Below are 144179 nucleotides of genomic sequence, written 5' to 3' on the forward strand. Positions count from 1 at the left end.
TCAATGTCGGTGTTTCTGCCTTTCACAAACAATTTTTGCTCAAATCACACTATTATTTCTTCTTCTATAACCCACATTTTCATAAGGTGTATGCCATTCCCCTCATTAAAGGTTATCTTAAAGTGACAATGGTCCAGGGAATGTTATGTATGCGTAGATGCATGCGTGTGAGAATGTGACACATATCTACCGCCTCCTTTACGGATCTTCCCACTATCATGCATGATTAGGGGTGTCACGGTATTCGTTTTATGATGGTACGATAACCTTCTTGCCAAATGACGGTATATCATGGTTATCGCGGTATAGCAGGTGGAGTTAACTGATCTTAACAAATATTTTCTAAAAGGTCATAAATTGACAGATGTATCATCACAAACAAAACCAGGCACCCAGGGCCAGAATTGGGCTTTTCAACATACTTTCCACTGAAATGCCTTGCTTCCACCAAACACAAACACACGTGTGGAGAGGAGGGGGTGGGGTGGAGGCCTGCTGCAACTGGCAAAGCAAACTGAATAACTTTTCTTAAGTGGTCATTTAGGCTTTTTGCTTCCCCACTGGCTACTGGTGAAGATGAACATGTTGCCATCTTGATAACCTGCATGCCACAGATCAATGGAGGCTGATGGTAGTACACGCTTGTGTACACACACACACACACACACACCCTCCCCCCAGGGCGCCAGGACTGGCACCTTGAGGGCTTTTGAAGAGGATGCCAGGCTCTAGAGTCCCGAGTCCTGACTCCACCTGGCCAATGGGTTTGCCAGAGGGGGTTTTGGGCAAGGGTCGTGACAGCACTCCCCCCTTAGGCCCCTCCCATGGTGTTCCTTCTGTCTGGCCCAGGTTTGGTTGGGAAGTTCTGATGGAATGTCCTGATTAGACACACACGCACTCTCTCTTTACATTAAAACCTTTAGTTTACTTGCGGGCCAAAAGGTGTTCAGTAATCACTGACATGTTACCCTTTGGTATGGCAGCAGGGAATACCCACAGAGATGAGTGAATTTCGCAGTGTGACTTATTATATGTAAATTCAATGATAGAACCAGGGAAATCCCCCATCGCCATATGTTTAGAGAACATTATCCATTATAAATATATAAACCCCAAAGCCGCCACCCCAAAGTAAACCCTTTTCCTTCTTGGCACTGTATCTATTCTTCCTATTGCTAACATATTGATTTTGTGTAAGGCACGTGTGGTTTATGGAATGGCATTAAAAACTGCTCCAAATGAAACTACTTGGCAGAGGCACATCCAACAGTGCAAAACCAAGACTGCGCAGCAATTGCTTACTGCAGCCTTTCACTTAACGGTATGAACGGTATGAACGGTATAAACAATGTGACGGTTATTATTGTTCAATTAAGTGGTTCACGGTATCTTTAACGGTATACCGTTATACCGTTACATCCCTATGCATGATACGGTTTCATTCACTAGTCTCAATAAACTGCAGACATCCTCCGATTCAGTAAGGCATCCGCATAAACAGCAGGACCTAATGCCAGCAAGGCTCTTTCTGTCTGTACGCTTGAAGTTGATAAGAACAAGGACAAATGTTCAGCCGTCCATATCTCCACCGTAACTTGCAGATGGATGTGTTGTCAAGTTATGTTGTTGTGCTTCCTGGTGGATGTCCATCATTAGCCTCATGGCTTAGAGAAAAGGTGGTAATTAAAATCACTCTGCAACCTGCTGGTCACTAGGAGCTCACTACGAGTATTAGGGAATGGTCCCAATGGGTCCATGATGGCATTCTGCGATGGCGTCCTTTAACCAATATGTGCATTGTTAAGCAGCCTGCGTCACAGGTCATGTGAAGAAAACATATTCAGTGGGCCCACATTATCGTCCATACAAGCTAAAATGTATCATTACTGTGAACCCCTGCTGCAGGGGGAGGGGGAGAGACACGAAAGAAAAGAAACCAAATAATGATGAAACCCGGCCACTTGAATCCCCGGGTGTCTTTCAAAAGAAGGGGCGGTGGGGCTTCTTTCAAATGAAAAAAAAAAGAACAATAGGAATGGTGTGCAGAGCACCTTTAGTCCGTTGAAGCCCAATCCTCACCTCGGAGGGTCGAGCTGGCACTCTGCCTAGCGCTGTTAAAAAAAAAAAAAAAAAAAAAAAGATATACCTGGTTAATCCTGCTGGGATACACGTGACCCGGTTCCAGGAGGAATGCTGCGTTTGTTTCACTGCCGCGGCTCAGCATGGAACGTTCATTTCTTTACTTGGCAGCGCCCCGTTCTGAGGAGGGGCACTGCATTGCATTCACAGCCAATGATGGGGTCAAAGTTAATCGCTCTCCTTCCATGGGAGACGGAAGGGTGCACCCACCATTACCACTGCTTCCTGGCGCCCAAAGTCACCAACATCCCATCCGGCTTCCTTCTGATTGACTGTGGCGCTCCCTGTGAGAGGGATGAGAGTGTGGCGTGATAGTTGTTGTGCCTGGCTCTGCCAAGGTAGGGTGCAAAGTATCCCTGGACCACTGCTGGCAGCCATGGCCTGGATTGAGAAAGTGACTGGGGCTCTCACACTTCTGCAATCAATACGAGGCTGCCCTTGGCATACACAACTTCCCTCAACATTGATAAAGAAACCCCCTAAACTGCTGCTGACTTTCTGGGCTGTTTCTGACATAAACAACCAACCCTGCATGGACTTTGGGTCCCGCCACGTGCTGCTGCAGCCCTGCCTGTCAGCTGGCCACATAAAAGCAGGGAATCAAAGACCAGCAGCAAGAAAGGCCCTTCAGACAGCCCTGGCCAGGCTGTGTTCCAAGTACGTTTTTTGTATGTAGTTTAAAATGCACGTTGCAACAACTCTTTATATTTTTAAGGATGTATTTCATATTTTTTTTATGAAAAATGCTTTATATTTTTCAAGAACTCCTTTTCGTTATTAAGAACTCGTTTTGTGTTGTTTAACACAGCTCCTTCGGTATAGTTATAGAGTTGTATGCAGTGCCTTGTGATTCCCCCTTTTTGTTAAAAACGTTACAAACTGCTGACGTACCAGTGAAAGGAAATATCTATATATCAACGTTTAAAGGAACCGTACACATTTATTTCTGCTTTTTCTTGTGTTTGTTTATGGTAACTCCCACAAAAAAAAAAAAAAAGATTAGACAAAGGTATATTTATATTTGATACTTTTTATATTGTCTACATTATGGAACCTACCCACATGCCAAATTTCTTGATTGTAGCATTTTGGGAAGTATTCTGAGCATTTCAAACCGAAAAATTCATATGTTATACTTTTACATTGTCTACACCTTGGAACCTACCCACATGCCAGACGTCAGGTCAGTAGCATGTTGGGAAATATGCTGAACATTTCAAACAGACACACGTATATATCCACACACTTCCCTTTTATTTCAGGGCTTGCGGTAGCAGTCCTATAGTTATGGTTAAGTTGCCCAACCTATAGGAAGAGAACTTTTTTGGCCAGGTTATAACTTCATTCCCCATGAACCAATCCTTAGGAAACTTTGCAAAAATGTTATGTGGCCCCGTCAGATTCATCCTGTGAAGTTTGGTGAGGTTCTGTCAAGAGGGCGGGGGGGCAAAGATATAAGGGGGTCCCACAATGCGTGTTTTTTGCCATAAACTCAATGTAAATAAAATGTGCTAATGTCTACAGCTCAAACCGCTCGACGGATTTTCACCAAATTTGTGGCAGGAGCAGCGGCATGGTCCCAAAAGCATGCTTTTGTAAATCTGGTAGTAGTTTATTTTAGAATGACCAAGAAGGCAAAAAAAAATTAGTGATATCTGGGTTTGGTCCGAAAACTGACTTCCTGCTTCGGTCCATGGACAGGGGCCCGATTGGCCGAGGGGTGGACGTGATGGCCGTGCACACAAGACGCAGTTATTGATTGGATGGTGAAGAGCGTGAGCCACCTCAAATTTTGGGAGACATCTGCCATGTTGGATCTGTGTCCGCGGACATCATGGTACAAACATATTAAGAAACACAACATTGCACTTGTCAAACTAATTAAACAAAATCTAGGGAGGTGACGGGTGATGCGGATGGGATATGGCCTTAAAAAGTCAGAAGATGGCATGGTTTTTCGCCAATGTCCGCAAACATCTTGCAGCTATCATTTTGATTGCAGTGTGGTGTGGGAGAATTTCATTAGTTTGCTGTGTATGATATGTACTAGGTATGCAGTTAATTGTGTTTTGATCAGTGGCTAGATTCTGGGGGCATGGCTAAAGGCCATGCACCCTAGAATATGTGCACTGGGCACAATGGCTACAGTAGTGGTATGTGCATTCTAATTATAGGTAATGTAGTAGGAGTAAGGCTAGAATGATCATAATAGCAATATGTATAAAGTAATTGTTCGTAATCTAGTGGTAGTATGAAGTGTTTTTAATGTGAGGCATTATGAAATTGAGTCATTGGGAAAAACAGTACTGGATAAAACATAAATAAATGAATACAAATATTACAAATAGTTACAGTTAAACAGTTGTTACACACTTTTGTAAGTGCACTAGAATATATTCAAACATATAAGCGTTTTGTTACCTAGTGGTGTGCAATAACACATGCGTTGGTCTATGGCAGTCACCTTACCCTTACATACCCACTAGTATAAATGGCAGTTGGCAGCTGTGATGGTTTGCTCGAAAGGGGGCAGTGTGGATGGAGACGCTGAAGGTGTGGTAAAGCATGTGCACCTGAAAGTTATCTTATGCACTGTGACTATTGTGGAAATGGACACTTCAGTGCTGGTGTGTGCAGACTCTCCTTTGAAGAACTCCTTCCTGCAATTAACATATGCATGAGTCCATTGAATGTTGTCCCAGGTCCATTGTGTTTACCCTGTAAGCTGAGGAGCAGCAATGGACCCCCTGGGCCTCTTGTTATTACCTCATACTCCCAACCATGTTTGGTTGTTTGTTCAATGAGTACTGAGACATTGTAGGTAGTGTTGGCAATAAAAGGCAGTGGATTTTACTGCTAGATTACATATTTCATAATAACATTCCATTGATAACCTTTTGAATTAAAAATATGAAAAAATCCTTTTGGGTGCAAGGGCAGTGGGTGTAACCCTTGGCCCATGCCGCTTTCTTCCCACGACTTGTGGCAATGTTCGTTGTACTGCCATTCTTTTTTGTGTCTGTGTTTTTTTGTATTCTTATTTTTCCGGTTGGGTTGTTTGGGTGAAAAGGTAGAAGTGCTTTACGGCTGCAGAACGGCTCCTTTGCGCTCCATTTGGAGTAATGTGCTAATTGGAGGCCTTTGCTGGCAGAGCTCATTTTATTTGCTTTTTGTGGGCTTAGGCCCTTCATTTGGCAGTGGTGCTGCTGCCCTTGCCGTCTGGCTGGCACCAAATGTTTTGCATATGCGTGTGTTACACACCCATCCTATGCCGCACTTGCCTCCCTTCCTTTCTTGTTCTGCAGAGTGACAGCTGGGCCCTTTTGGCACCCTGGTGTAAGATGCTAACTTGCTTTTTGGTTCCCCCGGTGGCCCCCTTTTTGTACTGTAGCTAAAGGAAACGGGGGGCAGAAAACAGTTACTTAGGTAGGAAAAGGTGGGAATAACAACCACTGTCTGTGTTGTGTACTTATTGTGCTGTACTAAAATTGTGCAGCTTTAGCACTGCTGTACTCGCCATCTGGGTGCTTGCAGCTCCCACTTATGTTCCTGTGTCATTTACCTAAATATGGTGACCTTATTTTACAGTGCTGGGCCTTTTTATAGTCCTCCTCTAACTTTTATCTAGAAGCTGAATGTGTGCAGAGCAATGGTACTGTAGAGGCAGCTTTGGTGGTTGATTTAAGGATGAAGGTGAAGACCATTGTATTATTGACAGGGCTTTGTGGCATGTGTTTCCAGAAACAAAGCTGACTCAGGCACTCTGTGAACGGTACATGAAGGGTGGCATTGTTATGTGGTCTTCAAAACAGTGTGTAAGGGATTCAATTCAACACTACAGCTAAGTCAATGCCTAGTCTGGGATGCTGATGGAAACCCTTATTGATATATTTTTATGTCCAGCTCATGTACTCTGGATGACAACCCTTATATCACACCCCTCTCTTAGAATCCCCCCGACCCCACTGAGCCAAGAAGTAGGTTTGTTTCGCAAATTAAAAGGTTTTATTTGAAACATTAAACAGTATATATATCACACTTTTATAATAAATTAATAATTGATATCACACTTATGAATATAATGTTGATCAACAATGTGTAATCTGACACTAGCACACTTCTTTACAATCAATGAGGAGTTGGTATAGGATGGATAAGGCAGCGAAAATACTTTTATGGTTTCAAGGGAAAAGCAATGAGAAATGAAATGCAGTACAGAAATAACTTGATATGATTTTAGCAAAAGACAATATAATCACTTTTTCTCTGGCAATTCACCCCCCCCCCCACGCAATGTAAGAAATGGAAGGGGAGCACACAGTCTTAAAGAATCCCAACAAAATCCAATACGAAATTCAGTTCCCCCCTAGCAAGCTTAGAGAAAAACAGGTATGATTTTAAAACACAGGCCCAAAATGCTTTGAATGTGGTGGCAATTAAGTGAAATGATGCTAAAATTGATTTTGATTCCCTGTAGGAGGTTCAGGGTGAGTGGTAGACACTTTAAATCAGTTCAGGTCAGCCCTAACAATGATTCAGGGATGGTTATTAGGTTGCAAACGAATTTGAGCAGTTCAAGCAAAAGCGGCTATCTTTTTACAGGTGAAGAAATCAGGCCAAATTGCAAATCGCAGTAATTTTTGTGAGTGCGTAAATCGCGATTGCGGAAAAAGTATAAGGAGTAGGAAGTCGGTTCTAGGTTTGTTGGAAAGCGTAGAATCTCAGCTTTAAGATGCTTCTATCACAAACGGTTCAAGAGATACGGATGATTTCATGAAGGTAGATTCTCAAAAGAAAAAGTCAAGCTCAGAATGACAGATGACAGTTTTCAGTTTTAAAGATGACAGAATGACACGATTCTAGGAGGCAGTTCTAATAGGCTAAAATAGTTAGGATTAGATTATTTTAAACTAAGAGATTAGTTCTTGCACAGTCCTAGCTGGGTACTCACACTATATTTTGGACAGGAATGCGACTTTGTCACGGATCGGGTCAGGATTGGCTGCGGACCTCTCGCCACATGGACTGGTTCTGCGCACAGTACTTCATAGCGATCTGGTCTGGGTCTGCTAGCGGCACTGCACAGCGGTCTGGATCTCTGGTTCTGGCAAAAGTTCTTGGCAAAGAATTCAAACAGCTCACCCGGCTGTTGAATAGTTTGGTTGGTTTTGAGGCCTGCTGAAGAGAACTCAGCTTGTGGTTTGGGCCTTTGCTTTAAGTTCTGAAACCAGAGTTCTAAGTTCTGGTCTCTGTCTTGCTTGGAAGTCTAAGTGCTGGATCTCTGGATGTGAAGTCATCGGTCAGCGTGCTCCGCAAGGAAATGGAATTGAATGTCCCCACCCATCCTGCACTGTCTCCTTTTATGTGTTTAGAAAGTGGATAACTGAGCCTGCCCCTCTCAACTTGTCATTGGCCCAGTTCTCCCCTCTCCCTTGATTGGGGAGCTGGGTTGTGTGTCATCTTTATGGCTTACAGAAAGACACTCCCCTTGTCAATGTGCACACAAATCTATTTCTGATCCAAATACGTATTTCCCAGATACACAATTTGTTGAAATTGCATGTACACATTATATGTCACATGAGGTAGTCTCTGTTCCAACTCTGATGTTCCTGGGGGCTTGCATTCAAAAATGACAACATTTTGCGCTTTTTGACTGGTTTTGCAATATTGGATTTTCATCAAAAATTACACAAATGTACACCCCCCTTCTACACATATCCCAGTAAATTTCCATGTCTCTAGCATAAACACAGTGTCTGGAATATTGATAAATAGCGGGGTTCGGTCCTAGAACACCGTAGAAATTGGAGTTTGGACTCAAATCGTGAGGGCATTTTTCATACTAGGAATGTCAAAGTTGTACATTCCTGTCATTTGGTTACAATAAGTTATCAATGTTTCTATAAAATATATATTTGCTGCAATAGGAATCCACACTCAAGTCTGGCCCGCCCCTTAAAGTTGGGTGGGTCAGGGATCACATGTCTCTGCTCCCAAGCAGCTCTCTGTTTACAGTCCACACTCAAAATAAACATAACCCATTCAACCGCAAGGGGCTATTGTCTCTCTCCTCCAGGCTGAAGGGGAAACCCCCTCCCTCTCACTCAGAAGGGCCATGTGATATCCTGCCTCCTGGTGTAGGCCTCTGGGGTGTTAAGGTTTCCCAGCCTCTTGGCCTCTGGGAACAGCAGGTGGCTAAGATCTTTAATTAACCAACAGGCTTTGAAGTCCCTGCCCCTCTTGCAACTCCTAAATACAGTTTCCCTGTCAGAGTTTAGACCGCTAGCGCCGGTTTGTGGAAATTGTCGGTACTGTACCTATTTTTTTAGGAGTTGTCTTGAATTTGACAGGAGAATTTTGCTATTGTTTTGATGGGCATCCTTACAGTAGAGTGGTGCTGTGGAATACCCCACAAGAGGTTCAATCTTGAGAATGGTCGTGTGCCCATGATTTCAGCAACTTTTTGACATCAATAAAAACGGATTTTTGAACAAAGGTCTCCTGTATTAGCTATCTTGCAATGTTTGAAATGAACATTTTGAGCTTGCACTTCAGAGAAACAGAGGTGATTTCACGGCGCTTTTGATTTTACAGGCACTGCTAGTCTATTGAATTAGTTTTGTTTTGGGATAGAATGATGAGCGGCGACAGCTCATTTGCACATCTACCCAGTCTATCGATTTAGTTTTGTTTTGGGATAGAATGATGGGCGGCAACAGCTCATCCCCACAACTATCCAGTCCAATAATTCGACATGGGTCAAAACCCTTGACAAGTGGAAATTATTGAAGTGTGGAAAATGAACTGGCTGCCATATAATCAACACTGTGATGCATGAATGTTGAATTTGTCGCAAAGAGTAGATGTAGTATATGTTCAGAGAAACATAAATTTATAACCAAAATATGAACACATTTGTATATTGTGTTGTAAAGCCTTTACTAAAATATGTTTTTTGTCCTCTTTTTCACATAGTTATATACTCCCGCTGTGTGCATGTCGTGGGTTCAGTCTACTGGCCAATGGTATTTTCAACAGTTTTTGGACAATAATTATCAACAACGGATGTGTCGTAAACATTGTGGGGAATGATGGCCAGACAACAATTTGTCATTTTGCCGCTGCAGTAACAAGAAGCAACATTATCACATATAAGTTCTAGAAAAGTGTGGAAGTGAAAGTATTGCATTTATTTCAATTGGAAAGCAGTAATTTGTCCTGTGTAATGGAACAGCATGTGCAGAGATTATTCATCGCTTATGTAAAATAATTTTTGTTGGAGAATGCAAAGACTTGCATTGATGGATCAATGATTGGATTTGGCAGTAGAAGGTTACAGTTGTGAGTTTTAGTGAAAATGTAAATGCTGCAACGTTCGTAACCATGAAGTGGGTTAGAAAATGTTAACACACTTTGTGTGGATTTAAGTGAATGTTTTCATTGTTGTGGCAAAATGAAAAGTATTTTTTACGGTCTCCACTACTGCTGTTTTATTCAAAATAAAAAAAAAATGTCTATCATTGCTGTAAAAAAAGACCAAGGTTTTGCATTTGTTGTGGATTTTTATGTTTAACTTCCTTGTTCTGCATAACATAATTTTATGACTTTGGTGATGACCGTGTACTTTTGGCTACGCTGCCCACTTTAAATCATTTAAGTAGGTGGAGCTTTTTTTGGGCATATAGTGATGTTAGCATTAGGGGCAGCCAATGTAATCAATGTTGCACATCTCTTTGAAGTTCAGCCGATAGGATCTTATTGAGTTTAGATACATTATTGAACATGCTAATCAGATGAATTATATAAGATTATTTTGTTAGTAATATTTTTTAACTGTGAGAGATGATTCCTACCAGAAGTATTTTTTTGTTTTGTTTTGTTCTCTTTCACAAACGGTCTCAATGTAAGATGGGGCTGGAAATGAGGGAATAGGCACCAATATGGGGGGGGCAGGTAATATGGAGGGACAGATGGACAGGAGAAGATATAGCATGTGTGCTACATGTAAGGTAGGGGCAGTATTTTTAATGTTCTTTGATTACAGCTTCATAAGCACTTTGAAATTGCTTCCCCCTGCAGAGTGGTGTGTTACAGTATATACAGAGGACTGTTGTCTTCGAAAGATATGGATCAACAACCTCTTTTATTGCTTGCAAGGTAGCTGGTGGAATTTTGTGTCCCACAGAACTAGACTGTGTGGTTATAGTACTGACTGACGAAGTTGAGGTGGAGGAAGACAGACTACTACTTGCTAACAAAGGAACAGCCTTTCTGAGAGCATTGCAGTTTTTGTATATTGGGTGTGGCACCTATGGATGTGGTCCCATAGGAGTATGGTCAAGGTAGACAGAGAACAACGTTGCGCTAAGTGCATTTCACTTTGGTAGCTTTAACCTTTGATACATGCCCAACATTGCTACAAACTGCAACACCCATGACTGCCTCTTGGTGGTAGAGGTAGGTAGTTCCTCTACCGCATTTTCTTGGTCCGCTTCTTTATCTTTGGAAGTGCAACATTTTTTTTGTTGTGCTTGTCCTGAAACTGGTAGTGGTGATGGCGGCTCTTCGGGAGGAGGGATGGCAGTAGATGATCCCATTTGTAAAATAAATAACAGTTTTGCTAATATTCTTCCAAGAATGTGCTGTGTGCTAGATTGTTAGTGGAAAATGAGTAAGAATAGCTGTAAGAGCTGTGCAAGGGTACATTTTTGAGGTTCAAAGTTGCCAGTTCAGTAGAAAGTGCAGTTCCTTACTGTCTGCAAAGCACAGACCCGATCATGAAGTGTAAATGCGTTCTCAAACATGTCATCATGCCGTGTGCACGCGTGCGGTCACGTTAGACTCTCCAGAAAGTCTGCAATAAGGTTAGACATTTGCGGACATCGACAAACGAAAAAACAGTGAAAAAAGTTACCAAATGTTTATAGAAGTGTTAAAAATTATGCTAGAAGGTGGGGATGGCAGTTTTCTAAGGTGAAACTTTCTAAACTGGATGAAAATATTGCTGTATTAGGGTAAGTATGATATTAGTAATTTGAAGGAAATTAGCATGCACTGGTAAAAACCCATGAAATCCACAGAGACAACTTTGTAAAAGGGACGTTATGGTTCAGTTGCACTAAAGAAAACCTATGAAATTCACTGAAAAAACTTTGTTAAACGGACGTTATGCTTAAAGTAAAACTGAAAACCCAGAGAAAATCACCAGTTATGGTAAGCTAAGCAGCCATAACTCACGCCACAACCTTGCACTGCTAAGGCTAATGCCCATGATATCAAAGATGACATCATAAATGTCATTGATGACATCACTGATAACATAACATATCTGGGCCACTTGTTTTTCTTTACTTACATGATTAGGCTACTTTTTGTTTTTACTGGGAATGAGAATTTCTACAGTTTAAAAGGTGCTATATATATATATATAGATGTTAACCTTGCCGTATGTTCTTAAATTACTTTCCTTAGGGTTGGTCTCAGCTCATGGTGCACATACATGGGGCAATAATCAGGCATCAAACACACAATTTATTTGGATACATGAAGATAAACTTTAATGTTATTAACATTTTCTGGTGATGCTGTTTCTTTCTTCCTTACTTAAGTTTCCCTACATGTGCCTCTGATTTGTATGCATTGTGTGTCTTCATATGTATTGTTTGTACTAGGACAAGTGTGTAGTAATTCTTGATTTGTTACATAATTATTACATGTTTAACATTACTGAAACATTTGATAAGGTAACATTCATTAGTTTACATAGAATTTTCTAACCTTATAAATCATTCAGATGCTATAGTTTGTTTAACTTTGACTACACATCACCATTGCAAAAATATTTAAAACATTTGTAAACTAAACTCATCATGCTCGTGAAATTTAACCCTGCAAAACCCTCACACCACACTTTTGAGTAAAAGAAGTTCCTATCAAATTATGGAGGATAGTAAACATTCTCCTTTTCAGCTCAGCAAACAGTGATGACATCTCCATTGAACCGTGTTGTCCTCATCAAATGCCCAATTGTCTACTGGAATTAATGATTTCTTAATTAAAAAAAATGTATTGTGCAATCTGCTTTCATTAAACCTTTAGACAAAATTCATACAAATATGATTCATTACAAAACTACAATTTGCACCATTTTAACATAATTTAAAAATGACAGTTTGTATCAAAATTATATAGCAAACTCTCAGTCCTATAAGAATTTATTGCACTAATCCAAACTTTTACAAAAAACGTATTAACGCTAAAAGCAGGGCAATGAAGTCTGTTATATAAAAACATTCCCAAAAAGCATCAGTTAATATAAAACCTGTAGAATGAAACAACCAAATAATTCTATCGGTTCCTCATGCAATTTTTCACAATGTACTACAACATGTTTCAATGATTCACAATCCTTATTGCAGAAACGGCAGGCGGAGCCAAGATCACCATTTTCCCGCCACCTCTGTAAGTTTGCATTAGTATGCAGCAAATGTCATCTGAAACGCATATAAAAGTTTCTATATTTCCAACTTGGACATTTCTGTATATATGGAGCCAGAACTTGATATTTCATTTTTAGGGTTGGCATATTCTTTACCTCCTTTGTAAAATCGAGGCCCAAGCCCTGAAAAATCACTTTACAGACGGGACATAAACATTCTGTAAATCACAAGCTGGTCCATTATATTCAGTATAAAGCAAAATTGCTACTGGATCTTTAAACTGTTTGGCAAGCAATAATCGTTTCCACAACCGTTTTGAGTTAAGGGAAACCAGGCCAGGTTCAAAACATAGTAAAGCCGTGTGCACACATTTAGGTAGAGACAACACAGTCTTCCATATAAATCTTTCAATCTGGGTTAAATCCCACTTCAGAAATGATTGACAAATGTCTAGCCATAAAACAGAGCTGAAATGGCCTTCCCCTCATACAATTTCCGGACCAAATGTAATGGAAATATCCCATATTTATATAACAGGTTCTCATTTGATGCGCAGTTGGATTGCTTTATTTTTTGCCATGGTAGTTAAAACTGTTTTAGTAGCATGGATCATAACTAAGAAACCTAAATATTTTAATCTGTGTAATAGGTGAGGTAACAAATGGGGAAATAAGATTCACTATAAAAGGATAAAAGGATTCAGCCATGATTCGGTCAGAAGATGATTCAGAATGGGGGACACGAACAATAGGATTAGGGCAGCATACAGGGTAGTGGTAAAGTAACATTATGTGTTTTCATGTCAGCATCCACTATAAGATTGTTTATAGGCTTTTCCTAAGAGACATTTTTTACAACTTATATCATCAATCATATTAGCTACCCTAGGTATTGGTGTTTTTTGTACAACGAGTTCTTTAGCCACACAATCCATGGAAGTAATCTGGTGATCCTCATCATAGGTACCATTAGAGGTCAGCACACTACCTGCATTAGGCACTGGAGATGAAAGCGGAGACATCCTCTTATCGTGGGAAGATAGATGCTTTGCATGAAGTCAGGGGTTCCGCATTGTTATTTCACCCCATACAAGTGGCCCACTTTTTGCTCTGCACCCTGTGGAATTCCTATCATACCAAGGGCTAGTTTATCTCACAAAATATGATCAATATGAGGTATTGGAATTTTCAAGGCATGTGTTGAATTTGATGGATTAACAGTTTGGAAAGTTTTCACATCTGCATCTACATTATTATTAAGTTCCATATCATCCTGGTTAAACAAAAAAAAACAGTTGGGTTCCCGTAAACCTGGGTTAATAGTTGGTTTATATGTCTTTAAGAAGTGTTTCAATGTAAACAATTAGCAAATTGGCTTCTGTAATCGGCTGCACAGTAGAGACTATTCACCTTTAAGATGGTGCTGGAGATAGCTCAAAGGGAGCCCTACATTTAGACCTATTTCTCTGATTTTTCTTTGAGCTTATAAAACCAATAACTAGAAAAATACCAAGAATATGGGCTTGTGTATTCCGTTGGGAAAGAATGGCTGACTGACCTGTGGTGCTTTCTGAAGTCTGTCTAGCCCCTCTGAAACCAGGACACCAGTAAGCTTCCGAACTTGTGCCCACACTCCCTAATCTCTGAGGGCAGGAAAAAGAGAACTTCAAGTTGCCATCAAAGGAAGACTGACAAAGTCTATTCCGCCACCAAATTACAAGAAGTATTGTATCTCATTGAATATTGGGACCACATGGAATATACAGCAAATCAAATCAAATCAAATCAATACCTGAATGGTTAAATGCTCGGATGGTTATTCCAATGATCCACAGGAACAGTTCCAGTAGCCTCCAACACACCAACTCAATAGCACCCTAACTACACACACCCATCACCCAGGGCAGTGAAGTGTTCAGAAAATGCCAAGCAGGATCTGGCCAAAGCCATTTCAGTTGAGTTTATCCCATTTCCAGTGAAACCCCAATAAAAAAAGGATGTTTTCTGAAATAAGGAGCTGTCCCACCCATTTTATCACAATCCTACTCACTGGGATTTTGGGCATTTTTCTCTCACCATCTTCAATGCTCAATCCCTCAACTGAGCCAAGTGCCGCTCTGAACAGAATGCATGAGCTCTCTGCCATCCCTCACTGAACGGGCCCCCTCTTCACCCTCTTCTTCCTTCCTGATTCAGAACCACTCTAGTAAAGCTATTTTTCAGCTGTGCCCTGAATGCCTGGCTCTCTGCTTCACCGAGACCGGAGACCAGAGTGTGCATGTCTTGTGTCAGTATAGCATATATTTTCCCTCCACTACTGGGACACCACAATAATGGTGTGATTTGGTGAGTTGGTTACATAGTAAATGTTGTTTATTACATAACCAACATGCTGTGTTTCACTGTTAATTTAGTGTTCCTGTAGTGAAGAGAAAGTATAAGAAAGAATTTTGTGAATTACAAATTACAATTAAATTAATAAGAAGGAAATATCCACACCTTTATTCTGTAAGGGTGTTTAAATCAATTTACTAAGGAAATGTAAGGTTCACAGTAGAAAAAGAGACATACGTCTATATACTGAGACAATATCACTCCAATCATGAGCCATCTTACCCTTTAGAGAGGAAATAAGCAGTAATAGTCAACTGCAATAGAGTGGCACTGAACAAGCATAGATGACATACAATATTTGCCTAGGAAGTGTGAAACACTTGTTGCCCAGTCAGTCCAGTTTTCAGAAATGCTCAGGCCACCTTATTCACACAAACATATTCAAGTCCTTCCTATTTGCTTTGATAATGGGCATCTAGGACCGACTAGAAAAGCAGGAAACCCCTCTGATCTCCAACTTGACCTCGCTATTCTTAAAAGCTACTCCTCTGCTCTTGACTTGACCAAATGTGATTATTACCTGTCCCTCATTTCGACTCACTCCTCTCAACCCAAGCCGCTCCAGAAAACTCTCAACTCTATTCTCTTAACTGGTATACGCTCCTCTGTCTCCTCGACTCTTTCTGCGAGTGATCCTGCTGCCTATTTTGCTTCTAAAATGTCTTCAATTCAAAATACCCACGTATCTGTGCCCCCTTCTTTCCCCTTTCTCCAGAAGCTTTCCCTCCTCAACCAATATCAAGTTATTATTTACCCCCACATAGGCAGCAGGTGGATAAACTGAAAAGGGCCTCACTGCTCATCCCTAAAAAGAGAAAGACACAATCTGACAATAGAACGCGCATGATCATCAGGCACGGTGGTAATAACCAGGCCATCCAGAAAATGTTCAACAAACATTGGCACATGCTCCAATTAGATGAAGACCTGAGGGACTACATAAGTCACCGCCCAGACGTTGTGTAAACCAAAGCACTTACACTCAAGACTAAACTCAGCCTAAGCTTCATGAAGGAGGCCACCATAAAAGTACAATTCCATGTGATGACAGGGCAGAAACTGAAGGGCTTTTACCAATGCATGACATGCACCATTTGCAAGCACGCTCTTAACATTCTCAACACATTTGAAACAAAAGAGAGACAGAAATCGGTGATTGATGATCCTATCAACTTTAAATCAAAATAAGTGGTGTACATTATCATATGTGTATCTGACAAATTGTATGTTGGCTCAACTATCAGAGAATTACGAATCCGAATAAGAGAACACTTGAAAATTAATGATACAGCGAGAATAGAACGGAGATGCCCCTTCCAGCAGCACTGGGCAATCAAGCACCAAGTGGACTGCAATGAAGGGGCTAATGCACAAACGTATTTATAAAACCTGTAATAATTGTCTCACAAGTCACCCATTTGTATGTATGTAATTATGGCATATGAAGGATTTTCCCTGGTTGTTTGATTAATAAACCAGACACTGACAATACCCATTCTTAAATGCATTTTACTTTTTCAGATAAGACAGAGTACATAGCGCACAACCGAGGGGAGATTAATCTTTTGCATTGCATATTCACTTGATTGTTACGGTCTGATCTCCCCGCACCCGCTGCTGCCAGCGACTCAGTAACTTCACGCATAATAGACCGATACCCACCCCAGAACTGGCACAAACACACTTGCAAACACTGACTCACACAAAATCTAACTACATTTCTTTCTTCCGTCTTTGGCACCTCTTTAAATCAGCCAGGCAGAATAAGAATCTGCAAACATCATCCCTATCCCCAATAATCGGTGCTTGGATCCAAATTGTCCAGCAAATATCCATCCTGTATCTCTTCTACCTCACTACTCCAAACTTCTCGAGCATGTTATTTTCATTTGACTCACTGATTTGATTGATACACGCAACTTTTGGGATCCGCTTCAATCGGGTTTCCGACCCCTCCTCTTCACTGAAACAGGTGTACTCAATGTCAGCAGCTGTAACTCTTCTTCGATTAGGTCTACTTTTCTACCATTCCTATTCTTCTTGACCTCTCGGCTGCCTTTGATACTGTCAACCATTTTGACCTGTTCTCAATTCTATCAGGGGGGTCCCTCTGCAATCAAATACTGGATGGATACTCACACACTCATGCTTAACTCAACTAAAACCAAAGTTTGTGACATTGCATGCATTCAAACATACTACCTCTCCCCCTCTTCTTTTATTTTCTACTGACAACCTTCCCTACTCTGTGTATGCTTGCAACCTATAGGTTGTTTTTGACACGTCTCACAACTTCTCACTATTTATCTCCAAATCTGCCATTGCTGTCAAACTCAACCTTTTTAACATCAGAAAACATCTGTCATCTTTTACCCTTCAAAACTACTAAACAGCTGATAATCTCGCTAGTCCTTTCTCAATCTGACAACTGTTCCAGTCTCGTCTACCGCCTTCCTTACTATGTTTTTTCACCTCTAGACAAAGTTATTAACTTTGCGGTCTGCACTATTTTACTCCTTCCTCATTATTCTTCATCTGCCCATCGCTAGATCGTCTGGTTATCTATTAAACAAAAATCTAAATGCAAACTTGTACTTATAATATTTAAAAATACTCAAGGACTTGCCCCGCCATACCTTTCTGCTTATATCACTGTCTACTCACCTCTCGTTAGTAATGTTTTACCGCGGTTAGCATTTTTGTGACGAAAATGCATTTGCTTTGCTTTGATTCCTATAAACAAATAAATAAATAACTAAATAAATAAAATAATAAAAAAATAACAATAAAAGGATGCCAGCAGCATTCTGTTACACTGATTTAGGAAGTCAGATGCGTCCCTTAGGTCATTCTCCTCAGATTAGGAGATTTTCTGTAAACGGTCTGGTCTTGGTTCTCATGTAGCATTTTCGACTTTGTCATCATCCTTACCTCTCTCTATAGAAAAGGCTTCAGAACAAGTCCAGAAATGGCATGATACATTTATCTTCAACCATGCTTTGGATTTGAGTACACCAGGATAGGCTTTCCTTGGTCTCTTGGTTCCAATATTGCCTTGAGGGTCTAGGACTCCACAGCTCTGTTATAGTCCATTTAAAGGGGCTAAGAAGGAGCTAAGGTGTTGCAGTGAGTTAATAGGGGAACACCTTTAAAAAATGCGGTCATGAGGTAAGGGATACCTTATGCAGTGAGGAAAGTGATGAGGGAGGGGAGTTGGAAGGAACAGAGAAAGGAACAACATAAATAAAGTACATTGGGTGGTCAGAATTACAGTAAAAGTGGGTGTAGCCAAACTCCGGGCAGCACATGTGGTATCTGGATCAAAGTACAGACAGTACCTATGGAGGAGATTTTCACTATAGTGCTAGCAGATTATAATAATGCATAGCGAGAGTAGATGCTCACTATTCCACAGAATATATAAAGACGGGAATGAGAAAGGGCAACACATCCGCCATGAGCCTGGTGCAAGCTCAGAGGACAGACGCAGAGGACACACACATCACAAATGCACACAGCTTATACAGTTACACACACACCATGCACTGCAAGGAACCATGGCAGAACCAGCCCCCACACTTATTTCCCCATATAACATGCTCCAGAGAGACCACACACCAAGTGAGAAAAATGCACTTATAAAGACTATTCTCGCACAATATGCAAAGACCCACACATAGAAACACACTCGTAGGATACACACACACACACGCATACACAACTACATACCCAAACAATTCCTTCCTTCAAGCCTTCGAGAGAAGTAGACATAAACAAGCAGGGTATTTTGTGAAATATATTCTGCTCAGAGCAGTGAAATATGCCCCCCACCCCTTTCGAAACTATTTCTAAAATATTCATGTTTTCCAAACATGTGCTTTGCTAGAACAAACACCGAAGAAGTGACATATTAATCTTGACATAAGGTAATGTAGAATTTCAAGCAGCATAACTTGTCGTTCCTCTGCTATACGTGGACAGATCAAACACCTGTCATATCGCATGACCCTATTAACATGAAGGTACCTTTTGGAAATGAAAAGCACACACCTTCTCCGGAGCTGGCGTGAATACATCAGGCAGTGAGAGGAAATGAGTTACTTCTAGGAATCATTAACAATTGCTGTTCAGCCAATATCTCCCAGCGCGCTCTGATTATTAAGGGGATTGGATGAATCACTCATTCGAGGCTTTGACAAACAGCCGTCCCAAAAGCTGCTTCCTGTTTGACGGGCAATGTAATATTCCTATGCATAGCACGCAGGGTTGCCTTGTCTGTGATTTTCTCTAATGATGAGCACATCAAAAGGAAACCTAAAGTGAATCGCTCTCCACCTGCGCGGGTTCCTTCAATGCCAAAGAGCACCATTGCAGGGCTAAACCCTTTGCCTTACTACTATGCTCAGCAGGACACAATTGCCATGAGGACATGAGAAAGATCGCACTCTCATTGGGTAACACCCTCCTTACTGCTTTCAATCTCAACAAGTGATGAACCTAGGTTCAAAAGATTACCTCATTTTAATTGTGACTGCATTTGGTGGCAGGGCTAGCCGTATGTATGTAAAATGTGTTTGCCAACTGTAGTGACAGATTGCATGATCTCAAACTCCTGTAATAAATAAGGGTTCCTTCTTAAGAAGAGGTGTAGATATTTGTTCAGTTAGGTGGTCATTAGCTAGAGAGAGACCTATTTTCATTATTTTCTAGATAAACAGTCTTTAACTGGAGCTCTTCAACAGCTACCTCCTTACACTTTGGCCTCCCAGCTTCAATTGTCAACACCTCTTCAGTTTTCAATAACATGTTAACATTTTTATGTAACCAGGGTGACTTAAGTATTATGTTTTATCATTGAAGCGGCTAACTTCGTAGCAAAAACTGATATGACCTCCAGTTGTTGCTGCGTTAAACCACGCTTGCATTTTAAGCAATCACATTGCCACCTCTCGTAGCAGCGGCTATGGAAATGTTTTTTTTTTTAATTATGTATGTAGATATTTGTGTGGTGGGTAGTGCTGTAAAGTTCTATTTTAAGATATATTGAGTGTAGTCTTTGTGCAGAGGTACTCTAACACTTTAATGACTTTCTCCTCATAAAAATTCAATAACCTGGTGTTATATACATGTACAATATGCCCCAAAATGCTTTTCTGTGCTGCTTAAATGTGGTCAGTTGGGGTTGTGCGATGTATCACAACAATCACCAAGAGACCGGCTATAAAAGAAGGGGCATGTAGCACACTGCTTAACCAAAGTGTGTGATCCTTGGCAAATAATGTTATCTCACTGTGCATTGCCTAATTGTGAGTTCTGAAAGCCTACAATATTTGATTTTTTATAGACAACAATACCACTGTCAAAACAGGTCAAAATCACTTTGTGATTGATGAAAGTCTTTGAGCGATGGTTGCATTTGTTTGGATTTCGAGGTTAACCTCTCAAACCAGGGCATATGTTTTTTCTTGCAGTTGATCATGAGAGATATTACCCTACTTATGCATGCAAAGAAAAAATAAAGAATATGTGTGCCTTTACAATGAAAAAAATTACATCTGTGAAGGTGGCACATGGGAAAACACTGATAAACACAGATTCTGATATTTTTGGAAAACACTGTAAAAAACAACTCAACATATGAAAACACAGAAAACAGGAAACCCAGACTGAAAATTATACGCGTGGCTATGGCAAAAAAGTAATAACGTTTTTAGTAATGTTAACAGATACAGTGAGGTTAGGGTGAAAAATCACTGGCATTGGCCATGGCTAGTGGTCTGGTAGTGTTTTAAAATGGACAGTGGGCACGTCCAAAGGTGCCCAGATAGAGATTTAGAAAACACAGTGGTCACAGCCATCGGCCATGGCTATTGGTCTGGTAGTGTTCTAAAATATAGAGTGGACACAGATAGAGGCCATACCCACTGGCCATGGCCAAAGGCCATGGCTAGTGGTCTGGTAGTGTTCTAAATTATACAGTGGGCAAGGGAATTGAGTTGTGCGGAAAACATATATGGAATAACAAAACATTTGAAATAAATTAATAATAAAAAAATGATCAGTTAAGGCAATGAAACCTCTGAAATTCAACGTGTTGGGGAAATCTGGACCAGCTTAACTCAGCGTGTTCCTGTTGTAATACCCAAGATGTCATTTTTATTAGTAGAGAAGGGATTCAAAATGCCATAGAAAATGGCAATATGTGGGATATTACATGCATGTAGTTATGGTTAAGTTGCTGTTTCCATAGGAAGAACACTTTTTGGGCGCCTTATAACTTCGCTCTCCCTGGACGAATCCTCACCAAACTTTGCAAAAAGAAGTATATGGCCCACTCTGAATTTCTTTGCAAAGGTTGGAGAGGTTTGGTCCAGGGGGGGCAAAGTTATAGGGGGGTCCCAAAATGCTTTCTCCGAACACGCACATGCTTTGAAGAAAAACATGCAGAAATGAGATGCATCTGAGCTCACACGCGCCTCATTTGGACACGCACATGCGCTGTAAAAAACACTTAGCTGTGAAGACCGCTTACACACGTTGTGTAAAACACGTATGTGCGAAGACCGCACAAACGTGTTGTGAAGTGAAGAGGGGCCCTGTATGGAACCCCGTCTTCCCTTTCCATGGGGGCCACCTTGGTGAAAGATTATCTTCCTACACCTGGACGCTGCAGGCGTACCGGTTTGGGAAGAAAAATCTTTTCTTTACCACCCGGGTTCCCACTTTGAGAACCTAGGGTGCTAATGGTCTTCATCCATTGAAAAGGACGTTATGGTTATGTTGCACTAATAAAAACCTATGAAATTCAGTAAAAAAAACTTTGTTAAAGGGACGTTATGGTTAAGTTGCCCTACTAAAAACCTGTACAATTCACTAAAAAAACTTTGTTAAAGGGACGTTATGGTTAAGTTGCCCTCTAAAAACCTGTGCAATTCACTAAAAAAAAAACTTTGTTAAAGGGATGTTATGGTTACAAGTAAAAGCGAAAAAACCCTGAAATTCGCCACTTATGGCAGACTAAGCCCCCTTACTTGCCATCACCACTGTGCACTGCTAACACTAACACCCAGAACATGAAAGATGACATCTCAATCTCAAATGTCACTGATGACATCACTGACGACATCACATGTTTAGCCCCTTTGTTTTTGTTCTCTGCCATATATATATATGTACATTAGGTAAAACAAACTTTGTTAAAGGATGTTATAATTCACAGTGACACCAAAAAACACTGCACATTCCCCATTATGGTAAGCTTAGCAACCATAACTCGCACCATCTACGTGCATTGCTAAGACTAACACCCAGGACATCAAATATTCAACAAACATGTAAAAAAACATTGTGCAAGTCTGTTTACCTACCTGCAACAAAGATCTTCAGTTTCCGTAGACATTGTGCAATTAACATTGGTTCCCTGAGTGACTCTTCTTTACCTCTGAATTTGTGCTTTGGCCTTTTCCCCCAGGAAAGAGTTAATTTTACTCTGCATTGGAAGGTTCCGAAAGTACTTACCAGTTTGTGAATTATTTGTTAACCTTGGTTTTATTCCTCATTTTTATCGTTTGCACCAAACACAGTATTGCTCTAAATGTACCAGTGATAAATCAATGTCCACAGTGTCTTAGCTATTTAAGTCACCTGGGGTGTAGGAAGTGTCTGTGTGCCATCCCCAATGGGTATCATCTGATTTAGAGAAACAGAGTGTGTTTTGAAGTGTATTATAAGTGTTACATATGTTGTTCCCTTCTGAAGAAGGCGTATACAACTGACTGTGAAATAAATTAATAATTGCTTTATCAAGAAACCTTGAGTGTAAGAGTTTATTTGAATAACTGCTACTGTGAAACTCTGTGTCACAACATTACTGCTCACATTGACCCCTCTTGACATAAGCCTTGCTGCTCCGCCACACTACCAACCTGTGTAGTAAAGACTTATACTAAAGGTTGGTTCCCTATTGCCAGGAGGTCAGGGTTATTGTAGTGCACCCAAAGGGTACTGCATACAATCTTGCCTAACATATATAATTATTTTACTATCTAAAATTACAAGATTAAAAATATTGTACTTCTATGGTGCTTGCTGCAGCCATTGCCTATCTGAATGTTTGATTAGGTTCCTGTATTATCAGCAACACTCTGATATAATATTTTCTTTTGATGAGTATATTCTTTAATACATTAGGTAGTTCATGATAGGTCTCCTGATCACCCCTGACATCTTGTGACCAATATTCTAAACACAACCACTTGTGGGGATTTTTCATCAAAATGAATTGAATATTTGATGTCATCAGTGATGTCATCAATGCCATTTGTGATGTCATCTTTGATGTCTTGTGTGTTAGTCATAGCAGTGCACAGTGGTGGCATGAATTATGTTGGTTAGCTTACCATAACTGGTGAATTTCTGGGGGTTTTCGGTTTTACTTGTAACCATAACGTCCCTCTGACAACATTTTTTCACAGAATTTCAAAAGGTTTTTTAGCACAACTTAATCATAAAATACTTTTAACAAAGTTTTTCACTCAATTTCATAGGTTTTTATCAGTGCAACCTAACCATAACGATTCCTTTAATAAAGTTTTTGTGAGAATTTCATAGGTTTTCAGGAATGAAAATGTTTCATGTTACATCACTGTATAAAAGTTATTAATAATTCCTCTCTTAGCACATATCGAAGAACTATAAACCCCCTTTAAGAAACATATTTTTACAACACATACTGATGTGTGTCGATATCAGCAGCACATGCTGTGGATGCAAGTCATAGTTGAATTGCCTAGGGCGTGAGGCTTCACCATGAGATCAGACCCACCAAACCACCCTTGTTATCCACTACACTTACCCTGCATCCTAGTTCAGTGTCCACTATACTCTCATAATGTGACCAATGGCCAGTACTCATGGCACGGAGCCATGGCCAGTCTCCACAATACCTGGGGCCTCGGCTTCGGCCATACCGCATTCCCCAATAGGCAAATCAGAATAGACATGTGTCCTTGCCAAGGGCCAGGCCGACTGCCCAGGCAGAAAAGTTATATCACTATTTTTGTACTTACTGTTTGACACTTTCAAAAAGTGAAAAACAAGACATATATAAGATACCATGCTTTAAGGTCCTTTCTAAGACTCCTTGTGCAGGTTTGTTGTCATCCAGTCCAGCACTTCAGGCAATAGTTGCTAGCAGAATATTTTTTTCCATTCAAACCTAGGGCTTCGCCATGGTGCATGCCCCAATAAGCAAATCAGAGTACACATTTGTCCTTGCTCTGGGCCAGGCCCATTGCACAGACATATATTGTTTTATTTAAATGTTGACACTTTAGACAAACTAAAACAAAGGACAGATTTGCAAAACCATGCTTTGAGGTCCTTGCTGATGCTTCTCGCGAATGTATTTATTCATTTATTGTATTTATATATCAATTGTAAGGTGTTATATATAACAGAATTGTGTTTCAAAGTGCCATCCGGCTAAATGGGAAGGGAACAGAGGAAATAATAGCAGTGGCAAAAAACAACAAATATATATATATATATATATATATAAAAACTTTGTTAAAGGGAGGTTATGATTAAGTTGGATTAATACAAACCTATTTAAAACCGAAAAACCCTTGAAATTCGCCAGTTATGGTAAGCTAAGCAACCATAACTCACACCACCACTGTGCACCACTAAGACTAACACCCAGGACATCAAAGATGACAACACAAATGTCATTGATGACATCACTGATGACATCACTGATGACATCACATGTACATTTACTTTTCATGAACACTATGTAGAAGGTATTCTTATTATAATGTTGACCAAAAAGTGTCAAGGATCATTGGAATAAATATGAAGTGCTAATTAGTGCATTAAGCAATGTGTTGCTATAAATATCATTCTATTATGAAGTTCTCCAGTATACTAAGGTACTCATGTAGAAACATAGGCATTGTGTGCAGCATACATGATGGAGGTGCAATATTCATAAGCTTGCCATGGTGAATAGTGAAATGATAGCTGTTTTCTTATTAGAGTTTTGCATACTGTGAAACATGTGATAAGTAGGTAATAAAACCCATTTACTACATAATTGCATTATTATAGACAAAACACAAAGAGACCACAACACATACAAATATGAGTATATACAAGGAAATTAAAGTAAGTAAAAAAGCAGCTGCAGTAGCAGAAAGTGTTCATAAACTAATTGATTAACTGTATGCAGAGTAATGATTGCTCTGTTTCAAAGGTGCTACTTACCCTATGCATATGTACCACAGGATTTGACTGGACCCTAAGGGGATTACTGTAAGAACATACTAGAAGGATGAGTCTACAAATATAGTACATTTCCAATTTAATTACTGACTGTTACTGAAGAAAACCATGTGGCCTAGATATGTCAGTAAATGAAAAAAGGGGAGCCAGACATGTGATGTCATCAGTGATGTCATCAATGGCATTTGTGATGTCATCTTTGAAGTCCTGGGTGTTAGTCTTAGCAGTGCACAGTGGTGGCGCGAGTTATGGTTGCTTAGCTTACCATAACTGGCGAATTTCAAGGGTTTTTCGGTTTTACTTGGAACCATAATGTCCCTTTAACAAAGTTTTTTCACTGAATTTCATAGGTTTTTAGTAGCTCAACTTAACCATAACGTCCCTTTAACAAAGTTTTTTCACTGAATTTCATAGGTTTTTAGTAGCTCAACTTAACCATAACGTCCCTTTAACAAAGTTTTTTCACTGAATTTCATAGGTATTTAGTAGCACAACTTAACCATAACGTCCCTTTAACAAAGTTTTTTCACTGAATTTCATAGGTTTTTAGTAGCAAAACTTAACCATAATGTCCCTTTAACAAAGTTTTTTTCACTGAATTTCATAGGTTTTTAGTAGCACAACTTAACCATAATGTCCCTTTAACAAAGTTTTTTAACTGAATTTCATAGGTTTTTAGTAGCAAAGCTTAACAATAGTAACTTTGACTTTATGTACATGTAATATGGAACATACAGAACCACTTCTACTGAATTTAATGTCCGTGAACATTTTTGATGTCCGCGGACATATTCGGACAACAGTACCACTACCTAAAAAGTCTGGGGGGGGGGCATGTTTCATTGTTATATTACAACATGATAACATTTAAAAAATTCACAAAGTAGTACACATACATATTATATGTAGTAATACATAAGAAATGTAACCCATATATGTACCACACTAACCATTCATTTAAATACAATATATTCTAAAATGGAATATACCAAGAGAAGATAAATAGGCTTCCAACATAATTACCTGACAGACACTTCACAACTAAGACCAAGACCAGACCTACACACTACTCAGAACATATCTTACCTGAAATAGTAAGTGTACATCATTTTACTCATATCTTTATAAACTTTCTGTATTAGATAAAAAAATAATAAAAATATTATATATATTTTTTTTTTTCTCACAGAAATGTCTAGTACTCTGGAATGGCTAGTTGAGCACTTCCCAGATGATGAAATGTCAGAAAATAGTGAAGCTAATGGTACACACTTTACAATATAAACAATTTAAGTGTTATTATTTTATATATATTTAACATATATATTTCTTTTTGTACAGAGCATACCAAAATAGAAAATATGTCTGACGAAACTGTTATGGAAAACACGCTTGACAGCTTAAAAGAAAAAATGGATCTATTATTGAGCAATTTTAATAATTTGAAAACTTTTGTTGAGGATTATTTTAAAACAAAAACCTCATAGCATTGTCCCACATGTACTTGTCCCCCCTCACCATATCCCAGTCAATTATCCCCAAACCCTCTCCATAATCCAAAACGTTTTGATGAGACTTCCATCCTTTCTTCACCTGATATCAATCATGTTGAAACCCCTAATTTTCCTGTTTCTGTTTCTGCATCACCTTCTCTGTCATAAATTATTAATATATGTGAAATAAAGTTAAATTTTTATATTGTGTTGTAATTACTTCCGATTTTTTATTTTTTTAAAAACAATGTAGATGTCCGCGAACAGCGTGGGTGTTCTGAAATGTTCATAAATAAACTAAAATTGAGGTGTCCGGAAGAACACTATACCTGTCCGTATTGTTCGCTAGCAAGTTGAAACTGTTCTAAGAACCCAATTGGTGTCCTGAAATTTTCGTAATTAAACGAAAATGGAGGTGTCCTAATAAAGAACACTATACCTGTCCGTACTGTTCGCTACCAAGTTGAAACTGTTCTAAGAACACAAGCGGTGTCCTGAAATGTTTGTAAATAAACGAAAATGGAGGTGTCCTAAAGAACACTATACCTGTCCCTACTGTTCGCTGGCAAGTTGAAACTGTTCTAAGAACACAAGCGGCGTCCTGAAATGTTTGTAATTAAACGAAAATGGAGGTGTCCTAAAGAACACTATACCTGTCCGTAATGTTCGCTAGCAAGTTAAATGTTCTAAGTACACAATTGATGTCCTGAAAAGTTTGTAATCAAACAAAAATGGAAGTGTCCTAAAGAACACTATATCTGTCCGTAGTGTTTGCTAGCAAGTTTAAACTGTTCTAGAACATACACGATGTCCAGAAATGTTTGTTTGATGTGTGATGCACTTTTAATTAATTCAGGACCCGAACACTGTCCGTAGAACATCAACGCGCATGCGCAAACCAATGCCCGTGAATTTGATGTCCTGCGGACAGGAGCTTCTTTCGCGGAGCTGTTCGTGAACGGATCATGTGACCGCACCCATGCTGATCGCGTGTTCTGAATGCGGACACTGTTCATGTCCCTGAACAATTTAAAAGTACATTTTCGAGTAATCCACAATATTTTTCCATAAAAAGTCATCATGGCACAAGTCCCACATAGTAATCCTGAGTTTCTACATATCTTTTGAAACTTTTTGAACCCTTTTTGTGTTCGATCTGTCCGCGGACAGCGCGCATGTCCGCGAACTGCGTACAAGCACCCCTATAAAAGACCACGCTCTAGAGCTTATTCTCATTGTGTTTCTGGCTATTCTTCAGAGCACAGCTATTTCTCCAGCAACTTGCTGATTCCATCATTGAGATGGCATCCCTGGCTGCAGAACTGCCACCTGGTGCTGCACCTGCTTCAGCACCACCCCTACCCCCTCCACCACCACCACCTTCCCAAGGGCCTGAATGGGGGAACAGGAGTGAGGATGCAGAGGAGGAAGAAGAGAACGACGAGAATGAGGTAGAGGAAATCCCTACTACCTGCACTAGACGTGAGTCTTGGGTGTGGCGGTTATTTTCCATTTAGGGGAATGGTCCTAAGGCTCGTGCGAACCGTTTTATCTGTAATGAGTGCAAAATGATACTCAGTCGCGGGAAGCACGGTTCGTACAGCTTTGGGACCACGACCATGAAGCGACACCTGAGGTAATTTCACTCTGGGGCTATTCGCAAGGTTGTACCTTGCGAAGAACTACTAGGTTTGTTCCTCTACTTCATCCTCTGTTTCTGATCCTGTCACCACAAGGACCACCTCTGTGGGACTGCATCTTCCTCAAGCTGCCTCACAGGCCATAAAGAATTCTGATGACCCTTACCTTTCGAGGGTCACAGTTGTATGTAGGTACTGTGACACAGTACTCTGCAGGGGGGAGCGGCTTCGGAGTGCTTTTGAGACTATCGTCTCAGAGCACGAGAAGACCGGCTCACTACCCAAATAAAACCCACTCTACATCTTCCTCTCTTAGCTCGCCCTTTCTTATCCCTGTGGTTGGTGTCCCCCCCTTTACCCTCCTTTCCCCTCCTCTCCTAGTGTGTTGTGTCTAAAAATCCAAAACAAAATATAAAATTACAAAAATGAAAAAAAAATAAGGCTCTTTTCAGAGCCGTCTTTCACAGTTAAAAAATAGAAGTGAAGATAAATAAAGCAGGGCCCTTTGTATTTCTTAAAAGTCCGCGGACAGTTTGCGAACATTAAAAAAATTGGGGTGCTACCCTATTGTTACCATTGCAATTTCTCTGGGAGGAAGTGGTGGCTCTGAAAAGAGCCTTTGGGAGGTGTTTGTATGTCAAAAATTATAAATACTTAACACCTATTTAAAAATGGATGCTGTATTTCAAAAAACGGTTGCAGTGCATTTTGCACATTTCTCAGAAAAATCTGATTGCCAGCATAAGTAAGATGGACTCCATCACTGCGAAAATTGTATGTACTACGAAACATAATATTTTCATTGTGAAAAGAGGACATGCCAACATCTCTTAGAAATGCACAAACAGCCTTATTAAGATTGTGCCTTGCTTTTTCCATTTGTGGACCAAATGAAGAAGAACAAAGCCACATTTGTCTCTGCGCAATCCGTGAAAATATTACTTGAGAATTAGGAAACGTGTCCATGACTTTCCCAAGTCCTTCTTTCATAGCAAACTGCAAAGAAATTCCAGACACATGTCCTAAACTGTTCCCTCCACAATGAATTACAATTATGTCTGGATGTTACTTTGTTTCCAAAGTAGAACAGAGAGGTAGCAAGTCCAACCACTTCATTCCACGTACTCCATGCAAGTGTACTTCCACATGTGGAAATCCAAGATCTACAGCTACTCCACAGCTTTGTGCATGCACCTTCAACCAATGTATCCACAAATCTCCCAAAATCCAAACAATCTGTTTTCTGAAACACACAGCCATAGCTATCTGTTGTTCTCTCAGCAAAAAGAGTATCTGAGAAACTCTCTCCTGGCACAACACACCCACTAAACTTTCCTGACCAATGCTTTTCACTGCTCATTCTCGTTTGCATGACTTCTGAACCCAAAAATCCCCGGATGTAACTCCCGATGTCCGCGAACTACCGTCATGTCCGCGAACATATCGTAACATGAACAGCCCTTCTACCATTTCCACTTCACTCTCTGTGCCATTCCCTCATTGGATGTAGCTAAGAAATCACATGACCATGCACCAATCACATTCAAGACCTCTACATCTAACTGCATCATCATAGATCAACACTGCAAAAGTACTGTGAATCTCTCTGAGTACAAATGTCATATCATTGGCAAGCACCATCTACAAGAAATACTGTACAAGTCTCCAAGATTTCTACTTGCAGCTCCATGCATATCCATATGCATGAACACACACTACAGGTATGCATATTTTCTGTACAGTACATGAACACATTTTCAAACTGACTTTTAGCTTGTGTAATCTGTAAAATGAATCTACTGTCTTTTTTCCAATTTCCTCAAATCAACTATCACTTATAAACCTTTATACTATTTACTTTTCTAATAGACACACTATCAAATCATGTTAAACTAACATTTTTGAAATGAAATGTATAGACTACATATATTGAAACAAAATTGCATGCATGCACACTCTATGTTCCAATCTCCAAAAATGGATTACTTTAATTTAAGCATGACATTAAGGCACTATTACCTAGAAAAGCTTAGTTACAGAAATGGTGGTATTCAGTGGCACATTATGAAATTCACAAGACATACTAAAGATATGTTTGTTCATTAAGAACATATCATATGTATTGAACTGGTGCAACATATCTTATGTGATTAAGATAGTTTTAATGGTTTTAAGGAAGGTGCTGAGGATTTCAATTAAAAAAATCAATATTTAAATTGAAAACAATGCTATATACAAACACAATTACTAATTTGTTTCTTTTACAATTGCAGTGAAGACCATTCTCCTGAAAAGAAGCAGCCAAATTTCAAGAACAAAGAAGAACTAAGAATTAAACTGCTCATTTTAGAAAGAAAGTAAGTAGAATATCACCATAATATTTGTATTATTACTCAAACATACTGTAAAGTTAATTCATGCTATTTCTGTGCCTAAAAATAGAGATTGTGCACCATTTTTTCCAAAAATCCCCTTGTCATAAACACTGATTTACAGCCAGAATGGCACACAAATTCCTACTTTTGAACACACAAATTACCCAACTCAACCGCTAGAATTTTCATATTATAGAACAAACAACTGTTTTTATTGTATACATTAGATTTACTATTTGTACTTCTCCACACCAGTAGCTTATTTTTTTCTGTCATCTGAACCTGAGTTTAGTAACATATTAATTGAAGAATACACATCCCTACTAGTTGTAGTTCCCAATGCACACTCACACACCATTACATTCATCATCTTACTCAAACACTCATGCACACAGCACACATACATTGCAGAACACCCCAACCCATACCTTCTTTATTTTTTTCAACAGATCCTACAGAATGCCTACCAAAAGTCAAGTCCGTAGAAAGCAATGCAGAAGTAGAGCAAATGAAAATAAAAGTGTCCAACATAAGCATCCATCTCTAGCAGAATTTGTAAAAAAAAAGTTCAAACAAAACAGCTAACACCGTCATTTAGTGAAACACAAGAAGTTTCAAGTACAAAAATGTTGCCTTCTCTATCAAAATGTAAAACAAACCAAAAAACAATTAACAGAAAATCAGCTATCACTACAGATAAAACGACTTCTTTAAATTTTAATAGTGCAAAGTAAGCATACCAAGAAAAGTATTTTAGCCAAAATGTTCCGTCACAAAGTCCTTCAAAATCTTATAAAAACAGGAGAGAAATCAGGTTCAATGCTTAAAACCCATCGTAGGAAATTAATTTTAGAAAGTTATTTATTTTAGTGTTAAACAAAATGAAACCACTAACAAAACTAATAACTAAATTACAAAAAAGACTTCTCAATAAACGAAATGTCAACAGAAATAACTTCTTAAGTATCTGCAGAGATGAACGGAGTCACACTACAAGCACAGAACCATACTTTAATGAAGAAGCGTACAAACAAAAACAAACAAATACAATTGCCATACATAGCAGTGGTCGAGGTTGTGAAAAGGTTAATAATACCATAATGGAACAAGAAGCACTCCTTACAAAAATATGCCCTGAAAACTTAGAATTACCCCTCCATTCAACTGAATCAGAAGGTCTAGTGTACAAATGGCCATGCACGTCAATATGTAACATTCCTAAACAATTTTTCAAGTCTTGACACCAATTCCTCAATCAATATGTAAAAAGCAAAGACAAAATCAAAATTAAACTACTGCAAAATATGGATACCCGACCAGTGCGCAAATACACAGGACTACAAGGACATTCATTGGCCTGCATTACAAGACCTACTTGTAAAACCACCTTCCATGATATCAAAAGAATATCAACACATCATTCAACTATAAGAAATCTAGTCTATAAACTGTACTATGCTAAAAGTCCTGCTTTAGCACTAGCAAATTTAAATAACATTCTTCTACATGGTACAGCAAAAGACCTACTTCAAGAAATTGACTATATCCAGAAAAAATATTTTGGAAGTGAAAGCCATTTACAGAATGAAATAGATTTAAACCAAATTAGCAACAATTCTACACATGGCAACCTTTTGCTAAACACATACAAAAAAGAAATACTGAAATTTAAAAGTACATCAGCTGAAGTACCAAACCATGTATGTGTGTATGTTGCCGCAGAACTTTTTATAAACTTAACACGAAACCTGTAGACCTATCATATAAAATAGAAGACAATGAAGATTCTAAATGGTTTGAATTAGCTCTCTACCTTGTAGCAGAAAACAAATATGAAATAAGTGACCCCTTAATACTTTGCAGTTACTGCACTACAAACTTGACAACAACCAAACTCCTTCACGTGCTATCACAAATAATTTGGAATTATACACACTACCAAAACCCCTACAACAAATTAATTTATATGAGAGCATCATATTTCAAACAGTACACCCATTTCAAGAAATAATACACCTTCAACCAAAAACAGTAAAATTACCTCCCTCTGAATTGGTAAAAGGCATTCGTGGAAAAGTAGTTTATTTACCATTAGATCTAAAAGAAAATGTGCATACTCTAGAAGTGCAACGTCCAATGCAGCAATCTTTAATTATCTTAGTAAATGGAGTACCTACAAAAGACAAAAAAATATGGCAACAGCTGGTAGATTTACATAAAGTTAGACAAGCCTTACAATATCTTAAAGAGAATAATGAATATTACAAAGAAATTAATATTGAAGAAAACTTGAAAGATACAACTGAAATAATTTGAGAAACACAAGAAGCTGGTCAATTTCAAATACTTTAGACCATTATGCAATTCATCCTTTGCACTCTAATGACACCATAGAAGATGCACTGGAGACATACCAAATGCGTCAAACAAAAGGATCACCAATCAGCATATGGGAAAAAAGTATAGCAGCACATGCTTTTCCTCCTCTGTTTCCTACTGGCAAAGGAGGAAGGTATGATGATAGACCTATTCAAATATCAGCTTCAGAATACCGCTCATTACGGATGTATTCTGAAGATCCCAGATTTAGACAAAATGTGGAATACATATTCCACCTACTCTTTGAAAGTGAACTAGCAACTTTATGTTACGAGTTGCACACATATTAAAATCAGGATCCCACTTTCAAAATATGACAGCTACACAATTATTACAAAAAGTGCAGCAAAAGGATGAGGTTTTACAATCAAATATTACAAATCTATTAGCAAATATGCGTGGCACTAAAGAGTACTGGTTTCGACGTCACGGAGATGTACGTTGTATGATCAGAAACCTTGGCCCACCCACTTGGTTTGTTACATTAAGTTGTGCAGAATATGCATGTGAAGATTTACATGATTTCCTACGCATATCAAATAAAAACAAAACAAACATAGATATACTAACACCAGGAGAACTTTGTTCTTTGGATCCTGTTAATGTTTCAAGATATTTTCATCATCACTTCATTGCTATGCTACATTTTATTTGTAATAAAACTGTTCCTCCCCTTGGAGAAGTGAAACACTTCTTTTGGAGAAAAGAATACCAAGCCAGAGCAGCACCACATATCCACATGCTTTTATGGATTGAAGAGGCTCCTAAATGTGGTCAAGACAGTGATGCCACTGTTTTACAGTTTATTGAAAAATATGTCACTTGTGCAATTCCATCAGAAGCAACAAATAGTGATCTTAATGCACAAATTTTACAATTTCAAAGACATGTGGCAAATATTGTCGCAAATACAAAAACAAAGGGAAATACTACACCAAATGCCAATTTGGTTTCCCTAGACCAGTTAGAAATACAGGTCAAGTTAACAACTTTATGTCTTCAGTTAGACATAGTGTTAAAGGTAAGTCACCTAAAAATACATATTACATAAAAAGAAAAGAAGAAAAATATATCAATGATTATAATGCAATCATTGCCCACTTATGGAATGCAAACATAGATGTGCAGTACATTGCAGACAATTCTACTGCAGTTGCACAATATGTCACAGCATACTTAACCAAAGCAGAAAAGACAGAGCTCCAAGACCTCTGGAATGACCTGTCATCAGATAAAACAGTGTCTCAGAAATTATACAGCTTGGGCATAGAAATGCTCTCCCATAGAGAATGTGGATCATATGAAGCAGCTGATTGTTTAACTGGTACTGCATTGTATGGTAAATCTGAAAATATAGTATGGCTAAGTCTTGGTCCAGCTAAATCTAGAAAAATAGTTCTAAAAACATACAAAGATATAGAAGCAATAGCCAAACATGATCCCAACAGCCAAGACATTTTAAAAAACAATTTATTGGACACATACTACCCAAACAGAAGTAATACTTTGGAAACCATGTGTCTATACCACATAGCCCAAAACTACACATAAAAAATAATATAAAACCTGATGAAAAAAAGGTAAATACAGAGTGACAAACTGTGAAGGCAGCTTAGTTAAACTCACTAAACCAAATTTAATTAATCATATCAAATTGTCATTGAAGACTCCTCAACATAACGAAATATATTACATGTCCCTGCTACAACTCTTTAAACCCTGGAGAAAAGAAGAAGACATACTAGAAAACTATGACTCATATGAAGATGCTTTCAAAGCAAATGAAAGCACTATAACTGATGTAAACTTTACACAATACAAAACAATGTTGCACAATGAACAGCAACACGAAGAAGAACTCCAGGCCCAACTAGATAAAGACACTCCTGACAGTAGTCAACCTTCTGTAACAGGAAGCCAAGAACCACTGGGAGAACCACTAATAATAAATGAGGCAGAATTAGCTATGATAGACGTAGATAACACCATGTATTTAGTATGAAGATAAAGAAGACTTAGCTATACTACAATCAAAACTAAACAACGAACAACGTAGCATTTTTGAAGAAGTAACAAAACAAATTGCACATGGTGTACAACATGAAAATAAAGAATGTTCCTGCCATAATTATAAACCTATACTACTGTACGTCAGTGGTGAAGCTGGTTCTGGCAAAACATTCCTAATCAAAATCATCAGTAAATTCCTTTAACAATTGACAAACATACTGGCAGCTGTTGTCACTGCCCCCACAGGTTTAGCTACCTACAACATATTTGGTGTCACTTTACACTGATTAGTACTATTGCCAGTAGAACACCAGAACAAATTAGACTATTACAAACTTTCTGCAGAAGCTGCAATGGAACTACGCAGACAAATGAAAATGCTACTAATAGATGAAGTGAGCATGGTCTCCAACCTAATGTTGGCTTTGATTCACCTCAAATTACAAGAAGTACTGAAAACAAACTATGAAGAGCTCTTTGCAGGAAAACACATTATTGTTTTTCGGAGATCTTCTTCAATTGACACCAGTAAAAGGTGAGCCTATTTTTAAAACATTAGGACACAAACTCTGCCATAAAACTGTTGGCAGCATTGGAAATGTCAACTTTTGGCAACATTTCCAATACAGAGAATTAACAGAAAACATGTGGCAATCTGCAGATCTCACATTTGCCAACATCTTAAAAAGTATCAGAATTGGTATACTCTCTAAAGAAGCAGAAACAATATTGAAAACCCAGCAAGTTAATGCACTTCATGGCAATAATGCATGTGCTACAGATGTTATGGAACATTTAGCCCACAAAAATGTTAATTGTATGGCCTTAATGCCCACTCTTGAAAGCTGTTTCAAATTCAATGAAATAATGTTAAGTAAAGAAATGCAACCAATAATGGAAATTAGCGCCACAGACAAACTAGATGTACATGGTATGACACTCCCTATGTGTGACCAAACCACAACAAGGCTAAATAGTTTAGAAAAATCAATCTCAAACACAGCAGGTTTAGAAAACATATTAAAATGATCCTTAAATTGCAGAGTAATGCTTAAACGTAACCTTGGCGTGGACCAAGGACTAGTTAATGGAGCACTCGGTACAGTTGTTGGATTTCAAACATACCCACGTGACAACAAAATTCAGTTTGTCAATATACTCTTTGACAAACTTTCAGAAGTTAAAAGGATAGGACGCTCAACAGCTCGATTCCTTCTCTTTAAAGACATGTATGTACGCAGAGAACAATTTTCTCTAACTCTTGCATACGCAGTCACGATTCATAAATCACAAGGTCTTACCCTAGACAAAGCAATGATAGATATTGGTAACACAATCTTTAAAGAAGGCATGAGCTACGTAGCACTATCACGCTTACGTACACTTGACGGTCTATTTCTAATCAACTTTTATGCAAGTAAAATAAATGCTGTTATTCCTTGCATTTTAGAATACAATAGACTTTGCTCACTATACACTCCCCATCTGAACACATATTCTGTTCCACAAAAAGTAAAACATTATAAAAGAAAAATAAATCAAACAGAAAAGCAATAGGATATCACTGCAAATCCTCCAAAGAGAGCAAAAGAAAGTAATGATTCATCAAGTACCACAAGCAAAAAAGAATCAATTAGGGAAAGTAAACCAGGTACTTCTTCAAAGAAGGAAGACAAACTCCAAAAAAAGCAGTCAGTTTCAGAACTACCTGGTCCATTTAAACTCTCAAATATAGTTGGTGTAAGTTGCTACGCAAGTGTAGCAATGAATATTCTATTTCAATTACCACCAATTGTTGAGAACATTTACTTACACAGTACAGACCCATTTTGTTTGCAAATGTTATTACTTCACAGAAATCCAGCAAACAATCCTGACAACACGTATAGTGTTTATGGAATAAGACAACAATTGGACTAGTGTGCTTGAATGGTGAAATTCACTATAACATCACAGGAAGATCCACAAGATTTTCTAATGTACTTGCTACAAGTACTGGAAAACAAAAACATACCTATAAATGCAATCTTCCAGATTTCATACATGTGGAAACATACATGCACTCTCTGCAACAATGTGACACAAGAAGAAATCCCCAATGAACGCTTAGTATATATATCAATACCTAATTGTGAATCCATTCCATTTCAGCAACTTGTACAAAATGTAAACCATGGTAGATTATGTTCTACCTGCAATTCAGATAATAGCTCCACGTTAGTAATACAAGCACATAGTAAATACGTAATACTAATGCTTCTACGTTACAATGCAGATGGTACCAAAAACAACTGCAAGCTGACTGGATTCACACATGGTCAAATATCACTTGGTAAGAAAACCTTCACAACAATAGGTATAATCTACCACGCAGGAGCCACAACCAATTCAGGGCACTACACTGCATATATAAAAAAAGAAATGTGGATGGTTTCAATGTAATGATAGTACCATTGCTCTAAAGCAGAGATTACCAGCAAATTCTACAAACACCTATTTAATGTTCTTAAAACCAAAATGTGATAACTAAACTGTACTTAAACCTCAAGTAAATTTGTAGTAAAAAATATAAACTGTTAGAATATTCCAAAAGCTATCTAACTGCCCAAAGATTCTACAACAATTAATCGCATAAATGAATACCACTAAATTAGAGCAAAAAATAGACAATTAGAATATGCCAATTGGTATCTAACTGTCCCAAATTTAACAATATCCAAACAGATAAATCAATACCACTAAAATATATTAAAGAATAGACAGTTAGAATACGCCAATTGGTATCTAACTGTCCCAAAATTTAACAATATCCAAACAGATAAATCAATACCGCTAAAATATATAAAAAAATAGACAGTTAGAATACACCTACTGGTATCTAACTGCTCCAAAATTTCATAATATCCAAACAAATAAATAATATGTTACTGCTCCAAAAAAAATGCAACAACCCAATGTATAAAGCATTAGCCAAAAACAACAAATGAATACTGAAAACAAACAAACAAATAAACTGTAGCATAACAGAAAAATGTTTTTTTTTAATCCAACATGGATTTTTTTTCTCCCACAGACCCAATGATTTTAGCAACGAACACAGAAACTGAGCAAAATGCACAGTACTTTGGTTTGTGATCTACTAAATATGAGGGTCAAAAAAAAAATGTTGATTATACAATGTAAAAAGCCATTACAAAATACTAATACTAACATGCTATTTTCTTTTATCACAGAAATTAACAAGAAATACATGTACTCCAGTTACTAAACCAAACAGTAAGTATATTATACACTCTATGCCCTGGCCACAACCATCACAGCATATCACTCCCATAGTATCTTGTAACTTTGTTCCTTATAAATTTGTTTTTGACCCAAAGTTATAAGCAACTATAAATGTGATATGCTGCAGTGGTTGTGGCCAGGGCATAGAGTGCTGGGTGCATGGCCATGCACCCAACACTCTATGCCCTGGCCACAACCACCGCAGCATATCACACCCATAGAGTAAAACATTTCAACTATGGCCTATGGAAACTTTTAATGTCCGCGGACATTACCAGTGTTCTTAGAACACTTTCAATTTGCCAGCGAACAATACGGACAGCGTCTTCAGAACACCCCCTACGAACATTTCAGGACAACGCGAAAGTTCTAAGAACACTTTCAACTCGACAACGAACAATACGGACAGCGTCTTCAGGACACCCCCTACTAACATTTCAGGACAATGCGTGTGTTCTTAGAACACACCCCCATTGTGTTTATTTGCGAACATTTCAGGACACCGAGACAGTTCTTAGAACACTTTCAACTTGCCATTGAACAATATGGACAGCGTCCTCAGGACACCCCCTATGAACATTTCAGGACACTGCGAGAGTTCGTAGAACACTTCAGGACAACGCGTGTGTTTTTAGAACACACCCCCATTTTGTTTATGTGCGAACATTTCAGGACAACGCGTGAGTTCTTAGAACACTTTCAACTTGACAATGAACAATATGGGCAGTGTCCTCAGAACACCCCCATTTTGTTTATTTGCAAACATTTCAGGACACCGCAAGTGTTCTTAGAGCGTCTTCAGGACACCCCCTACGAACATTTCAGGACACCGCGAGAGTTCTTAGAATACTTCAGGACAATGCGTGTGTTCTTAGAACACACCCCCATTTTGTTTATGTACGAACATTTCAGGACAACGCGAGAGTTCCTAGAACACTTTCAACATAACAACGAACAATACGGACAGGGTCCTCAGAACACCCCCATTTTGTTTATTTGCGAACATTTCAGGACACCCCGAGTGTTCTTAGAACACTTTCAACTTGCCATCGAACAATACGGACAGCGTCTTCAGGACTCCCCCTGCGAACATTTCAGGACAAAGCGAGAGTTCTTAGAACACTTTCAACTTGACAACGAACAATACGGACAGCGTCATCAGAACACCCCCATTTTGTTTATTTGCGAACATTTCAGGACGCCCCGAGTGTTCTTAGAACACATTCAACTTGCCAGAGAACAATACGGACAGCGTCCCCAGAACACCCCCATTTTGTTTATTTGCGAACATTTCAGGACACCCTGAGTGTTCCTAGAGTGTCTTCAGGACACCGCCTACAAACATTTCAGGACACCGCAAGAGTTCTTAGAACACTTCAGGACAACGTGTGTGTTCTTAGAACACACCCCCATTTGTTTATGTATGAACATTTCATGACAACGCGAGAGTTCCTAGAACAATTTCAACTTAACAACGAACAATATGGACAGCGTCCTCAGAACACCCCCGTTTTGTTTATTTGCGAACATTTCAGGACACCCCGAGTGTTCTTAGAACACTTTCAACTTGCCATCGAACAATACGGACAGCGTCTTCAGGACACCCCTGCGAACATTTCAGGACAACGCTAGAGTTCTTAGAACACTTTCAACTTGACAACGAACAATACGGACAGCGTCATCAGAACACCCCCATTTTGTTTATTTGCAAACATTTCAGGACTCCCCGAGTGTTCTTAGAACACATTCAACTTGCCACAGAACAATATGGACAGCGTCCCCAGAACACCCCCATTGTGTTTATTTGCGAACATTTCAGGACACCCCGAGTGTTCTTAGAACACATTCAACTTGCCACAGAACAATACGGACAGCATCCCCAGAACACCCCCATTTTGTTTATTTGCAAACATTTCAGAACACCGCAAGTGTTCTTAGAACAGTTTCAGCTTACTTGCAAACAAAACGGACACAAATTGAGTCCTCAGAACACTTCCCATTCAGTTTATTTAGAACATTTCAGAAAACCTGTGATGTCCGCAGACAAATCGAACACAAAAAGAACATCTACCACATAAAAAAGCACAACATTTAACCTACCTCATACCCTTCCATCCTCACAAACACTCCTACACACCAACACTCTACTAAATACACATTTAGAACAAACTTTCACCGTGCTGTCCGCGAATCCAAGATGGCGGGCGCTACCGAAAATCTGACGCGCTTCACGCTTAACACCGTCCAATCAGCGAACACGTTGCATGTCCGCGGACATCACGCAAGCCGATTGGCCAATCAGGACACTGTCCGCGCAGCGAACAGGGAAGTGTGTCAGCGGACCAAACATAGATATCACTCATTTTTTTTTACCTAGTTTTTGGTCATTTTAAAAAAAAACTACTGGACGGATTGTTTTCACCAAATTTGCAAAAGCACGCTTTCGGGACCAAGCCGCTGCTCCTTGTACAAATTTGGTGAAAATCCATCCAGCGGTTTGGGCTGTAGGCGCGAGCAAAACATTTTTCCCATTCAGTCAATGGGAAAAAAAAAGTTTTGGGACCCCCCTATAACTTTGCCCCCCTTGGATGAATCCTCACCAAACTTTGCAGAGTGGCCCATATACTTTTTTTGCAAAGTTTGGTGAGAATTCGTCCAGGGGGAGCAAAGTTATAAGCCGCCCAAAAAGTGCTCTTCCTATGGAAACAGCAATTTAACCATAACTACATGGCCACTACCGTGGCCATGTAATATATATATATATACATATATATATATATATATATATATATATATATATATATATATATATATATATATATATATATATATGTATATATATATATATTACTTGGACGCGGTAGCGTCCATGTAGTTATGGTTAAGTTGGTGTTTCCTTAGGAAGAGCATTGCCTGCGGCAGGAGCGGGGGCTTGGTCCTGAAAGCGTGCTTTTGCAAATTTGGTGTAAATCCATCCAGTAGTTTTTTTTAAAATGACCAAAATGTAAGGCAAAAAATTTAGTGATATCTCCGTTCGCTCCGCGGACAGCGCCCCGATTGGCCAAGCGGCTTGCGTGATGTCCGCGGACATGCAACGTGTTCGCTGATTGGACGGCATGATGCGTGAAGCGCGTCAGATTTTTTGTGGCGCCCGCCATCTTGCATTCGCCGACGACCGCGGACAGCGCGGTGGTACTTGGATTAAAAATGTATTTAGTGGTGTGTTGGTGTGTAAGAGTGTTTGGGGAGGGTGGGGGAGTATGAGATAGGTTCAATGTTCTGTTTTTTTTATGTGCTAGACGATTTTGTTGTGTTCGATTAGTCTGCGCACAACACGGCTGTTCTGAAATTTTCTATATAAACTAAATGGTGGGGTGTTCTGAGGACGGAGTATGTTTCCGTTTTGTTCACAAGCAAGCTAAAATTGAGCTAAGAACACTCGCAGTGTCCTTAAATGTTGGTACATAAACAAAATGGGGGTGTCCTGAGAACGCTGTTCGTATTGTTCGTTGTCAGGTTGAAAGTGTTCTAAGAACCCTCCTTATGTCCGCTGACATTACAATTTCCTATGGGCCTTACCCGACTTTTTGTCCACTAAACAAACGATAAATCATGCTGCTGGGCGCCAACATTATGTGATAATCCTATCACTTGCCCCATCCACCTGGCTGACCTATTTTTGCGACACTAAATCATATCTCCCACCCCTAAGCCTGACATTATCAAAGCATTCATATTCCCCGTCTCTCTCCGTGATGTTACAAGGTGCGTAGCCAAACACGCCCAGTCATCTCCAGTCCTACGCAACCTCACACAGAACCCGGAAAACAACACACATCATCTCACAACACAGCGTGCCACAATTTGGAATATGAAACTGTGATTTAAAAGCAAACAGCAACATTGTACATTTCGTAAAGTACATTTATTTTACATCAAATGTTTAGAGAATATTCAGCGATTTGCATTTGTCTTTGCTGTCGATCCGCAAAAGTTCATCTTGAGTCACGCGCTGTTACTTTGCGCTACACAGGGTGTTGGTTTATGATAAAAGTAGCACTATGGTCGCACTGATAATCGGAAGGCTGTTCCAACAACGAGGCATTATGGATTATAAAATACTAGCATATTAAAAATGGCAGTACACGTTTAAGAAGCGACAACAGAACAACATAATCATTGTGGGGTTTATTTAAATACTACTGCATTTGCATGTGAATGTATGCATATGGATTTAATGAGTTTGCATCTGTGCATTCACGACTTTCATTACAAAAAAAGGGTGAGCTCAATGAGAGGCTATAACAACCATCCCCTCGGCAATCACCCATCATGCACCTGGTGAATTATGCAAATTAAGTTATGATGTCATTTAGCTACTTCTAGCTACTTTTCTGATGGCCAATAGCTACTTTTCTTACTAAGGAGTTGCCAACACTGCTCCTACGCGACTTCATACAGAATCCGGAAAACAACACAGATCATCTCACAACACAGCGCGCCACAATTCGGAATATGAAACTGTGATTTAAAAGCAAACAGCAAGATTGTACATTTCGTAAAGTACATTTATTTGACATCAAATGTTTAGAGAATATTCAGCGATTTGCATTTGTCTTTGCTGTCGATCTGCAAAAGTTCATCTTGAGTCACGTGCTGTTCCTTTGCGCTACACAGGGTGTTGGTTTATGATAAAAGAAGGACTATGGTCGCACTGATAAACGGAAGGCTGTTCCAACAACGAGGCATTAGACCACCATAACGGTTGGTATGTTGCTTCTAGCCGCAAGTACCGCATAAGGGCATATTGGTCCTTGGCGATTGTCCCATAAAATGGTGAGGGTCATGAAGTTGTTTACTAGGAGCTGCACCTGGCAGTTAAAAAATGGGGTCTGAAAATCGTGGCATTGACAGTAGGGAAGGATGTACCTGTTTTAAAAACATAAATTAGTCTCTCGAGCCGATCTTCATTAAGGTTCATCAATGACATTTGTGATGTCATCTTTGATGTCCTGGGTGTTAGTATTAGCAGTGCACGGTGGCGCAAGTTATGGTTGCTTATCGTACCATAACTGCCGAATTTCAGGGGTTTTTCAGTTTTACTTTGAACCATAACGTCCCTTTAATAAAGTTTTTTTACTGAATTTGATAAGTTTTTAGTAGCACAACTTAACCATAACGTCCCTTTTAACAGTTCTTTCATTGAATATATATATATATATATATATATATATATATATATATATATATATATATATATATATATATATATATATATATATATATATATGTATACAGCCGTGGTCCTCCTAGGCCTTGTGGCATTCAGCTGTGCAAGTGCATTGATGAGAAGTGCAGGTGGAGTGGAAGCGGGGAGCAGAGGAGTGGACAAATGCTGGAGGAGGGTTCAAGAGGGAAGTGCTAATGGTAGTTTACTGCAATCTGTCCAGTACTTCAGTACTTCGGGCTGTAGCCACAAACAGAATTATTTCTCCCATTCAAACCTATCCCAATTTCCGAAGATTTAATCACATAGCCAGTCCCTGGTGACCGTGCCCACTTTAACCCCTGGGACCCTGTGGTCATGGCCAGTAGCCAGTTTGTCCACTTTTTTTTGTACCTACATTATGACACTTATGACACACAAAATAAAACATGGACACATTTCAAAACCATGCTTTTGGGTCCTTGTCAATGCTCTTGCAAGACTTTGGGGCCGATTCATGGAACAAACGTGCGCCGAAAATCCCAGCGTAAGCAAGCGCAAGGTGGCGCAAGCGTGAGAAACCCAGCGCACACGTGCGATTCAAGGAAGACGCTGCGCGTGTTTCCCGCTGTCCGTGCGCCAAATCCTTGCATGGCGCACACGGGCACACACTCCACCAAACGGCGTGTGCTACGCGCACAGCAAAAGCGCACATAGCGCGGCGCACACAACCGAAGTGGGCAGAACAGTGGGCGTAACACCCGGAATGGGGAATAACGCCTGAAAAAGAAGGCGTAACTGGGGAAGTACTGCAGGGAACTACACGGAACGGCCACACACACGCGAACAACCCGTACTTATGGATTCGAATTCGGGAAACCCATGCACGGCAAAAGACGCACACAGGCGTCAATGCGTCCGCCACACGAAGGCAGGCGGAAGCGTCCCCGCACACAGTATAAAAGTGCGCGCAAACAACAAACACGTATATACAGCTACGATGAATGTCCCATTTGTCGCAGCACTGATCGCGGGACACCGCAGGAGGAGGAGAATAGCCAGGGTACGCATTTTTGCACCGCGGACAAGCCTTTTTGGGATGCCTGACGACCAGGTCTACGGCAGGTATAGGTTTCCACTCCATATCATCCTAGACCTGGTCAGGGAGTGGGAAGATGACCTTACATCCCCCACCCTTTGCTCCCAAGCATTGAGCCCTTGGAGAAGGTGTCCTGCATTTCTTGGCCACTGGGTCATTTCAGCGGACTACTGCCATAGTGGGGGGGGTCGCACAGGCCACGCAGTCACGCTGCCTACACCAGGTCTTGGCAATCATGACAGCGCGCCCCTCAGTCCGCAGGCACATATACATGCCCAGAACACCAATAGAAAGGCAGGCCTTTTTACAGGGTAGCAAACTTCCCCAAAGTGCTCGGTGCCATAGATTGCACCCATGTGGCCCTACGTCCACCTAGGGCCACTGAGCACATCTACCGAAACCGCAAGCAATGGCATTTCATCAATGTACAGGTGGTATGCAATGCAAAGGGAATCATCACCTCTGTCTATGCAAACTACCCTGGCTCCACCCATAACAGTTTCATATACAGAATGTCTGCCCTGAGCCGGTCCCTGGAAGCTGGGCAGCATGGTGACACATGGCTCCTAGGTGAGTACAAATGCCCTTGCGCATGCATGCATGTCACACACACACACACACACACAAATACACAAACCCCAATAATCACAACCATTTACACCTCCCCAGGGGACAGTGCCTACCCTCTGAGCAACCACATGATGATACCAATCCGGGAACCCCACCACACCACCCCAGGTAAGATACAATGCCGCCCATATTGCAACCAGGGCCATAGTGGAGCGCACATTCGGAGTGCTCAAGTCACGTTTCCGCTCCCTTGACCGCTCTGGCGGGCAGCTATTCTATGTAGTGTGCAGGATCATTGTGTCAGCATGTGTCCTGCACAAAGTTGCAACACGGCAGGGCGTACCGGTGGACATGGTGGTGCCTCCACATCCCCAACCACAGGCACAGGCTCTGCCCATGGGAGGGGACAGGGCACGTGGCGAGGAAGCCCGGACCCAGCTTGTGGCCACATTTTTCACCTAAACTCCCACCCCCGCTGAGTGGACACAGGCTTGGCACATACCAGGTGACAATCGATGATGACAAAGAGACAGTCAACTGTCACAACCATACCAGCCTGAGATTGTTGCCATGGAAGTGCCACATTGTCTGCATCCCTAGCTACTTAAACACAAGCTATCCTGTGTGACCAAAAGGCACACATATGACATATGATATGATATGATATGATTTGGCATTTGTAACATGCCTATACACAAGTGTTTCAAGGTGCAACGGGCCAGGGAGGGGGACCAAGGGAAGACAGACAACGATCCTACTAGGCCAGGTGTCATTTATATTGCGCAAGTGCAGGGGTAGGGGGAAGGGAAAAGTGCAAGGGGAAGGGGAGGGGGGAATACAGTACAGGGTAAGTAGAATAAAAAACAAATAAATAGGCCAGCTGGTGGCAACTGCAAAGGTAAGTGCAGACAAGTGCCGGGAAGGGGGGGGTGTAGGGATAGAGAGACAGTCCCGCAGTGCCGGGGTTGCCAGGGAGGCAGTGTAAGTGGAGATTGGCTGGGCCAGGGACCGAGGTTGGTGAGAGTGGCCCAGTTGCAGATTCAGTGAAGTTTCAGTGAAGAATTTAGCAAGGGAGAGGGAGAGAGAAAGCAGAAGCAAAGAGGAAGGTTTTGAGGTGCTTCCGGAACCGGAGATGGTTCTCCTCAAGTTCCAGGGAGGCAGGAAGGCTGTTCCAGAGGGAGGCCCCTGCAGCGGAGAGAGATCTACCCCCAGCTCGTTACTTCGAGAAGCGGCTGACCCTGACATGCAAGGTGTGAATCACACACACCTGCGAAACAGGCCATGACCATCACTGTTATGTCACTCAAACCCTACCAAACCACAATATGACATGGCAAGCAATAGCCATACACCAACACAGTACCAATAAGGTACACATTGCCATGTTAAAAATGTACATTGGCATCAGACATTGATGCCTGACATGGAATCAGATGAAATGACTGACCAACAACCTCCCACCCAAAATAAGTCATTCCCAAATGCATTACAAAAGTTGTAGCCGTAACATAACAATGAATGTCTGTTTACATGCACATGTGTGCTGTGTCCAACTCCTGCAACACACTGCTCAGCGCACAGCACAGTGAACAGCTATTGTGTGTGATGCACACCCTGAGCATCACATCTAAGCGACAAACCACATCAAAAAGCAAATTAGGCATGTACAGGATCCATAATTGGTCACAGAACATGTGCTGCAGGGACACAGTGGGCACCAGAAGGCAAACAGAGTGTACACGTGGATATCCAAGGGTGGTTGTACATGTAGTGCATCATAGTGCAAGTGTGTGGGTCAGTAAGGACATGCACTCAACATATGCATGTGGAATCAAGTGACCATCAGTGTCCTCTACACATCACATGTGAAAATTCACCATGTGTACACCCCAGCATGTCAAACCACAACTATCCCCTCACACCTGAAAGGTAAACACAAGACACGAACAGGCATTGATCAGCAGAACGCATCATGTACATAGGATACCACAATTACAATGTCAGGGTTCCCATCACACTGCAGGGCAAGGCAACTATCAACAATAAAACACCCACCCTCCCTCATAAATCAGCATGACCCACTGAACAACTGCACCTGGGTCATGGAGCCTTCAACCCTCAATTTCACCTGGCCACAGGATCACCCTTCCCCTTCGTCACCATCTCCCACCTTGTGTGTAAAAATGTGCCTGCACCCTCAGAGTCCACCTTCATTTGCAAAAACACTAAATCCAAGGCAGAAAAACGAACCAGAACAGCCTCCAGTAGATGACTTGAAGTAGCAGTACCTCACAAAGGATAAGTACTACCACAATGATGTAACAACCAAGGTAGCACAGTAAAACAATGTCACAACAGGATGTGAACCATTTGTGGTACATAACATAGAATGATGCACCACCAACGGATGTGTACTGTCATAGCTCCTGTGTACAGGCGCAGGAGTGGCACGAACCAACCACCCCCACCGTGGCCCGGGTGCCTGCAAGGTCAAACTCACACAGGCCTCTGAGACCCTGGTGGGGAACGAGAGTCAGGGATATGCAGTCGGGACAGGCATTGGCACACTGGATAACTGGAATGAGTGGCAGGAGAGGGGAGGAGGAATGACACGTGAAAGTAGGGAATGCACGAAAATGTACTACCTGCATGAACACATACACAATCCTAACAAACTTGTACATCATTGTCAGGGCCTTCTGGAGTCCAGGCTTAGGAGTGGCACGAACCAACCACCCCTTCTAGGGTTTCGGCGCCTGCAAACTTGGGGCTTACACAAGCATCTGCAACCCCAGCGGGGAAAGAGGGTTAGGGAACGTTGGTTGGATACGTACGGGAAGCAGGAACACCGGGTAGAGGGTACAGGGTTTAGAATTGGATAGGACTCCGGGTGATTAGGGAAAAGAAAAACATACCAAATTGAATTACACATTCATCCATGCATTAGTGCACCCCCCAGCAAGCCTATGCAGAGCAGTTTGAAAGAAAAACAACAAGACACTTAGCTCTGGTTTTGAGTGCTGGCCTCCTGCCTGCGCACTCTCAGGTCCGGTTACAGGAGCACTTCAATGCTGCAAAGAGAGCCATAGTTAATAATCTGTGCGTGCCCATAACACAAAAAACACACCACCAAATATGCCCCATAGCAACAAACTACTCTACAAACAGACAATCTGGACTGGATGCTTCGTACCCATATGTAACATTACCCCTGTGATGGGTCATACACAGTCAATGCAGTAAGTCAGCCGCCGGTGGGTGTGTGGCAAATGGAACACCAATGTGACACAACTCACACAACATGCAATGTTCCCTGGGTAAGTAGACAGACCCATATAGCAAGGCATGACTTCAGAACAAGTCGTGTTCCACCATGACCGAAACAAAGTAGGCAGTGCATGTTTCAAAATGTACATGGAAATTAAATGCACTGCACCCGAGTATGTCCTTTGCTGTATGTCCCTGTGAGCGGTTCCTTTCCATGTCTCAGAAGGCTATATGGGTGATACAAGTGCCTCAATGGACCTTGGTGTACCGGAGGGTATGTGCCACTGCCTCTGCAGGTGCCCCAGACAACCTTACAATCAACAGCCATCAGTCCACCAAGATATCTGAGCTGTATTGTGTGCTTCAACACCAATATTCGTCCAAGCTCACCCTCAGTGCTGCTACTAAGCCTGCATGTGCAACTGTCCTAGTGGAAGCTTTGATGTGTTATGGCCCCCCGTGCTGCTCACCTTGCCTGGAGTTCCTTGGAACACGTCAGCAGTTCTGTGATGTATGTCTGCAATCCCAGTGCCTCTGCTTGCGCACACATGTGCATGTGGGCACCAACAAACGTGTCCAGAATCCAGACGTCCAATGGGCCATGTCTGATGGCAAAGGTGGTCTGGAGGCTCATCCCCCTGCAGAAAGGGCATGAAACACATGATTAATGCTTTAAAGTAATCTGTGTGTGTCTCTTCAGTCATCTCATTACTGGACCATGTCAGAGACATACATCAGAAATCACACCATCAGTCCGTCTTTCACATCCAAAGTGTGTAACACACTATCTACGGCATGAATTGCAATAAGCATGTGTACAGTAAAGATAAGAAACATACTACACAATGCATAGCAATTAATGTACACATTAATCATGAAACACCCCATCTAGCAAAAGCAGAACAGTGGACAATAACACCGCAATCATCCCCACTAGGGGTGTTAACACAAGTTACACAGCACCAGACATGCCACAGATATGACAGTCCAAAACCCTTGTGTAATAGGCTGTTACACCGAACCATCCTTGCGAGCCCATGGATAAGAGAGGCAGGAGTGGCATATGTGAGTCAAGGACCCCAAGCAGCAAACACATACACAAGACAAGCCTGAATGGCCCAGCTGGAACAGACAGTGGATGCTTTCAAAAGCCACAAAGCACCGCCCCGTCACATGAAAGCACAATAGACAAGCAATTTTAAACTATATTAACTAATTACACTAACTATGAAAAACCTACATTACCTAATTAAACTAACTATCAAACAGAAACTTAACTAACTAAACTAAAAGAAAAATCAAAAATGGCCACATACGACCCGGGGGGGAGGGGAGGCACCCAAGAGGGGGGAGGTACAGGGTGCTGCTCAACACCCACATGCGATGATGCTGAGCCAAAAAAAAAAACCTCCATGGGCTCAACGCCTGCACAGCCCGACCTATGTGGGAGATAGATGGTCGTCCGAGTCTGGCTCATCCTGGAAAGGAGGACGTGGCACTGTAGCCTGGCCACGCCTAGCCACAGCTTGCCCCTCGACGGCAGCAAGTCTGCCGGACGGGTGAGCCTGGTTCTGTGTGGCGATGTGATGTAAGTCTGCATGCAGAACCTCACGTGATACACGTGCTTCCTCTTGCAAGGTAGCATGTGTAACCCAGAGTTCCTCCTGCAAGGCCTGGCCGGACAACCGCTGCACCTCCTGGCAAGCCTGTAGCTCAGAAGAGATGGTACGCTCAATCTGTGCAAACCTCTGCTCTGCCCACTGCCTTTGGGACATCATAAGGACACCCAGAGTAGATTTGAGGGAAGCATACTCCTCACTCAGGGCATCCATGTGCGCCTCTGCGTGAGCAGCAATTGCTTTACGCAGAGACGACATTTCAGCCTGGCATGCCCTGTCTGAGGCCGCCATGCCCAGGCTGAGCGAGCGGGCCGTGGACCGTGCCGCCTGCTGCTGGAGAAGCACCTGCCTAGCAGGGGGGAGCACAGATCGGGCCACACGCTCCATGTTCTCAGCAATGTTCTCCATTGCTGCCCCCTGCCGTTCTGAATTGGCAGTCATGTCTTGCTCCCACTCAGTATACCGCGGTTGCGCGCGGCGACCGCGTTGCTGGGCTTGACCCCTGCGGGACCCAAGGACTGGGTATCCTCGCTGTGTTGGCACCGCCCGCGGCTGCACGACTACATGCCCCGTCGATGTGATGTCCCAAGCACATCAGTGACTGGTTTGGAGGGTGACCCTGCGTCCCGATCCACCACGGCCGGAGGAACCAAGACTGTCTGATCCCTCAGTGCAGGTGTCCCGGACAGAGGAGTGTCCACATCAGAATCACTCACCCCTGACACATGGACTTGATGCTCATCCAACTCGACATGGACGTCAGAGTCGTCATCAGGGCTGGACTCATAGGCAGCCAGAGACAAGATGGACTGTAGCACTTGGGGGTTTTCGTGGCCTACCACCCCACGACCCCCACTTGTGCCGGGTTGATTTAGTGGTAACAACCCTGTGTCTGGCATGACAACACCATCCTCCACCTCCATTGCGTCATCACCTGAAAAATAGAGAGAAAAGAGGTCACTACACATGTCAGAAGCACACATCACACACACACACCGACAACAAACACATCAGGCAGACATGTGACACACAAAATAGAACCTGGCATGCATGCTGGGTCAACTTTGAATTGCTTCTGTGATCAGACCTGTTGAAAGGTGGCAGTTTGCATAGAAGTGGGTCTATGCAGTGCAGAAAATGTGTATGTCACTCACTACCTACATGTACAAGAACTCCATGGTGTGTGTCAGGAAATGTGAAGGCAGTGCAAGGTCAAATTCAGGCATCACGTGCACTGTGCATTCAATGGGTAGCATATCTACAAGCAAAGCACCCCTCCACCCAAGTACAAAAGCAGGGATGCCTAGCATGGTATCAAAAGGCTGACCATAGACCTGTGTATTGACAGGCAGTGTTGACTGGCATCAACAGCTTAATGTGATTCAAGTGACAACACTGCAAATGATGATGGGACAGTAAGCAGGACACATGATGAAAACTCTGTAGGCCGCCCACGTGTGAAGAAGACACTACAACAGTCGGACAGAGTCATTGGCCATTTAACAGGCTGAGGCCTGTGACCCACACAGATTGTCAGACCCTAAACATGTGTGCAACGCAGTACTGAGCCACAGTTGACATGGGAAGGCTGATGAGATGCCATGCAATGTATGTCACCCAGGACTTGTATTACAGTGATCATCCAGTCAAGGACACATAGGGGCATGCGTGCAATGCACATGGAGCATGAATGGGCACTCATGTCCCTGCATCTGACCTATGCACAGTACAAGTGAAATACCCTGCATCAAGTACTAAGGCTGTACCACACAGCATATGTCTGGCAGATTGTACGCTGGAAGTTAGCATGTACACAGGACGCATGAACAGGAAAGTACACAATGGCAAGATTGAAGCAGACCAGTGAAAAGGTGGAACTGAGGTGCAGAGTGGCAGAGGAGGGGCAAGGGAGCATGCCTACATGGAGTACCCACATGCAGGCAGAGGACACATGCATGTCAGTCATGCAATGACATTTTGCCTGGGCTGAGAGGAAGGTCACCCACGCCACATGCAGAAGGGCCAGTGAGCTGGAACATGGACCCGAGGGGTATACTGGTAACCAGCATGTGAGTAGGGTGCAATAGTGGTGATGCAGACAGTCCCCGTCTGCTCCACATGTTCAGCATCCAGCAGAGCAGACATGCATCACGGAAGCATTGCATTACTTACACATCAGAACCATGTACACGTCACATGTAGTGGCAATCATGCACAACACATCCCACAAGTAAAATGCACACATCCTCAACAAACACGCATCAACACTCACTGGACTGGGCATCAAAGTCCAGCATCTCTCCCACTCCTTCTACCGATTCAGGTGGTATGAGCTCCGCAACGAGTGACTCATGCGGAGTGAGCTCTTCCTCCTCTGGTGCAGGCCCACCGCCAGTCACCAGAGTCAAGTTGTAATTTGAGGCACGCTTAGCCTTAGCGCTGCGTTTGAGGTCATTCCAACGCTTTTTGCACTCTTGCGCCGTGCGCACCTCATGGCCGAATGAACTGACATGTTTCGCAACATGCTTCCAGTGGGTGTCACAGTGGGCAGCCGTAGTCTGACTATTGGCACCCACTACCATGTCACGGCTGTGGCCCCGCACGTAGTCCACGAGGAAGTCCAGTTCCTGCTTGCAGAAAGGCTTCTTCCTCGACGTGCAGGAGGTCGTGGCTGTGTGTGGGGTCCCAGCCTGTGCTGCAGGTGCAACCTTACTCCTCTTGGACTGTGGCGCAGACCCTGGCTGGCTAATGCCGCCCTGACCAGTATGGCCAGTGGGTTCCGTGGATTGAGCCAAGGGAGTGGCAGGTGGAGGGACGACCAAAGGCCTGACTTGTGTCAGTGGCATCTGGGTGCCCTCTAATGGACCCTGCGCAGCAACATCCGCTGTGGCAGGGTCATTGACCACAACGGTCCTGGTTGGCAGACTCACAACCGGGGTCTTGTTGGGTGCATCTGCCCCTGCACTTGCCAACACCCGGCTGTTTGGGGCAGCAGATGACATAACTGCCCCAGGGACACGTGTCTTGGTCAGAGCAGCCCTGCGTGCCCCTATGGTTTCCCTCCTGGCCTGTTGGAAATCTAGGGTTTATAAGGAAGGGAAAGGGGGGATCCTCTTTGTATTTTATAGAGGGGCCTGAGTCTGGAGGACGAATTTACACTGCAAAGAGAGGGGGTTGGACTCTGGCTGCCTCTTCCTCTGAGATACTAACAGGTGTCGCGCTAGCATACATGAGACCAAGTCTACGATAGTAAGACTTGTGATTTTTTGTAATAGAACCCAACAACAATTTTTCACGGGTGCTTAAGAATTTTTATTTGGGACACACCCCAAAAGATTTTTTAAAAAAACATAGACAAACTAAAAGTCCATTGTCACAAATTGTATTTTCATTATATTGTATCGGCATATAATGTCAACAACACTTAGTCATTAATACAACAAGGTTATCAAATGCAATATTATTGTTCATGCACTGAGAAGGAGACACTTAGATGTGTTTCCAGCTATATAACAACGCAGATGTAGATGGTGGGTTGTTCTATAGCTTTCCTCAGGACTGTGAAATCGGGTAGTCTTGTGTGTGTTTCTCTGACCAAGCTGTGGATGAGGGACAAGAAAAAAGGGGGAGACATGTGCTGTTTAAAAGGGTTCTATAGAATAAGAAACTAAAAAAGCATGATGCTAAGCTCAGACATACCTGTCTTCAACAGTATTTTGTCTCAGGGCAGGATGGTGCGTGGGGAATGGCGAATCCGAGTATGCCAGACCAGGTGGTGATTGTTCTCTGGAGTTGCAGGAGAGGTCTCCGCTGCAATATATAGGACACAGCGTGTGTTAGATGCAAGTGTCCTACTTGTGTCAAGAAATTGACACTGTGCACGTGAGAAATTAAGGTGCTGTTTGCCTATTATTGGCCGGTACAGAGTGTAGTTAGCTCTGCGTGGACACATGTCTCCTGTTACAATATATAGACATTGTATCCTAAAGGGGATCTCAATAGACTGTTTTAGTCACTTTGGTATTAATACTTGTAACACCCCGAAGGAGAGGGCGAGATGCTTACCTTCTCGTACTGGGGAGAGCTCCTGAAGTGAGCTGTGTCGCTGACCGTGCTCCGCGCATGCGTGATGTCACGTCGGTGAGGCGGGCAACCAGAAAAAGGTGAACCAAAATGGTTTGCGCATGCGTGAGTAAATAGTGGTGGAGTTACCGCGCATGTGTGGGAAAAGAAAGTGTACGTGCGTTCATGGCTGGGATACTGTTGTTATGTCGCGTCAGAGATGGGCGTTGTCTGTCTGCACAGTGGATTAGTCCCGTGATTTGCAATGTATACAGGGGGGCTGTGTAGTCCATGTGTTTTCCAATAGTACAGTACAGTCTGCATTTCATACATTTTGAGATTGAATTTCAGTAATACAGGGCACGTACATGTGTATTTTGATTAATACAAACATGCGGACATTAACATACATAGAATTTTGCACCTCATTCTATCCTATGTAAAATGATAATTGGTTAATGAGGAAAGTAGGGAAGTATACTAGTGGGAGGTAATTAAGGTGTATTTAGAAGAAAAGGTTCCACTCTATGCAGATGTTTAATCCATTCTTCACCGTATCTAATCTGTGGATCCATTTCTGTTCCAATTTTCTCAGGGCTAGATCTCTGTCACCTCCTCGTTCCTTTTCATCTATGGTTTGGATGATCGCCCATTGAAAGTCTGTATATTTATGTTTAAGTTTGCTGAAGTGGGCCACTAAAGGTTTGTCCTCAACAACGTTTTTTAAGCATGATCTGTGTTCGCAAATACGTTGCCTCACCTCTCTTTTACTTTTGCCGATGTATAATAGATCACAGGGGCACCGTATTACGTAAATACTCCACTTGGTACGGCAGTTGGTGAAGGTTTTGTACTTCCATTCCAGGCCATTAAGCGAGATGGTTTTTTGGTCCTTTGTCAAATTGCAGACTGAGCAGTTGCCACATCTGTGATGTCCAATGACAGGGGGGAGATCCCATAGGTTGGTCTGATTGGATTTTTTTGTGGAGCCTGGGTATGTGTGTACTAGGCGATCCTTTATGTTCTTACTTCTTTTAAATGCGAATCTAGGCTTTTCGGGGCTAAAATCTTCTGTTTGTAAAAGTTTCCAATTTGATAGCACCGATTTTCGAATGCAATTGCTTATTGGGGTAAAGGTGGTGACACATGTCATTTTTTCAGCGTGTTCCACTCTCGGTCTCTTGGTAAGACATGTTTCCCTACTCATATGCCTTGCTGTCCTACGTGCTCTACGTATAATATTCGGTGGGTACCCTCTTGCTTTTAGGCGAAATGACAAAAATGGAAAGGACCTAGAACTTCACCCTACCAGAATATGACAAAAATGGAAAGGACCTAGAACTTCGCCTAAAAGCAAGAGGGTACCCACCGAATATTATACGTAGAGCACGTAGGACAGCAAGGCATATGAGTAGGGAAACATGTCTTACCAAGAGACCGAGAGTGGAACACGCTGAAAAAATGACATGTGTCACCACCTTTACCCCAATAAGCAATTGCATTCGAAAATCGGTGCTATCAAATTGGAAACTTCTACAAACAGAAGATTTTAGCCCCGAAAAGCCTAGATTCGCATTTAAAAGAAGTAAGAACATAAAGGATCGCCTAGTACACACATACCCAGGCTCCACAAAAAAATCCAATCAGACCAACCTATGGGATCTCCCCCCTGTCATTGGACATCACAGATGTGGCAACTGCTCAGTCTGCAATTTGACAAAGGACCAAAAAACCATCTCGCTTAATGGCCTAGAATGGTAGTACAAAACCTTCACCAACTGCCGTACCAAGTGGAGTATTTACGTAATACGGTGCCCCTGTGATCTATTATACATCGGCAAAAGTAAAAGAGAGGTGAGGCAACGTATTTGCGAACACAGATCATGCTTAAAAAACGTTGTTGAGGACAAACCTTTAGTGGCCCACTTCAGCAAACTTAAACATAAATATACAGACTTTCAATGGGCGATCATCCAAACCATAGATGAAAAGGAACGAGGAGGTGACAGAGATCTAGCCCTGAGAAAATTGGAATAGAAATGGATCCACAGATTAGATACGGTGAAGAATGGATTAAACATCTGCATAGAGTGGAACCTTTTCTTCTAAATACACCTTAATTACCTCCCACTAGTATACTTCCCTACTTTCCTCATTAACCAATTATCATGTTACATAGGATAGAATGAGGTGCAAAATTCTATGTATGTTAATGTCCGCATGTTTGTATTAATCAAAATACACATGTACGTGCCCTGTATTACTGAAATTCAATCTCAAAATGTATGAAATGCAGACTGTACTGTACTGTTGGAAAACACATGGACTACACAGCCCCCCTGTATACATTGCAAATCACGGGACTAATCCACTGTGCAGACAGACAACGCCCATATCTGACGCGACATAGCAACAGTATCCCAGCCATGAACGCACGTACACTTTCTTTTCCCACACATGCGCGGTAACTCCACCACTATTTACTCACGCATGCGCAAACCATTTTGGTTCACCTTTTTCTGGTTGCCCGCCTCACCGACGTGACATCACGCATGCGCGCAGCACGGTCAGCGACACAGTTCACTTCAGGAGCTTTCCCCAGTACGAGAAGGTAAGCATCTCGCCCTCTCCTTCGGGGTGTTACAAGTATTAATACCAAAGTGACTAAAACAGTCTATTGAGATCCCCTTTAGGATACAATGTCTATATATTGTAACAGGAGACATGTGTCCACGCACAGCTAACTACACTCTGTACCGGCCAATAATAGGCAAACAGCACCTTAATTTCTCACGTGCACAGTGTCAATTTCTTGACACAAGTAGGACACTTGCATCTAACACACGCTGTGTCCTATATATTGCAGCGGAGACCTCTTCTGCAACTCCAGAGAACAATCACCACCTGGTCTGGCATACTCGGATTCGCCATTCCCCACGCACCATCCTGCCCTGAGACAAAATACTGTTGAAGACAGGTATGTCTGAGCTTAGCATCATGCTTTTTTTAGTTTCTTATTCTATAGAACCCTTTTAAACAGCACATGTCCCCCCCTTTTTTCTTGTCCCTCATCCACAGCTTGGTCAGAGAAACACACACAAGACTACCCGATTTCACAGTCCTGAGGAAAGCTATAGAACAACCCACCATCTACATCTGCGTTGTTATATAGCTGGAAACACATCTAAGTGTCTCCTTCTCAGTGCATGAACAATAATATTGCATTTGATAACCTTGTTGTATTAATGACTAAGTGTTGTTGACATTATATGCCGATACAATATAATGAAAATACAATTTGTGACAATGGACTTTTAGTTTGTCTATGTTTTTTTAAAAAATCTTTTGGGGTGTGTCCCAAATAAAAATTCTTAAGCACCCGTGAAAAATTGTTGTTGGGTTCTATTACAAAAAATCACAAGTCTTACTAGCGTAGACTTGGTCTCATGTATGCTAGCGCGACACCTGTTAGTATCTCAGAGGAAGAGGCAGCCAGAGTCCAACCCCCTCTCTTTGCACTGTTGGAAATCTATCAAGGGCTCCTCAAGTGCCAACACAGCCTGCGCTGGCAGACCCTGAGCCTGGGTGGCAGTGTCCACAGCTGCACCTGCAGCTACCACTACCCTTGGGCCCGTGGCAGTCGATGGAACAGACTGCCGGGTCACACGGGTGCCAGTGCCAGATGGAGAAGCTGCATCCCCCGAAACCACAGGACGTGGTGGCATGACTGCACCAACACATGGCACAACATTGTGCTCAAGTGACGCACCCCTGCCTCTTCCCCCTCTGCGGCCGCCCTGGACACCCTGGAGTCCCCCAACTCCCTGGTCACCACGGCCACGTCCCCGACCACGCCCGCCACGAGGAGTATGCCCAGCTGAGGCGCCCCTCACCTTTGGTGGCCTCCCAACCATGGCACAGATGTAGTAGTGCCGGCACAGATGGAGTAGTGCCAATGGGAGGTGTACACCACAATTGACCTGGGCAATTGGGGTGAAGGGGGTGGGAAGCAAGATGTTAACAGCCCCCTGCACCTGCAAGCCTGTATGTGACCCCGGTGATGTAGTGACGGGTCACGCAATGCTCAGGCACCCCAAAACTGCAGTAAAACCATGCATGCAACCCTGCAGCCTACGTGCGTGGAATCGGTGTCCGGTCATTTGGTCGAAAATAAATGGTCGAATGACCATTTGATCGAATCACAATGGTCCAAAAAAAAGTTCGAATTTATTTATTTATTTATTTATTTCTTTATTTATATATATTTTTTTTAGTTTTGGTTGCTTAAAAAATATTTTTTAATAAAGAAAAAAGGGGGTTTGGTTTATCGAACCCCCCCATAAAATTAAAAAAAAAAAATAAATAAATAATTCAACCTTTTTTTTTCGACCATTTTACTTCGATCAAATGGTCATTCAACCATTTGGTTTTCGACCAAATGACTGGTAACCCGTGGAATCAACCTCCCGTAGTACGCGGTGGCACCCAGTAACACGAATAACGTGTACTGCTGCCCCCGCTCACCTTTAACCCGTGCTGAGGGAAACGCCCGCGCGCATCACGTCACTTACACGCACGGGCCCTTTCCTCGGATTACATGCATTCCCACACGGACGTGCAGTTTTTCACGTGCGCTGAAATGCCTGTGCATGCCCGCGCATGTCACCTCACAAAGGCGCTTACTCTTGAAGTGCCTTTGGTCCAATGAAATCGCGTATGCGTGCAGATGCGCTTACACCCTAAGGGCCTTTCCTCGAATTACACGCTGACGTGCAATTTTTTCACGTGCCAAATCACTCCGTATCAAGCTGGCCACGCAAAAACACACGGAAGACCATTCTCCTGCCCAAAAGGCCAAATCACTGCCCCCCAGAGCCCCGAGCATGCTCCCACATGCCATCTGCTGCTGCCTGACTGCCTGCTGCTCTCGTGCCTTGCCATTTGGTGCCTGCACATCAGCCATCTGCAGGGGTCTAGTTGCTGTGTCCACCTCTGCTGGAACAGAAGACTCCCGACTGGGTTACCATCGCTCCACAGCCCAGCCCCAGGACCCAGTTGCCCACCCACGCCTGCCTAGGGGGTCGCCATGTCGAGGCAAACACCATCTGAGACCACTGGCGACCCCCAGCCAGAGGGGCAGAGGGCCACCAGCTTCAGTCAGAAGGAAGTTGGTGTCCTGGTGGAGCTTGTCCTGGGGCATTATGATGCCCTCTTCGGATCATCACGCGCCGACAAGGAAGGACGGGACAGGATCTGGGACGACTTTGTGGTTGCCATCAACACGCAGGGGGTGGCAACCCGCAACATCAAGCAAGTCAAGAAGCGCTGGGAGGACTTGACGTCCAGGACCCTCATAAAGGCCCGGCGCCTCGTGGAGGGGGGCCGGGGCAGCATGAGTACCATCCAGATGAGGGTCCTGGAACGCGTACGCCCACCGCTCCATGCCCAGATCCTTGAGAGGCAGAGCCGTCTGGAGTCGAGCGGTAAGTGGGCAAGCATTGCTGTGTGAGACAGGGCATGTTGCAGTGTGCTGGTAGTCTGATACTTGCCTGTATGTGTGACATAGGCCATGTAAGCATGTGTGTGTGCAGGGACATCATGGTCATGCATGTGAGACCAGTAATGTGTGAAGCACACGGTTGGTGTATGTGTTTAAATGCAACATGGGGAGCCCTATGCGGAATGGACACATGAGAGCATGCCAGTCTCTGTTCCTGGACATGGGTGGGGGTGAAGAATGGGTGCTGATGCCATGTACAAGTATGTGTCCATGTCTGTGTGTCTGACCTACGTGTCTGTGACTTGTGAATGCCATGGATGCATGACACATGTCTGTGACAATGTTCAGAATCACTGATGCAGCCTAGTTATCCTTGCATCCACTGTGTCTGGGGTGTACGCGTCCAGATGGATGAAACTACGGTGAAGTGTGTGCATGTGATAGGCATGACCCATGATGCATGTGAGTTCCAAAACAACATTGTTTGTTTCAAGAGTCCCTTGGACATGTATGCTAATGTCGATAGCATGCGCCATGCCTGTTACTGCATGTGTTTTGCCTGCACTGACCCATGTGTTGTGGAGGGACATGATGAAAGTGATCTTTGACAGTGCCACTCATCTGCTATTGCTTCCTTTCTAGGGGACCATTGTACAGTACCCAGGGGCTTGCAATGGCGGAAGATGGGGTGGAGCCATCCAGGTTGGTGGTTTCCACAGAGGAGGAGGAGGCCGCTACTGAGCCGCACATGGGGCTTGGTGGGGGCATCCCTGCTGGTGCAAGTGGTGCAGTCCAGGGGCAGGGGCAGGAGGCAGCACAGGTCTTCGTGGAGGGGCCTGTGCATGTCACTGTCCCTTACACTGTGACTGCACCACCATGCACCAGCAGGGATGCCCCATCCCAGGCCCGTCCACAGGGAGGGGGGATGTCCATGTCATCTGACTCCCCTCCACCTACGGACGAGGGGACCCCTGGCCGTATGGAGAAGGTCCTGATTGGTGTCGCGTTGCGCACGGGTGTCATTCGTGATGACGTGCATGCTTCCCGGGGGAGCAGGCACGTCATCACGAAGAGCACCGTGCCAACGTGGCCCAGTTGGGAGCGGCCGTGGTCAGGGGTTTCGTACATGTGTCAGCCACTCTGGCGACCCTCTCCTCCTCTGTGGAGGCTATGCGCCAGTCGTTCTCCATGCCGTCTTCCGGCCCAGATGCCACCAGAGCCCCCTGTGGACCTGCCCCGACCAATGCAGCCAACTCGGTGGGGATCCCATCCCTGCCACAGTCGGGAGTCGGAGGTTCAGCAGGGTTGGACACACCAGCAACTGGGCCCCAGCAGATGGAGGATGTGACGGCATCATCGGGCAGGGCACGTGCACAACGGCGTCGGTGGATTCCATCAGCCTGGATGCCGTCGTGCTGGCACAGGCAGTTGCGTCGGAGGCAGCAGCAGGCTCGACGTGGGAGGCATCATGGCTCGGGGCCATCAACATCAGGGGGCAGGCATCGGCCGGAGGGCAGGAGAACCCTGGAATGGGAGTGTCTTCCGTGTGGGAGTGGTTGGGCCAGCAGATAGATGCGGATCGGCAGCGAGCAGAGGAGGAACTGCTCACAATGGTCAGGGAGGAGAACTCCATGCGGAGGGCGCTGAGGCGGGCTGAGTGCCTCGAGGGTATTCGCAGGGAGTTGGAGCTGGACACTGCATTATCCCTGCGAGACCTCGGGGCCAGGGAACATGACCGCCTCCAATCCATTGAACAGGAGTTCGATGATGCCCTAGCCCATGACATCAACCAGTGAGACGTCGGACTAGCCCGCCGCCCTTGTAAATAGTTATGTAGTTAGTGTTAGGTTTCCTTTGCTTTTTTATTTATTTTGGACCTTTTGGACAATGGACCACATTTTTTGTATATAGTTTTTTTATTAGGTAGTATTTTTTGATAGGTTTCATTTCTTCAGTTGGGATCATGGACCCTGGATTGTTTATCTCTATATAGTTGACTGTTGGATTATAGTTTTTTTTGGGGATTTACACATGGAGCAATGGTTTTCGGTTTTGTTTTTCCCTTGGATTTACTTTTTTGAACTGTGACTTTGGACACCTTTCCTTTGGATTATGATTTGCTGTTTTTCATTATTTTACCGACATGCTGCTTTTCGTTTTTAATTCCCATTGTCGTTTGATTATTTTTAATTCCATTTATGTTGCTTTTAATACATTTTTATCATCAAACTTCAATGTGTAGTATCATCTCATTGGTTTCATGCATGTCATGATATGGTTTTTGACATTCACTTACATCCATTGTGTGTATGTGAGGGACATGTGTTCATTTACATACTTGCCATTGGGGTTGTATCATGTAATTGGCATTTTTAAGTGGGTGGATGTAATACTTGGGTGGGTGTTTGGCATGTGGAGGCTGCCCATAAGGGCCAGGGATCGAGATTGTGGTGACGTGTTGGCTGGGGGACATGTGTGGGGGCCTGCGGGCAGGTGCCCCGCACTGCTGGGGGGTGGTGGTACAGGGGGACATGAGGGGGACATGAGTGGGGGCCTGCCGGCAGGTGCCCCGCACTGCGTGGGGGTGGGGGTGCAGGGGGACATGAGTGGGGGCCTGCTGGCAGGTTCCCCGCACTGCTGGGGGGTGGAGGTGCAGGGGGACATGAGTAGGACATGAGTGGGGGCCTGCGGGCAGGTGCCCCGCACTGGTGGGGGGTGGGGGTGCAGGGGGACATGAGTGGGACATGAGTGGGGGCCTGCGGGCAGGTGCCCCGCACTGCTGGGGGGTGGGGGTGCAGGGGGACATGAGTGGGACATGAGTTGGGGCCTGCGGGCAGGTGCCCTGCACTGCTGGGGGGTGGGGGTGCAGGGGGACATGAGTAGGACATGAGTGGGGGACTGCGGGCAGGTGCCCTGCACTGCTGGGGGGTGGGGGTGCAGGGGGACATGAGTGGGACATGAGTGGGGGCCTGCGGGCAGGTGCCCCGCACTGCTGGGGGGTGGGGGTGCAGGGGGACATGAGGGGGACATGAGTGGGGGCCTGCTGGCAAGTGCCCCGCACTGCTGGGGGGTGGGGGTACAAGGGGACATGAGTTGGTGATCAGTAGTGCAAGGGTAGTTTGCTGGGGGGGCATGCCCATGTTGGGTGGGCTGCCTGCGGGACATGACCAGGGGTGCAGGGTTGTCCCCTGTGGTGTGGGCTGCCTGCAGGGTCCGTGGAGGGTGTACAGGGAACACCTGGGAGGACCCACACTGCCAAATCACATGTAGGACTCCCCGGCACCCCTGAAATACACGTACCCTGCTGAAATCGCGTGTGAAACTTCCCGCGCACCCCTGAAATACACGTACACTGCTGAAATCGCGTGTGAAACTTCCTGCACACCCCAGTAATACACGTACCCCGCTTCCACTGGGCCAATCGCGTGTGAAACTTCCCGCGCACCCCTGAAATACACGTACACTGCTGAAATCGCGTGTGAAACTTCCTGCACACCCCAGTAATACACGTACCCCGCTTCCACTGGGCCAATCGCGTGTGAAACTTCCCGCGCACCCCAGTAATACACGTACCCCGCTCGCACAGGGCCAATCGCGTGTGAAACTTCCCACGATCCCCAGTAATACACGTACCCTGCTGAAATTGCGTGTGAAACTTCCTGCGCACCCCAGTAATACACGTACCCCGCTCGCACAGGGCCAATCGCGTGTGAAACTTTCCGTGCACCCCAGTAATACACGTACCCTGCTGAAATCGCGTGTGAAACTTCCCACGCACCCCAGTAATACACGTACCCCGCTCGCACAGGGCCAATTGCGTGTGAAACTTCCCTTTCACCCCAGTAATAGACGTACCCTGCTCAAATCGTGTGTGAAACTTCCCGCGCACCCCAGTAATACACGTACCCCACTCGCACAGGGCCAATCGCGTGTGAAACTTCCCTTTCACCCCAGTAATAGACGTACCCTGCTGAAATCGCGTGTGACACTTCCCGCGCACCACAGTAATACACGTACCCCGCTCGCACAGGGCCAATCGCGTGTGAAACTTCCCTTTCACCCCAGTAATAGACGTACCGTGCTGAAATCGTGTGTGAAACTTCCCGCGCACCCCAGTAATACACGTACCCCACTCGCACAGGGCCAATCGCGTGTGAAACTTCCCGCGCACCCCAGAAATACACGTACCCTGCTGAAATTGCGTGTGAAACTTCCCGCGCACCCCAGTAATACATGTACCCCGCTCGCACAGGACCAATCGCGTGTGAAACTTCCTGCGCACCCCAGTAATGCACGTACCCTGCTGAAATCACGTGTGAAACTTCCCGCACACCCCAGTAATACACTTAACCCACTCGCACAGGGCCAATCGCGTGTGAAACTTCCCACGCACCTCAGTAATACATGTACCGTGCTGAAATCGCGTGTGAAACTTCCCACGCACCCCAGTAATACATGTACCCCGCTCGCACAGGGCCAATCGCGTGTGAAACTTCCTGCGCACCCCAGTAATACACGTACCCTGCTGAAATTGCGTGTGAAACTTCCCACGCACCCCTGTAATAAACATACCCCGCACGCACAGGGCCAATCGCGTGTGAAACTTCCCACGCACCCCAGTAATACACGTACCCTGCTGAAATCGCGTGTGAAACTTCCCGCGCACCCGAGTAATACACGTACCCCGCTCGCACAGGGCCAATCGTGTGTGAAACTTCCCGCGATCCCCAGTAATACACGTACCCTGCTGAAATCGCGCGTGAAACTTCCCGCGCACCCCTGAAATACACGTACCCTGCTGAAATCGCATGTGAAACTTCCCGCGCACCCCAATAATACACGTACCCCGCTCGCACAGGGCCAATCGCGTGTGAAACTTCCCACGATCCCCAGTAATACACGTTCCCCGCTTGCCGTGCTGGTACAGGGTTAGCGCAGCCCTTTGCGCTGGATTGGGGATTTTGATGGCTTCTCCATGCGGGAGGGGTGTTCTTGGGGGCGTAACTGGCGCTGCTGCAGGGTCGCTGCGCCACTGTGCGCAACAGCTGGTTTTGGTAGCTGAAATCCATGAATACGCTGTGCGCGGAAATGGATTTTAGCGCACGCGGCTGGCGCAGAGATTTGCACACGCCACTTGTGCGCTAAATTCTATGAATTACCCCCTTTGTTGCAGATATGTCCATGGTGAAAACTGTCAAAATGTACGTACAAAAAATAATCATATCACTTAGCCCCCACTTGACAAAATCCATTCAGACTTTGCACAAACATTCAAAGTTGGGTCTATAAGCATTCTGAAAACATTTGCGCAGATTCTTGCAACAACAACACCCTTATAAACCATCTAAAAATGTTGAGACCCTGTCTAATGTTGTCCCCTCTTAACAAAATCCGACCAAACTTTGCGCAAACATTCAAATTGGGTTTTAAAATCTCTTTGCAAACTTTTATGCACATTTGTCAAACAGCACAACATGTATAAGCCTTTCAAATATTTTGGGACCCCCCTCTAATTGTTCCCCCTCTTGGCATAACAGCATCAAACTGCATAACCATTCAGGTTTGGGTCTTTAATGATACTCCTGAGTGTCACCCAAGTTATGAGCTATCCAAAAACTGCTTTTCACTGACCCTGTAATGCAGAAATATGCATGTATACCCCCTAACATTTGAGATTTTCACGGATATCAGAGAAGAAAAAATGCCTGGATTTGGGTTTTTTATGGCCGTATCCCATCCCATCTTCATCACCCCTCACCTCCACAGTGATACTTTCTTTTGTTAAATGTAATGTTGCATTTTTAATATGTTTTTACCACAATGTCCGCAGACTACAGGCGCTGTTTGCGAATCCAACATGGCGTCCTTTTCTTGATGCTCCTGACGTTTTTAACCGACCAATCAGCAGGTGCGTAACATGTCTGCAAATGCCCTGCTGCTCTCTGATTGGCCCAAAGGCATCTGCAGACTCTAAATCAGAAAGTGAGGCCACGGACTGGACCCAGATATCACACATTTTTTTACCTACTGTTTGCCCATTTGAAGAAAAAAAACAACTGGAGGGATTTACACCAAATATACAAACGCATGCTTTTGGGATGAAGACATGTTACGCACCTGCTGATTGGTCTTCATCTCAAATCACTCCTGGTGGAAATTTGATAAAAATCCATCCAGAGGTTTGGGTTGTAGGCCAAAACATTTTCTTTCTATTGTGTCTCTGTGGATTTCCAACATTTTGGGACCCCCCTATAACTTTGCCCTCTGTGAATGAAACCACAACAAACTTTGCATAATTATTCTGATGGGGCCATATACTCTTTTGCAAAGTTTGCTGAGGATTCATCCAGGATCGGGGCGGTGGGGGGGCATGGTGCAAACAGTACACAGACACAAGTGATCATAGTTTAAGGGTGTTTATTGAACTTCAATTGGGTATGAAAAACACCTATTTAATCCTAAATCTAAAGATGGGAGCAAGCTATGACCATCAAATAATAATAAAGCAGTCCTAGTCCAGTCTGTCAAAATAAAAAGGGCCTATACTGATAAACCTTTTGCCAATCCTTACTTCTAAATACAAATAGTATTGGAAACAATGTTATGCAAAAGAAAAGTGTTCAAGAAATTATGTGTCAGGATATTCAAGCCGTTGGCTTACCTTCCCCACATTTTCAGCACATGTCAACAAGGCACACTCGAGCTTAGCACAGTCTCTGGCTTCTATAGCACAAGCATGTTGTTCAAATCTCAGTATCAGGCCTTCTGTTTCAAAGCCTCTTTGCCATTCAAAGTCTCTTATTTCAGAGGGCCTGATGCAATGAACATACATTCAAAACTTCCTTTCTCCTCAGAATTCTCATGTACATCTTCTTGGGTGTTTGATTCACCCCACGGTCCCCTCTAGCGGGGTCTGACACACTTTAACATAAAACCTTCTTGGGTGATTCACTGTTTACCCCGAGTCCACCTCTGTCATGCTCAGGCTCACTTAAATACAAAGTTATAATTGATCTCCCTCTGTCGGGCTTGGACCAACTTTCTCTACTTGTCCAAGCTTTTTTACTTCAGAAATCGAAGGCTTTCGACTGTGCGCAGGATTTTGCTGAAACCATGGCATGACTACTGTGATTCACTATTACTCACTCTTTTCTTGACATTCTCTTTTTCTCACTTTCACTTTGGCAATTCTTAGCTGGATACCTTACAGAGACTTTCGACTGAGCACCCATATTGCACCAGACCACTCTTTCAGGGATAGTGTACCTTGCTTTTAAAGTTCAATCCCTCATTAGTAGTTCAACTTTACTTGTGTTCTTTATTACACGTGTTTTAACAATGTTTGTTCCAGTGGTTGCCATATAATGTTGCTGCTCGCAACATTGGATTCAACACAGACCATTCTTGAATCGGTCTCACCAACTCACCAGCTGTGTTGATTTCACTGAGGCTGCTTTGCTCTTGGAGCCAAGGACAGTACGACGGCAGCTGGTGCTTTTTCCTGCCTTGCTTATTGATGCGGGAGGCCCTTGGGTACCTCCGACACATAGTGCAGGATTCTTCAGCCTGTTTCCTGGTCTTACACGTTCTATTCTCGAGATTGCATGAAAGTAATGGCTCCCTGTCAAAAAGGTCAAGGGAACTTCCCTCCTTGCAACCCCCTTCTATTTTGCTGTCTTTCTTGTCTCGTTAAATTGCCATATTGGAATTGCTGTTTCCTCGTGTGATTTGCCTTGCTCAGAGTGTGCTCTCATGCTCTGCCTTTTATCAGTTTGGGGATGTGTAATGGTAGTCAGGTGTGTGTGATGGTCAGTAATTGCCTGAGCTCGCCTGACCATTGTATTGGGACACGGTAGGTATACTGCACGGGTGTTAGTCTGTTTTATCTCATAGCAGACTGTCAGTGAGAAAATGTTAGTGTTGTGAAAGGGGGGTGTTGAGTTCCTCAATATCCTAACTGGTAGTATGGGACAAAGGTCTTACAAGGAAGGGGATACTGCATCTGACCATCCTGTATCCTACTCCCTGAAGACCCCTCACCCAGGAGATCCTCCCACACAGGTCCACCTCCAGAAACTGGATCCAAATGCAATTGGTGTGTCGTGACCACCTGGATGACATATCCCCAGGGAATAGTTGGTGAGACACCTTCTGGTTTCTGAACCTACCAACCATAGATGTTGGCCTTTACCAGTGGAAACAGCTTTCAACCGTGCCCACTGTGTATTATATAAACTGATCAGGCGCTGGCCATGGACTTAAGCACAATACTGCCCAGTAGCCACAATATTTGGCTGTGCCCACTATATATTCTAACATATAAATGGGCCACTATCCATGGCCTTTTACCTTGAGCAGTGTGTACACATTTTGGCCATGTCCACTATATATTTTAAAATAATAAAATGTAATAAGTGTTGACCTTCAGACGTGTCCGCTTTGTATTACACAACACTAATAAGCCACTAGATATGGCCTTCGGCAGTGCCCACTGTATATTACATACACTAACCAGCCACTAGCCATGGTCTTCGACACAATAATAGCCAGTGGCCACAGCCTTTGGCTATGACAACTGTATATTCTAACATATTAATGGGACACTAGCTATGGCCTTTAGACATGGACACTGTCTATCGTTTTCAATGTTGCCCAGTGTATATTTTAAAACAGTGATGGGCTACTAGGCATGGCTTTTAACCATGCACATTGGCATTTTGTACCACTAACCAACCACTAGCTATGGCATTTGGTGCTGGCAAGTGACCCAAGTCCTTGTCATGGCCAACTCCATGGACTAAATTGTTATTAAAGTAATCAAAGATGTCATGAGCTAACTTATAAATGATGTTATGTCTAATTCCATTATTAATGTAACCGGTGATATTCAATGTAATTAGTGTTGTCACCAGTAATGACATTAGTGATGTGATTTGTAATGTCATCAGTGTACTCATAGAACATGTAATTAGTGATATCAGTGATATGATATTAACATCCCTGCAACTACATTTTTTTCCTTGAATTTAAAAGTTTGGTTACAATGTATTGCTCACCTTAACATCCCTGCAACTAAAGTGTTTACCTTCAATTTCAACGGTTATCTTATTCCATTGATGTGTAGAACGCTTCCAGACCACTTGCATGTTCTTAGGCCATGGTCAGTAGACACATCCTTTGGTCATGGCTGGTGGGCATGGCCAAACACTACCAAACCACTAACCGTAGCCTTAGGCTATGGCCAGTGGGGATGGCCACTCTATATTTTAAGACACTTGCAACTCACCGCTGAAAGATTTTCATCAATCACAAATTGACTTTGGCCTGTTTTGCCAGTGGTATTGTTATGTATAAAACATTGTAGGCTTTGAGAACTCACAATGTTTATAGGCAATGCACAGTGAGATTACATTATTTGCCATGGACCACAAACTTTGGTTAAGCAGCATGCTCCAATCCCCTTTTTTCATGGCCAGACACTTGGTGACTGTTGTTATACATTGCACAACCCCAACTAACCACATTTAAGCAGCATGGAAATGGGGGAAAATGACTGGCTCCAAGAATAGCATATGCCCAGGTACTTTCTGCACCCAGAGCGGACATCAAAAGCCTGCACACATGAATATACGCACAGTAAGTGAGCATACATCTTAAAGTGAAAAATACAAATGTAGTTCATTTGACCTTCCCCTTAGAAGAAAGTGTGCAAAACAAAATAGCATTGAAACTTTTACAGAAGTAATGAACACCAGAAAAATGATCTGTGAGAGGAAATGTTCCAATAAATATGCTGGCTATAAAAGGTGCTCCCCTTTTTACCCCAGCAATCTGTTGTGAAATATTCCCTGGTATTCAAAATCCCAATACAAAACATGTGCTTGTTGTCTAGTGGCATCTGCACTAAAATCCTGGTAGCCAAATACTTGAGCAAGCTTGCCAACCTCCGAAAACCCCATATGTTGCTTCTGCCCACTGAAGAAGCGTTATACTCTACACCAACATGCTCGTGCCCTGAAAAGCAGCCACAACAGGGACATCATTTGGGGGTTGCCAGGGGTCGCACCTGCGACCCCTGAGTTCTCACTTGCTACCCTTGTGGTCTCCCTTGCTACCCCTAAAAAAAAAGTAACAAAAACATTTTATTTTTCATGTGTTTTTTACAAATTAAAGATCGTGGGCTGTGGCCAGTGCCATGTGGCTCTTTGTTTCTAGAGTGGCTGGCGTTCTTGTTCAGGGTTCTTAAAAAAACAGGGGGTTTCACAGGCTGAACACTTTAAGCAGTGACCCTAAATAAGAAAGAATAGGAATAACAAATAATTTGTCTTTCTGGAATTCCATGCAATAACTGCTAGACTCATTAAAGAACTGGATTTAAATAATGTCTAGTAAATGGTTTGTTCTGGTATGTATGTTTAGTTATCAGACAATTTTCTGACGTGTTACATCTGTATGTTAGGCAATGGGTCACACAGTCTTTGTATCTGATCTTTGACCTTAAAATGCACTACATGAAATGTTTTTGTTGTCATATCTCTAACCCTCGATCTGTTTGTCTGAATTGTGATGTTTTCTGAAAGTTAATGGCATGATCTTCATAATCCATTAGTCTAATAGTTCAAGAGGTTATGACATTTGACCTTTTACCTCACAATAATAAGCTGCAAAGTGTTTTTTGTTAATTGTTCTATAACTGTTGTATGGATTTTGTCAGTACAGTTATCTCCTTGACAGACGTAATGTGTCATTTTTAATGTATGTGTCAGTTAAGATATGGGTTTTTGTCAATTGACCATTGACCTCAGAATTTCCCTCCCAAAGGTATGTTTGTTTTGTTTTTGCTCTATTACTATCTCATACATTTAAATAAGAGATGTGTCATTGGAATGGTTGTGTCAGATATGTTGTCTGCTAGGCATCAAGTAGAGTGCCGGGGCTTTGCCATTTGACCTTTGACCTTGAAATGAGAATATGCAAAGGTTTGTATTGCTTTTTGCCAGCAATCATTGATTTGATGTAGATAAGTAGGGTGTTACCATAAAGGTTGTGGTATGTGCTATCTCATCAATTAGGCAAATAGTCAGAGTGGTCATTTATTTTGACCTTTGACTAATGACTATTTATTCAAAATATGTTTTTTATGTTTTCACAAACCTTGAACAGATTTTCAAAAGTGTGACACCTTCAGTAATGTACTATATGTACTAAACCATGTGTTGGGTATGAGAGACACGTATCCATTTTAGTTGACCTTAGACCTTAGAACAATCATTTTGAAAATGGCATTGCCAATTGTTTTGAAACTGTGGAACCAATTTAGATAAGTGTGGTGTTACCTAAAAAGCCTTGGTACATTCTTTCCGACAATCTGAGAATCCCCTCCAGTTATTCTGACCTAATTTTACCATGCTAAGCAAACACTAGTCTATGCCTTCTCATGTATGGCTGATCTGGACAAGGCAGCTCTCAAAATGTCATGGGACCAGACTTCACTTTGTGTTATCTACAGCCTGGCTGAAGGGTACCAGTACTGACAAAACTTTGGCCCTCATTCATGGCATGCAAATACACTCCTGCAGATAACAGAGTGGAGTGTACACACGGTACACATCAGGGTTCGAAATTGAGGGGGTCTGGGAGCTATTTAGCTCATGCTTCTAGCATAGTAGAGCCTGGTTAGCTTTAAACCAACAGCAGAGGGAGGATACAGGCGAAGAAGCATACCTACCACAAACTGGTTATTTGTAGACGTGCGTGGCCCTGAGGGAGTTGGAGGCAGATGAGGGAAGCGCTTGTGCGTGCAAATATATAGCAAGTCACAGTTGGAGGTATTGAGATCCCAGGGCCCAGAAGGCCTTGTGCATAATGCAGAGTCTTCTCACTTTCTTTTTAGCAGTCACTGGGAGTTATTGGTGATATTTCAGTGCAGGACATACAGCATCCTAAACCACATACTTCTCTTCTGGATGCGTTCCAGAGGGCCAACAGTACAAGGGGGCAGATTTAAAAGAAGACTGTGGCAATAGTGGTGCTGGACATAAGTGCAGCTGTGCGAATAGTGGTGTTTGGGAAAGCTCCTTTTGCCTAGTGCGATACATTCGATATTGCTATTGGTGCAATTTTTTTATGATTTATGTAGGAGGTGGGTTAGTGTTAAATACATTTCGTAGAATTGTCAGAAGGAAACCAAAGAGTTCCTGTTTCAATATTACATTGTATAATGTGGGCAAATAAGAATGTTGCAAGCACACATCGTGCTATTTAATGTTAAGGGATAGGAAAGCATTCAGATTGCTTGTAAGGAACGTAATGGCCGCTCAGTGACAGATACCATGCGCAGAGGTGTTCCTTAACAGAGTTGTACACATACTGTGGGGAAAGTTAGCATACCTACATTTTGTCGTAATGGGTGATTATGTTAGTGAACGTGGATGCAAAAAGATTGCACTCTGTCACAAAACTTTCTACTACAAGTGTTTTCCAATGACTGGATACTTGCAGGCTGATTTAGTAACAGTACTTTTGATGTGCTGCATAGATCCCACAGTGTTACATGCTAAGGTCTTGGATGCCATTGGTGTGAGTGTGTGGTTCAGTGAAAGGGGTAGTCATACAGTGTTCCATTAATGTATGTAGTGAGGGTGGCTGAGATGGCAAAACGCATCATGTTGATTTTGGGTGATGCGTTTGTGCTTGATCTACACAAGTATGCTTCACAAAGACACTTTGATGGCAATTTTGGTTTGGAAGGTGTCTATGAGCACAGTTTCGCCGATATGCATACACTTTACAGAGACTTGGCCACCTTCTGGAACTGAGGATGTCGTTGTCCCTCACTACGGCGGTATGCATATGGGTTATGTGCCTTGTTTAGTTTTGTTCTATTGAATCAGAAAGTTGCTAAATGCATTGAGGCGCCTTTTTCCTTCTGCCCAGGTGCTCGTTTCATCTATACTACAGAGAAGTGTATGGGTGACTTTTGATGAATGTTGTTCTGAGCCAGATGCTGGAAGGTGTCTCATCAACAGAAGCCTGTCAGATTGTGTGCACTCGCCTGGGATGTTCTTCTGCAACAATGACCTCATTAGTTGTGGAATTGCTGAGTTTTTGTATGGAAATGGCCTTTCCATGTCGCCCATTGGCAATGTGTTTTTGTTTGCCAATCTACAGTATACGGTGAAGAGTTTACAGTAATATTGTGCCTGCAAGAACACAGAAAACAAATGAAAAATGGAAAAAAGGCATCTCTGAACAAGCATCTAAAATGAGAAATTGAAAAAAAGAAAGCCTATGGACAGCCTCCCTTAAAAACAAAATTTAAATGTATGCATCCACGGCGGAACGCAGCAAGAAAACCTCCTCCGGGTATTTTCACGATGACTTTTGTAAGACTGATGTGGGGAACTTGCATTCGGCAAACAGGCCTCCATTTTTGAAAAAGATACATATATGTCCAACTGCACATTGGGGTGTGTTTATAAGTGTTTACTTTCAGAAAAACAATCTTAACATTGCAAAACACTGCACTTTTCCGCTGTCCGAGGGTCCAGATGGTGGTCCCAAAATAAGGGCCTACGCCCAGTGTTGGTGCGGTCGTATGCTGCTGTCATCACTGTTCTCCTTTCGGACGGCTGTCCGCAAGACACATTTTGGCTGGAATTTGTTGTGCGCATGAGGAGAAGTGTCCTATGCACACTGCTGCCGCTTGTCTACAGAATAATAGTGCGACACACGTGCGCTGACCATTTTGGGAGATGCTGGATGTTTATAGTGCATAGCAGGTGGAATGTTCATGTGTATAGCTACTTGTAGGAAGTGGGTGGGCGCCTCCAGTAAATTAAAGTTCATTTGCATATGCAGCAGAGTGGTGCTGTTACTAGGACACACAGGAACACATACACATGCTTGCACTTGCACTACGCACAAACGTCATCTCCCACACGCATTGATAGGTGGTGGACAACATGCAGACATGCAGACCTTCCTGGCGGCGTACGGATGCCTTCATTGTGATTGTGGATAGGTCGGACAGCTGTGGTGTCCATAGGACACATACCTTTTTATTAATTGCGGTCTTTGCAATGAGGACTGTGTGCCACTGAGTCACAACCCCATGTCAGGAAAAAAAAAACACCACACAAACCCTCAGCAACTTTTACAATATTACTGTTTACTTGTACACAATCATACGCATTATTGGGAAAGGGAAGGGGTAGCAGAAGTAGCTACTTATTGTGGCGAAATGGGGATTTACAGAACTTGGTTGTGAGGGGAGGAGGAGCGTGATGTAATACCGTAACATCTATCATGACATGGTTTTTGAGGGAATGGTGGCCTATGACATGGGGAAGGAGTACACGTGCAGATGTGCCACTGCTGTTTTATTTTGTTCAAAATATATCCTTGTACGCAAACTTTACGGGGGTCCATTTGTTTGCTACTTTTTCAACTTTAATCTCCAGGCTGTCCATTTCCCTATGCACAGAGTTTCTTTCCTTTCATTTGCCCGTATGCTGTTGTGCAAGTGATTGCTGCTTGTACTGCCTTGCTTTCCTTTGCAATATGTTCTCTTACTGAAAAGAGAATGTGTTTGGTGTACATGCAGCAACATATATTACATCATTTACGGTTCACTGTACTGTGCGTACCAATGGGGTTACTATAGAAACTGTTTGCGCCATGAGGGACATTTTAGTCTTGCCACTCTAAGGTGCTTGCTATCTTTACGTTACACAAAAGCATGTTATGGTTATGTTCTATTGCATACTACAGCAGATGGTTCCTATTTACAGTAGCAGTGCGGTACTTTGTTGAAGGCGGACGTCACTTCTGTTGTTCATGCATTCCGTTATGGTGTACTGCCTATGCCTGTGTCCTGTTTGCTTCTTAAGTACACAATTTGCAAACCTACTCTTTTTCACTTGCAATTCTTGCACATGGTGCGGTTTGTATATGTTCTTTGTGTTTGGTGATTGGTAACACTATGTAAGAGAGCATCTGCCTTCCTCAGCAGCTTGGATGCCACGCAAACAGAAGCACAGTCCGCAACTGCTGTCTGCATTAACATGGTGCCAGCAGTTTCACTATGTTGCACAGTTCTTCATTACAAACTAAGGGTATCCTGCTAAAAAACAATGAAATTCACTAACAAAAATCCTTGTTAATGGGACGTTATGGTTAAGTTGCACTGCTAAAACACCTGTCAAATTCAATGGAAAAAATTTGCTACAGGGACATTATGGTTACAGGTAAAAACCTAAAAACCCCACAAATTCACAAGTTATGGTATGGTACGCAACCATAACTCACGCTACCACTGTACACTGCAAAGACTAACACCGATGACATCAACGATGACATCACAAATGACATTGATGACATCACTGATGACATCACCGGTCTGGCTCCCTATTTTTTTGCTTAGTGACATATGTACACTAGATGTTTTTCTTCACTAAAATTGAGGAACTACAAAGTGAAAAGGTACTATATTTGAACACCATACCCTTCTCATATGTTCTTACACTGCTTTCCTTAGAGTTCACTCACATCCCATGGTACATATACATATGGGAAAAGGCAAGCCTTAAATACAGCAATCATTTCTGTGCAGGAAAATAATCAGTTAGGTTAGTAACACTTTCTGGTCGTACTGCTACCGTTTTGCTTAGTTTACTTACTTTGTGTATGCTGCTATTCCAACACTGTTTATAGCAATGCATTTCCTAATCACCTATTTATGCAATGATAGTTCTCCCAATGATCTCTGATACTTTTCTGCCAACATTACAATGACAATCCCTTCTGGAGTCTTTTGATGACAATTAAATGCACATGTGATGTCATCAATGACATTTGTGATGTCATTTTGGTGTCATGGGTGTTAGTCCTTGCAAGGCACAGTGGTAGCATGAGTTACGGTTGCATACATTACCATAGCTTTCAAATTGTTGGGGTTTTTAGGTTTTTTCCTGCGTTAACAAGGTTTTTTGTTTTTTTTGTTAGTGATATATATATTGAAGCATTTGCATTTTGTTTAGTTTTGCGGTTCTCTTGCTGTTCGCTCTAAGATACCATCAATCATATTTTGTCTGTATCAACATGCACTAGTCACGTTATGGAACCATGACTGCTGTGGTGAATATATGTATCTTGCATAAACAGGATTAAATATCCATACGGAAATGCGCCTTACAGGTAAAGGCTATCATAGTGGAAATTATTCCAAGCATACATAGTATTGTGATAAAGACTGAATTAACACAAATATAGTCTTTCTCCACTAGAGGGCGCTGTGTCCTGCATATATAATGGAGAGCTATGGCTCTTAATGGGGTTTGTTGCCGTGCCGTGTTTAGCTTGTAGTACAATACTACAAACCCAGAGACGTAATGGTTAGACTCTCATCAAGGTTGATGAGGTCTACCTATGTTACAGAAAGGCGCACTGGCGCAATTTAACACAAGAAAATGTGTATGAAATATAAAGATTTTGATTAAAGAAATGCAGCGTGGAGCGAAGAGCTCACTTCCCCAATACTCTCATGTCATGCTGGCATTTAATTTATGGCCAGCACACTGTGCTCATAGTGAACGCAATGACAACTTAGTCATTCCATCATGGCGGCCCGCTTTATGTGGTTTTCAATGCGGTATTACGCGATCACATGATCGAACATGATGAGAAGGGGGAGGAGCTGCTCGCTCGAGTTGCTTTCCTTATGTTTTAAATTGGTTGTGTTTTAACGGATGTGGAGTTTGATCAGCCTGAGGAAGCTTGGTATATCCAGGCAGAACGCGTGGCGATTTTGCACCCTGGTGGGTGAGTGTTGTTTAACTTGTATGCCATGGGGAGGCTTTTGATTTATACCTACCCTATACTGCATATTTGCACTGTTGTTTGTTTGTTTTTTTTGTAAGGTGGTTGTTAGGTCTATATATATATATATATATATATATATTTACACTTGAAAAACATGTTTATTCCTTCCTCATTTTCCATGCAATTAACATTTTATATATCTGGAAGATAAGAACATGTTGCATAATCAAATGTTTATACGTATTATGAGCACTATGCGTTTTATTCTGATAATTGGCCTTTTAACTCAAATTTTGCTATTTTTTTTATATGCACTGGCGTAACAGGGGCCCCCGCAGCCCCCGCGGTGCGGGGTGGCCCGCGGTGTGGGGGGCCCCACCAGCACATGGCTGGGAGGGGGCCCCAGTAAAAAAAAAAAAAAAAAAAAAAGAAAAGATTTTTTTCTAAAAAAAAAAAGTTTCTTTTGAAATTCACTCTGCATTCATAAAGAACATTTCTGTAACATAAATAATTTCTTTATGAAGGCAGAGTGACTACAAAAAGAAACTTTCTTTTTGAAGTCTGAGGGCCCCCGTACCCCATGACATGGAAGACCCTAGGCTGGAGGCCTCCATGTCATGGGGTGGGGGAGGAGCCCTATGCCTTCAAAAAGAAATTGTTTGTTTTTGAAGCCACTCAGCCATCATAAAGAAATTATTTTGATTATGGTTCGGTCCTTAACTGAAATAATTTCTTAATGAAGTTATAGTGACTCAAAAAAGAAACAATGGGGCTCATTCTGACCTTGCCGGTCCGGAAACAACGGTGCTGGTAAGCTTACAGGCACTGTTGTTTCTGGACCGGCATATTACAGGTCTGCCTGGTGGGGCTGCCGTGCCCGACAGGTCTGACCCTGCCAGGCAGAGCAGCCACGGTAGGCAGACCTGTCACGGAAGCACCGGCACCGTTAACAATGGTGCAGCTGGTTCTGTGTCCCCATTCCCGTGGAGTCTGGGGTTTAACGAAATTACCAGCACCTGATTTCCCAGCCGCCGGACTTGAAATAGCACGGTGGCACCGGGAAGTCAGGCCATAGTAATTTTTTATGGGTCCAGCGGCAACCCGCCGGTAGCACCGGCACGGTTACCGCTGGACCCGTAATGAGCCACAATTTCTTTTTTAAGTAATAGGGCCCCCCTCAACTCCATGAGGTGTGCGTGTATTAGTCTATGGTGAAAGGGTGCACACTCAAATGTATAGCTGGCTGCCTGTGTGTGTATGGTGAAAGGGTGCACACTTAAATGTATGGGTGGCTGTGTGGGTGTGCCTGCATGGTGAAAGGGTGCACACTTAAATGTATGGGTGGCTGTGTGGGTGTGCCTGCATGGTGAAAGGGTGCACACTTAAATGTGTGGATGACTGGGTGTGTATAAGGTGAATGGTGTGTGTGCTTGTGTACAGGGGCACAAGAAAACCTTCATTTCGGGGGGGCTAACTCTTCAAATGTTGGGAGAGGCGCTAACTTCACATGCGGTGGGGAGGGGGAAACTTATTTGTGTGGGCGCATCCAAATTATTTACGCATTTTAATGAGACTATTCTAGTGCAGATTCAATGTTACAAGCAGTTAACTCTCTCTTATAAGTCTCCTGTTCCCTCTCTACCCTTCCAATCACTCCCCTGGCATGCAAGTACTAAACCCACATCACGATTTCAATTGCCTAAACAATGTGGCATTTGAATGCAGCTACTAACAGTGAAATGCTTTACGTTGGTAATTGCTGGGTTCTTGTTAACAGCAAAAACCAGGTGCCGTTTAAAATCTGTGTCCTGTTCGGTCTGGCAACTGCTCTAAAGGTTAGCCAAGTTGAGTCAATATAGCCCAAAATGTCAGGGGGGTAGTGCTGAAGCCCAGTTAACTCAATGGTGTTGCGCTACTACTTGTGTTTAATGCCTTGCTTACTACTAGCCCTATTCTTCCTCGTCCCAGTACTTATATACGAGGCAGTACGTGTGTTTGAGGCACTCTGCCTCATACAAAAGTACTGGGAAGAGGTAGAGGTACATGGAGGTAATGCCTGATTTAGCTACCTGTAATCTTCATCACTCATAGTCCCACTGTTCCTCATCCCAGTACTTACCTATGAGGCAAGGAGCCTCATACGTAAGCTCTGGGACAAGGAAGAGGGACGCAGAGGTAATTCTGGGCCAAGGAGCTGATTGTGGAGGTTGGGGTAGTGGGTGGGAGGGAGAGTGGATGTGTGGGGGGGCAGGATTGTGTGATAAATCATAATGGTTGTCCATGTCCAGGCTAAGCAGGCATGATATGTGGTATTAGTGGCTAGAGAGGCATTTTGATGCAGCCAGTCTAGTCATTCCTCAGTTTGGTATGACTTTCTTTTAACTGGATATTTCTGATAAAGTAGTCCTGCTAACTTTAATTACCTGGCTAGATTGGCATTTGGGTGCTGCCAGTCTAGCCATTTCTTACTGCGGCATTGTATATTTTTCTGGGCATCTGTGATATAATGATATGATGAAATTCAAGTCATTTATAATGCGCCTGTACACAAGTGTACACAAGGGAGGGATGATAGAGGGAGGACAAGACAAACGATCTCACTAGGCCTTGTGTCATTGCGAGAACGAGAAGTGCAAGGGAAAAGGGAGCAGGGAAGTGCAAGTGAGAGGGGAGGGGAAAACAGGGCAGCAATGCTCTCAGTAAGTGCAGCCAGGGCAGAGCAGCTATTGGTTGTGCAAGGAGAACAATGGACTGCAGGGTTACAGTTACAGCCCCTAAGTGCATGGTAGGCCCGGAGGCAGTGCAAGGGTGACCAATCAAGAAAGAGCCTGAACTCAGAGAGACTCTGAGGGTAGCCAAGCAGCCAGTCAGTACAGCAGACAGGTAGGTCAGGTAGGTCAGCAGGGGGGGAGAGAGAGCGAAAGCAGCAGAGAACAGGAAAGCTTTTAGCTGCTTCCGAAACTTCAGGTTGTCCGCCTCAAGAGGGGGGGGTTTGAGAGGGGCAGGGAGACCATTCCAGTTGGAGGCACCAGCAGAGGAGAGAGGTCTACCCCCACTCTCTGCCTGGAGAAATGTCTAAGCCTTAGAGAGTTGGAGGTAGTTGAGTGAAGGGTTAGAGAAAGAAGGTATTTTGGAAGAGAGCATTGGATTTAGTGTGGGCACTGGCCCCAGAAAGCCTTGTGGGCAATGCAAAGGTTCTTGAACTTGATCCTTGCAGCCAGTGGAGAGATTTCAGGCTGGAGAAATACAATCCCAGGGCTTGAGGCCAAGGCTAAGTCTTGCAGTCCTGTTCTGGATTATTTGCAGATGACGGAGACTAGAGGAAGACAGATTGAGAAAGTGGCTGTTGCAGTAGTCCAGCCTAGAGACAGTGAGCTTCTGGTGGAGAGTGAGAAAGGGAAGAGTCCCTTTGAGGAGGAGCAGCTGGTAGTGGGACTTCTTGGTGATGTCCGAGATGTTAGGAGAGAAAGAGAGTGTGGCGTTGAAGATGACACCAAGGTTTTTTGCCTCGCAGGAAGGCAAAGGAAGAGGGCCCAAGGTGGTCTGCTATAGTGAGAGAGGAAACGCAGTGGCAAGGGTCCCAATGAGAAGGATCTCTGTCTTACTGGCATTAAGGCAGAGATCATTGGAGGCGCACCAATCCTGAATCGTGGATAGACAGTCAGGAATGAGCAAGAGAGGAGAGGAGGATGAGGGGAGCCTGAAGGAAAGCTGAGTCATCCGCTCAACACTGAAAGTTAGAGGATAAGGTAGAGATCAGGGAGGCCAAAGTGGCCAAGTAGAGGTTGAAAAACCAGCGTGAGAGGATAGAGCCCTGGGGAATGCCACAGGTAGAGAGAGGTGGCGGAGAGAATGGGACCACGATCGACCTGGGAGCGGAGTGGCGGTCCAAGTGGAAGTAGGTCAGTCACTCTAGGGTCTGATCTGTGATGCCCAGGTTCTCACAGAGTCGATTGATCAGGATGGCGATGTTGACCCTGTCGAAAGCAGAGGAAAGATGAAGGATGAGAATAGAAGGAATGCTGGAATCAAGGTTAGAGAGCAGCACAGGTGTTAAGGAGAGCAGTTTCCATGCCTCTGGCAGCTCTGAAGCCAGACTGATGGTCATGGAGACAACCAACAGATTCAGTGTGGAGAGTAAGCTGGGAGATAGCAAGCTTTTCCAAGAGTTTGCTCAGGAAAGGTGGAGATTGAGCGATAGTTTTCCGGGCAGGTAGGATCAGCAGACTGCTTCTTGAGGAGTGGGTGCACAAGGGAGTGCTCAAAGGGAGAGGCGAACATTGCAGTGGCGAAAGAGTGATTACAGAAATCGGCCAAGGCTGGAGCGAGGGTGTCAATATGGGCTTTGATGGTTCTGGAGGAGCAGCGGAGCACCTGTTTGGACGACACTTTCATAGATCGGACTTGTCTAGGAACCTCGTCAGGTGTTGTCAGAGAGAAAGAGGAAAAAGGAGGAGGAGAGAAGAGATGGCCAAAATGGGCCGAGAGAGGAAGAGGACATAGAGGACAGGATGTCCTGAGATTTAGCAGAGAAATGAGAGGCCAGAGCTGTACAGAGGGCATGGGAGGGAACAGAAGAGGTATAGACCACAACAGGATTGACCAGTTCCTTGCAGATTTTAAAGAGTTTGGCCGTGTTGTTCGAGGCCATGGAGACACATGCTTTATTGTGTGCTCTCTTCTTGATGAGTGTTATTGCTTTGACTGGCATTTTGCTGAAAACAGTCTAGGTATGTCTAAATGTGGCCTGGCATTCTGTACTATAATGTTATTACGTGTTTACACTGGTCTACATTGTGCAGCCAGTTGGAAGCATTAATGTTCCTGTGCACTGTTGGTGACTTGCATGTATTGGATTGTGTTACCCTACAAAACAATTGCAAACACTCTGGCTTTATAGCCAATTTATCTCAGAAAGTGTGCTGTATATTGCATTAAAACACATATTTATATCTTTTTCCTAGTGCAGTGTGCGGCATACCCCTTCAGCAGCACGTTCATGCGTATTGTGCAAGCGTGACAGTCTAGGCCGGCCCAGAGTGTGGCGCAACCTGTGATTTGTTGCCGAGTTGGGGGGCCCCCTCAGCATGGCTCGCAGGGGGGCCCCCACATTTTGTGTTACGCCACTGTTTATATGGTTAGATAATTGTTGCTATAATGCACTATGCATTTTCGGTAGACATTTTAAGTAATACGAGAAATGTAATGCTCTAATATGTCCCCTCTTTAATAACATCAATAAGTTATCAGTATTGTTGGACAATCGCTATGCGATGCACTATGCACTTTATTCAAAGCGCTAGACACTTTAGCGATGGGGGAAATGCAATTTGCACAAAACGCATTATGCACATTATTGTTGGTTCATAGTTGCTGCGATGCACTATGCACCTTTAAGAACATCAATAAGTGTTCAGTGCTGTTGGACAATCGCTGTTGTGATGCACTATGCACTTTACTTACAGTGCTAGACTTTTTAGCGATGGGGAGTGAAAACTGCACAAGACGCACTATGCAATTTATTGTTGGATTGGTGTTGCTGCGATGCACTATGCACCCTACTTAAAATGCTATACATCTTAGTGACGGGGGAAATGAAATATGCACATGACACATTATGTACTTTACTTGGGATGTTAGACATCGTAAGAAGGATACAATCAAATGTAGACTATGTGGGGTATCTCCATATAAAAAAAGAGCAATAAGATTACATGTGCATAAAAGCAAAAAAGAAGCTAATTACGCAAACACAAAAAAGTACTCAAACTACTATTTTGGAAAGTATTTTAGCATTGTGGTGCAATGGTTATGTTGCATCGTATTTCTCTGTGAATGGCAAGCACTATGCACTTATAGTAACAACCATTATGTTGGGAATGCGAATGAAATAGCTGATGGTTTGTAACAGCTTTATAAGCACCAAGCACTTTATAAAAAGTAATTGATACTAGGTTAATGCTAACACTTTCCAAAGCATTTGACTATTCCAAGATGGCACTTAGATAAACAGAAGCTTTGAACAACGTTTTGTGTTTAATGGAAAGAAAAGAGGGACTACCGTATTAGTAAAGTGTTTAAAAAGAAAAGCCTTTTGTTTATGTTTACAATCTGACAAACCCTGTAAGGGTGAAATGCCTTGCTGTTTTGTTTTTCTCCGGAGCTACTTGTCCACTGTATATGTTAAAATAAAGGACGTATGATGGAAATTCTTTTTCACGTATCCAGGTGATTTCTTTATTGAGGAGAGTGCCGCCCGGAAAGCTGCAATTTGCTTTCTTCTTTTCTCTTTGTTTTGATATATAATGTATATTTATATATATTTATATATATGTATATATATATATATATATATATATATATATATATACATATATATATATATATATATATATATATATACATAGATATATATATATATTTTGCACGGCCACGGTACTGGCCGTGTAGTTATGGTTAAGTTGATAATCCCATAGGAAGAGCACTTTTTGGGTGGCTTATAACTTTGCTCCCCCTGGACAAATCCACACCAAACGTTTCAGGAAAAGTATATGGCCCACTCTGAATATTTTTGCAAAGTTTGGTGAGGATTGGTCCAGGGGGGGCAAAGTTATATAGGTCCCAAAATTTCTTTTTTTCCCATAGACTGAATGAGAAACAAATTTTGCGCACGCCTACAGCCCAAACCGCTGGATGGATTTTCACCAAATTTACGGCAGGAGCAGCGGCTTGGTCCCGAAAGCGTGCTTTTGTAAATTTGGTGACAATCCGTCCAGTAGTTTTTTTTTAAAACAAGCAAAAAGTAGGTCACAAATAATTAGTGATATCTATGTCCGCTCCGCCGACACACTTCCGTGTTCGCTCCATGGGCAGGACACTGTTTGGCTAATCGGCTTGCGTCAGGTCCACCGACATGCGACGCGTTCGCTGATTGGATGGTGAAGAGAGTGAAGTGCGTCAGATTGTTCCGATGCGCCTGCCATCTTGGATCCGCCGACAGCGGGGGATGTGAACAGAGGTGAAATGTCATTTTGGGGAGTGTTTTGGTGTGCAAGATTGCTTGGGGAGGTTTGGGGAGTAAGAGATGGGTCAATTACTGTATTTGTTTAGGTGGCAGGTGCTACTGATGTATTCGACATGCCCGCGCTGTCCAGATGTCTGTAATTAGTGAAAATGAGTAGTGTCCTAAGGACAGTATTCCCGTCCGTGCTGTCCGCAGACAAGTAGAAACTGTTCTAAGGACACGCGCGGTGTACACGGGCATAAACATTGCCATATGCCACAGTTAAAATGTTTGATTCTATTGGTGTGATATGCTGCGGTGGTTGTGACCAGGGCCTAGAGTCTTGGGTGCATGGCCAAAGGCCAAAAGGCCATGCACCCAAGATCGATGTTATAAGCACTGAATTTATAAGCCACCATGGGTGTGATATGCTGTGGTGGTTGTGGCCAGGGCCTAGAGTCTTGGGTGCATGGCCGAAGGCTATGCACCCAAGACCGAAGTTGTAAGCACTGAAGTTATAAGCCACCATGGGTGTGATATGTTGCAGTGGTTGTGGCCAGGGCCTAGAGTCTTGGGTGCATGGCCGCAGGCCGAAGGCCGTAGGCCATACACCCAAGACTCTAGGCCCTGGCCACAACCACGGCAGCATATCATACACATAGATCACACCCATATAATCAAATATCTATCTAATATGTTCAAATCTACAGTTTGTGTACTGTTTGATTTGTATAGATTGTATGGGAAGTTTTGGATACGTCATGTCATTAAGATTGTAGAGTTTGGTAACAAGCACTGCAGTATAACATATCCATAGAAGTGAACTTTTTGTATTGTGGTTTATGGTTAGGTGTTTGCTTCAATGGTTCTGTTATGTAGCAGTATTTATGTGTTGTATTAGAATATACTTACTGTTTGATTTTTTGAGATTGGATATATTTTTTTCATGAGTTGGGAACTGGAGCACACATTCTTTTTCAATTTCTGTGATAAAAGAAAAGAGCATGTTAGTGTATGTATTTTATAAAGACTTATTACATTGCATAATAGACATTTAAACTTTTTTAGACCCTCATATTTAGTAGTTTACAAACCAGTGTGCTGTGCAATTTGCTCAGTTTATGTGATTGTTTTTCAAATCATTGGGTCTGTGGGAAAAGAAATCCATGTCAGATTAAAAAAAATGTTTTTGTTATGCTACAGTCTATTTGTTTGTTTGTTTCTGACTAATGTTCTATATGTATGCCTGTTGCAGATATTTGGAGCAGTTAGATACCTGTTGGCATATTCTAACTGTCTATTTTCTGTTATAATTTAGTGGTAATGATTTATCCGTTTGGTTGTTGCAAAATCTTGGGGCAGTTAGATACCTGTTGGCCTATTCTAACTGGTTATAGTTTTTTTAATTGAAGTTTTGTTAATGTTTAAGTACAGATTAGTACTTAGAGGATTAAATAAGCATTTGTAAGATTTGCTGGTAATCTCTGCTTTACAGTAATGGTACTATCATTACATTCAAACCATCCACATTTCTTTTTATATATGCAGTGTAGTGACCTGCATTGGTTGTAACTCCTGCGTGGTAGATTATACCTATTATTGTGAAGGTTTTCTTACCAAGTGGTAATTGACCATGTGTGAATCCAGTCAGCTTGCAGTTGTTTTTGGTACCATCTGCATTGTAACATAGAAGAATTAGTATTACGTATTTACTATGTGTTTGTATTAGTAAGGTGGGGCGATTATCTGAATTGCAGGTAGTACATAATTTACCATGGTTTGCATTTTGTACAAGTTGCTGAAATGGAACAGATTCACAATTAGGTATGGATACATACACGAAGCGCTCATTAGGGATTTGTTCCTGTGCCACATTGTTGCAGAGAGTGAATGTATGTTTCCAAATGTATGGAAAGAATCTGGAAGATTTCCTTTATAGGTATGTTTTTGTTTTCCAGTACTTGTATTAAGTACATTAGACATTCTTGTGGATCTTCTTGTGAGTTTATAGTGAATTTCACCATTCCAGCACAGTAGTCCAATTATTGTCTTATTCTATGAACACTATACATTTTGTCAGAATTGTTTGTTGCGTTTCTATGAAGGACTAACGTTTGAAAACACAATTGGTCTGTACTCTGTAAGTAAATGTTGTCAACAATTGGTGGCAATTGAAATAGAATATTCATTGCCACATTTGCGTAGCAATTTACACCAGTTATATTTGAAATTTGAATGGACCAGATAGTTCTGTGTTCAAGTCATTTTTTTGGGGTGTGTGTTGCTTCTTTGAGTAATAGGTTCTTCTTTGGTTGTGGTAATTGATGAAGTATTAGGTTCTTTTATTCTCTTTGGAGGATTTGCAGTGAGATCCTGTTGCATTTCTGTTTGAATTAGTTTTCTTTTACAACGTTTTCCTTTTTTTGGAACAGGATATGTTTTTAGATAGGGGGTGTATAGTGAACGTAGTCTATTGTATTCTGAAAATGCAAGGAATATCAGTGTTTACTTTACTTGCATTAAAGTTGATTAGAAATAGACCGTCAAGTGTACGTAAGCGTGATAGTGCTATGTAGCTCATGCCTTCTTTAAAGACTGTGTTCCCAATATCTATCAATGCTTTGCCTAGGGTAAGACCTTGTGATTTGTGTATGGTGACTGCGTATGCTAGAGTTAGAGAAAATTGTTCTCTGCGTACATACATGTCTTTGAAGAGAAGGAATCCAACTGTTGAACGCGCTATCCTTTTTACTTCTGAAAAATTGTCAAAGAGAATATTGACAAACTGAATGTTGTTGTGACGTGGGTATGTTTGAAAGCCAACAACTGTACCCATTGCTCCATTAACTAGTCCTTGCTCCACGCCAAGGTTATGTTTAAGCATTACTCTACAGTTTAAGGATCATTTTAATATTTTCTCCAAACCAGCTGTGTTGGAGATAGAATTTTCTAAGGTATTTAATCTTGTTGTGGCTTGTTGGGTAGTGTCATACCATGTACATCCAGTTTGTCTGTGGAGCAAATTTCAATTATTGGTTGCATTTCTTTTTTCAACATTGTTTAATTGAATTTGGAACAGCTTGCAAGAGTTGGCATTAAGGACATACAATTGACATTTTTGTGTGCTAATTGTTCCATGACATCAGTAGCACATGAAGTATGGCCATAAAGTGCATGGATGTGCCGGGTTTTTAATATTGCTTGTGCTTCTTGAGATAGTACACCAACTCTAATACTTTTTTTAAATGTTGGCGTAAGTTAGGTCTGCAGATTGGCACATGTTTTCTGTTAATTCTCTGTATTGGAAATGTTGCCAAAGGTTGACATTTCCTATGCTGCCAACAGTTTTACAGCAGAGTTTGTGTCCTAAGTTTTTAAAAATAGGTTCACCTTTCGCTGGTGTCAATTGAAGAAGATCTCTGAAAACAATAATGTGTTTTCCTCCAAAGAGCTCTTCGTAGTTTGTTTTAAGTACTTCTTGCAATTTGATGTGAATCAAAGCCAACATTAGATTGGAGACAATGCTCACTTCATCTATTAGTAGAATTTTCATTTGTTTTAACACTGTGCGTAGTTCCATTGCAGCTTAAGTAGAAAGTTTGTAATATTCTAATTTGTTTTGGTGTTCTACTGGAAGGAGAAGTAATCGGTGTAAAGTGACACCGCCTATGTTGTAGGCAGCTAAACCTGTGGGGGCAGTTACAACAGCTGACAGTTTGTTGTTTGTCAATTGTTGAAGGAACTTGCTGATGATTTTAAATAAGAATGTTTTGCCTGAACCAGCTTCACCACTCACGTATAGTAGTATAGGTTTGTAATTTTGGCAGGTACAATCTTAATTTCATGTTGTACACCATGTGCAATTTCTTTTGTTAATTCTTGAAAAATGGTACCCTGCTCTTTGTTCAGTTTTGATTGTAGTACAGTTAAATCTTCTGTATTTTTTTCATAGTGATACATGGTGTTCTCTACTTCTGTCATAGCTAATTCTGCCTCATTTGCTATTAGCGGCTGTCCCAGTGGTTCTTGACTTCCTGTTACAGGAGGTTGACAACTCTCGGGAGTGTCCTTATCTAGTTGGGCCTGGAGTTCTTCTTCGTGTTGCTGTTCATTGTGCAACATTGTTTTGTACTGTGTTAAATTTATATCGGTGATAGTGCTTTCATTTGCTTTGAAAGCGTCTTCATAGGAGTTATAGTTTTCTAGTATCTCTTCTTCTTTCTCCATAGTTTAAAAAGTTGTAGCAGTGACATGTAATATAGTTCTTTATGTTGAGGAGCTTTTAATGACAATTTGGTATGATTAATTAAGCTTTGTTTATTAAGTTTCACTAAGCTGCCTTCACAATCTGTCACTCTATATCTACCTTTTTTTTCATCAGGTTTTATATTATTTTTGTATGTGAAGTTTGGGCTATGTGGTATAGACACATGGTTTCCAAAGTGGTACTCCTGTTCGGGTAGTATGTGTCTAGTAAATTGTTTTTAAAAATATCTTGGCTGTTGGGATCATTTTTGGCTATTGTTTCTATGTCGTTGTATGGTTTGAGAACTCTTTTTTAGATTTAGCAGGGCCAAGACTTAGCCATACTATATTTTCAGATTTTTCATACAAAGCAGTACCGGTTAAATGATTTGCAGCTTCATAGGAGCCATATTCTCTATGAGAGAACATTTTTATGCCTAAACTGTACAATCTGAGATAGTGTTTTGTCCGATGATAGGTCATTCCAGAGGTGTTGAAGCTCTGTTTTTCTTCCTTTTGTTAAGTAGGCTGGAACATATTGTGCAACTGCAGTGGAATTGTCTGCAATGTACTGCACATCTATGTTTGCATTCGATAAGAAGCCAATATTGCATTGTAATCATTGATACATTTTGATTCTTCTGTTCTTTTTATGTAATCCTTGTTCTTAGGTGATTTACCTTTAACACTTTGTCTAACTGAAGACATGAAGTTGTTCACTTCACCTGTTTCTGTAACTGGTCTAGGGAAACCAAAGCGTCATTTGGTGTAATATGTCCCTTTGTTTTTGTATTTGCGACGAGAATATTTGCCACATTTGTGTCTTTGAAATTGTACTATTTGTGCATGAAGATCACTATTTGTTATTTCCGATGGAATTTCACAAGTGACATATTTTTCGATAAACTGTAAAACAGTGGCATCACTGTCTTGACCAAATTTCAGAGCATCTTTAATCCATAAAAGCATGTGGATATGTGGTGCTCCTCTGGCTCGGTATTCTCTTCTCCAAAATAAGTGTTGCACTTCTCCGAGGGGAGGAACAGTTTTATTACAAATCAAGTGTAGCATAGCAATGAAACGATGATGGAAATATCTTGAAACATTAACAGGATCTAGAGAGCAAAGTTCTCCAGTTGTTAGTATATCTATGTTTGTTTTATTTTTGTTTGATATGCGTAGGAAATCATGTCAATCTGCCCATGCATATTCTGCACAGCTTAATGTAACAAACCAAGTGGGTGGGCCAAGGTTTCTTATCTTACAATGTAAATCTCTGTGACTTCCGAGCCAGTACTCTTTCGTACCACGCATGTTTGCTAACAGATTTGGAATGCTTGAATGTAAAACCTCATCTTTTTCTTGCACTTTTTGAATTAATTGCGTAGCTGACATATTTTGAAAGTGGATTCCTGATTTCAATATGTGTGCAACTTCGTAACATAGAGTTGCTAGTTCACTTTCAAGGAGTAGGTGTATTATGTATTCCACATTTTGTCTAAATAAGGGATCTTCAGAATACATTTGTAATGAGCGGTAATCTGATGCTGTTATCTGAGTGGGTCTATCATCGTACCTTCCTCCTTTGGCAGTAGGAAACAGTTGAGGAAAAGCACATGCTTCTATACTTTTTTCCCATATGCTGATTGGTGATCCTTTGGTTTGTTGCATTTGTTACGTTTCTAATGCTCCATCTATGGTGTCATTAGAGTGTAATGGATGAATTGTATAATGGTCTAAAATATTGGATACTGTAGCAGGATCTAGAAGTTCAAATTGACCAGTTTCTGGTGACTCTTGAATTATTTCAGTTGTTCCCTTAACTTTTCTTCAATATTTATTTCTTTGTAGTATTCATTATTGTCTTTTAGATATTGCAAGGCTTGTCTAACTTTATGTAAGTCTACAAGTTGTTGCCAATTTTTTTGTCTTTTGTTGGTAAACCATTTACTAAGACCATTAAATATTGCTCTATGGGACGTTGCACACCCAGAGTGTGCACATTTCCTTTCAGATCTTATGGTAAATAAACTACTTTTCCACAAATGCCAATTCAGAGGGAGGTAATTTTGCTGTTTTTGGTTGAAGGTGTATTATTGCTTGAAATGGGTGCACTGTTTGAATTATAATGCTCTCATATAAATTGAGTTGTTGCAGGGGTTTTGGTAGTGGGAATAATTCCAAGTTATTTGTGATAGCACATGAAGGAATTTGATTGTTGTCAAGTTTTGCAAAGTATTAAGGGATCAGTTATTTCGTGTTTGTTTTCTGCTATAAGGTAGAGAGCGAATTCAAACCATTTGGAATCTTCATTGTCTTCTTTTTTGTATGTTACGTCTACAGTTTTTGTGTTACTTTTATACAAATTCTGCAGCAACACACACACACATGGTTTGGCACATCAGCGAATGTACCTTAAAATTTTTGTATTTCTTTTTTGTATGTGTGTAGTAGAAGGTTGCCATGTGCAGAATTGTTGCTAGTCTTTTGTAAAGCTATTGCATTTTGTAAGTGCCTTTCACTTCCAAAATATTTTCTCTGGATATGGTTGATTTCTTGTAATAGGTCTTTGGGTGTACCATGTAGAAGAGTGTTATTTAAATTGGCTAGTGTTAAAGCAGGACTTTTAGCATAGTACAGTTTATAGACTATATTTCTTATAGTTGAATGATGTGTTGATATCATTTTGATATGATGGAATGTGCTTTTGCAAATAGGTCCTGAAATGCAGGCTAATGAATGTCCTTGTAGCCCTGTGTATTTGCGCACTGGACAGGTATCCATATTTTGCAGCACTTTCATTTTGATTTTGTCTTTGCCTTTCACATACAGATTGAGGAACTTTTTGAAAGATTTTTTGGGAATGTTACACATTGACGTGCATGGCCATTTGTATACTGAAGGTTCTGGTTCAGTCGAATGGAGAGGTAATTCTGAGTTTTCTGGGGATAGTTTTGTAAGCAGTATTTCTTGTTCCATTATGGTATTATTAATTTTTTCATAACTTCGTCCACTGCTATGTATGGCAATTGTGTTTGTTTGGTTTTGTTTGTATGCTTCTTCATTAAAATATGGTTCTGTGCTCATGGTGTGACTCCATTCACCTCCACAAATATTTAAGAAGTTATTTTTGTTGACATTCTGTTTATTGAGAAGTTTTTTTGTAATTTAGTAGTTAGTTTTGTTAGTGCTTTCCTTCTATTTAACACTAAAATGAATAACTTTCTTTTGAGAAGGATTGCACTGTCTATCAAAGCTTCTAAGATTAATTTTCTACGGTAGGTTTGAAGGGTTGTGGATGATTTGTCTCCTGTTTTTATAAGATTCAGAAGGACTCTGTGGTGGAACATTTTTGCTAAAATACTTTTTTTGGTATGGTTACTTGCTAGTATATCAAGATTTATAGGGGCAGTTTTAGCAGTAGTGGTAGACGAATTCTTGTTCATCATTTTCTGTTTCATTTTACATTTACATTCTGTTTCATTTTACATTGAGCTAGTGGTGAGGAGAAGCATTAATAGTAAACCTAAAGGTATAAAATTAAAACAGTTCTTTTTTTTGTAATACTAACATTCTAGCGGTTGAGTATGTTATTTGTGTTCCAAAACAAAACAGATTTCTGTGCCATTCTGCCTGCTAATCCCTGTTTAACAAATGGGGATTTGTGGGCAGAATGTTTCAGAAATCTCTGTTTTTTTTGTTGCGCAAATTACATGAATGAACCACACAGTGTGTTTGAGTAACAGTAAGAATATTACGGTAGTATTGTACTTACTCTTTTTTTGTGGAATGAGCAAGTTTCATCAGATATGTTGTTTGTAGTTCAGATGTTGCTGATTTTCAGGAGAGTGGTCTTCACTGCAATTGTAAAAGAAAGAAGTTAGTAATTTTGTGTGTTTATAGCACTGATGTTAATGTAGACGTTGATTTTTATGTTTTTGTAGTAGTATTCTTGTTTGATATCTGAACATAGTGTATGCATGCATTTCATTTGACTATGTGCAGCCTTTATATTTTATTTACAATATGTTAGGTCAACATGCTTTGCAAATGAGTAGAATTTTAAGTGTATGAAATTCACTTGTTTTTTTTAAATGTGTGTTGTAGATAGCAGACAGGTTTGGAAGTGACAGTTGATTATAGTAGATGGGAAAAATGTCAATAAGTTTATGTTATAGGTTATGCAGGTTTAGTGGCATTACTCTGTTTATATGCATTCATAAGAGTTGTACATGTACATACATGCCAACATTTTGTAGCAGCTGTGAGGGAGATTCTCTCCGAGCAATCGGGAGAGCTGAATTTCCCCATTAGAATGCATTGGGATTAGAATTATTTTACGAGGGAGGCAGTACAAAACAGCAACATTTTTGCTAATGAAATCGTGAGTCTCCCGCCTAAATCGGGAGGGTTGGTATGTAAGTAGGTATTGTGAATACAGTATCGGGAACATTTATTTTTCCCATAGGATTGCATTGGGACTAGCATTAATTTAGGTGGGAGATAGTAAAAAGTAGTGTGATTTTTCAATGAAAAATCTGGAGTCTCGCAACCTAAATCGGGATTGTTAGCATATATGTATAGGTTATGCAGGTTTAGTGACATTACTCTGTTTATATGGATTCATAAGTGTTGTACATGTACTGTGAATAAAATATGCATAACTGTAATTTGTATTCAGGTATGTGGATTTGAATGCAGCTGTAAGTAGAAATCTTGGAGACTTGTCGAGTAGTTTTTGTAGTAGGTAGTTTGCAATGATATGAGACTTGTACTCAGAGTGATCAACAGTACATTTGAAGTGCGGAACTCTGATGATGGAGTTAGATGTAGAGGTCTTGGATGTGATTGGTGCATGGTTGTGTGACTGCTTAGCTGTATCTAATGAGGGAATGGCACAGAGAGTGATGTAGAAATGGTAGAAGGGCTGGTAAGAGTTACGCGCTGCGCGGACACCACAGAAGTTCGCGGATAGGGTGTGCCACATCCGGGGTTTTCCAGCAAATCCATTATGGAAAGGGGACTGTAGGGATCAGCCAATCAGATGTTGTTGTTGCGGATTTGTGTAGAAAGAGACTGTGTGTAGTGAAGATGGCAGAGGTGGAGAAAGTCAGGGTGTTGGTGCTCAGAGATATCTTTGTGCATGCTTTACAGCAGTATGCTCAATGTAGGTATGTGGCAAACAATTTCAATGCTAAAGGAGTGGAGGTGGTGTGGAGCGCTGTGCCTAATTGCAATGTAGAGCGAATTCTATAAGTTTGTGAATATATGGGCAGGATGAACATTCCCCATCTGGTAGTTTTGCACTATGGTGTTTTCCATTTGGGCTACGTCAGTGCCCCTAATTTGTTGGCAGATTTGGAAGAGTTGGTTCAAGCAGTAATGAACATCCTTCCAAATGTGAAAGTCATTTTTTCTGGATTTCCACCTAGGGCAATATGGCACAATAGTTCTGTTTTTTGTCCTCAGCAAAACATTGCTAGGTGTGCAGTCAACCGAGGCACTTCTGCTTTCATGCTTAGAGATGGTATGTGTTTCTGTAATAATGAGAATATTGATTTGAGTAATGCTGTTTATTTTGAAGAAGATGGCATTTCCTTATCTTTTTTGGGAAATGCCATGCTGTTTTGGAATATGAGGGTTGCTTTGGAGAAAGTTATGTGAAGATTTTAGTAGTAAAGTAAGAAGAAAAAAAAATACAAAATAACAGGTGTGTGTCAGGCATCTGCAAAACATACAAAAAAAGTATCTTTTCAGAGCCAACCGCAAAGGGGAAATGGGGCACACAATTTAAGTTTACAATCACCACGCTGAGATTTTTGATATGTCCGCGGACATGGCGGTAGTCCGCGGCCAGCGCGTATTACATACTGGGACTCTGGGTGGAGAGGCATGCAAATGAGAATGAGCGGAGCTGGGGATTGGTCAGTAAAGTTTATTGGGTGCATTGTGTAAGGAGAGATTTTATCAGAACGTCTTTTTCCTGAGAGTACAACAGATAGCTATGGCTGTGTGTTTCCGAAAACAGATTATCTGGATTTTGGGAGACTCATGAATACATTGGTTGGAGGTGCATGCAGAACGTTGTGGAGTAGCTGCAGATCTTGGATTCCTTCATGTGGAAGTGCACTGGCATGGAGTGCGTGGAATGAAGTGGCTGGACTTGGTACCTCTCTGTGCTACTATGGAGAAAGAGCGTCATCCAGACTTAATTATAATTCACTGTGGAGGGAACGGTTTAGGACATGTGTCTGAAATATCTTTGCAATTTGCAATGAAAGAAGGACTTGGGAAGGTCATGGACATGTTTCCAAATTCCCAAGTACATTTTTCTCATATTGCGCAAAGACAAATGTGGCTGCATTCTTCTTCATTTGGTCCACAAATGGAGAAAGCGAGGCGCAATGTCAATAAGGTTGTTTGTGCCTTTCTAAGAGATGTTGGCATGTCCTCTTTTCACAATAAAAATATTATGTTTCGTAGCACATACAATTTTCGCAGAGATGGAGTCCATCTTACCTATGCTGGCAATCAGATTTTTCTGAGAAATGTACAAAATACATTGCAACCTTTTTTGGAATTACAGTCATCTAATTTGCTGTAGATGTTGACGATTTAAGTTTTTCAAACACACAAAAACACCACCAAAAGGCTCTTTTCAGGCCCACCACTTCCTCCCAGAGCAAAGTGCATTGGTTTTGCTAGGGCAGCAACCTAAAACTTTATATGTCCTAGGACTGTCCACGGACTTCCAAAAATGCACAGGGCGCTGCACTGTTTATTTGCCACTTTTATTTTTAAACTGTGAAAGGCGGCTCTGAAAAGAGCCTTTTTTTATTTTTGTTGTTTTATATTTTCTTTTGTTTTTTACACACAACACACTAGTAGAGGAGGGGAAAGGGCGAGCTTACTTAGGTAGGTAGCAGGTCTTCTGGTGCTCCATGACTGTAGTCTCGAAAGCATTTCGAAGACTCTCCCACATGCAGAGTACTGCATCGCCGTACATACATAATATTGAGACCCTCGAAAGGTAAGGGTGAACAGCATCGCAAATGGCCTGTTAAGCAGCTGGAGGGATGTGCTCTCCCACAGGAGTGTCTCTTGTGGTGAGAGGAGCGGAATCGGAGGATGCTGTATAGGAACTCAACCTACGTTTATCACAAGGTACAACCTTGCGAATGTCCCCACTGTGGAACGATGTTAGGAATTGCTTCATGGATGTCGTACCAAAGTTGTACGAACGATGTGCCCCATGAATCAGCACCATTTTGCACTGTTTGCAGGTGACATTGTTCGCACGTGCTTTTGGTACCTTACCATGAATGGTAAACAAGGCCACACCCAAGACTCCCGGCGAGTGCTGGTAGTAGGGAGTTCCTCGACCTCATTCTCTTCATCCTCTTCGTCCTCATTCTCTACATCCTCACGCCTGTTCCCCTTTGCAGGCCCTTGGGGAGGTGGTGGTGCTGGAGGGTTTGGAGGTGGTGCTGAGGCAGATGTAGCAACAGCAGCCATGGATGCCATCAGGGTTGATGAGATAATCTCAGCAAGAGCAGCAAAGGCAGCAAATGTCAATTTGCAATAGCCAGAAGTACAATGAAGACCAGCTCTGGGGTGTGGCCTTCTATAGGGGTGGAGTGGTGCGCTTCGCGAACAGATCGAACATCCAAAAACGTTCAAAAAGTTCCAAAAAGTATGTGGAAAGCCAGGGTCATTGTCTGGGACATCTGCAATGGTGAATTTTTACTGTAAAATAATTTGGATTGTCTGAAAAAGTTATTTTAAAATGTTGGGGAACCGGACAGTGTCCGCAAATTAGGACACATGCTGAGTATGGGTGTGGTCACATGATGACGTCAGGAACATGTCCGCGAAGGAAACGGGTGTCTGCAGGACACTAAATGCAAGGGAACGGTCGTGCGCATGCATGCAGGTGTTCTACGGACAGTGTTCGGGTCCTCAAACAAATTAAAAGTGCGACACAAGTGATACGGACAGTTACGGACAGGTGCTATGTTTGCAGGATTTACGGGTGTGGTGCGCATGTGCGTAGATGTTCTGAAGACTGTACGGACAGGTATAGTGTCCTTAGAACACCTCAGTTTGTTTGACTATGGACATCCCGGACACTGTGAGTGTTCTTAGGACAGTTTCAACTTGGCTGTGGACGGTACGGACAGGTATAGTGTCCTTAGGATTCCTTCATTTTGTTCAGTTACGGACATCCTGGACACCGGGTGTGTTCTGGTTGCGAACGGTACGGACAGGTATAGTGTCCTTAGGACACCCCCATTTTGTCATTTACGGACAGCCGGACACCGGGTGTGTTCTAAGAACAGTTCCATCTTTGCTTGCAAATGGTAAGGACAGGTATAGTGTCCTTAGGACATCCCCATTTTGTTAATTACGGACATCCCGGACAGGCGCGCTGTCCGTGCACATTTTAACTGCTTTTTTAAAAAAAAATAAGACACAAAGGATTTCATTAAAAGAAACATAATATTTTTTTTATTATATACATATACACAATTTATGAAAGAGAGGGGGAAGCAGAAACTGATAAAATATAGGGGAATTAGGGGTTTGGAGAAGATGGATGGGAGGGGATGAAGGGATGGAAGTCTCATCAAAACGTTTTTCTTGGTATTGAGGGTTTGGGCATAGTTGACTGGGGCATGGAGAGGGGGAACAGGTACATCTGGGACAATGGTATTTAATTTTTTCTTTTATGTGGTCCTCCACAAACTGTTTCAAAACATTGACATTTTCCTTGATCATGTCCATTTTCTGTTCCATGTGCTGCAGAGTATTTTCTAATGTGTCTTTTGGTGTATTATTTCCAATGTTTGTATGGTCTGTTAAACAATATATATATGTTAAGTGCACATAAAGTAATGATTATTAATTTGCTTATAAAGAGAAGTGTCTACCATTAGTATTACTGTCTTCAGACATTTCCTCACGTGGGAAATGTTCCTCAAGCCATTACAAAGTACTGGACATTTCTGTGTAAAAAACAAAAATATATTAATTTTAGCGTACCTAATACAAAAAGTTTAGAAATGTATAAGAAAAATGAAGTTTACTTACTATTTTCTGGTAAGTTGTGTTATTACTGTTGTGTAGGTTTACTGTTGCTCCTAGCTGTGCAGTTTCTGTGAGGTACTTATGTTGGAGGCATCTTTTTTGTTTTGGTATTTTCAATTTTAGTACATTTTGTATTTAAATGGATGGTTCATGTGTTGGATATATAGGTTCACTTCTTATTTATTATTACATATCATTGGTTTATGTGCTGCTTTTTGAACGTGTGCAGTGTTTATATGGCATGATAGAACAATTTAAGATACCCCCTGAGTGTTTGGGTAGTATTGATGTTGTCCGTGTCTGTTTGCGGACATACGCACAGTCCACGGACATCAAAATCATTAGCGGGAGGTTCAGTATGTTCTATGTTACATGTACATAAAGTAAGGGAATCCTAGTAAACATCTACCAAATTCACACTGTGAAAATGTATATTCAGTAAAAAAAAAAAACTTTGATAAAGGGATGTTATGGTTAAGTTGTGCTACTAAAAACCTATGAAATTCAGAAAAAACTTTGTTAAAGAGACGTTATGGTTAAGTTGTGCTACTAAAAACCTATGAATTCAGTAAAAAAACTTTGTTAAAGGGACGTTATGGTTCAAAGTAAAACCGAAAACCCACTGAAATTCACTAGTTATGGTAAGGTAAGCAACCATAACTCGCACCACCACTGTGCACTGCTAAGACTAACACCCACGACATCAAAGATGACATCACAAATGTCATTGATGACATCAGATTCCTGGCTCACTCTTTTTCCTTTACTGATATATCTAGGCCAGTAACAGTCATGAACTAAAAATTCAAAAAGTACTATATTTGTAGACTTATACTTGAAATATGTTCTTGCAGTAATTCACTTAGGGTCCTCTCACCACATATCAAACATATACAAAGGGGAAAACACAGACTTGGAAGAGGTATGAAGATGATTAGTAAGGTTATCAACACTGTTTTACAGTTCTGTTGTTTTTTTTTATTACTATACTTTCCCTGGGTATGCTCATATTTGTACACATTGCATTTGCACTACTTTCCTTAGGGCCCAGTCACAATATGTGATAGTTATACATAGGGAAGTAGTAGCTTTGAAGCAGAGCAATCATTTATGTGCATGAAGATAATCAGTTTTGTTACTTCACTTTCCCTGTATATGCTCATATTTGTATGTGTTGTCTGTTTATGTTTTGTGTGCAGTAATGCAATAATGTAGTCAGTGGGTTTATTAGGTACTTATTAAATGTTTTACAGTATGCAAAACTCTAATAAGAAAGCATTTATAATTTTAGTATTTAACATGGCAAGATTATTAATATTGTATCACCATCATGCCTGCTGCACACTATGCCTATGTTACTGCATGTGTACCTTGGTATATTGGAAAAAGCGTGATAATACAATGCTATTTGGATGAATGCATTGCTTAATACACTACGTACCTCACTATGTACCTCATGATATTTATTCCAATTATTCTTGACACTTTTTTAATTAACATTACAATAAGAATCCCTTGTACAGACTTTTCATGAAAGGTAAATGCACATGTGATGTCATCAGTGATGTCATCAATGACATTTGTGATGTCATCTTTGATGTCCTGGGTGTTAGTCTTAGCAGTGCACAGTGGTGGCGCGAGTTATGGTTGCTTACCTTACCATAACTAGCAAATTTCCGGGGTTTTTCGGTTTTACTTTGAACCGTAACGTCCCTTTAACAAAGTTTTTTTGTACTGAATTTCATAGGTTTTTAGTAGCACAACTTAACCATAACATCCATTTAACAAAGTTTTTTTACTAAATATATATATATATATATATATATATATATATATATATATATATATATATATACATATATATATGTAATAGAAACTCCCCATCAGGGGAATGAGACCAGGATATGATTTGCAAAGATAACAAAGTTTATATATTCATAGAAATTGCCAGCAAAGAACTCTGCTGCCTGAGAGCACTATGACGAAACATTACACGGGCAGCACATTTAAAGGACAAACAGCATCACTGATGACGACATGCATATAGTAAATATTCTTGCATTGGATTGGTGGGTGGCATATAGAATAGTTGATACTTTATGGGATGCACAATGCTGATTGGTCACCGTCTTGCAGTCGCTCTTGGCACACGTGGGTCAGCTGGACTCATCTCTGTGGTTTGAAGGTCAGGGCACAGGATCAACATCTCTATCTAACTAAACTAAACAGCATGAACTGATAATGCAGAAATAATGGCACACATAAAATCTTGAATGAATGGGGCACTTAAGTCAGATGAGCTAATAGACTGGCATTCCGACCCCTGCACTTGGGATTCTCTTTGATACCGCAGATCTTACACCCAGGTTCCGACCCCAAAGGTTTTGATCAGCCATCTGTCCTCCTGGGGTCCTTGTTATATAGGTGGGAGTGTGTTGTGTTTGGGAAAATATACTGCTACACGAGATTAGGGCTGTGTGGTGAGCGACCTGGAGGGATCGAGGTGCAGCCAGGTCAGATTGGTATCATCATGAAAGGAACTGGGGGGTCAGGGCTGGTGGGCTCTGGCCTGGCAGGGTGGGAGTTGAGAGTGCACGGGCAGTTTAGTGGAGATGAATGGGCACTAGGGCTTAGGACTTGTCACTGTCTCATGCTCTCCGCAGAGAACATTCTTTCAGAAATTATACTGTTGGATTGCAACAAGGCATGGCTGTGCTTCCATGAGAACAGGGATTGCACAGAGCTGGTAAGAGGGAGATGATGGTGTGGGATGGTTATTTAAGACACTGGAGATGAGAGAGCTACATGTCTACACCGAGAAATTGATTTTCAGGCCTAGTAGAAAAGATGGCGTTGGGCCTAGTTCAAAATGGCTTTTTACAGCGTGGCTGGGGGCTATAGTATAAGTGTTATATTCTCTATAGGATGTGATGCAACAGAACACTACAGGGGTGGCTATGCCCCCCCCCTGGTTATAACATATTACATACGTTATGCTTCTGGAGTGATGCTAGGGGGGCAAGGATCCTCTCCTTCCCAACACTATGTTCCTCAGGGCATGACACCTCTGCCCCCCCCATTCTTTAAACTGAAAAACTATATTATATACTGTAATGATCCTATCCTTGCTTCACTCCAATCCCTCTTACTAGAGCTCCACCCCTTTCCTCCCCCCTCCGTTACCCTCTCCCTAGGTAATCAGCATCTGGATGCCTGTGGGTTTTGTGCGCTCTATAAATGTAAAAATAAATAAATAAACACTAATTTACCTAGTCTGAAAGTCAATGACAAGGTGACATTGGTGGGCACGTTATTGTTGTAAAATACAATTTTTAATGGCATGCGCCTTAAACATGAAACCAAAGCGTTTGGACGCATATGATCAAACACATTATATGAAACACCAAAAATAAATCTAGGTGTCCATTTCAAATGACAATAGTTCGAGTGCAATATGTTCATCACTCCGTTTGCACCCTACTTACTCACAAGTACTTATTCTGCCATAGTCATTAACCATTGGACTTTTGAAGAGCTATAAATAAGCCAGGAAAGGATATATGAAGTTTCCATTCCATGCAACGTATTTCATAAGTAGGATTTGTAATATACCATACAACTCAATGTTGAATAATGTAATAGCAACAGCCAGGAAACGTATTTCTCTGAATAGAGATCATCAGGGTGAAATAGATTAGGCAACTCGGAAGCAAAATACCCTTTGCGTATTAAACTGCAATGCGTAGAGGCATAATATAAGTGTGCGGTATGCAAAGCATCATGACTTCAAACAAATTGCAGAGTGAAATAACACTGACCAATTAATAAACTAACAAATCACTGTGCTATGGAGAAGATGAACATTTGGAATCATGCGGGTCATTGTAAGCTGGTCACAAAGGGGTGGGTTTTACAATGTGCATATGATGAGATTGATTTATAAATTGTAATTTGAAAGTTTTATTTTGCGGGTACACGTTCTTCACTTAAATCTCCTTGACAATGTGTATGACTGCCTTATAACATTTGTGCATTGTGACTGTAATGAGCTACATTGCAAATTCAGCAGCAAAGGTAAAAACAGTTACGTGATGGTAATTCTGTTACCACCATTTTTCCACCACTTTAAAACACTGTTGAATCACTGCTGAATTACAAGAATGGCGGTACATTGTTTGATTTAACTCTAGCAAGCAGCTGGAGGTAAATTATCCACTTGACATCAAAAAATGTTAAGATTTACCACAGCGGAATTACAACTCGCAGTTAATCTGATGAAATCACCATTGACTCCCATGGAGAAAAACATTGGGGATTAACACCACTGTTACCCCACTCATACCACTGCTGTAAATACACGCTGACCTTTTACATTAATGGTAAAATGGCATTAAGTCTGAGACATTTCCACCAAACTCATAATGAAATCCATTATTGTGTCTATGATTTTGAAGTTAACCATTTAAGGTACAATACTAGCACATTGATCCCAAGGTGAGAGTGGGTGACGGCATGAGCTACGTCTGGACTAGAAAGGTCACTACATCTAGGGTGTTGATACAGATGTGATTCAGATCCCTAGTAATTAAAGACCACGACTTGAGTGGTGCTTGGTGGGTTAATATACATGATGGGTTGCTGCATTAAATAAAGATGGATGCATTTCAGTCGGCCCTGAAACAGTGTAAACTATCCACTGGTGAAATAAAAAGTTTAGAATTGGGTAAAGTTTGCAAAGATGAGGAACTTTTCAGGGTATCAACTCTGGACCTCAGTGACCATAATAGTGTTTCGTATCCGTTAAGAAATGTTACGTAGGTGTGGGAAGCTACAGAGATATAGGGGCTGATTCATGGAATTATGTGCGCTGAAAAACGGGCTTTGTGCACCATTCTGCTCGCAAATCCCCATTTGTGAAACAGGGATTTGCGGGCAAAATGGCGCACAAAGCCCGTTTTTCGGCGCTCATAATTCCATGAATCAGCCCCATAGTGTTCCTCGACTCGGTTTTAGACAATGGATTTACATAGGTTTCTTACACACCATATATTGCGCCATAGGTCATACATTGAAACACCGGCATCTGATGTAGTGGTTGAAACTAAAGTTTAATCATAGCCCTTTGTGAAGACACGTGTTTCGACACTGCTGTGTCTTTTTCAAATCCGGACAAGTCTGAAGTTTGAGATTTTGCAACAAAATAATAAATATATATAATCCAAATTGGGATTCCAAATTAAAGTTGTCAACATTGTGAATAGTGAAAAGTGATAATAAACCACGCATAGTACGGATCACAGTGTTACAAAGAAAAAATTCAATAATGAATTGGATATTCATTCATAATGTGAATCACAAGTCTGGCGGTAACCCTTAAATGTGGCGGTAGCGCTATTACCGCTGCATTTAAGGGTCCGCCAGATCATGAGCTTGGTGGATTTTCCCAGGTATTAACTGGGGGAAAATCCGCCACGATTGTGGTGATTTCTGGCACTGTTACCGCCAGCACTAATACCGCCAGCAGTAATAGCGTGAAAATTCCCCTTTGGGTCCAATGGGGAATGGAAACATCGTGCCAGGCCCGTTGATATCACAATCTCTCTGCCTTCCTGTTGGGGAGCTTTCCTGTGCAGTCTTTCTGGCGAGATGAAGGCATTCTTTAACGCTGTATCAACAGTGATGTATTTATTCTACACTGCTTGTATGTTTTATTATTCTTGTTGTTTTTATGCAATTATGTATGTTTTTGCTGAATAAATAGGCCCTATAAGAGCCATTTTATAATCTAACTAAGTGTCTGTGTGAATAATTGTCTCCAAAGGTCCAAGGATGTTTTTCAGTCAGTGTACCGGGGAGAGAAATAATGCAAAACATACTCACAGGTAAGTATGGGTGCTGGGAACAACTTCTCATGTCCTTGGTTCGAGTGTTGATTGTCTTTGAGTCCCGGGGTGGAGAAATCTCTTTTAATATCAAGTTTGGGTCTGGTTGCATCCGTCTGAGCTCTCATCTAATGCATGGCTCCAGGGATCCATAGCTGTATGGGAGAAATGATGATTAAAGGTGAAAACTGTGACTCCCATGATGAAGGCCGATCCAAGGATGTGGCAGGTGGGATGGGTTTCAGGGATTGCCCCTGACAGGTCCAGGCAGGCTTTGATTATGCAGATAGTAGAGTTCAGGCTCCAGGCTCTTCATGGTGCAAAGGAACATTTGAATGCAATGTGGTTCCTGACTCACAAAAAGTAATCACCGAAGTGTCAAGCCTCCAGGGGATACAGTGGGCCTCATCACAGGTTGGGCAGAGTGTTAAAAAAATGGTGGTAATGCTGTTACTGCTGCATTACCGCTCCACCCAATACTGAGTTTGGGCAGAACGTTTGAGATTTACCTCCATCTTTGAGCTAGAGGTAAATCTGGCCACTTTCAGCAATTTGTGGTAAGAGTGCTGAAAATGACTCTATGGAGTACTATTTACTCTGGAAGAAACAGAGACTTACAGCCTTGCCGCAACTTGGGATCCTGCGCTAATATCGCTGGACCGAGTTGCGGTAATGCTATTTGCACCCAACTTGTGATGACCTCCAGTGTCTGGTGCACTGCTGATGCCCCTTCAGTAGATGGTCGATCTTTGCAATACTATCTGGATGCTTCTGCCTGTAGCCCACTGACAGGAGGATATCTGTGCAGTATATACGGCTGGTTAGGCCCACAAGTGTAGGGTAGCATCGGCCAGCAACAGGCATACCTTCTCTGGAAAGTGTATTGGGTCCAGACAGGCCCATCCCCAGTGCAAACAATGTTAACACCTCAGAGGGCAGGACAATGTCTCATTCTCATTCTAGATGTTGTTCTCATTATACTCGCTCTCTCCTCTGCTTTCAATACAGTCAACCACTCTATCCTCATTAAGCGGCTCCATGATACTCTGGGTATCTCAGAGCAGGCACTAGACTGACTGACCTCTGTCCTCACTGGCCACCCCTCCCAGATTATCCTGGGTTATTTTTCCTCCCCGTCCTCTATCTCCACTTGTGGCGTTCCCCAACGTGCTATCCTCTCGCCTTGGTTCTATAACATCTATTTTGCCCCTCTTGCTCACTGTATCTCCACTTTCTCCCTGCACTTCCAGTGTTATGCAGATTACACCCAACTCGTTTTCAAACTTCCCTCTGAATCTCTTCACTTCCTCTACCATTCCGGACTACTTGTGTGCTATCCAGTTTTGGTGCACTTCTAAAGACCTCTGTCTCAATGCCAGCAAGGCTGAGATCCTTCCTATTTGGACTTCTATTCCTTCTTTTCTCCCTTAACTGTTGTTCCCTATATGGGCTCCCTCCCTCCTTCATCTGAATCCACAAACCTCAGAGTCATTTTCGACTCCTCGCTTTCCTTCATCGCTCACATCCTGGACCTTGCTAAGATGGCCCATTTCCAAACACACCTCTAGATCTTCGGTACTCTCTAGGCAGGACTACTGCAACAGCCTCTTCCTTAATTTACCTTCTTCTTCTTTATGCCCCCTCCAGCCAATCCCCCTCCAGCTTATCCACAATAGGGCTGCAAGGCTTTTCCTTGGCCTCAGGAACAGGGACTGCATCTCTCCAGCTCTAAAATCTCTCCACTGGCTCTTGGTTGCTGCAAGGGTCAAATTCAAATCCCTCTGTATCATCCATGAAGTTGTCTGGGGCCTGGGCCCATGCTATTTACTACTTGCTCTCACCAAATACTCTCCCTCCAGATCTCTCCGATCTTCTAGCTCCAGCTCTCTGCTTGTCAAGCACTTCTCCAAGCAGCGAGCGGGTAGCCGATCACTTTCCTGGCTCCCTTCTCTGGAACTTCCTCCCCCTTCCTCTCTGTCTTGAGTGGGATCTCCTCAAATTCCACAAGCTCCTCAATATTGTCCTCTTCCCCTCCTCCTTCGAACCTCTCCCTCAAGTGCTAACCCCTAGTCTTTGAGATTGGTGGCCTGGGCCCTGGTGTCCTGCCAGGCCCTAGCCTTCTGTCCAATCGCACAAAACCTCCGCCCCCCCCCCCTCACACACTTACCTTTGGGCACACACTGGGCAACTGTCTCGCAAGCCAACACTTATTTTACTTACAGGATACCACTCTCCTACCAAGTGCTCATCACCCTGCACTTTGCAGCTGCCAGGCAACTGGCTCTCCGGCACTTTCCACTCTCTGGGACCTGCAGCACTCACCCTCCTCCCCTGTCCTTTCTCTCTCTCTGCACTTGCACACTATGATTGTTCACAAGTCCTAGTAGTACCGCCTAAGGATTTTGCTCATCATTGTTACTTTATTCCATTGTCTTGTTTTTCTCCCTTGTTCCTTCCCCTTTGTCTTGTGGGCCCATTGAAAGACAAATTCTTGATGTATAAACGGCTTATAAATTTACAACAAATACAATAAATAAATAAAGCAGGATAGCACAAAGGTCAGCTGTTGCACCATGAGAAGAAGCCATTTTTAGTCAATGTTACTTAATAGGAAATTATCATGGTAAAATGTAAGTTGCACCATATTTCACTGGAGTAAAGTACAAGACAAAATGCACCTACATATTTTGTTCTGTAGTGATGATGCATGAATGGGTGCCTCCATTGGTAAATAAGTATACATATTCATTGTGTTATGGTTAAATTGGGATGTATCACTTGTATACATCTGCAAGGCTACCAGCGGCCTGTTCCTGTATTAGTATGTTACTGCTTGTGAGAAATTGCCATTTGTCAAGGGTGTAGAAGTCCTGGCTTTTGGATTTATATCAATAAATAAAATGGTGTGGGCAATTCCATATCTGCTAACCCGTCCCCCTTTCATTAGTTTCATGCCACAGGCATAGTGTCATGTAACATGCTGCAAGTCTGCTGATCTTGAAAACCTGATCTCCAGTGGCACAGAACAGGTTGAAAGATCAAAGGTGCCCTTTTGAAAGCTGATGTGACAGCCAGCCAAGTCACTTCAGCACAGTCTGAATTTAAAATCTGCACCCCTGTTCCAAAACCATAACATCATGAGAAATGTCTATTTTGTTGCCAGTATAATCTTTAAACATAAAGTCATACCTGAGTTTTGGGCATGTTGGATAGTAAATCAAATACCTATCCTATAAGAGGTTACATTTGATTTATATCATACATGTTAAAAAAAACATTGAGCCCAGGCCAGCTGTGGATTGATTTTGCATATTTGGGTCAAGCAGCGTGGACCTTCCAGCCAGCAGGGCAAGAGACTAAAAGATGGCACCTCTCATTTGAACAGCATTTCTCTTCAGCAGGAGAGTCCTGCATGGGCTCTCCTGGAAAATATGAATCAAAAGATACACCCAAACCTAAAGGGCTAGCCTCACACCAGGGTGTTGCATACCAAAGGGCCATTTGCTCCCTAACCATCCCAAGGGCACATTGGGGTGGACCTGCTGCTGGAGCAAGACTTGCCTCTCTGCCAGCTGCACCTGTATCCAGGTCGTGAATGGAATTGAAGGACTCCGGCATGCCTCCCCATGTTTGGGAGAATGAGAAATATGATGTATCTTCTCTCTGAGCCACTAGATTGGGACTAACAAACAACCTGAGAGCCAGACCAGCCAGGATCCCGGTGTTTTCACCATCAAACTGCTTCTAGCCATGTTTCAAACCCGTGCAACACAGTCAAACTAACAAGACCCTCTGGAGCTGCCTTTGATACTGGCTTAATCTTCGACCTGCGGTGCTGAACATTCAACAATACATCGGTTTTTGAGGGCATTCAAATACAAAATAATGCAATTTGCTAAAAGTGCAAAGTATTATCATATACAATCCTAAACAATACACAAAAGTGGTTTGTCACAAAACACCATAATCCCAAATTTTACAATGGCCTCACTTTATCACAAACCACACACACACCACCCAACCACGACTGACAACCATCCACACAGCCTGACATAGACAACCAGCATACATGCATGTGCAAAATATCCCGTTGTGCAAAAGAACACAATTTGTATCAAACAATAGATTCTGTGATTTCTCAAGTAATTGGGTAACTAATATCAAATAGCACCATCAAACTGAAATTACTTTACAGAACTAGAATTTAAAGACTAATTCCACAATGAACAATCAATCAGAGATTTCACATTACCTACTTGAGTTTCGGCTCCAAAGGTTTCCAAAATAATCAATTGACTTAGCCTTCTTGAGGGCAGAAACATTTGATGGTGGAGTAGGATATTTCATACAATAATCTCATCAACAGTTCCTTACAAACGGATAACTTCAGTATAGTTAAATCCTCAGTTCAATCACTGGTCTGGCTCCCAATGGACCCATGAGCAAACATTGCATCACTGATGAATCAGTACTAAGTTCTATTCGAGACTATACCTATATATATATTATTGAACCTTGATTGAAAAATCCTTTTATTCTGAATGTGTTCTTTGCTGTTTGGGTTGCTACTGGATAACATTCACACCCCGCTTAAGAGTATAGCCTGCCCTCTGCTCAAGTATCCAAAAAGGCAAACAAGGTATTTCTCTTAAATGTGCCTGTTTGACTTTTATGATTGGGATCATTCTTGTTTTCTAGAAGTGTTAGACCTGAGTAGGCGGTTTAGCCCCAAACATACTTGTACTCCTGCCAGGCAGGAGTCATTTTGGGACATTGTTTTCTTCTCAAGTGTTTTGTTTTTTGTATGTAATTGCATGTATTTTCCCCCATTTTTATTTTTGGTCCAGTACACTCGCTACCTATATCATTTTGTATATTTAATGCGCTGTTCGCAGTTCAGGTACATGCACAATGATGTCACAGTGTCTGCAATGTCAGTGCACCTTCATGCCACTGAACATGGCAGATTTCACATTTTCAGAAGGGTTTAATCCATACACGCTTAGTATTTGCTTGTTGGTAAGATCAATGATCACTGTTGTGAATTTTGTAATCTTGCGACTGTGAGAAACCTGAAGGTGTCTCCTCCGCTAGTCCCTGGAGATCTGTCACCCAGGTGGCCAGGACACAGCCATCGCTTTTGGATCCAGTTCCTGGGGGTGTTCCAGGGTCGGAAGATCACCTGGATGTGGGGCCTTTGGGGAGTGGAAGGGGGACAACAGAAGGCGAGATGCAGTATCCCCTTCCTTGTAACACCTTTTCCCCATCCTACCAAGTAGGATACTTAGGAACTCAACCCCCTGCACCCCATTCCTGAAACAAACACTTTCTCACAAACAGATCACTGTGAGAGAAAACGGACTAACACCCAAGCTGTATACCTGAAATGTCCCAAAACAATGGCCACGCAGAGTCAGGCAGTTACTGATGATTACACATACCTGACTTGCATCACACTTCCCCCCACGGATAAATGCGGAACACAAAAGCACACCCTGAGCAAGGCAAAACACACAAGGAAGCAGAAGTTCCAAAATGGTAGTTTAATATGGGGAGAAAGACGGCAAGAACAGAGAGGTTGCAGGGAGGGACGTGCCCTTAAACTTTTCAGAGAAAGACTGTTACATTCATGCGCCCTTGAGAATAAGAAACATAAGACCTGGAATTAATGCTGGAAAAACCTGCAGGGTGTGTCACAGGTAACCGAGGCTCTCCCGTGTCGATAGCCAAGTTGGGGAGGAGCTTTTTCTGCCATGGTATTGTCCTTGGCTCCTACAACAAAGCAGCATCAGTAATTTCAGAACAGCTGGTGAGTCAGGGAGACTTGTACCAGACCGGTCTTTGTCAGAGTCAAGGTTGCATGCAGCAACATTGTATGAAGAAATCTGAAGAGATCAGTGTGTGAAGTGTATGTGATGAGTGACGCGAATAAGATAGAAATGCACATGAGTGACTGAACTTTTGAAGTCAAAGTAGATACCATAAACAGAGTGGTCCGGTGCCACATGGGTGCTCATTCGGTTAGGTATCCAACTGAGGGGTGGCATATGTGAAAAGGAATTGTGAAAACAAAGTGGTCCTGCAATGGGTCATGCTAAACCCTGTGCACATTCGAACGTCTTCGATAGTTTTTTTTAAACCTTTATTTATAGTTGCACGCATTTAAGACTTATTCACATCTTATAGCAATTACAAGACATTTACACCACAATTGTCTACATGTCACATCACTCTGGATCGTCAGCTTCAGCTTTATCTGCCAGGTATTGTCTATATCTGGCCCATATGTTCCTGGGTCTCGAGGTATGTTGTACTGAGTCTATGTATAATTCTTCAGTATCACTTGTCCATAGCATATCTTTATCCCAGTCCTGTAATGTTGGCGGGTTGTTACATTTCCATTTTAACAGTATGGCCCTCTTTGCTATTAGTAAACTTAAGTTCAGTAGTTTTTTCCAAGTTGGGTTCATTTTCCTTGTGGCACCCAATAAGCATAGCGTTGGCGTCCATTTGATTGGGTAGTCTGCCATTTCATCTAAGGCTGGGCATATTTTGGCCCAGTATTCGTTCAACTTAATGCATGCCCACAGCATATGGAAGATGTTTGCCTCTTCTGATTGACATCTTGGGCATGTACCTGTTATTGTCAGGTATATGTGTTTCAGTTTGACAGGGGTATTATGTATTTTTTGCACTATTTTGTAATGAATTAGTTTATATCTCGCATTGCATGAAATGTGTTTGGTTAAGGTGCATATCTGCTGCCATTGGTAGTCTTCTATCTGTTGCCCCAGATCATGTTCCCATTCAGTTTTAGCATGCCGTATTCCAGGTGGGTGAGATTGGATAATAGTCTTGTATAGTGTGGATGCAGATACCTTCCCACTTCCTGCAGTGAACATATATCCCAAACCCAGGTTTATCACTGGTTCCGATGGGAAGTCAGGCCACAGGCTGGTTATGGATGATCTCAAGCGCATATAGTATAGTCTGTGTTTGGCCACATTGCCCACTATATCCTCGAGAGTATCCCAGGTCGCAAATCGTTTGTCTGAGAATAATTGTCCCTACTGAACAATGCCTCAGGAGGTCCAGTGTGCAGCAGCCTCCTTGTCTAGGGTAGGAGGTATTTGAGTGTCACCCCAGATTGGCATGCTTGGATGGTACAGATTATCTATGTTATGTATCTCAGTGATTCTGGCCCAAGCTGTGGTTGTGACCTGTCTTGGGTCAATAGAGTTATATCGTTTGGGGTGGGATTTCGTCATATTATGGAGTAGTGTGGCTGGTTTCGTTGGGTACTGATTTTCTAGTGTGGCTTTGGGGTTAAGGAAGTCTGTAGCCCATCGAGCGGCGTAGTGTGATTGCACTGCTAAATATTAGAGCTCAAAGTCTGGGGCTGCCAGTCCCCCTTGTGGGTATGAATCAGTTAACACCCTCCAAATCAGCCTGGAGTGACCCCCCCATATGAATGTGACACATGCACTCTTTATTCTACTGAACAGTGTGTGGCCGGGCCACACAGGGATGCTGGTGAACAGATAGAATAATTTGGGGAGGATTATCATTTTAATGAGGGCGATTCTACCCATCATTGAGATAGGAAGGGCATTCCAACGTGTTATTTTCACACATAGTGCGTCTACTAGGGTGTTGTAGTTCAGTGCGCGGGTCAGTTGGCCGTCCTAGCTACATATGCCCCTAAATATTGAAAATGTATCGGGCTCCAAATGAGTCTGAATAGGTCCTGTGGTGCAGCCGTTGTTTTTGTGAGTGGGAAGATTTCGGATTTGTTGGTATTAAGCATGCGGCCTGAGTACCCGCCAAAGGTCTTAACCTCTGCCAGGACCTTTCTGAGTGTCTGATCTGGGTTCTTAAGATACAATAAGATGTCGTCTGCATACAATATAATAATTTCCAATCTAGCCTCAAGCCACAGCCGGAATGCGCGGTAGCGAGCCCTGAGTATGTCAGCCAAGGGTTCTATCACTAGCGCGAATAGTAGGGGCGATAATGGGCACACTTGCATGGTGCCCCCTCTGAGTTCCAATATATCCGATAGTGTGCCGTTGATGCTTATCCTGGCGTGGGGGTGAGTGTATAATATTTTAATCCACTTAATAAAATTGGGGCATAATCCATAATTGTGTAATACCCTGAACAAGAAGGGCCAGTAAACTGTGTTGAATGCATTTTGCATGTCAAGGGAGAATGCCACCCCCTGTGTCTCTTCCAGTATTGCTGCTATAATCTTGTAACAACGCCTTATATTTGTAGCAGTGGACCTACCAGTAACAAATCCCGCTTAGTCCTCATGGACCATATATGGCATTAGTGGAGTTAGGCGAGTGGCCAGTATTTTGGAGATTATTTTGGCATCAGTATTTATTAATGATAATGGCCTGTAAGCGGTTTCCCCGGTTTGAGCAGTAGAGTAATAACCGCTTCTCTTGTGGTTTCGGGCAATTCCCCTTTTTCTAGAGCCTCCAACCATACTGCATGTAGCTTTGGAACAAGGAGATGGCTGAATAATTTGTAAAACTCTGCCCCAAGACCGTCGGTACCTGGTGCTTTCCCATTAGGTAAAATTTGTATTGCTTCAGATATCTCAGCTTCTGTGATTGGGCTTTCAAAGGATTCTCTGGTGGTGTCCGCTAGTAATGTTGTGGGTATTCGAGATAGATATGGGTCTGTTTCCTCGTCAGAAGTGTTGCTCTGAGGAGAATATAACTGTTTATAAAAATCATAAAACGCCCCCATCACTTTTTGTTTGTCTGTAGTCATGGTGCCGTCCGTCTGTTTAATGCAGGGAATGGTAGTCGGGCCTCGCTCTCCTCGTACCAGTCTGGCCAATAGTCTCCCTGGCCGTTCTCTCTCCCCATAGTGATGTGCGGCCGCAAGCCTATCAAAATAGCGAATTTCGCGGTCAGCGGCCTCTTCAAATTAGTCTAGCTTAGTTCTTATCTCTAGTCTTAGTCGTGGAGACAGGGATTGTATGTACTGGGTTTGTATATTAGCGATATCTGTCTCTCAGCAGTTCAGGTCCCTGCGGATATCTTTAAGGACTCCGAATTTGGTGGCCATTGCAGTGCCTCTGATATAAACTTTGAATGCCTGCCATAATATCGCTTGACTAGACACAGAGCCCTTGTTTATTTTGAAGTATTCTTCTATATGTTGGGCTAATGATATTTTGTAGACCGTATCTTGGAGGGTAGCTGCCTTAAACCTCCAGGGGGGGTCTGGCTATGTGTAGGTCGGCGATGCAAACTGTTAGTTGTTTAGGTAAATGGTCGGAGAATGTCCTGGGGTATATATGAGCATCAGTGACCCAGCTTAACACGTCGTTGGCAATTAACCACAAGTCTATTCTGGAATGCATGTCATGAACGGATGAGTAAAACGTGTATGCCCTTTTGGTGGTGTTCAAAGAGCGCCATGGGTCTCTTAAGTTTTAATCTGACATATGGGTAAGTTTCATTTGGGCGGATCTCGACAGTGCTCTTGGTTGATCCGACGTGCGGTCTAGGTGCACGTCCAGAATGGTGTTGAAATCGCCCCGCATATCAGGTATGCTGTTGGAAGCTTCGCCAGTTTCCTGAACAGAGAGGAATAGAAATCAGGGTAATCTGTATTAGGGCCGTATATGTTAAGCAGCAGCACCTCTATCATGAAGGGTGCCATGGACCAGGACATATCTGCGCTCTGTGTCACAGTCAGAGTGGAGACATGTAAATGGCAAGGTTTTGTGTATGAGGATTGCCACTCCTCTCGCACGACTGGAGTAAGACGTGTAGTATTGATGTGTTCCCCAATTGGGGGCGAATATTCCAGCCTGCTGATGTAGTATATGTGTTTCCTGCAGGAAGAATACCCTGGGGCTCAATCTGTTAATGTATGTCAAAATCTTCCTCCTCTTAATCTGGGAGCCCAGTCCCCTGACATTGCAGTTTAACATTTTAATGTCTTCACTTCTTGGTTCAGCCATCCTCTCGGATGTGGTCATGTTTTATGTATTCCATTAGTAGTGTGGTCATGTCTGTGTGTATGCAAGTTATTTGTGTGCTTTTGTTTATAACCGCGTCTTCCAGTAAACTGTACCCCAACACCCTCTCCCAGCCTCCCTCCCCCACCCTCATAGTTCCCCGAACTTTAACTATGTCCACTTGTCCCTCCCCTTCCCTTCCCATAAATTCATAATGCACTCGCTCAGGGGGGACTGTAGCGACATCCTAGGCCGCAGGTTGTTATGTTTCCTCATGTCTCGGCCAGTTCTGCGTGTTGTTACTCTAGCTCGTCGTTAGTGGAGAAGGGTGTTCATTCCTCTCTCGTATATGAGCTGTAGAGGCTTCAACCTTTCCCTTTATGGGGGTCACCTAGTAAGGGGGCCTACATTGTCACCTCATTGATCCTTCCTCATGTTTGCTCCTTGTCTAGGAACGCTTCACTTTAAGAGTCTTCTGCATTTCTCGGTTGGTGGGTTGGTATGAGGATGTGTGTCTCCACAAAATTTGCTGCTTCCTCCGGGAAAGTGAAGAAGTAGGTTTCTGTGAACAGACGTCTTTCTTGCCGTACTGCTAGGGTATAGTCTGGGAAGATGCGGATAGTATTGGACTCCCACTTCAGTTCTTGTTTGTCTCAACTGCCAGTTCTCAACACCAGGTCTCTATCCCTGTAGTTCATCAAGCGTGCTATTATTGGTCTCTGGTATGCTTCAGGTTTGGGTTGTGGTGCCAAGGATCTGTGTGCTCGTTCCACCATAAACATGGGTGACCATCCAGGGTCCCCTAGTAGGTTGCGTAAGAGGTTTTCTACCGCTTGTTCCATGGGCCCTTTCATGGCTTCCTCTGGCAGACCAATTACACGGATGTTGTTCCGTCTGGACCTGGCTTCTAAATCTTTGCACTTGATTTTGACTGTTCCTAATTCCTTTGCCATTGTTGTCACTGTATTTTTTAACGCTTCCAGGCCATCCTCCGCGTTGGATATACGTGTCTCAGCCTCTGTGTTTCGAGTTGTAGTTTTGTCCAATTGAGTCTTGATGGAGGCGACATTGGCAGTTACCCCGTCCAGTTTCTCATTCAGTGATTTGAAACCTTGTTGCATGGCCAAGAAAACAGCCTGTGGGTCCATCGACGGGGGTGGTGTAGCCATTTGTGGCTGCAGTGTTTTTTTGTGGGCATCGCGGTGTCCACTTCTTTTCTAGTTACTGTCGCGTATTTCTCTATGGCGCCCTTCCTTTTCTTGGGGCCGAAGCCCTTGGGCATCGTACTTTGCAACTGCACTGGTTCGTGTGGTGCTGTTGTATCTTGCGATTCTTCACGGTTGAGTAGCGGGAGAGTGCTCTGGTCGTGCACTATAACAGACTTTTCATATATCCTGAGGGCTCCCTGCCACCCCGGAGCCGAGGTTCAGAAAGAGGCCGGATTGGTGTTGTGGGCTTATTGGAGTTTCACGGCTACAGGCAGAAGGAGGGTGCCCTCTGTGTGCTTCCCTTCTCTCCGATGAGTCCTGTCCTGGAAATGTAACTATTCGCACCAGGGTGCGACCGCTCAAGTTGTGGGGCCTCACGGGGGGCCTTATGTCCACTTTCTGTGATCAGCGTGACCTCAAATTGGCCACAAGCAAGTCTCCTCTACACCGTGATGTGCCCCTTCTATGAGGGTTGAGGCAAGGTGTGCGTTGGCCTGTCCTCCCCACCCCCACTTGATGTTGCCTTGAGGTCATTATCACACAGGGGTGGATGCCAGTGCGTTATGTGTGGCAACTTGGGGCTTCCCTGCTGGTGCAGCCGTAGTTGCTGTTGTACCAGGAGCTGGGTGGCTTGCTCCTGCGTTTCTGATGGGTGAGCCCCTGGCCTTGTATGTTGCTATTCAACTTAGATGCACTCCTGGTGAGCTGTTGTGTGGGGAGGATATAGCCCTCTTCCTCTCCTTGGTGCCTCTTGCTATGTTTGCCTCCTAGGCAGCTTATGGTGACTTCTAGGGGATCGGTTGGGTTGGCAGTACTCTTGGGATTCCACTGTCCATAGCCCCACTGCTGTAAGCTAGGGCCTGTCGAAGTTCATAGCGGCTTTAATGGCCACTCGGGCACATTTATGTAATGGTTCTTTAATGTTATGCGGAATGCCTGTGGAGGCCGCCTTCGGGTCTCCTCGCCACTCCTGGTGCCTCTCCCCAGCTCCCCTGTCTTAGCACGGGGTTGTGGCCACTGGTGCTGTGTACTGGTGTTAGTGGCGAGGAGGGTAGAACGGGGGGGCAGAGGGAACTATTTGTGGGCCCCCCTTCCCGCCCGCGGCATCTCATGACCGGATTGCAGCGCCAGTGCAGACATAGAGCTCGGGGAGGTGGGTCGGCGAAGACGATCCCCCGCGGGCCCCTGTTGGCGCGCAGGCCGGGTAATGCTCTGGGTCCCCCCGCTGTTCCCCTCTCACCGTCCGTGATGTCCGTTGGCTGCAGGGTGTTGCAGGTCAGCAGGCGCTCGACGATGTTCGGAGCGCCCGCGACTTCCACCGCTTCTTGACAGGCCGCTTCGTCTGGCCTCCAGCCTCGCGTCTCTTCCAGCCGAGCTCCTCCCCCTGCACTCCAGACCGCGCAAGCCGGTTACCTCCGCTGGCAGCGTGATAGTCCCAACACAGTGTATCACAGGAACCGTGGTACTGATGATGCTGGGATTTTGTAGGGTTGTTCCCTTGCCGTGGTAGAGCATTTCAGCTGAATTTTGGGCAAATTCGGCCTGTATTGTCAAAGATAGCTGAGATACGGCCCAGGATGCCTGCAGAGCCTACACAAGAGTGTCCATTCTCTCTTGTGAGCAACAGAGCACCCCAACGTCTTCGATAGTTAATAGAAAGTGAAATAGTTCCGTACCCAGGCTGAGGGAGACTAATTATGTAACAGGAAGGATGTGAGCCTAACGAGGGGGATCCAGGGTGAACCGTGAGTCACCCGAGAAAGAGAAATTGGTCTGAGCCCGTCTAAGAAGACTAATTGTGTAAGAGGAAGGATCTGAGCCCGGCTGAGGGGGAACCGGGGTAAACTGCGAGTAACCCGAACATTGTAAAAGGGGATCTGTGCCATGAAGATAGGGATCCAGTGTGAAGAGTGAATCACTGGAACTGAGTACTTGTAAGAGGAAAATAACTTTTCATTTGTTTTGGTACATCAGGCCCTCTGAATCAAGAGACATTGATAAGTAAAGAGACCTAGGCACAGATGGTCCTGAGGCTGTTAATTGAACTGTGTCCTTGTGCCAAAAAAGCCAGAGTGTGTGCTGCGCACCAGTGACCTGCTTTGTTCCATGCTGAAAACGTGGGGAAGGGAGGCCAATTGCCTGAACAGCCTGAAAAATAATTTTGAACACTTCTTCCTTTTTCTTAACATTATTCCCCACACTATTTTTATTTAGAGGTAAGGATTGACAGTAGGTTTTTAGTATAGGCTCTTTTATTTTGACAAGACTTCACTAGGACTGTATTATTATTATTTTATGGTTGTAGCTTGCTCCCATCTGTACATTTAGGATTCGATTAGTGTTTATCATACCCCTTTGAAGTTGAATAAACACCCTTGAACTGTGGTCACCTGTGTCTGTCTTACTATTGATATCCTGTCTTCCTTAATACACCTAGAAAAATGTAGGCAAGTCATACTTTTTGAAGAATTTGCACTACCATTTTTTTCTGGCTATATACCGAGTTTGATGGCACCTTGTGCATTATAGATGTCACAGGATTAGGCTACACTAAACTTCAACACATTTACGCTTCTCGTGAATTTGAGGCATATTCCATTTATATTTTTCTGGATGATTTTTCTGGGTAATATTATTCATTTTAGATTTTAACTTACAGTGTCCTGGATGGTAGGACATATTTTAGACAACATTTGTATGAGAGTTGTGGCACAATTCCATCTTTATTCATTTTAAAAGTCAATTTGTATTAGTCATTTGCACAGATTTTCCTGATGAAGTACAATTTTAAATTGGATTGCCATCTGTGTTACAGCCTTCAATTTCAATATCTATCTATCTATCTATCTATCTATCTATCTATCTATCTATCTATCTATCTATCTATCTATCTATCTATCTATCTATCTATTTGTGAAATTGTGTTTGTATGTTTGGGGTTGGCTCCAGCCCCATAATAGTTAATGGGCTGAAGTTTTCATCCAATGTCAGCATACCAGTCTAGGATGTACTGGCAATAGTGACATTTGGCCAACCTCACCCATTTGCCCTGCACATCCCTGTGCTATCATATTTGTGAAAGTTTGTTTGTATATTCAGGGTTGGCTCCAGCCCCAGCACATTTGGTGTGCTGAAGTTGTGGGCCACAGTCGACATACCAGTTTGGAGTGTACGTGTGATAGTGACATTTGACCAACCCCACCCATTTGTCGCTGTACAGGGCGAGTACCAGCCCTTTGCTATCAGTATGTCAGATTTCAGCAGATTGCTGATTTAGCGATTGTTGGTTCCAGCCCACAACAGTTAGTGGGCTGAGGTTTTTGGCCCTAGGTCGGCATACCAGTCTGGGGTGTACTGACAATAGTGAAATCTGACCAACCCCACAAATTCATCCTACACAGGGGTGGAGTGGGGTCTGGCCCTTTGCTATCAGTATAGGTGATTCTGTGAGATTGCAGATTTTGCAAATATTCAAAAATAGGAAGTTAGCACATAAGGTTGGCATAAGAGTCTGCGGTGTACTTGCAAGGGTGGAATTTGACCAACCCCACCCATGCGCCCTGCATCAGTATAGCGATTCCATGAGATTGCTGATTGTGCAATTTTTCAAAAATAGGAAGTTAGGGCACAATATAACACACACAAGGCTATAGCAGACCCCCACGTGCATGTCAGCTACAGATCTGGGCAACGCCGGGTGGGTGCTGCTAGTATGTTATGATCTTTGATTTTGGCTGATGAGTTTTCATATGAACCTGCATACAATATAATTTAGTGTGTTTCACGTGTTCACCTGGTTTCTGGCAAGAATGTCTTAATTTTTCATGTTCACAAATTTAGATAGCACCACAAGTTTGTGACTGGTACCTATACATGCATATGTTATGTGCAATCATAATGGCCAGTAGAAAAACAGATAGGCCATTTATTTGTTATATGTTATCTACATTTGTTTCATATTACGATGATTTACAATATTCATATGTATCCGCAAAACTTGAAACTTAATGTGTGTATTGCAGAGATTAACATTCAACATATGTTAATGTTTTAAATTGTTTCATTTTATGGTGATTTCGGCCATTATCTTATGCCTGAAGATTTTCGTTTCAAAGTTAATCATTTAATTGCAGACATCAAGCAGCTTCTGGTGAAACAAATACAAAAAATCCTTATTTAACACGTGTGTGCATGCCACTTTACATCTGAACATTACTGCATCCCAACCCACTTCATTGATTCAATGCATTCATATTTATTTGAAGAAAAAAGGTGCAAATTACAATTGCGATTTGAGGTAGACATGGAAGAGAACAGCAGAGAGAGAGAGAGAGAGAGAGGGAGAGAGGGTAAAGAGCTTGAAGAGTTGAGGGCATGAAGTCACAGGCATTTGAGGATTGGTGCTAATCCAGCAGCTTATTCAGCAGGCAAGGCATGGGAGATGTAGTCGAGAGAAGAAGGTCATGGGGATTGGTGGCACAGAAGGAGGATGGGGATGAGAGAAAGGAAGGCTGTGAGACTTTCAAATATTGTTGTGATTTTTTTGGAAAAGTGGGGAGGAAAGAAGTGACGGAGGAGGCGAAAGGTATTAGCTCGGGAGGTGTCAACAAAGCTTGCATGGTAGATGAAAGTTTGCAGGGGTGAGTCCAAATGTAGGCGATCTCGTTTGTGAAGTAGGAGGAAGCACCAGATATCAATACATAGAAGAGAGCAGTGTATTAATTTCTGTAGACTAGGAATAGGAAAATGGTTTTGGATGTGTTTCAGCATTGCTGGTGATGGGACATGTTTGTTAACTTACATACCCTCTCTATTATTTTGTGCTTCTGTTTGGGTTGTAGGTTGTAAGCACTGACTATTAAGCAACACATATTGTCATGGGAGGTGAAGATAGGAGGGATGTGAGATTTGTGAATGGACACGCAGATTGTGGGAGTTGTGTGGAGTGTTAGTTACCCATTGATCACCCATATCCTGATCCTCCCCATCCATAGCACTAACCAACCCCAGGAAATCAATGAGATAGATATATGCGTTTAAGGGCATGTCTATGCTTTTTCTCACCACTCTTCTGAAAGGTATGAAAGGTGTTGACATAATGTCAGGTGTACATCTGCTCCAGGTGTGACAAACAGGTTTTCCCTATGTGTGCCCTCAGACACTTGATCGCGCCCGTTCCTTGGATTTAATGCCTTGTAACAGCAAACATTGACAAAACCAACAATGTGAGCACTTCTATAGGCATTAGATATGTATTTGCATATGCCCATGTAGTAACACCATCCTGCAGATGAAACCATTTTATGCCCATTTAGTAACATTATGTTCATGCCAGGAATGCATGTAGAATAGATGCAACCACGCAGTGATACATCACTTCATGGCAGGTTTCATTGTGGGGGTAAATAAAATATTTACATGAAGAGGAGTAACATGTGGGAAAGTAAGCGTGCTGGGCTGGTACAGTGGTGGGACGGTGCTATGGGGGGCCCTCAATTAATAAGCACATGGAAAAACACAATGAAATCTATCATAAAGTAATTAACCACTTTATAATTTGCGGGGGTGAAATTAAGTAGATCCGTGCAAAGTGCCAGGCCCATGCCTACACACAAGTCTAAATAAACCTTTGGTTTTGCAAATGTATGTTTCATCATGGAAAAGGTAAAGACTGAAAGTAGCTTCTTACTAATGGTTTTTTTTAAAGAAAAGGTACATATATGCAGTTATATATAATTAATTGTATAGGTATTATGTGTAGAACATCGTAATATACAAAAGTTTAAATGTTTAAACTATATGAATATTGATATTAATATTTTATTTCTATCGCGCTCGTACACAAGTGTTTCAGAGCGCGACAAGGCAAGGGAGGGGATCAGAGGAGAACAAAACAATGATCTTACTAGGCCCAGTGACATTGAGAACTCGCAAGTGCATGGGAGGGGGGCAGGGGAAAAGTGCATGGAAGGGGGGAGAAGTGGAAAGTGTGGAGCAAAGGAGAAACAGATAAATAATAATACATAAATAAATAATAAATGCAACAAACAGTGGTAGTGCAGCCAGCAAGTAGCAAGTGCTGGATTTAAGGCAGCAGACAGGGTAGATCTGATAAGAGCAGGTAGAAAAAGAGGGGTGGTGTTTGTTTGGGTACAGATACAGACCCCAGTGCAATAGGGAAACATATGGGCCTCTGAAAAAGCACACAAACATGTGTATTCCATTGAAGTGAAACAAGACCACATCTCTAATAGTGTTGAACTTTGATTTGGAGCAGTTGTGTCTTAGTGTGATATAGAGTGACCATTTCACCCTATTGCTATTTGATTGTACTTTGCTTTCTCATCATAATCTGTTTTTTTACCACGAGATGCTTGCCGTCCCACAGCTTTAAGTGTGCAAACATAGTAAACATACAACAACGAACATTTGGTAGTGTGCAAGAAAAAAGAAATCCTCTATGCCCTGCAAAATGAGGTGACAGTGCTCTTTGCCAGGTAGCTGATTCCCTTGCCAGCCGGTACTGTTCATGTTTCCTTCTTCTAAGCGTGTTATTTAATGTACCGAGGAGATAGTTCGCCTCTCCAGGCACATTTAATGCTGGAAAAACATCCCTGACAACAGCATCACTCTGGGACTCTCAGGCTGCAAACATTTCTCTCTCTGATAGGCTATAAACCGAAAGGGGACCAGTGGTCGTGGAACAAATGAGTGCTATGGGTTTTTATAAACAGCTGCTATGTGTTTTCTTATATTCAAGTCCTATTTATCCAATTAAAAAGCCGAGTTCATGTGCAGTCAACTTCAGAGCTGGGCTTTGACTGAACTCAACATAACTCACCATGACTCATTCATCGTCATGGAAACAGTGAAATCTGTTGTTCTAAGGGAAGGGGAACTGCTGTATGTTTTCTGAGAATATGCACTGACTACCGGGATGTGATATTAACTCTGGTCGGCGTAGCACAACTAGTGCCAATTGTGGAATATTGTACATTGCAAGAGATGATTTTCTTTGGAGGAACAGGAGGGTCTGGTGCGCTTATGAACGCCTGGAGGCTGCAAGGTCAATGGGGAAGGCAGTATAATTTGTTGCGGCTCAGAGTGCTTTCCTGCCATGCTGTATCTCATGAGTGCAATGTTGTGGACTCACCAGGCACGGCATTGAGTAGCATGGTTGGGGGAGGTGGGCTGTGGGGATGTTATGCAGAATCCTGTGCAGTGCCCTTAGGGACCACTACACACAATTAAGACTACAGGTGGCAATACACGTTTTACCTTTGGTACAAGCCTGTACTACTATGTTAAAGTGGTAGCAGTAGCGGAGCAACCAGGCTTATCTCAAGAGTATATGAGCAGTAGCAGAGATTACACAAAGGACCACAATTACTGTGACTCAAGCAAACACTGACGCAAGGTTTCAGGTAAAAAATATAAGTACATTTATTTTTAAACCATTTGTTATAAACACAACACTTCTATTAATTCAAAACCACATGTAAAATATACTACAACTAACCAATTCACTTTGTACGGTATAACTTCAAGGTAAGTACCCTGTGTTTGAGCGGACCGGTGTTGTGAAACAAACGTCGTTACCGGGAATACAATTGCGATCACTTTTTGACAATAATGACAGTTCGGTCTTACTAAAGAAACGCGTATCCGCGGCAAGAAATGTTACCGGGGTAAAACACACTTAGCACCTGAGATACCCAGAGAGAGTTGGGGCAAACATCATAGCCAATACTTTTTTCAAGGCAGACAGAACCAGAGAACACTCTTAAACAGAAATTCAAAAGTCAATAGGCCGGAGCCAGTGTCAAGTGGAACCAGGTTCCTGTTGTCGAGGATCACACAGTCGGATAGTTAACGATTCAGCGTAGCCAGGAGTACTTGGATATTGTCAACAGAGGAAGCAAAAGTTATTAGAAGGAGGAAAGACAATGGCAAGAATTGGAGGTGAAGAAAAGGGATTCACCCAAATTCCTCGAGCAGAACACAGTACCATATTCAGTGAAGAAGCTGGTGCCACGGCAGTTGTTTCTGGTAGTTTCCTGCAGACCCTCGGTTCCTGGAGCTTCGATCCGAAGGAGGACGTCTGGAGCGGTCTGCACCACACAGGGCTGAAGCCGGCAGCAGCGACGGTGAATAAAAGGTGCACTCCTTAAAAAAAGGATAGGCTCTTCAGATGGCTATCCGGACCACTATAGCAGTGTGCAGCGATTTCAACCACGAAGAGGATCCTCTGGCTGTAGAAGGTGAGATGGTTATCCCCACCAGGCTCAAGGGAAGAAGACTCCGGACTGGATCTTCTCTCGTCGTTGAAGGGTAGATAGCTCAGGACAGTAGCAGGGCTTCACCGGGACGGGATAGTTGCAGCAGTCAACTTCTTCTCCGCTTCTCTTTGGTTCCTTGTAGTTCCAGTGGCGACTCTCACTTCCAGCCATAGAGTCCTGCCTTTTATGCGAAAATCCCCCATTCACACAGCCTGGCTGTCAATCCCGCAGCAGGGGGGTTGTCCGGCCCGGACAACCACCTCAGCCAATCATGGCAAAGTGTGACTTGGGTTTCCTAGGATACCCTGTGCAGGGGGTGACTAAACCCCTCCCTCAGATTCAGCCCACCTAGACACCCAGGTGCCTAGAGGAGGGATTCTTGGTAGAAGCCCGCCAAAAGACAGTAAACAAAGAAGGCAAACCTGGTTTGCCGCACAAAGTAAAACACAAGAAGGCCTTTAACAAAAAGAAATGGCAAAGAAACCCGACCGGAGCCAAAATAAAAAGTATTTGGTCAAGCGGGTTTAATTTCGAGGCTAATATAATAGCCTAAAACAATAACACGTTTAAATAGTATAATCGCAGCAGAAAAGTTAGGGTAGATACCACTGCCACCAGCCAAGTCTAAATGTTAAAAGAGCAAAACAATGCTCTGGGAGGTACTGATAAAAAAGGGCTAAGGATTAACCCTTTCCAGTACTATATGTAAGATGGGGCGTACTGGATCTGTGGTTAAATGACTAAGTAAAGTTAATGGCAACTGTTTCCTTTTCTGGGGGACAGTAGTCAGCCTCAGAAATTGAGTCAGTGGGAAGTCTAAAAGACAACCCTGTGTCACTGCACTGAAGGTGCTGTGTAACACACAAAAGAAGAGGGCTACTAAAGTGGTGTACTCCAGAGTCCACAATCACAAAAACAGATGAAATACAGATGGCAAAACACAGTTAAGAGTAGGGAAAAGAGGTACACTCTTTCTAAGTGGAAAAAATAAACTCCAGAGAACCAGCAAAGCTGCTGGGGGACTCACTAGGTAAGGGAAATTAACCATTGAATGAGAATTCTCCCTAACAGGGGAAAACTCCTCCACCTCATGACCTATGACTTCCTAAGTGCCAGGCATAGTGATACAAGCTATATGGGGTCCATGGTATCTAGATGCTTGATTCCATTTGGATCATCACCAACCTGTGGCACTCGACAGGTGGGTTGCCAAGTGTAAATTGTGGATACGTTGTTTTGATCAACCCTTCCCCCATTCCCCCATTCTGTTTAATGGGACATGCGAGACTGCAGAATAGGTAGATGCCGCTAATTTCACACTTTGAATACATGTTGTGATGCATTTGCTTGTGCCTCCATCTATCTCCCAGAAGTTGCTGGGGGTGCAGACATTGCCCTCGAATATTTGCAAGGACACTTTGGACTCCCGGTGTCTCCAAAGACAGGCAGCCTGCTCCGGCTGTCCCCCTATGACTCAAGTTATCCGTGCATGCATTGATAATGGCACCTGTCATAAAGTTGTTATTCCAGTATTCCTCCATACACTAGTGTTCCCATTGACAGGACTTTGGTATGGGGATTTATGGGTCACTTATAAGCAATTTTGTTTTTAGGTTTCTCTGTTTGTTTTTTTTTGTTTTTTTCTGGTTTCCCATTATTTTATTGCCTAGCTGTGATTTGGCTCCAAGGTGCCATGTGGCAATTTTGCCCCACTTGGATTTTCCTACTAGGTTTGTCATTATAATTTGTTCCACTTGGATTTTGCTCCACGGTGCACCACTGAAGCTGTTTCCTAGGTGTTCCTGTGTGATTTTAGCCTGGAGCAGTTTCATGCCACTGCTGACTTCATATCCGCGGCTGCCTTCTCCCCTATGACATCCATCATCTTACTCCAACACGAGCAGAGGAACAGCGGCTGATATGGCTGGAAAGTGAGAGCAAAAGGTGATTTGCAGAGTGTTCTCGAGTGACTTCTGGTTGAAGCGTGCTAAATATAAATATCTGCCAATGGTGTGTAAGTGCAGAGCAGCAGGGGTGGATTTGGCAGGAGGGTGAAAGGAGATTTGCAGAGCAGCATACTGTTATTTGCTTGCTGCAACATGCTAAACATAAAAAAAACAGCCAGCAACATGTTAGTGAACAAGGCACAGCAGCAGAGGCAGTTCTGGCAGTTCAAGTGGTGAGTGGAGCATCCGTAAAAATTGAGTATGGGTGACAGCCTGGCCCAGCATAATATACATATTGTCTGCTGTTTTGTATCTGATGCACCAAAACAGCAACCTCAGATGTTCTTGTTTTTGAACGTGTATCAGCAGAACCAATTTTGAGACTGAGCTGCCAGAGTGAAAGGCAGAAGCAGAAAGTGAACGTTTCTCTACTTACTCTGTACTTATTTTTGTTTGTCTTTTACTGTCATCCCTTTTCCACTTATCCCTACAGTTTCTTTGTAATTGGCGAATGGTTTGGCAGGGTCCTCTGGTGGTTTTTCACAGTGGAGATGTGTTGGCGCTCGTGGTGACTGGTTGGGCTTCCGGGTTGTCCTATATGCACAAGGAGGTTGTTGCAAGGTATCTCTTGAAGGTTAGAGCTCTATTTGACTTACATACTTACAACTTTTGTTAGTGGACTTCCCTGGCTTGCTGTTAGTACTTCATAGGCATCCTGTACAGCAAGCAACTGGTAAGATGATTCCAGGTGTTTTGGGGTGGGGGTTGTCTGTGTTTCTGGTGGGATTTCCAAATTGTTTTTTTTTTTTCTGTTGGAGTGCCTGTCCTTTGTTAATAGCTGTCCCTGACTTGCTGTTAGTAAAAACACCTGGAAAGAAGTTCACAGGCTGTTTGGTGTCGTTGGGGGATGAGGGGTTTTGTCTGTGTTCATAGTGGTATTTCGAAATCGTTTTCTTTTTTTTTTTTTGCTGGTTCATCTTTTACAGAGGACTGCCTTTGGGGGTGTAGTACTTTTTTTGTTTGTTTCTCTTACTTTTTCCTCTCTCCTCCATCTTGCTTGATAGCAATTGGCTGAGGGAGTCATGCGTGCCTGTCCTCTTATTAGTGGATTTCCCTCCCTTGCTGTTAGTAATCCATAAGCCCCTGCCTGCTTTCCACTGCCTGCACTCAGATGTAACACAAACACTATTGCACAACACCTCTGCCATAAGAATGAAGCTACTTTTCATGAAAAAAAATCTAATTGTAGCTTCCCACATAATTCTCTCCTTAAAAACAATCCACCCTGTTTAGTTCATAGTTCACCACTTCTGCGTCCATCCACAAGCCATTCAGACATATGTGACTAGCAGGCATCGTCTTGGCCACTCTCACATAACTTTAATGGCCGAAATGCACACCCACAATCCCATCCCTCCAAGGGCATTTCACCAAACAGGCTTTTGGACCATAACTATGGAGAAATCCGCTATACAAATGATACAAATGAATGAATGAATGAATGGCATGCAATCATATGTGCTAAAAAAAGTAAAGATTGTGTTTTCTTGATGCTTCAACCAGAGCAAGGAGGGTAAAAGTTACATAGCTGCGCATATAGGGGAGTTAGCCAAAGTGGAAATGAGGAGGTGACTGATCTATTGTCTAGGAATGGGAACTTACGCATGTATTCAACATAACAAATCCTAGACAATAGGTTTGGCAATTTGGCAAAAAGTGGTGGCAATAGCATTACCACCACCTTTTGGAGGTAATGGAATAACCACCATGTGTACTGCCCTTCTGAATTCCAGGTTAAGCTTTAAAGAGGAAGGTTCACCTACAGCAAATAACTGGAGGTTAATCCTCCACTCTACCACCAGTAATCAGCAAAATTACAGTGGCAAGATTATGGCAGGAGCATTTCCAACAAATTCCCCAGGGACATCTATGCACTCCAAATTAGGGGATTTACACCACTTTGTAACCACTCATAAAGCTGTTCTAAGCGTATGGGACTGAGTGCCAAAAAACTACCAAGCACTTAATGAGGCCAGGACATGAAGACCCAGCCACACTATTGGCTGATTGCCCTATTTGACATCTTGGGTGAAATCATTGCCTCACTCCTATACACAGATCATGATGCACGGGTTAAGGTCAATGAGATCCTAGCAATTTTCAAAACAGAGTTTCGAAAATTAGATGTCCACTATGGCAAAGAGCCATGCTCCTTGTATATTGATGAATACTGCTTTAACCCTGGATAAAACATCACTGCATGTATGTTTGTTTAGTATACACGGCAGCTTTTTACAGAGAACAGTGTAACATTTTATGGAAGAAATAATTGACTTGGAGTTTAAATTTGGGCTGCTACAAATATTCATGGCACTTCATTCAGATACATCTTTTTGCATCACAATGGACAATAAATCGATCTGTGCACATCTTATTTGAACCACCTAGTCTTGAATTAGGGTAGATTATTAGCATCCCCCCTATCAATATTTACATGGCAGACTTTGGCTGTGCTCTAGAGCTGACACTTAATTTTCCGCCCATATGTTGTGAAGAAAATAACCCCTGGTTGGCGTAACCAGATGACCTTCAAATATTGTACCATAGTACTGGACTAGAGTAAAATAGGGTTACAGAGAAGCGTAGATATCATAATAAGGTTCTCCAATGATAATTAACTGGAAATAAACCCATTCAGATCTCAGATTATGTGTTACCCATCGAATGAATGTCAGGGGATACAGTTGTGTGGAACCTGGGAAGTGAGCCATCAGAGATAACCAAGGAATTCTGTTATCTTGACATAACATTTAATCGTAAGAAAAATCTTTGCATTCTGAGACGAAAAATGTTAAATAAAATACTCCCCCTAATGGCAGTGCTCAGAGTGTTTGATAAATAAGAAAGTGTACTTTTTGTTCTCCCACTAATCACCACCTATAGACAATTCTTTATGGAAACAGAAGTAAATGTAGTATGGTACTGCTTTGGGTAGATAGACGTGGGGGTAGTTCTGGAAAGCATGGCTTGGGTTGCCACATGGAATACTCATATATGGGATAAAGTAGTGCTGGGCGATATGGACCACAAGTCATATCGCAATATTTTTAGGCTATGGTTTATGTCTTCGTCAGCACGCATAATCCCACAGAAAGGAATTTCACCTGATGTGGCAAAACCTTGTCTTTCCCTTCCTGGTGAACATGGTTACTGCTTCGTCGGCAGGCACCATCTCGCAAAAATCCTCTGGAAAAGGGATTTCACCTGATGTGACAAAACTTTTCTTTTCCTTTCCAGTGAGCATGGTTTACGGCGGTGTAAGGCTTGTTTAGAAACAAAAACGTCTGTTTTTCTTTCCGAGGAAACATTGTTTACGGCTTCGTTGGCAGGCACCATCTCTCAAAAATCAGTGGGAAAAGTAATTTCACTTCATGCAGCAAACATTTGGAAACTTCTGGAATGATACCTGCCTTCTCCTTCGCCTCTCAGGTCCCTTCGCCTCTTATACATTTCTTGTTTCCCTAACCGGTCAACATGGTTTACGGCTTTGTCGGCAGGACACAAACCCAGAAACACATTTTGACTTTTGCTGAAATACTGGAAAGGGGTGGGGTTTCCAGATGTCATTTAGCCTGTAATGTCCGGAGAGTCCTAAATAGGTGCCTGTGTAAAATGTGTTGCAGATTGGTGAAACGGTGTGGAACTGTATAAAGAACATATGCAAAGCCACAAACCCACAAATCCACAAATGTTCACTTTTATATGTATATATTGATCAAAATAAAGTGCAAATACAGGGTTCCACTTCCTGTTTGGGAATACACACAGCTGTGTAAATATCAACATATACATAGAAATGGTGGTATATGTAATCATTTATATATTCAGTAAAACAACTTTGTTAAAGGGACCTTATGCTTAAGTTACACTACTAAAAACCTATGAAATTCAGTGAAAAAAACTTTGTTACAGGGACGTTACGGTTCCAAGTAAAACTGAAAGACCCCTGAAATTCGCCAGTTATGGTAAGCTAAGCAACCATAACTTGTGCCACCACTGTGCACTGCTAAGACTAACACCCAGGACATCAAATATGATATCACAAATGCCATTGATGACATCACTGATGACATCACATGCCAGGCTCCCTCTTTTTTCCTTTACAGACATATCTAGGCCAGTAATAGTCAGGAACTATCAATTCAGAAAGTGCTATATTTGTAGATTTATACTTCAAATATGTTCTTACAATAATTCACTTACGGTTCACTCACAGCATATGAAACATATACATAGGGGAAAACACAGATTTGGAAAACAGCAATGCTTTCTATGTATGAAGACAATCAGTAAGATTATCAACACTTTCTTATAGTTCTGCTTTTTCAAATTACTTTACTTTCCTGGATATGCTCATATTTGTTTACATTGTATGCACACTACTTTCCTTAGAGTCCACTCACATTATATGATAGTCATACATTGCAAAGTAGTAGCTTTGAAGCAGATCAATCATTTCTGGGTATAAAGTTAATCAGTTAGGATATGAAGATTTGCTGGTAATACTGTTGTTTACTACATTTTCCCTGTGTATGCTCATATTTGTATGTGTTTGTATTGTCTATTTGTATTTTGTTTCAAATAATGCAATTATCTAGTAAGTGGGTTTTATTTGCTAGTTATTAAATGTTGCACAGAAGGCAAAACTGTAAGAAAAAGCATTTATCATTTTACCATTCAAGGTGGTAACATTAATAATATTGTACATCCATCATGTATGTTGCACACAATGCCTATGTTTCTACATAAGTAGCTTAGTATACTAGAAAGAACCTGATAATAGAATGGTATTCATATCAATGCATTACTTAATGCACTTCGTACCTCATGATATTTATTCCAATAATCCTTCACACTTTTTATCAACATTACTATAAGAGTCCCTTGTACAGACTTTTCCTGAAAAGTAAATGCACATGTGATGCCATCAATGACATTTGTGATGTCATCTTTGATGTCCTGGGTTTAGTCTTAGCAGTCCACCGTGGTGGCACGAGTTATGGTTGCTTAGCTTACCATAACTGGCGAATTTCAGGTTTCTTTCGATTTTACTTGGAATCATAACGTCACTGTAACAACATTGTTTTCACTGAATTTCATAGGTTTTTAGTAGCGTAACTTAACCATAATGTCCCTTTAACAAAGTTTTTCTACTGAATTTCATAGGTTTTTAATAGTTCAACTTAACCATAACCTCCCTTTACCAAAGTTTTGTTTTTTACTGAATATAGATATACATAGTGTGTATTTCATAGGTGTTTACTAGGATTCCCTTACTTTATATACATGTAACATAGAATATACTGAACCCCCTACTAGTGATTTTGATGTCCGCGGACTGTGCTCATGTCCAAAAACGGAAGCGGACAACATCAACACTATCTAAACACTCAGGGGGTATCTTGATTGTTCTATCATGCCATATAAACACTGGACAAGACCAAAAAGCAGCACATGAACACATTATATGTAATAATAAATAAGAAGTGGAACCGATATATGTAAGACATCAACCGTCCATTTAAATAGCATATGTACTAGAATGGAATATACCAAAACAAAAAAGATATGCCTCCAACATAATTACCTCACAGAAACTGCACAGCAAGAAGCAACAGCAGACCTACACACCTGTAACAACAAAACGTACCAGAAACTAGCAAGTAAACTTCATATTTCTTATATATTTGTAATCTTTCTGTATTAGATACACTGAAAGTAATATTTTTTTTTACAAAGAAATGTCCAGTATTTTGGAATGGCCCACGTGATGAAATGAGTGAAAAGTACATTTTTGGACAATCCAAAGTATTTTACAGTAAAAGTTCACCATTGCACATGTTCCAGACAATGTCCTTGGCGATCTACATACTTTTTGGAACTTTTTGAGCATTTCTTTGGTGTGCGTTCTGTCCGCAGACAGCATGGCTGTTCGCGGAGCGCGCACCTGCACCCCTATAAAAGGCCACACCATAGAGCTTATCCTCATTCTGTCTTTCTACTACTGCAGATTGACTTGCTTTTTCTGCTTTTGCTGCTCTTGCTGCTTTTGCATCATCTAACCTGATGGCATCCATGGCTGCTGCTGCTCCAGCTGGTGCTACTTCTGCCTTAGCAGAACCCCCACCCCCTCTACCACCACCATGTCCCCAAGGGCCTGCAGAGGGGAACAGGCGTGAGGATGCAGATGAGACGGATGAAGAGGATGAAGAGGTTGATGTAGTGGAAGTATCTACTTCCAGCACTCACTGTGAGTCTTGGGTGTGGCGGTTGTTTACCACGCTTGGTGGAATGCCAAAAGCTTGCGCAAAAAAGGTCACCTGTAATCAGTGCCACATGGTGCTGAGTTGTGGAAGGCCTGGTTCGTACAGCTTTGGTACGACATTAATGAAGTGACACATGAGGTCATTCCACAGTGGGGCTATTCGCAAGGTTGTACCTTGTGATAAATGTAGTAGGTTGAGTTCATCTACAGCATCCTCCATTTTTCCGCTCCTGTCACCACAAGAGACACTCCTGTGGGACAGCACATCCCTCCAGCTGCCTCACAGGCCATTCATGATGCTGTTGACCCTTACCTTTTGATGGTCACAATATTGTGTATGTACTGCAACGCAGTACTCTGCAGGGGGAAGAATCTTTGGAGTGCTTTTGAGACTGCAGTCAAGGAGCACGAGAAGGTCTGCCCACTACCTGAATAAGGCCCACCCTACATCTTCCTCTCTCCACCGGCCCTTTCTTATCCCTGTGGTTGGTGCCCCTTCCTTACCCTCCTTTCCCCTACTTTCCTTGTGTGTCATGTTTAAAAAAACCCCCAAAAAATATAAAACAGCAAAAACCAAAAAAAAGGCTCTTTTCAGAACCGCCTTTCACAGTTGAAAAATAAAGTGACAAATACATAGTGCAGGGCCCGCTGCATTTTTTAGAAGTCTGCGGACAGTCCGCTTACATTTATTTTTTGGGGGTGCTGCCATATCTTAACCATTGCACCTTTCTATGGGAAGAAGTGGTGGCTTTGAAAAGAGCCTGTTGGTGGTGTTTTGTTTGTGTTTCTAAAACTTCAAATGATTAACACCTAGTGCAAAATGTATTAATGTAATTCCAAAAAAGGTCGAAATGCACTTTGTATAATTTGCCAGCATAAGTAAGATGTACTCTATCTCTGCAAAAAATGTATGTGCTACGAAACATAATATTTTCATTGTGACAAGAGGACATACCAACATCTCTTAAAAAGGCACAAACAGCCCTATTGACATTGCGCCTCGCTTTCTCCATTTGTCGACCAAATACAGAAGAACGCAGCCACATTTGTCTCAGCGCAATACGAGAAAAAAATACTTGAGAATTTGGAAATATGTCCATGACCTTCCCAAGTCCTTCTTTCATTGCAAATTGCAAAGAAATTCCAGACACATGTCCTAAACTGTTCCCTCCACAATGAATAATAATGATGTCTGGATGACGCTGTGTCACCAAAGTAGCTCAGAGAGGTACCAAATCCAGCCACTTCATTGCACACACTCCATGCCATTGCATTTCCACATGAGGGAATCCAAGATGTGCAGCCATTCCACAGCATTCTGCATGTACCTCCAACCAATGTATCCATGAGTCTCCCAAAATCCAGATAATCTGTTTTCGAAACACACCGCCATAGCTGTCTGTTCTTATCTCAGGAAAAAGACTTTCTGACAAACTCTCTCCTTACACAACACACCCAGTACACTTTATTGACCAATCCCTTGCTCTGCTCATTCTCATTTGCATGCCTCTCCACCCCAAAATCCCCATATGTAATATTCGCTGTCCGCGGACTACCGCCATGTCCACATACATATCGAAAAATCTGAGCGTGATGAATTTAAATTTAAATAGTGTGCCCCATTTCCCCTTTCATGTTGGCTCTGAAAAGAGCAGTTTTTTGGGTTTTTTACAGATGTTTGAAAGACACCTTTTATTTTGTATTTTTTTGGTTTTGTTTTCTTATTTCACTCCTAAAATGTTCACATAAGCTTCTCCAAAGCAACCCTTATGTTGCAAAACAGCATGGCATTTCCCATAAAAGATAAAGAAATACTTTCTTCTTTAAAATAAACAGCATTGCCACAATCAATGTTCTCAGTATTACAAAAGAACATACCAGCTCTAAGTATGAAAGCAAACATGCCTCGGTTGATTGCATACCTAGCAATGTTTTACTGAGGACAAAAAACAGAAATATTGTCCCACATTGCTCTAGGTACTAAACCAGAAAAAAATACTTTGGCATTTGGAAGGACTTTCATTATTGCTTGAACCAAGTGTTCCAAATCTGCCAACAAAGTAGGAGCACTGATAAAGCCCAAATGCAAAGCACCACAGTGCAAAACTACCACATGGGGATTGTTCATCCTGCCCATATCTTCACAAACTTGTACAATTCCTTGCACATTGAAATCAGGCACAGTGCTCCACACCACCTCCACTCCTTTAATATCAAAATTGTTTGCCACATTCCTACATTTAGCATACTCCTCCAAACCAGGCACAAACATATCTCCAACTACCAACACCCTGATTTTCTCTACCTCTGCCATCTTCACTACACACAATCTCTTTCAACACAAATCCACAACCCCAACTGCTGATTGGCTAATCCCTACAGTGCCCTATCCATTCTGGATTTGCTAGAAAAGCCTGGATGTGGCACGCCCTGTCCATGGACAGCCGTGGTGTCCGTGGAGCGTGTAACTCTCAGACAGCCCTTCTACCCTTTCCACTTCACTCTCTGTGCCATTCCCTCATTGGATACAGCTATGCAGTCACACAACCATCCACCAATCACATCCAAGATCTCTACATCAAGCTCCATCATCATAGTCTCGTCATTGGAAAGCACCTACTACAAAAAATACTGTACAAGTCTACAAGATTTCTACTTGCAGCTTAATGCATATCAAAATGCATGAACACAAACTACAGATATGCATATTTTCTGCACAGTACATGTACAACTCTTATAAATGCATATAAACAGGGTAACTGCCACTTAACCTGAATAACCCATAAAATGAACTTATTGTCATTTTTCTAATCTGCTATAGTCAACTGTCACTTCCAAACCTGTCTGCTATCTAAATTCCTTTTTTACACACACACCTATCTAAAAAAAGTGTAATTTCATATTAAAAGATGGGTGAAATAACAGTATAATTTATAAATACACTTAGTAGTACATTATAAAATTGCACACAGCCAGGATGAGTTCATGCATCTTTATACACTCACACAGATAGACACTATCATTAGAAAAGCTCCCAGTTGAAATAATACCACTGCCTCTACATCACATCCTTCTGCTTTATTACGCACACCTACACAAATACATACATCCCATGCGTTTCTATACAGTTTCTGCCATTTACCCTATAAAAAAGCTAAATAAATATATAATTATGTCTTCTATCTCCTAACATCCAACAACACAGACTTAAAAAACCAAGTGAGTTTCATACACTTAGCATTATACTCTTTTGCAAAACATGTTTAACTAACAGATTCTAAGTAAAATATACAGGTTGCAAATATACAAAACAAACTGAATGCACACACTATGTTCAGTTATCAAAAAACACTACTAATACAAAAACATAAAAATCAACGTCTAAATTAACAACAGTGCTATAAACACACATATTCACTAACGTCTTTCTTTTACAATTGCAGTGAAGACCACTCTCCTGAAAAGCAGCAGCATCTCAACTACAAACAACTCAGAAGAAACCTACTCATTCTGTAAAAAAAAGTAAGTACAATACTACAATAATGTTCTAACTGTTACTCAAACACACTGTGGCACTGATTCATGGAATTTGTGCACTGAAAAATAAGGATTTGTGCACCATTCTGCCCACAAATCCCCATTTGTTAAACAGGGATTTGCAGACAGAATGGCACACAAATCCCCGTTTTTCGGCACACAACTTCCATAAAACAGCACCTAGAATGTTAATATTGTAGAACAAAGAACTGTTTTAATACTATGCCATTAGATTTAGTATTGGTGTTTCTCCTCAACACTAGCTTACTTTGTATTGTCATCTGAACCCCAGTATAGTAACACACAAATACAAGAATAGCCTTCCCAATTTGTTGTAGCTGGCCATTGCACAATCACACACCTCACACATACATCCTTAGCATCATACTCCGACACTCATGCACACAGCACACATACATTGCACAATAGCCCAACCCATATCTTCTTTTTCTTCCAACAGACCCCAAAGAATGCCTATGAAAAAGCAAGTCAGAAGAAAGCAACTCAGAAGTAGAGCAAATCAAAATAAAAGTGTCCAAAATAAGCAACCATCTCTAGCAGAATGTGTAAAAAAAAGTTCAAACAAAACGGCGAATTCAGTCATTAAGCGAAATGAAACAAGCTTCAGTACAGAAACTGTGCCTCCTTTTTCAAAATGTAAAACAAAACAGAAAGTGATTAACAAGAATTCAGCTACCACTACTACTAACACTGCTCCTATAAATCTTGTTGATGTAGTGACAAGTAACCATACCAAAAAAGTATTTTACAAAAAAATGTTCCACCAAAGAGTCCTTCGGAATCTTATAAAAACAGAAGAGAAATCAAGCACAACCCTTAAACCTACCATAGAAAATTAATCTTAGAAGCTCTCATGGATAGTGCAATCCTTCTCAAAAGGAAGTTATTTATTTTAGTTTTAAACAGAATGACACCACTAACAAAACGAACTACTAAACTACAAAAAAGACTTCTCAATAAACGGAATGTCAACAAAAATAACTTCTTAAATAACTGTGGAGGTTAATAGAGTCACACCACAAGCACAGAACCATATTTTAATGAAGAAGCATACAAACAAAAGCAAACGCAATTGCCATACATAGCTGTGGACTTGGGTATGTAAAACTTAATAACACTATAATGGAACAGGAAATGCTCCTTGCAAAAATATTCCCAGAAAACTCACTATCACCGTTCCATTCAACTTAACGAAAACGTCCAGTGTACAAATGGCCGTGCACGTCAATGTATAACATTGCCAAAAAATCTTTCAAATCTTTACGCCAGTTCCTCAATCAGTATGTGAAAGGCAAAGACAAATTCAAAATTAAACTACTACTAAATATGAATACCTGTCCAGTGTGGAAATACACAGGACTACAAGGGCATTCATAAGCCTGCATTTAAGGACCTATTTGCAAAAGCACCTTCCATCTTATCAAAATTATATGAACACATCATTCAACTATAAGAAATCTAGTCCATAAACTGTACTATGCTAAAAGTCCTGATTTAGCACTAGCCAATTTAAATAACTATCTTCCACATGGTACATAGAATGACCTACTTGAAGAAATAGAGCATATCCAGAGAAAATATTTTGGAAGTGAAAGCCACTTACAAAATGCAATAGCTTTACAACAGACTACCAAATATTGTACAGATGGCAACATTCTACTACACAAATACAAAAAAGACATCTGTTGAAGTACCAAACCATGTGTGTGTGTGTTGCCGCAGAACCTTTTATAAAACTTTTTATAAAAGTAGCACAAAACCTATAGACAACCTACAAAATAGAAGACAATGAAGATTCCAAATGGTTTGAATTAACTCTCTACCTTATAGCAGAAAATAAATACGAAATAACTGACCCCTTAATACTATGCAGTTTCTGCACTGCAAAACTTGACAACAACCAAACTCCTTCACGTGCTATCACAAATAACTTGCAACCCCTGCAACAACTAAATTTATATGAGAGCATCATAATTCAAACAGTGCACCCATTTCAAGCAACAATATGCCTTCAACCAAAAACAGCAAAAATACCTCCCTCTGAATTAGTCAAAGGCATTTGTGGCAAAGTAGTTTATCTACCATTAGATCTGAAAGAAAATGTACAAACTCTAGGAGTGCAACGTCCAATAGATCATTCTTTAATAGTCTTACTAAATGGCATACCTACAAAAGACAAAAATATTTGGCAACAACTCGTGGACTTACATAAAGTTCGACAAGACTTGCAATATCTAAAAGACAATAATCAATACTACAAAGACATTAATATTGAAGAAAACCTGAGGGAAACCACTGAAATAATTGAAGAGTAACCAGAAACTGGTCAATTTCAACTTCTAGATCCTGCTACTTTATCGAATATTTTAGACCATTATACAATTCATCCATTACACTTTAAAGACTCCATAGATGATGCACTGGAAACATACCAAATGCAACAAACAAAAAGATCACCAATCAGCATATGGAAAAAAGTATAGAAGCACGTGCTTTTCCTCTACTCTTTCCTACTGAGAAAGGAGGAAGGTACGATGATAGACCCAATCAGATAACAGCATCAGAATACAGCTCTTTACAAATGTATTCTGAAGATCCCAGATTTAGACAAAATGCGGAATACATATTCCATCTACTCTTTGAAAGTGAATTAGCAACTCTATGCTACGGAGTTGCACACACATTGAAATCAGGTACCCATTTTCAAAATATGTCAGCTACACAATTACTACAAAAGGTACAAGAAAAAGATGAGATGCTACAATCAAGCATTACAAATCTGTTAGCAAACACGCATGGCACAAAATAATACTGGTTCCGATGTCACAGAGATGTACGTTGTATGATCAGAAACCTTGGACAACCCACTTGGTTTGTTACATTAAGTTGTGCAGAATATGCATGGGAAGATTTACATGATTTCCTACGCATAGCAAACAAATACACAACAAATATAGATATACTAACACCTGGAGAACTCTGCTCTCTAGATCCTGTTAATGTTTCAAAATATTTCCATCATCTCTTCATTGCTATGCTACACATTATTTGTGATAAAACTGTACCTCCCCTCAGAGAAGTGGAACACTTCTTTTGGAGAAAAGAATACAAAGCCAGAGGAGCACCACACATCCACATGCTTTTGTGGAATAAAGATTCCCCTAAGTTTGTTCAAGACAGTGACGCCACTGTTTTACGGTTTATCAAAAAATATGTCACTTGTGAAATTCCTTCACAAACAACAAATAGTGACCTTCATGCACACATTTTACGATTTCAAATACTCAAATGTGGGAAATATTGTCGTCGCAAATTTCAAAACAAGGGGAAATACTTTACCAAATGCTGTTTTGGTTTCCCTAGACCATTTACAGCAACAGGTCAAGTAAACAACTTCATGTCTTCAGTTAGACATAGGGGGTAATTCATAGATTTTAGTGCACAAGTGGCACACGCGGCTGGCGCACAGAGTGCGCATGCGGCAGCCTGCGCCAGCCACGTGCGCCAAAACCCATTTTAGTGCACAGCGTATTCATGGATACTTACATCCATAACCAGCCGTGGTGCAGAGTGGCGCAGCGACCCTGCAGCAGCGTCTGTTAGGCCCACAACCCCGCCCTGTGCGCCAAAAACATTGCACAAATACCCTACATGGCGCAAAGGCCAGTGGACCAGCATACAGCCCCCCAACCACGAAAACGCATGTAAAACTCCCCGTGCACCCCTCTGAATATGCGTACCTTACTCGCGCCAGCGAAAACGCATGTAAAACTCCCTGCGCACCTCTTGGAATAAGCATACCCCACTCGTGCCAGGAAAAATGAGTGTAAAACTCCCTGCGCACCCCTCGGAATACGTGTACCCCACTCGCGCTGGCAAAATCACGTGTGCAAGTTCACATGCACCCCCGGAATACACGTACCCTGCTCGCGCCAGCGAAATCGCATATGAAAGTCCACGCGCACCCCCGGAATACACGTACCCCGCTCACGCCAGTGAAATCGAGTGTGAAAGTCCACGCGCAGCCCCAGAATACACGTACCCTGCCCGCGCCAGTGAAATCGAGTGTGAAAGTCCATGCGCAGCCCCATAGTACACGTACCCTGCCCGCGCCAGTGAAATCGAGTGTGAAAGTCCACGCGCAGCCCCAGAATACACGTACCCTGCCCGCGCCAGTGAAATCGAGCGTGAAAGTCCACCCGCAGTCCCAGAATACACGTACCCCACCCGCGCCAGTGAAATCACATGTGAAAGTCTATGTGCACCCCCGTAATATGCGTAACCCGCTCGTGCTAGCAAAAACACGTGTAAAACTCCCCACACACCCCTCGGAACATGCGTACCCCGCTGCATCAGGTAAAATGCCTGGAAAAAGTCCACCCTGTGGTGTGGCCTGCCTGTGGGCCATGGACTGGGTGATGGGCTGCCTGCGGGCCATGGACTGGGGTGATGGGCTGCCTGTGGGCCTTGGACTGGGGTGATGGACTGCCTGCAGGGCATGCTGAGGGGTGATTGGCTGCATGTGGGCCATGGCCTGGGGTGATGGGCTTCCTGTGGGCCATGGACTGGGGTGATGGGCTGCCTATGGGGCATGCCGTGGGGTGATGGGCTGCCTGCGGGCCATGGACTGGGCTGATGGGCTGACTGCGGGGCATGCCCAGGGGTGATGGTCTGCCTTCGGGCCATAAGGAGGGTGGATGGGCTGCCTGCGCGTATTCCTGGGGTGCACGTCGACTTTCACACACGATTGCGCTGAAGCGAGCCGGGTACGTGTATTCCGGGGGTGCGCATGGATTTTCACATGCGATTTCGCTGGCGTACGTGTATTCTGGGGGTGCGCGTGGACTTTCTCATGCATTTTCGCTAGCGCAAGTGGGGTATGTGTATTCCGGAGGTGCGTGTGGACTTTCACACGCATTTTCGCTAGCGCGAACGGGGTACGCATATTCCGAGGGGTGCGCGGGCAGTTTTGCATGTGTTTTCACTAGCGCGAGTGGGGTATGCGTATTCCGAGGGGTGCGCAGTGACATTTACATGCATTTTAGCTAGCGCGAGCGGGGTACCTGTATTCCGGAGGTGCGCGTGGACTTTTACACGCTATTTCGCTGTGGCGAGCAGGGTACGTGTATTCCGGGTGTGTGCCTGGACTTTCACATGCGATTTGGCAGTGTGTGCCCTCCCGGGTGTGCACCCCCTCCCCATGCCCCACAGGCAGCCCATAACCCCACTCCATGGCCCTCAGGCAGCCCATCACTCCAGACCAGGCCCCACAGGCAGGCCACATGGCACAATGCACTCGGGAGCATCGACTCATGTCCCTCCACCCCGCCAACCACCCCCATTGATGGGCACCTGCCAGCAGGCCCAGACTCATGTCGCCCCACCCCCCTAAACACCCCCATTGATGGGTACCTGCCAGCAGGCCCCGACTCATGTCCCACCCACACCTCCAACCACCCCCATTGACGGGCACCTGCCAGCAGGCCCCAACTCATGTCCCCCCACCTCCCAACCATCCCATTGATGGGCACCTGCCATCAGGCCCCGACACATGGCCCACCAAACAACATGTCCTAACAAAACAGACCCATGGCCCTAATGCCAACCCAAATCCCCATTGCCCCCCAGTACAAGCATCCAACCATTCACTGCACCCACTCCCAAATTACCCGTGCCATGACAGTTTTAAAAGAACCACCATGCCCATGCATAAATGCACAACAGAGCCACACAGTGGCAACACATGACAGAGGCAATGTAAATTGAGACATGGCCAAGACCAATGATAGTACACAACACCAATCATGAAGTTCAAATACATGTATTAAAAACATAATAAAATAACAAAGAAAATCAAACTTGCAAATTAATAAATAATGAAAGCTATTACCAAAACAATAGAAAATCCAATGAAAAACAAAAATCCACGGCATGAAAAAAGAAAAGTGGTCCATAGCTAATGTCAACATGAATTAAATAATCCAAAAAAAAAGAAAACCATTGATCCATGGGAAATGTTAAAATAGATAGTATGTACAAGTCTTCAACTATATACAATCCAAGTCCAAAGGATCCATGATCCCCAAACCAAATGAAACAAAAAAAAAGTCCTATGACTAAATAACTAAATACATGAAGTGCAGCAAAGTCCATGAACTCCAAATAAAAAGAAAAAACAAAGGAAACCTAACCCTAAAGAACTATGTACAAAGGCGACAGGCATGTCCAATGGCTCACTTGTTGATTTTCCGGGCCAGGGCATCATCGAACTCCACGTCGATGTTCCACAGGTGGGCCTCTTCCCTGGCCTTGAGGTCTTGCAGGGATGCAGCCATGGCCTCCTCCAACTCCCTCTGAGTTGCCTTGGGGCACTCAGTCCACCTGAATGCCCTTCGCATGGAGTTCTCCGCCCTGACCATAGTGAGCCGTGCCTCCTCTGCCCGCCGCCGCTCCGCATCTATTTTCTGGCCCAACCACTGCCACATGGAAGACACTCCCAATCCAGGGTCCTCCTGCCCTACGGCCGATGCCTACCCCTGTGATGTTGTTGGCCCCAAGCCATCATCGCTCCCACCATGAGCCTGCTGCTGCCGTGCATGTGCCCTGCTTGTTGATGCCTGCACGTCCTCCTCTTGCTGGGGTCCAGTTGGTGGGGTGGCCACCCCTGCTGGACCTCCGACTCCCGACTGTGGCTGGGATGTGTCCTCCACCAGCCTTGCATACCCCACTCGCGCTAGTGAAAACACATGCAAAACTGCCCGCGCACCCCTCGGAATATGCGTACCCCGTTCGCGCTAGCGAAAATGCGTGTGAAAGTCCACACGCACCTCCGGAATACACATACCCCACTTGTGCTTACTCCACAGGGTGCCCAGGTGATACTTGGGCAGGAAGATGGCACGGAGGACGAATGGCACATAGGGGGCTCAGTTGAGGAGGGGGTCGCTAGAAGATCCAGCAAACGGAGGAACCCAGCGCCGGTGACCCGTCCTAGTAGGCTGACGTGGTCAATGAGGTATTCGAAATGATGTGCATTGTCCACACGAGAACTCTGCACGTATTCCCGAATACCACGTTGACGCATTGCCACCCCAGTTAGGACAGGCTCAATCCGGTCACAGATTGCCACATCCGCAGGGAGAGGAAGACCAGTTATTGTTTATGCATCCCCTCCCTGAAAACGGGTCTGGACAAAGGTTTCCCTGCTAGTACGGGATGATGCAGTCACAGGATCGGGGACAGGATTACACACAGGCAACTCCGCAGCGGCCTGCGCTGCCTCCTGTCCCTGCCCCTGGACTGCACCACTAGCACCAGTGGAATCCCCCCTCCAGGCCCTGTGCGTGGGCCTTCCACGGCCTCCTCCTCAACCAAACCCCCCACCAACCTGGATGACTCTGGGCCATCTTCCTCCATAGGCCCCTGTGGGGGTTCAGCTGCCCCTACTGCTGCTGAGGAGTCCACCTCCAACCTCTGCCTCTTGGACCTTCCCTCGGCAGCTGCGCCCATGGACGCGGCACTAGACTCCTCACTCCCGGAAGAGATGACAACGTGGGAGGAGAGCTGGGCCTTGCGTCTCCGGCTGGTGGTGGGATCCCTGCCTCTGTGCTCCACAGCACCATCTCCACCCTCTTCATCAGTCGACGCTGCAGCCAGGGAGAGACAGAACACAGGCACTGTACAATGGTCGGATACACACGTGACAGTTGCACATGAGTGGCAATGTCAAACTTTACAGATGGCATCACACTCCTCAACACCCATATCATTTGAACCAACACACATGCACAAAAGGACAGGAATTGTGCAGCAGGCAGCAGCATCCATACACACACAACAGCATGAATATCCGAAGCTTGGCATGATGTCACAAGCAACATGGGGAGTGCCGAACACATGCACACACGCCAAAAGACAGACATGCATCTGTACATCTCCACCACCTGTCACAGTGCAATTATTGGCAACTATGTCACATCTGCCAATCGGGTTACTACATGTCTATGTCACATGCATCCATTGTGTATCACTGTCGCACACATGTGAAACACACACACGCACATGTATGCCGTGCACATACATGAAGGTGGAACCAGCATCCATGTTTCACACCCCAACCATGATATAGTACACGCCCAGAAATACTAACATGTGTGCATCTCCACAAGCAGTTGTGCATCATGCTTTGGCACACATACACCATTGATGTGCATTACACATGAGAGGACTCACATGCAGCACGGCCATGTCCCTGCACATACACATCAATACATGGACCTTTTCAGACATATCTCCAAGCTACACACTCCTGGCACACCTCAACATGCACTGCGTCCAATAAGTACGCATGGACACTTACTGCGCGACTCCGGACCGGTCTCCCTCTTGAGGAACTGGCGGTGAAGCGCTGGGTTAATGCATTCCATCAGCCTCTTTTCGTCATTGGCAAGGTGGACCTGGCACCTCACTGCATCCGCTGCTTCCAAGAGGCGACGGTCCTTCCTGAGGGTCCTGGACCTGATGTCCTCCCAGCGCTTACGGATGTGTTGTATGTCGCAGGTTGCCGCCCCCTGTGCGATGATGGCAACCACGATGTCCAGCCCAATCCTCTCCCATCCATCCTTTTCGGTGCGTCTTCTTCCATAGAGGGCATCATAATGCACCAGGACTTGCTCCACCAGGATTCCAACCTCTCCTGCTGAGAAGCTGGCAGCCCTATGCCTCTTTGGCTGGGGGTTGCCAGTGGTGTCTGATGGTGTTTCCCCTGACATTGCAAGCCCTGAGGCAGGTGTGGGTGGGCAACTGGGTCCTGGTGCTGGGCTGTGGAGCAATGACTTCAGTCGGGAGTCTTCTGTTCCAGCAGGGGTGGTAACAGCAACTGGACCCCTGCAGATGGCTGACGTGCAGACACCAAATGGCAGGGCATGTGGCCAGCAGGCAGGCAGGCAGCAGCAGATGGCAGGTGGAAGTCTGCTCGAGGCTCTGGGGGTCAGGAAATGGGCCTTCTGGGCAGGAGCGTGGTCTTCCATGTGTTGTCACATGGCCAGCTTGATACAGAGTGATTTGGCACGTGAAGAACAGCACGTTTGTGTGAATTCTGAGGAAAGGCCCTTAGCACGTAAGCGCATAGGTGACATAACGTGCACGCGGGTGTTTCCCTTGGCACGGGTTAAAGGTCCCACGTGGGTTTCCATTTCTCCATACATGCTTTTTGTGGAGAGCGGTGCGTGTGTTTTCCAGACGTTGGGGTTCACACGCGATTGCTTCACCGAGGCTACAGTCCATACTTCTTATTTTGGCAGGGGTTGTTGCCTACGCGTTCTTCTTCTACACGCAAGGCAGACGGTGAATTATGCACGCTATTTTTCCCACTGCGGGTGCCCCTGTTTGTCGCGTACCCCATTTTTTGATGTCACAGTAGCCTGCGTGTTAATCGCGTACGCTTTTTTGTGTTCCTGGGTGCCACGGAGTACTACATGAGGTTTTTTTACATGCATGTGGCCTACATGGGTTGCATATACATCTTTCTAGTATTTTTGGGTGCCTGAGCGGTCCAGGGTCCACAGCCAGTCTTGCATGAGCACAGGGGTGCATCTACCACGGGAACACAGCAGCCTTACAGGAGCACAGGGGTGCATCTACCATCACGTACCCTGCCCCTTCACCCCAATTGACCAGGACAACTGTTCAGTGCAGCTCCCATTGGCATTGTTACATCCATGCCATGATTGTGAGGCCACCAAAGGTTATTGGGGGCACAGCTGGGTGTCCTGCCAGTTTTGGGAGTACTCAGGCACATGGCCGGGGTGACCAGGGAGTATGTGGAGTCCAGGGTGGCCAGGGTGGCCATAGAGCGGGAAGAGGCAGGGGTGCACCACAGGGGCAGGATGTCCAGATGCTGCTGTTGCATCCGACCCTGGCACCCTTGCGACCTGACAGTAAGTAGCTTGTGCTGACACTGGTCCACCGGTAGTGGCAGCTGCAGGTGCAGCTGTGGTGACCACCACACAGCCCGCCACCTGCCAGGGTTACTCATAATATGGCGGTACAGTATGGACGGTGCCAGTGACGTACCAG

Source organism: Ambystoma mexicanum, chromosome 10 (assembly GCF_040938575.1).
Source record: "Ambystoma mexicanum isolate Mex_15411 chromosome 10, UKY_AmexF1_1, whole genome shotgun sequence".
Classification (NCBI taxonomy): domain Eukaryota; kingdom Metazoa; phylum Chordata; class Amphibia; order Caudata; family Ambystomatidae; genus Ambystoma; species Ambystoma mexicanum.